This window comes from Mobula hypostoma, chromosome 4, assembly GCF_963921235.1.
Source record: "Mobula hypostoma chromosome 4, sMobHyp1.1, whole genome shotgun sequence".
Classification (NCBI taxonomy): domain Eukaryota; kingdom Metazoa; phylum Chordata; class Chondrichthyes; order Myliobatiformes; family Myliobatidae; genus Mobula; species Mobula hypostoma.
In genome coordinates this window covers 174,527,461-174,671,639 of record NC_086100.1, presented here as the reverse complement: position 1 = coordinate 174,671,639, position 144,179 = coordinate 174,527,461, and the positions used below count along the sequence as shown (strand labels likewise).

The following is a 144,179-nucleotide window of genomic DNA, read 5'->3' as shown; positions in this document are numbered from 1 at the left end:
ATCTCTCTGCAAACTCTCCGTATTGTTACATACCTCATGGATATCTTGTGACTGTCTTATGGCCATGATGTAATGGTCTTTTGGAGGTCAGCTGATGTAATTTTCCCGCTGATGTGAGGTCACGTGATGACATGTTCACCACGGGTATAAAAGGAGACCCCTGGGGTGATGCAGTTACTTTACCAGTTAGAACGTTAGCCAGATACTCCGCTCCGCTGCATATTTGCCTGACGACGCAGTTTTGATTTAAAACAGAGCTTTACATCCTATTGTAAGGTACAAAAGTGTTGGCCGGCAGTTTAACCAATCACTGCCAGGTTTGTTGATGTATCTTTTCAGTAGTATTGAAGAGTGAAGACGAGAACCTGAAGGAGTCGTTTGGCAGTTTTGGATAGGATCGACCATTATTGAATTTGTTCAAGAAAGAGTGATCTACATGAGATAGCCTCTGCTAAAAGCAGCAGAAAAGGCTGTGCAGTATCTAGTATCCAGAGGGAAAGGGAAGTGCCTTTAACCCGTTTTATTTCCATCGTCGTGAATCCTGCGGACAAGGCAGGATCCGGCTGGGATTGGCAGTGACGTCGTGTCTTCGAGGAATTCTTTACTTCAGCAAAGTCTCTCCTAATCGACTGGTTAAATCTCTTGGACTTTTGAATTTACCATTTCTAAGAAATGTTTTTGCATTCACCACTGTAAGAACTGTTTTCGCATTTATCGCTTTAAGAACTAGTACCGAGTTGTGGTTTGTTAAGTGGCCGCATAGCAGTTTACTTCCGGTTAAGATTTTCGTTTTTTTTTTATGTTGAGCAGAGTTTAATAAATGCTTGATTGTTTTTACAAAACCTGACTTGATTGATATATGCAACACACATCAAAGTTGCTGGTGAACGCAGCAGGCCAGGTGGCATCTGTAGGAAGAGGTGCAGTCGACGTTTCAGGCCAAGACCCTTCGTCAGGACTAACTGAAGGAAGAGTGAGTAAGGGATTTGAAAGTAGGAGGGGGAGGGAGAGATCCAAAATGATAGGAGAAGACAGGAGGGGGAGGGATGGAGCCAAGAGCTGCACAGGTGATAGGCAAAAGGGGATACGAGAGGATCATGGAACAGGAGGTCCGGGAAGAAAGACAAGGGGGGGGGACCCAGAGAATGGGCAAGAGGTATATTCAGAGGGACAGAGGGAGAAAAAGGAGAGTGAGAGAAAGAATGTGTGCATAAAAATAAGTAACAGATGGGGTACGGGGGGGAGGTGGGGCCTTAGCGGAAGTTAGAGAAGTCGATGTTCATACCATCAGGTTGGAGGCTACCCAGACGGAATATAAGGTGTTGTTCCTCCAACCTGAGTGTGGCTTCATCTTTACAGTAGAGGAGGCCGTGGATAGACATGTCAGAATGGGAATGGGATGTGGAATTAAAATGTGTGGCCACTGGGAGATCCTGCTTTCTCTGGTGGACAGAGCGTAGATGTTCAGCAAAGCGGTCTCCCAGTCTGCGTCGGGTCTCGCCAATATATAAAAGGCCACATCGGGAGCACCGGACGCAGTATATCACCCCAGTCGACTCACAGGTGAAGTGTTGCCTCAGCTGGAAGGACTGTTTGGGGCCCTGAATGGTGGTAAGGGAGGAAGTGTAAGGGCATGTGTAGCACTTGTTCCGCTTACCCGGATAAGTGCCAGGAGGGAGATCAGTGGGGAGGGATGGGGGGGACGAATGGACAAGGGAGTTGCGTAGGGAGCGATCCCCGCGGAATGCAGAGAGAGGGGGGGGGGAGGGAAAGATGTGCTTAGTGGTGGGATCCCGTTGGAGGTGGCAGAAGTTACGGAGAATAATATGTTGGACCCGGAGGCTGGTGGGGTGGTAGGTGAGGACCAGGGGAACCCTATTCCTAGTGGGGTGGCGGGAGGATGGAGTGAGAGCAGATGTACGTGAAATGGGGGAGATGCGTTTAAGAGCAGTGTTGATAGTGGAGGAAGGGAAGCCCCTTTCTTTAAAAAAGGAAGACATCTCCCTCATCCTAGAATGAAAAGCCTCATCCTGAGAGCAGATGCGGCGGAGACGGAGGAATTGCGAGAAGGGGATGGCGTTTTTGCATGAGACAAGGTGAGAAGAGGAATAGTCCAGATAGCTGTGAGAGTCAGTAGGATCTTGGGTAGGAGGTAGAAACGGGAAGTGCGGGGTGTGGGAACTATAAGGTTGGTAGCAGTGGATGGGAGATCCCCTGAGCGGATAAAGTCGGTGATGGTGTGGGAGACAATGGCCTGGTGCTCCTTAGTGGGGTCACGATCGAGGGGTAAATAAGAGGAGGTACACGATCGAGGGATAAATAAGAGGAGACAGCTTATCCACTGATGTCTACTATAAGCCTACTGACTCTCACAGCTATCTGGACTATTCCTCTTCTCACCTTGTCTCTTGCAAAAACGCCATCCCCTTCTCGCAATTCCTCCGTCTCCGCCGCATCTGCTCTCAGGATGAGGCTTTTCATTCTAGGACGAGGGAGATGTCTTCCTTTTTTAAAGAAAGGGGCTTCCCTTCCTCCACTATCAACTCTGCTCTTAAACGCATCTCCCCCATTTCACGTACATCTGCTCTCACTCCATCCTCCCGCCACCCCACTAGGAATAGGGTTCCCCTGGTCCTCACCTACCACCCCACCAGCCTCTGGGTCCAACATAGTGTTCTCCGTAACTTCCGCCACCTCCAACGGGATCCCACCACTAAGCACATCTTTCCCTTCCCCCCCCCGCATTCCGCAGGGACCTCTCCCTACGCAACTCCCTTGTCCATTCGTCCCCCCCACTGATCTCCCTCCTGGCACTCATCCGGGTAAGCGGAACAAGTGCTACACATGCCCTTACGCTTCCTCCCTTACCACCATTCAGGGCCCCAAACAGTCCTTCCAGGTGAGGCAACACTTCACCTGTGAGTCGACTGGGGTGATGCGTCCGGTGCTCCCAATGTGGCCTTTCATATATTGGCGAGACCCAATGCAGACTGGGAGACCGCTTTGCTGAACATCTACGCTCTGTCTGCCAGAGAAAGCAGGATCTCCCAGTGGCCACACATTTTAATTCCACATCCCATTCCCATTCTGACATGTCTATCCATGGCCTCCTCTACTATGAAGATGAAGCCACACTCAGGTTGGAGGAACAACACCTTATATTCCGTCTGGGTAGCCTCCAACCTGATGGTATGAACATCGACTTCTCTAACTTCCGCTAAGACCCCACCTCCCCCATCTGTTACTTATTTTTATGCACACATTCTTTCTCTCACTCTCTTTTTTCTCCCTCTGTCCCTCTGAATATACCTCTTGCCCATCCTCTGGGTCCCCCCCCCGTCTTTCTTCGCGGACCTCCTGTCCCATGATCCTCTCGTATCCCCTTTTGCCTATCACCTGTCCAGCTCTTGGCTCTATCCCTCCCCTTCCGGTCTTCTCCTATCATTTTGGATCTCCCCCTCCCCCTCCAACTTTCAAATCCCTTACTCACTCTTCCTTCAGTTAGTCCTGACCAAGGGTCTCGGCCTGAAACGTCGACTGCACCTCTTCCTACAGATGCTGCCTGGCCTGCTGCGTTCACCAGCAACTTTGATGTGTGTTGCTTGAATTTCCAGCATCTGCAGAATTCCTGTTTTTGTTTTTGATTGATATAGTCATTGTTGCCGATCACGTGACAGTATACTCTGCACAATTTGCTTTCCCACTCAATTTAATGTCATCAGCAAACTTAGATACACTACACACAGTCCCCTCTTCCAGATCATTAATGTATATCATGAACAGTTGCAGCCCCAGCAACGACCCCTGTGGCACACCGCTCACCACTGATTGCCAACCAGAGAAACACCCATGTATCCGAACTCTCTGCTTCCTATTGGTTAACAAGTCCTCTATCCAAGCTAATACATCACCCCCAACTCCATACATCCTTATCTTATGGATAAGTCTTTTATGTCGCCCTTATCGAACACCTTCTGGAAATCCAAGTAAATAACATTCATCTGTTTGCCTTTATCCACTGCACTCGGTATATTCTCAAAGAACTCCAGTGAGTTTGCAAACAGGAACTGTCATTGCTGAATGCATGCTGCGTCTGCCTGATGGATCCATTTCTTTTCAGATGCCTCACTATTTCTTCTTTAATGATAGCTTCAAGCATTTTCCCAACTACAGATGTTAAACTAACTGGCCTATAGTTACCTGCCTTTTGCCTACATCATTTTTTGAACAGTGCTGTGATATTTGCCTTCTTCCAATCTGCTACAACCGGCCTAGAGCCCAGAGAATTTTGATAAATTATCACCAAAGCCTCTCCCATAACCTCTGCCATTTCTTTCAGTACCCTGGGATGCATTCCATCAGGATCAGGGGACCTGTCTATCTTCAGGCCCACAAGTTTACTCAGCACTACCTCTTTAAGTGATGGCTATTGTTTGAAGTCTCCACCTCCCATCACACCCATATCATCGCTCTTCAGCATGCTAGACATGTCCTCCACCGTGAAGACCAACACACATTCAAAGCTGCAGCCATTTCCTCATTACCCAATATCAATTCCCCCTTCTCGTCCCATGTGACCTACGCTCACTTTAGATACCTCTTTCCACTTTATTATACGTTTGTAATTATAAAAACTTTTACTGTTCCATTCTTATATTTTGTGCTAGTTTATTTTCATAATCTATCTTCCCTTTCTTTATTGCTTGCTTAGTGGTTCTTTGTTGGTTTTTAGAGTTTTCCCAATCTTCCAGTTTTCCACTACTCTTGGCGACTTTGTACGCAGGAGCTTTTAGTTTGATGCCTTCCTTTATTTCCGTAGTTATCCATGGCTGGTTCTCCCCACCCTTACTGTCCTTGCTTTTGACTGGAATATACTTTTGTTGAGCACTGTGAAAAATCTCTTTAAAAGTCTCCACTGTTCCCCTACCACCCCATCATATAGCCTGTGTTCCCAATCTACCCTGCCCAACTTCTCCTTCATCCCGTATAGTCTCCCTTGTTTAGGCATAATACGTTGGTTTCAGATCAAACTACTGCACCCTTCATTTGTCTGAGAAACTCAGTCATACTGTGATCACTCTTTCCAAGAGGATTCCTAACCTCAAGATGAGTAAGTTCACCTAACTCATTGCACAGGACTAGATCCAAGATAGCATGTTCCCTTGTAGGTCCAGTAACATGCTGCTCAAGAAAGCTATCATGTATTCATTCTATGAAATCCTTCTCAAGACTGCCTTGACCAACTTGATTCACCCAATCTTTGTGTAAGTTAAAGTCCTCCACGATAACTGCTGTTCCATTCTTACATGCCTCAGATATTTCTCGGTTATTGCCTGTGCCACTGTAATGTTATTATTTGGTGGCCGATATTGAACTCCCACCAGTGATTTTTTTTTTCCCTTTACTATTCCTAATTTCTACCCAGATGGATTCAACATTCTGCTCCTTTGATCTTACATCATTTCTCACTATCACCCTGACCTCATCCTTAATTAAGAGCACTACCGCATCTCCCTTACCTTCCTGCCTATGCATCCATATTACCTGATATCCTTGGATATTTAATTCCCAATCTTCTGCACCCTGTAACCATGTTTCTATAATGGTCCTAAACCATACCCCTTTATGCTGATTTGTGCCACCAAGTTCACTGACCTTGTTTTGAATACTACAGGCAATCAGGTAAAGTGCCCTTACACTCAATGTTCTTTTAAAATCTAGTAATCTTTGTCTCTTTTGCATTTGACTTTTCTGCACTCCACCCTTACTTTTCTCTTTTTTAAACTTTTGCCTTTACTTTATCTTTATCCACACTTTTCTCTTTTACTTTATCCATACTTCTCCAATCTGTTGAACCCACCCCCTTGCTATTTCATTTAAAACCCTATCCACAGCCCTCGTTATGCGATTCGCCAGGATCCAGGTTCCATCACGGTTCAGGTGGAGCCCGTCCCAATGGAACAGCTCCTTCCTTGCCCAATACTGGTGCCAGTTTCCCATGAATTCAAACCCACTTCTCCCACACCGTTCCTTGTGAAATCCAAAGCAAAAAGGACTTTTTAAAATCAGACAGATTTGCTCAAAACTGGTCTTAATAAGTTTCCAAGCCAAATGTGAAACTTGTTAAGACCAGCTTTGAGCAAAGAAACAAGTTACAATCAATAAAGGGAAGTCTTAGATTAGCCGCCCACAATGAACCCTACTCAGCTCTGGGCATTGCCTTGCTATCTACTGGCTAAAGTCACAAATAGATCAGATCTCAATTAAAGTCATAGGTCCTTCAGCCCAACAAGACCATGCCATTTAAGCTAGTCCTATTTACCAGCATACTGCACATAAGCTTCTAAAGCTTTCCAATTAATGTATCTATCCAACTGTCTTTAAAAGTTGTTTTGTACCTGCCTCTACCTCATCCTCTGGCAGCTCATTCTAGTCCCCCAGAATTTTAAGATGGACTCTTTAACCAACAGTCCACCTTGTTATAGCCTTGCATCATATTGCATGAATCCACTGCACTTTCTCTGTAACTGTAACACTTTATCCTGCATGAAGGTATTGTTTTTCCTCGTACACCCTCAGTGCACTGATGTGACTAAAAGGTCCATACGGATGGCATGCAAAGCATAGTTTTTCACGCGTGTCACAATAATAAACCAATTCCAATCCAATGGTGGGAAGTTGCAGTTATGATTGGAAGCATGTAACCAATGATGTACCTTGGGGATTAGTTACTGGTACCCCATTTGTTATAGAGATTATTAATTATTCATAGAACTTGGATGTAAATATCAGCGATATGATTAAGTATGCAGATGACATGAATATTGGTGCTGTTGTTAATTGTGAAGAGGGTAATTTTAGCACACAGGATGATGCTGATGAGTTGGGAAGATGGGTAGAATAATGACAGATGGAATTTAATGCCAGTATGTGTGAGTTGTGCAACTTGGGAGGACTAATAAGGATAGGACATCGACTGGACTGAAGGGAGTATTGTGGAACAGGAGGTCCTTGATGTACAATGAAACATATTCCCAAAGATGGCAGCAAGGACGATAACGTGGTAAAAATGCATTTGGATACATTGTCCAAGACACAGAATATGAGGAAAATTATGGTCCAACTTATGAAATGCTGAGTAGGCCACAGCTTGAGTACTTGGTACAGTTCTGTTTGCCTCATTATAGGAGAGATATGATTGCTCTGCAGAGGGTACAAAGGAGTTGCTAGGACATTGCCTAAGATGGAGTGTTTCAACAACGAGGAAAATATGGATCAATTCGATTTGTTTTGCTTGGAGCAGAGGTGGTGGAGGGGAGACATATAAAAAGATGAAATATATAAAATTATGAGGGGCATAGACACGTTAGGTAATAGGAAACATTTCCCCACAGCAGAACTGTTGGCTCTGACATCTACTTGCAAGTTCTTTCCAGTACGCTTTTCTGTATTACCTTATTTTGAGAACAAAATTATACTTATACACTATTGTGCTAATAAATAAGAGACATTTTAATATATTTAAAAAGTTAACTTCTTATCAAATGAACTCACTGCAAAGCCCAGAAAGTGAGACTTGGCAAAAAGAATGAAAATGATGGTAAATTGGCCACTGTTCATTTTTAGTGATAGCGAAGCTTAAGCAGCTCGACAGGAGCATTAATATTCAATACATCTGCCAATTTGTCATAAGTAATTGCAGATACGAGAAATACAAGGACATATTGTTCAATCATCCCTCTGAAATTGCAAAAATATCAGATCTTGCAAAAGTATTTGGTTCTCAATCAGACGACGATGGATTGTCACCTTCACGCCAAATTCCACACTTCAATCAAAATGTGCAGTAAAGCCACATGCACAATCTATGCAAATATAAATGCTAAGCACCAGTGTGGTCACTTGATTCTCTGTATCTGTAATAGGATCAATAACTTTCACAATATTTGGTCACATATTTGGTCTTAGTGTTTGGAAAAATCTACAATCAAATTTAGATGATGTCTTTGAACCACCCAGACTAAGCAGAATGTATAATTTAATTTGGATGACAAAGGAATGAGTGGGTATGTTGATTTGAACTGTGGTTGACACTGAGAGTTATTTACATCAGCACATTTGAGGTGCAACAATATCATGTTGTTTATCTCTAAGTCTGCTCAGCTATTACCACAGAAGGATTTTATATATGTTAAACCAGAAAAAGCATCACCTTTGGAGATGACAAGAATAAAAACATGATAATGAAACCATGCCAATACTGATTGTATAACAAAAAACTGATTTTTTTCCGATATTCTCCTCCATTTCTGAGTTTCTGATAGAAACTACTTATCCCTGACCATATTCTTTATTTCTTCATAAATAATTTATGAATTAGAAACAAAGAATTTGCATCACAGCAGTAAAAAGGTGGACTTTCTGATTCAAAATTAAAACCTCAGCATAAAGACTGCATGTTTCCTGCCATCTCTGGTCAGTTACATTGTGAAATTGCTAAAGGGACCTGTTTGAATTCAATTATCGGGAAAAGGGAAGGGCAGAAATGGACATGGAGGTTAAATAGTTTATCAACAACAACCATTTCAGCTAACCTGAATTATTATCATATAGCAAGGTCACAATACTGCTGCCAGACATGTGGAACCATTCCCTTGGATTAAAAACCCATGAAGTCAACATTAGAAAAGACAACTGAAACAACTTTAACGTAGAACCGCTGTATGATACTTCAACCAATCATGCTAAAGACCTTTAATAGTCTGTCATTTGCGTCCTGGTACATAATTTCAGGTTCTTAACAAGTATTGAAAATATTGCATATGTATGTTGGTATTTAAAACTAGAACAAGTGCATACAAGTTGTAGCTTTTAACATCACAAATTGTAGCTTTTAACATCACAAATACACTGCTTGCAAACTAAATACCAGCTATGGCTCAAAGGAAGCTCTTGGTTTGAAGGGAAAATGCTCAAGTCGAATACCGATTTTTCAGAAGATCACCCAGTGATACACAGGCAAGATGGTTGCATGCTTGTTAAATGAGAGGTTGCTCCATCTGCCCTCTCAGGTTAAAGACAGCTTTTCAAAAGAACAAGAAACTTCTCCTGATGGCCAGGTCAACATCTATCCATTAACCAAGAATCAAAGCTCTATTATCAGTCCCTTAATAAGCTGTTGATTGTGGTGTTCTGCTGTGCGCTAATTCCTTTCAAAGATTACTTCATTGACAGTTACGGGATTTAAAATGTCCAGCTACAATGAAAAACATCATATAAGTCGTTTTCTTTTTAGCCATACAATATCCCATAATTTAGGTATATACTGTACATATAACCTGCAGAGAATATCAGTTCAAGTCAAACTCTGGTTCCTGACTCGGCACAGCACAATAGGAAAGCCTGAAACCATCATCCTTGTGTTAAGACATCCAGTCTCACCTGCTGTACATCATGCCTAATGACTGACACGAGAGGGCACAGTTTTAAGGTGCTTGGAAGTAGGTACAGAGATGTCAGGGGTAAGTTTTTTTTACGCAGAGAGTGGTGAGTGCGTGGAATGCTGGTGAAGTTGGTGCAGGCGGATACAATAGGCCTTTAAAGAGACTCTTGGTTAAGTAAATGGAGCTTAGAAAAATAGAGGGCTATGGGTAAACCCTAGGTAATTTCTAAAAGAAGTACATGTTAGGCACAGCATTGTGGGCCGAAGGGCCTGTATTGTGCTGTAGGGTTTCTATGTTTCTCTGTTCTAATGCTACAATTTGGAGCCAAAAAGCAAATTGCTGGTGCAACATCTGTGGACACAAAAGGATAGTTGACATCTTGGGTTAAGACTCTGTATCTGGACTGAGCATGTAGTGAGGAGATGGTCAGTATAAAGAAGGGACACGTGCTTCATCTCTTCAGCCATTGCAGAAATAAGTTCTGGGACAATAGCAGAACAGAATAATGTGTACAAACTTCTCATGGTGCTGTACAGATTATGTTTCTTGTACTTTTTGCTGCTGACTGCTAAAGAATCCCAATGATCTAGGAGTAATTTTGTAATGACAATTATCCCATTTCCCTGTTTCAAGGGGATCCAAATCCATTTCAGTTGCGGTTTCTGAAATTGAGGAGTGTGACTAAGGAGCAAATGTGCTGTAAGTGCTCTTTGTGCTCAACCTGCAATCAATAACCAAGAGCAACACAAACAAATTTCAACCCCAAAACATTGAGAAGCTTAGCATATCATTTAAAAGCTTGAAGAAAGAAAAGGAAATTCACAATCATAAATGGCTCTGGTTAGATCTGATTTAGATTACCGTATTCAATTCTGGGAGCCATTTCAAAGACTGAAAAATTATTTCCTGAGTGTGCCCAGTAGAAGAGGGATCTGCTAAAGAAATAGAATACAACAGTTTTGGGTAATACTAGGATAGTATTAGCTCCTTCCTTCACCCCTCCCCTCTCCCAGTTTCACCTCACACCTTGTGTTTCTTCCTCCCCTCCCCCACCTTCTAATTCTGACTCCTCATCTTTTTTTCTCCAGTCCTGATGAAGGGTCTTGGCCCAAAACATCGGCTAAGCTCTTTTCCATAGGTGCTGCCACCTGCTCAGTTCCTCCAGCATGTTGTGTGTGTTGCTTGAATAATATCAGGAATCATTTCTTCATATGGAAGATGACAAAAGTCTGAAATTCTCTTCTCCAAATGCTGATAACACCAGATTAATTGAAAGTTTCAAAACCGAGACCAATAGATATTTGTTCGGCATGGAGATGAAAAATTCCAAACTAAATGGTGGGTGCACTAATGATAAGTTCAGCTATATTCTAGTTGTATCACATATCAGCCTCAAGATACTGAATATAGTAGTTCAATATAATTTATCAAATAATAAATAAAAACTGATAGATAAACATTTCCTTTTAAGCTTGAATTGATTCATTCATGCTTACTTGAATTCAATAGAAATGGCTTTGTTTATTTGTTTACAATACAATATACTCAGAAAAAACTGTAAACAGCTAAATTGCTGTTTAATGCTAAAGATTTGTTGTTTTGCAGTTAGTAATCAAATCGAACATCGAAGCAACACATTTGCAAATGAGTAACAATTGGCTAGATATATCGGGCATAACAGAAAAAATGCATGGCTGGCAAAACTGATGTGATATTCAATATCGCTAGACTTCATCATTACTGAACCCAACTGCAAATTCAGACATTATTAATGAATTTCAAAGTTCGACAAAAACCAATATTCCCTTTGTGTTCAAAATAAATAGCATGAACAGTTTATTCTTAAAAACAGAGGAGTATATGTTGAAATATTATAGAGCTCTGAGAAGCTGACAGATCTGGGTCTTCTATTAAGTGATTCAAAAAAGGCTAATATGCAGGTACAGCAAATAATAAGGAGATGGGAATGTTATGCTTCAGCTATATAGGACATTAGTGACACAACATTTCAAGTAGTGTGTGATATCTCTCTCTCCCTCGTTCGTGAGAGGGAGAGCCCGTTGGGATGAACAGTAGTTTTTGATGGACTATAGATCACGGTCTTTGGTGGCTTGCTATTGCTTGCTTGGTGGGGGGTGGGGGCTGATGCTTTTTTGCTGGAACAAGTGGGGGAGGAAGGCATTTTTCTGTCATTCATTCTTTGGGTTTTTTCCCCTCTGTTTCGTGGATGTCTGCAAAGAGTAAGGATACATTCTCTAATGTTGACCATTGAAATTATTGGTCTCCATTTTTAAGGAAGGATGTAAATGCATTGAAAGCATTTTATATAAGATTTACTAGCCTAATACATGAAATTGGCAGGTTGTCTCATGCAAAAAGGATGAGCAAGCGAGGCTCGCAGAAAACTGAATTCAGAAAATTGGGAGGGAATATGAATGAAACATAAATCCCAAAGGCTCTTGATAGGGTAGGATGGAGAGGATACTTTCTCTTGTGGGAGAATGTAAAACCTGGGTCATTTGAAATTAAGGATTTACCTATTTAAGACAGGGACAAAGTGAACATTGTCTGGGACTGCCTTTCTCAAAGGGTTATGGAAGTAGATGGATCCTTGATGATAAAGGGGTTCCATCATCAAGGACATCTTCAAGAGGCAGTGATTCAAGAAGGCAGCATCAATCATGAAGGACCCTCCACATCCAAGTCATTCCTTTTTCTCATAACTATAATCAGGGAGCAGATGCAGGAGTCTGAAGACCCACACTTAAAGATTCAGATACAGCTTCTTCCCCTCTACCACTGGATCTCTGAACGGTCCATGAGTCCATAAACACTACCTCATTATTCCTATTTTTCAGTATTTATTTATTTTGTAATTTACAGTAATTTTGTGACTTTACACTGGACTACTGCTGCAAAACAACAAATATCATATCATTTAAGACAGTGGTGATAAAGCTGATTCTGAAGTTGCCCAAAAGATGTGAAGACAGAATTGAGGTTACAATTGAATCAGGCATGATCTCATTAAATGTTAGTCAGATTCTTCAGCTCTTAATTCATATCAGCATTTTATATGGTATTCACTTGTCTGTATTTATTTCTAGTTGTACAATAAACAAGTATAAACTGATAACCAAAATTAACATTTTTATAGACAGAATAACAGAAATCTATATGAATAATTTTTAATTAAAGCACTAGCCAAGTCTAAGTACTTTCAAGCGTAGGTAAGGATAGTGTGTAACTTAAAATAGCTAAAACATTGTAATTTATCATATGAAACACAAGTATTTTTAAGTGTTCAGAGAAGCCAAGATGCCAAGACAAAGAGAGCAAACCAGCTAAGTAAAAATGTAATTTTTATTCAAATTTGCTTGGTTCCCTTGTTTGAATGCCAAAAAGTAATGGAAAAGACCTAGAAGTCACATGCTTGAATTTTATTTATAGTTAAGCAGGCATCTCCACAGACATTTGTAAAATTTATGATAAATAATCTGTATTTATAGAGTGCCCTTCAACATGCTCATAAAATGTTCCTTTCAGAGGAGAGTCACAAAGTGCACTCTGACAAGAAAACTCTGAAGGAGATATTTCAACAGGGAACCAAGGAGACTGGAGTAGGATAAAGTTAAGGTGTCTCTTCAGAAGAAAGGTAATGAAGCGGAAGGGTTTAAAAAGGGATGGCATAGCTTTTTTGTCTCATTATCTGCAGTACACAGAAAGGGGCCGGAGGAGTGAAAATGTGGAAGAATCTGAAAACAAATTTGAACAGTAAAATGTTTGGGCTTATGGAAGAAGAGGCAAAGAAAGATAGGTAGCATTTTACCAAAACAACATAAGTAATAGCCATGTGGAGCAAGACACTGAAAGATACCTATAGGTTTTTATTGAAGCCAGGAGGCAGGAAACCGGTGACAATTCTAACACATTATTTTATTCAAACTTTGTTATTTTTTGTCAAGTGCTTAATATTTTATATCATGCTGCATAGTATATAAATAGGATGCTATAATGGGATGAGTTTAATATAATCTCATGAACCCTCTGGCTGCAAGTGCATTACTTGGTTGCTCATATTTTTTAAAGTTGAAATAAACATGCAACGTAAATCAACTAGAAATGTTATTCCAGAGGTTTGTTGTTGCCATGCTGTTGTAAAGAGTGGCTTGAAGCAGTCATTTCATGGAAGGTAATATAAATAGGGTTGGAACAAAGTCTAACAGGAGAAAGGATAAAAAACATATATGTATTCTTCTCAACAACTCCACCACATTCAAAAAGATAAAATAAGAAATGCACTCTATGTTTTTTTACAGAAAACAATTTCATGCTACTATCCAGTAGAATTAGAGTTTCCATCAATACCATTATTCTTGGATATTGGAATCCCATCTTAACTTTTGTTTGCTTTTGTGATATTCGCTGACAGATATCAGTGAAGAACTGATTTGGCATGATCATAAATGATTCAGATAACAGATTTTAATGACCTACTGTAACATTATTGTTGAACAAATCTGCAGGCTCTCAAAATGTTAGTTTACTTCTTACAAGTGTGAAGGCTTTCCTTCAGAAGGGATATAAAAATTGTAGATTTTAAAAAGATTGTTATATGATATTTAAACCTCTTCCTTCATTCCTTATGTCTCAATCTTTTCAAAACATCCAGCAAATTCATTTTAATTCCGTCAATGTTACTTCAGGCTTTTGCCACAATCTGATCAGCCCATTAAAGATATGAACATAAGGAATAGGAGCTGTGGGCCACATGAGTTCCTGAAGCCAAGAATAACACCTTGTTATAGTTTTCTCTCACTGTATTTTTGCCAGATCCCTATAAAATCTGCATGGGTCCACAGTAAAAAAAAATCAATGTTTTCTATATTGAGATACTATGGAGATACTACAGTATAAGGCTGCAGGCTCATATCTGTAAGATACCATGAAGTGTCTAAAACCTCTAGGAAAGAAAATTCCAAATATTCACAACTCCGAATAAAGAAATTCCTTCACCTTAGATTTCCTGAGATTATGTCTCCTAGTTTAACATCTAGCAGCCAAGGGAAACAATCACATTCAATCTGTCAAGTTTCTCCATAATCTTGTAAATTTAAATACAATCTAATGAGAGAATATGGCTCCTTAAATACCAGTACGGACTTCTTTGTGTGGAGCTGCAGGGGGTCCTCAATGAATATTTCTGCACTGTTTTCATCGGGGAGAAGGACATGAAAAGAATGGAACTTTAGACAGTCAATAGGCATGCGCTGGGGGCAGTCCACAATTATAACAGAGGAGGCAATGGATATCTTTAAAGCATATGAAGGTGAATGTGGAGCACATTCTAACTGGTATGGTGGGGGGGTCGGGGGGGGGCTACTGCACAGGATCAAAGTAAGCTGCAGAGAGTTGTAAAATTAGTGAGCCCCATCATGGGCACTAGTCTCCGTAGAATCCAGGATATCTTTGTGGCGTGGTGCCTCAAAAAGGCAGAGTCCATCATTAAGGATCCCCACCACCTCATTGCTACCATCAGGAATGAGGTACAGAAGCCTAAAGGCACACACTCAATGATTCAAGAACCTGAGAAAATCTGCAGATGCTGAAAATCCAAAGCAACACACACAAAATGCTGGAAGAACTCAGCAGGCCAGGCAGCATCCATGGAAAAGAGTAAAAGTCATCATTTCGGGCCGAGACCCTTCATCAGGACTCCAGATAAAGGATCTTGACCCAAAACATCCACTGTTTACTCTTTTCCATAGGTATTGACTGGCCTGCTGAGCTCCTCCAGCATTCTGTGTGCGTTGCCAACGATTCAGGAACAGCTTCTGCCATCCACATTCTGCCAGTCACATAAAAACTGACTGTAAAAGCTTTTATAGATATGTGAAAAGAAAAAGATTGGTTAAGACAAATGTAGGTCCCCTACAGACAGAAACAGGTGAATTGATTATGGGGAGAAGGGACATGGCAGACCAATTGAATAATTACTTTGGTTCTGTCTTCACTAAGGAGGACATAAATAATCTTCCGGAAACAGTTAGGGACAGAGGGTCCAGTGAGATGGAGGAACTGAGGGAAATACATGTTAGTAGGGAAGTGGTGTTAGGTAAATTGAAGGGATGAAAGGCAGATAAATCCCCAGGGCCAGATGGTCTGCATCCCAGAGTGCTTAAGGAAGTAGCCCAAGAAATAGTGGATGCATTAGTGATAATTTTTCAAAACTCTTTAGATTCTGGACTAGTTCCTGAGGATTGGAGGGTGGCTAATGTAACCCCACTTTTTAAAAAACGAGGGAGAGAGAAACCAGGGAATTATAGACCAGCTAGCCTAACATCGGTGGTGGGGAAACTGCTAGAGTCAGTTATCAAAGATGTGATAACAGCACATTTGGAAAGCGGTGAAATCATCGGACAAAGTCAGCATGGATTTGTGAAAGGAAAGTCATGTCTGACGAATCTCATAGAACTTTTTGAGGATGTAACTAGTAGAGTGGATAGGGGAGAACCAGTGGATGTGGTATATTTGGATTTTCAAAAGGCTTTTGACAAGGTCCCACACAGGAGATTAGTGTGCAAACTTAAAGCACACGGTATTGGGGGTAAGGTATTGATGTGGATAGAGAATTGGTTGGCAGACAGGAAGCAAAGAGTGGGAATAAATGGGCCCTTTTTAGAATGGCAGGCAGTGACTAGTGGGGTACCGCAAGGCTCAGTGCTGGGACCCCAGTTGTTTACAATATATATTAATGACTTGGATGAGGGAATTAAATGCAGCATCTCCAAGTTTGCGGATGGCACGAAGCTGGGCGGCAGTGTTAGCTGTGAGGAGGATGCTAAGAGGATGCAGGGTGACTTGGATAGGTTAGGTGAGTGGGCAAATTCATGGCAGATGCAATTTAATGTGGCAAAAACTTTGGTGGCAAAAACAGGAAAACAGATTATTATCTGAATGGTGGCCGATTAGGAAAAGGGGAGGTGCAACGAGACCTGGGTGTCATTATACACCAGTCATTGAAAGTGGGCATGCAGGTACAGCAGGCGGTGAAAAAGGCGAATGGTATGCTGGCATTTATAGCAAGAGGATTTGAGTACAGGAGCAGGGAGGTACTACTGCAGTTGTACAAGGCCTTGGTGAGACCACACCTGGAGTATTGTATGCAGTTTTGGTCCCCTAATCTGAGGAAAGACATCCTTGCCATAGAGGGAGTACAAAGAAGGTTCACCAGATTGATTCCTGGGATGGCAGGACTTTCATATGATGAAAGACTGGATGAACTAGGCTTATACTCGTTGGAATTTAGAAGATTGAGGGGGGATCTGACTGAAACGTATAAAATCCTAAAGGGATTGAACAGGCTAGATGCAGGAAGATTGTTCCCGATGTTGGGGAAGTCCAGAAGGAGGGGTCACAGTTTGAGGATAAAGGGGAAGCCTTTTAGGACCGAGATTAGGAAAAACTTCTTCACACAGAGAGTGGTGAATCTGTGGAATTCTCTGCCACAGGAAACAGTTGAGGCCAGTTCATTGGCTATATTTAAGAGGGAGTTAGATATGGCCCTTGTGGCTAAAGGGATCAGTGGGTATGGAGGGAAGGCTGGTACAGGGTTCTGAGTTGGATGATCAGCCATTATCATACTGAATGGCAGTGCAGGCTCGAAGGGCCGAATGGCCTACTCCTGCACCTATTTTCTATGTTCATGTTTCATCTGATTGCTGAATGGACATTGAACCCTACCTCACTACTCTTTTATTTCTATTTTTTGCACTACTTATTTAATTTAACTATTTTATATTTATATTTTTTACTATAATTTGCATTTTCCTCTATTATCATGTATTGCATAATACTGCTGCCTCAAAGTTAACAAATTTCATGACTTATGCCAGTGAAATTAAACCTGATTCTGATTCTGAAATTGTATCACTGTTAGGTATGGATGATGTGCCATTATGCTGGAGGGTGGCTAAAGTTGTGCTTTTTGTTTAAGAAGGGCTAAAAAAAAATCTGGAAACTGTAGACCATTAAGCCTGTGATATGGGAATTATTAAAAGGGATTCTGAGGCATAAGATGTACAAGCATATGAAAAGACAGTGGTTGATAAGGGATAAGGGATAGTCAGCATGGCTTTATACATAGAACTTCATATCCATGAATTTGAATGAGTTTTTTGAAGAAGTAACCAAAAAGGTTGACAAGGGCAAGGTAGCGAACATAGTCTATTTGGAGTTTAGTAAGGGCTTTGATAACATTTTACATGATAGGCTGCTGTGGAAAGTCAGATCACAGGGAGAGGTAGCTAATTAGATAGACTGGATCTGGGCCGTACCTTCCAAATATCCGGACCTGCCTCTCAGTTTTTTTGCACTACCTTACTTTCCGTTTTCTATTTTCTATTTATGATTTATAATTTAAATTTTTAATATGTACTATCGATTTGTACTCCAGGGAGCGCGAAGCGCAGAATCAAATATCACTGTGATGATTGTACGCTCTAATATCAATTGTTTGGCGACAATAAAGTAAATTAAGGTAAGACAATTGGCTTGATGTTAAGAAGCAGACGGTAATGGTGGAAAGTTTTTTTTGACTGGAGGCCCGTGACTAGCGGGTTAATACTGGGTCCAATACTGTTTATCTTCTGTATCAATGATTTGGATGGCATGGGACATAAAGAGGGATCTTGATCAGCAAGCTAAGTGGGAATGGAAAAAAGAGTTGAATTCAGCTAAGTGCAAGGTTTTGCATTTTGGAAGGACAGATCAGTGAAGAATATTCACAGTCATTGGTAGGGTGCATGGAAGTGTTGTACAACAAAGGGCCCTAGGAGTACAAGTACATTATTCCCTGAAAATATGTTGCATTTAGAGTAGTGAAGAATAGTTTTCACACTCTGGCATTCATCAATCAGGGCACTGAGAATATTGGGATGTTATGCTACAGTTGTCCCTGTACCTAAAAAGACCAAGGTAATATGTCTGAACGACTGCCGTCTGTCACACTCACCTGAATAATAAGCAAATTCTTTGAAAGGCTGGTCAAGGACTACATTTGCAGCATGCTGCCACCCACACTGGACTCCCTACAATTCCCCTACCGACGCAACCGATTGACAGACGACGCAATAGCCACTATACACACCATCCTTACCATCTGGAGAAGAGGGATGCTTATGTGAGAATGCTGTTCTTGGACTACAGTTCAGCATTCAACACCATAATTCCCTCCAGGCTCGACAAGAAGCTCAAAGACCTCGGCCTTGACCCTGCCTTGTGCCTCTGGATCCTGGACTTCCTGTCAGATCGCAGGCAGGTGGTGAGAGTGGGCTCCCTCACCTCTGCCCCTCTGACCCTCAACACAGGTGCCCCTCAGGGCTGTGTACTGAGCCCCCTCCTTTACTCCCTGTATACCCATGACTGTGTCACCACCCACAGCTCCAATCTGGTAATTAAGTTTGCTGACGACACTACACTGATTGGCCTAATCTCAAATAATAATGAGGCAGCCTACAGAGAGGAAGTCATCACCCTGATACAGTGGTGTCAAAACAACCTCTCCCTCAACATCGCAAAAACAAAAGTGCTGGTTGTGGACTACAGGAGGAATGGAGACAGCCTAACCCCTACAGTCATTAATGGATCTGGGGTTGAGAGGGTGAACAGCTTTAAGTTCCTCAGCATAAACATCACCAAGGATCTCACGTGGTTTGTACATACCGGCTGTGTGGTGAAAAAGGAACAACAGCGCCTCTTTCACCTCAGACAGTTGAAGAAGTTTGGTATGGCCCCTCAGATTCTAAGAACTTTCTACAGGGGCACAACTGAGGGCATTCTGACTGGCTGCATCACTGCTGGGCATGGGAACTGTACTTCCTCAATCACAGGACTCTGCAGAGAGTGGTGCGGTCAGTCCAGCGCATCTGTAGATGTGAACATCCCACTATTCAGGACAGTTACAAAGACAGGTGTGTAAAAATGGCCCGAAGGATCATTGGAGACGTGAATCACCCCAACCACAAACTGTTCCAGTTGCTACCATCCCAGAAATAGTACCACAGCATAAAAGCCAGGACCAACAGGCTCTGGGACAGTTTTTTCCACCAGGCCATCAGACTGATTAATTCACGCTGATGCTACTGTATTTCAATGCTATATTGACTGTCCTGTTGGACATACTACTTATTACAAATTACTATACATTGCACATTTAGATGGAAACATAACGTAAAGATTTTTACTCCTCATGTATGTGAAGGATGTAAGTAATACTCAATTCAATTCAATACAAGACATTGGTAGCCAGAAATTTTGTTCAATTTTGGTCAATCTTCTATAGGAACGAAGCCATTAAGTTGGAAAGATTGCAGAGATTTACAAGGATGTTGCTAAGTCTCGAGAGGCTGCGTTGCAGAGAGAGGTTAAGCAGGTTGGTACTCTTTTCAATAGAACATAGGAGAATAAGGTGTGATTTTATAAAAGTGTATAAACTCATAAGGGACGTAAATAGGGTCAATTCATGTAGTCTCCCCCCCCCCCCCGCCCCACCAGAGTTGAGGAATCAACAAGAGGGCATCAGTTTAAGGTAAAAAGGGAAAGATTTCATAGGAGCCCAAGGTGCAACTTTTCCACCCAGAGAAGTCAGTATATAGAATAAGCAGTAAGAGTAAAATGGTTGAGGCAGATACAAGGACAGGGTATGCTTAGAGTAATAGTGGCCAAGTATGAGCAAATAGGACTACTTAAGGAGGGAAATTTGATCAGCATGGAGCATTTAGGCTGAAGGACCCATTCTATGCTGAAAAACCCCCTCTAAGTACCAGAGAATATGTCATTCAGGAATCACTAATTGCAAATTAGTCAATGTCACTCCACTCTTTAAGAAGGGAGGGAGGCAGAAGAACGTAAATTATAGACCAGTTAGCCTGAGTTACGTGGTTGGAAAGATGTTGCAGTCTATCATTAAGGATGAGGTTTTGGGGTACTTGGAGGCTCATGATAAAATAGATCAAGGTCACATGGTTTCCTTGAGGGGAAATCTTACCTTACCAATCTGTTGGAATTCTTTGAGGAAATAACAGGCAGGATAGACAAAGAAGAGTCAATGGATGCTGTTTACTTGGATTTTCAGAAGGCCTTTGATAAGGTGCCGCATATGGGACTGCTTAACAAGATAAGATCCCATGCTATTACAGGAAAGATACTAATATGGACAGAAGATTGGTTGATTTTCAGGAGGCAAACTGTGGGAATAAAGGGGGCCTATTCTGGTTGGTTACAATTGAATAGTGGTGTTCTGCAAGGGTCGGTATTGGGACCACTCTTCTCACATTATATGTCAATGGTTTGGATGACAGAATTTAAGGCTTTATAGTCAAATTTGTGGACAATACAAAGATAGGTGGAGGGGCAGGTAGTGCTGAGGAAGCAGGGAGTCTGCAGAAGGACTGAGACAGATTTGAAGAATGGGCAATGAAGTGGTAGATGGAATATATTGTAGAGAGTTGTATAGTCATGCACTTTGCTAGAAGGAATAAAGGTGCAGACTATTTTCTAAATGTGGAAGAAAATTCAAAAATCAGAGGTGCAATGGGACTTGGAAGTGATTGTGCAGGATTCCCTAAAGGTTAATTTGCAGGTTGAGTCAGTGGTAAGGAAAGCAAATGCAATGTTAGCATTCATTTCGAGAGGACCAAGATATGTAACAAAGATGTACAGTAATGCTGAGGCTTTATAACACATTGGTCAGACCACACTGGAGTATTGTGACCAGCCTTATCTAAGAAAAGGTGTGCTGGCATTGAAGAGAAGGTTCATGAGAATGAACCTAGCATGGAAGGGTTAACATATGAGGTGCGTTTGAAGGCTCTCAGTCTGCACTCGCCAGAGTTTCGAAGAATGGGGAGGGGGAGAGGATCTCACTGAAACCTATAGAATATCGAAAGGCCTAGGAGTGGATGAAGAGAGGATGTTTCCTATAGTGGGTGAGTCTAAGACTAGAGGGCACAGTCTCAGAATAGAGGGATGTCCATTTAGAACAATGATGAAGAGGAATTTGTTTAGCCAGAGAGTGGTGAATCTGTGGAATTCATTGTCACATACGGATGCAGAGGCCAAGTCATTGGTTATATTTAAAGCGGAGGTTGATAGGATCGTGATTATTCAAGGTGTCAAAGGTTAAATAGAGGAGGTAGGAGAACGTAGTTAAGAGGGATAATAAACCAGCAATGAAGGAATAGTGGAGCAGACTCGATAGGCCGAATGGCCTAATTCTGCTCTTGTGTGTTATGATCTTACAGCCTTATCATATGAAGGCCTCAGAAATGAAACCAATAAATATTTGTTGGGCCAGATACTGAGATAACAAGACCAATAATTACCTGTCTGACATTCTCGTAATTCAGCTCGATATCAAATGTTCATCAGTAACCCTTCTGCAAACCATCTTTGTGTATTTTATAAAACATGTACTTGTACAAGTTGTTAATAATTCACACCTGAAACCAATTCTTTTTAATTTGCCAGAGCAGCAAATTGCAACAATTCCACAGTCCTTTGTTGGTGTTAAAAGAGATACTGCTTTAAGGGGAGGAAATGCAGTCTCAATGCGCCTCCTAGCTGTTGAAATAGAATTAACACCTGCAATTGCATCAAGCCTCAGAAAGAAAGTAGAATTAAATTTACAAATACAATCAAAACTTTAAATTTGAGTATATTTCATGAAGTATTCATCTTCATAATGATATACTTTCATCACATATCTCTCTCTTTTCATGCTAAAATCAATATGTTCAACTCCAACAGTATATTGGCTTGATGATTCAATTCAGTATGGATAGTGTAGCGCTGAACAGGGAAAAATAATCTCCTGCAATAAATTGCTTTTACAACACACTGAATGGTTCATAAAAGTAAGTTAATATGCTGTACTTCCAACCGCATCTCTCATTTATCAACAAATTAGAGAAATAAATGGACATGTAATTAACCCATCTGCAACAATATTTGCACAGAAGCACAGTAGGTTCTTGTGTAACAACATATAATACATTGGAATAATAATCCCCATGTAAAAGCAAATGTTCTCACTAGAGATCAAGAAATTCTTAGATTTCTGGTCTTCTAGTGCTCCCTTTGTATGGTAGAATTTTTTTTTTGGATTTTTAGAATATTTTGGAACTTTTCTTGTTCTGCACCAGGGTCCAGCTAAGCAGCGAGCTTTTACCTCATTACCCTGTGTGTGGGCTGTGGGACCACAAGGAAGACCTGCATTCTCTGAGAAAGAGCATGCAATTCCTTTTGTCAATATTTATAAATACACTTTGCATTTACCCAATCCTTGCAACACATGATAAACACTTGTGTAACTCGAGGAAAAAGTTGACAATGAACTTAAATGGTAACTGTATGTTTGGTCAAAGAAATATTTTGTAATTCAGGAAGAGGGAATGGCAAAGCATATCCCTGAATCTAAGGCTCCAGATGAGCACAGTTGTAATGCAATTGGAAGCTCTTAAAAGATCAGACAAAGTAGAGCAGAGTTCTTAGGGACTTCACAAAGAGGCAAAGTACACAACTAAAGGAAGGGCAAATGTCATGAAAGCAAATGATAAAGAATTTTTAACTTTAAGTGTTGGGGAATCAGCAAACACAATCATAATACATTGCCAGTTTCTTGGTAAAGTTAGCAGAGTTCAGTAAGAAATGAAATGGATGAAGACTAGGCAATAGGAGGGCAGTCAGGAGGTCTTTGGACCAATCGGTTGCGGAGTTGAATAGTGGGTCGAACAGCTGGTGGGCAAGGATATGTATTGAGGTGATGCTCTAGGTGGAAACATATGCCCCTTGTGTAGAAACACAGAAATCTTTGAAAATTTAGGACAGAGAAGGTTATTTGTACCCATCTATAATAACATTTGAAATAGGAGCAGGAGTAGGCCATCTGGCCTGTCAAGCCTGCTCCACCATTTAATGAGGTTGAGGCTAATTTGGCCATGGACGTAGCTCGCCTGTCTGCATTTTCTCCATAACCCTCAACTCCCCTACTCTGCAAAAATCTGTAAATCTGTTTCTTAAACAGATGTAATGATATAGCATCTACTGCTTCCTTGGGCAGAGAATTCCAGATTTACTGCTCTGGGAAAAGCAGTTCCTCCTTATCCCTCTGTCCTAAATCTACTCCCTCAAATCTCGAGGCTATGTCCCCTAGTTCTAATCTCATCTACCAGTTGAAACAACTTTCTTGCCTCTATCTTATCTACCCCTTTCATAATCTTAGATGTTTCTTTTAGATCCACTCTCATTCTTCTAAATTCCAGCTGGTATAGTCCCAGGCAATTCAGTCTCTCCTCATAGGCTAAGCTCCTCATTTCCAAAAATCAATCTGGTGAACCTCCTCTGCACCACCTCCAAAGTCAATATAGTTTTCCTCAAGTAACTGTACACAGTACTCCAAGTGCAACATTGAACAGTACCCTGTATGGTTATTGCATAATCTCCTGGCTCTTAAATTCAGTCCTTCTAGCAATGAATTTCAATATCCCATTTGCCTTCTTGATAGCCTGTTGCATCTGAAAAACCTTTTGCAGTTCATGCACAAGCACTCCCAAGTCCCTCTGCACAACAGCATACTGTATTGCAATCTTTCATTATTTAAATAACAACCTGATCTTCTATTTTTCTTTCAAAAGTAGGTAACCTCACATTTATCAATACTATACTCCATCTGCCAGACCCTCGCCCGCTCACTTAGACTTTCTATATCTCTCTACAGTCTCCCTGCATCATTTGCTTTTCCATTCATTTTAGCATCATCAGCAACCTTAGATAGACTGCATTCAATGCCCTCTTCCAAATTGTTAATATATATCATGAACAGTTGCAGGTTCAGCACCGACACCACTGATTGTGAAGCACAGAAACACCCATTTATCCTAACTCTCTAACATCTATTGATCAATCAGTCCTTTATCCACTCTAATACTTTACCCCCAATTCCATGTGTCTTAATTTTATGCAGCATGTTATTGAATGCCTTCTGTTCCCCTCTATCCATTGCACTCGTTATATCCTCAAAGAACTCTGGTAAATTTGTCAAACAGGACTTGCCCTTCCTGAATCCATCTTGGATCTGCTGGGTAGAACCATTTCCATCCACATGTTTCCCTATTTCTTCCTTAATAATAGCTTCAAGCACTTTCCGGATTGCAAGCATTAAGCTTTTTACCTATATTCTTTTTTAAAACAATGCCATTACATTCATTGTCTTCCAATCCCCTGAGACTTGGCCATAATAAGGAGGATTTTGGTGAACTATCACAAACATCTCTACTATAACATCTGCCATTTCTTTCAGTACTCTGGGATGCGGTTCATCAGGACCATCTTAGCTACCTTTAGGCCAACTAAGTGTTCAGCACTACTTCTTTAGTAACAATGATTGTCTTGATGTTTCCATCTCCCATCGCATCTATAACATCTCTATTTGTCATGTTAGATGTACCCTCTACTGTCAAGACAGACACAAAATAACTTTTCAAAGCCTTGGCCAGTTCTGCATTACCCAAGGCTAACTGCCCCTTTTCATCTTACAAAAGACCTACATTCACTTTAGCTAACCTTTGCTGCTTTATATTATAAAAAACTTCCACTATGTTTTTATATTTTGTACTAGTTTACTCTTATAATCTATCTCCCCTTTACTTATTGCTTGCTTAATGGTTCTTTGTTGCTTTTTAAAGTTTTCACAATCTTCTATTTTCCCTCTATTCTTGGCAACTTTGTATGCATAAGCTTTTAGGTTAATCCACAATAAATAGTGTTTGATTTAATTAGTTATTTCCTTAGCTATTCAGGGCTAGCTTTTAACTGGAATATACAGTAATGTTGTTCAGTTCTGTGAAAAATCCTCTTTGAAAGTCGTCCAGTTTTCAAATCCAGTTTAATCCCTCTGTCTATTATCAGCCCATAGTTATGCAGTTCACTGGTCTTCAAATGCACTTTGTAGTGAATTTTAAAAGTGATGTGGATTTCTGCCTTTGATACTCATAGATGCAGGTTTTTTCCCCAAATCTCCCTTCCAATATTTCTACTAATAACTTAATCCACACAGATTTAAAAACATTTTCTAAGATAAATTGTCCTTATTTACCCAATGTCAGGAAATGTAGAGGAGGTTTGTCCCAAAAGCAGAGCAGCAGAGACAATTTAGCAGTGAACGAACAATAACTTTAATAATAGACCACAAAGTAACAAGCTATGGGGGACCGCAAAACAAGAGAGAACAGAAACTAAACACAACAGGCAGTACGGTACGGTAAACTTTAGAGTGAAAGCTAGGCGCAACTGGTTGAGGCCAGCTGGTTTGATGAGTGAACAGGGACTGTGGAAGAGAACTGGGGTGAGACAAGCATCTGGTGATGAGTTTGGAATGAGTGGCAAGTGAATCCTGTTAGCTGGGTGGAGACTGAGAGGTGTCTTCCCTTGCGGGCTGGAAGGTGTCAGTGTGAAGCAGGCCTGAGACCCAACAATCCTATACACCTCAGTTAGGTTTTCCCTAAGCCTCCTCTGCTCCAATCTTAACTCATCTGAGTTTTCTTTCTAACTACAATTGTACCATCTGTTACCATTCTGTTAATTTGAGTCTGTACCACAATGTAATCACATATTTTTCTGATAATGTGGCAACAAGTGTTGTATACTGTTCTGGTATAGCTTCTCTGCCCTAATTTCTACACCTTGCTAATTAGTGAACGTAGCCATCCGTGACTAGTGGTGCTCTGCAGGGATCTGTTCTGGAATCCCTGCACTCTGTTATTTTTATAAATAACTTGGATAAGGAAGTGGAGGAGTGGGTCAGCATGTTTGCAGATGACATGTAGGTTGGTGGTGCTGTGGATAGTGTAGAAGGTTGTCATAGTTTACAACGGGACATTGACAGGATGCAGAGCTGGGCTAAGAAGTAGAAGATAGAGTTCAGTCTGGAAAAGTATGAAGTGATTCACTTTGGAAGATTGAGCTTGATGGCAGAGCACAAGATTAATGGCAGGATTTCTTAGCAGAGTGGAGGAACAGAGGGATCCTGGGGTCCAAGTTCATCGATCCCTCAAAGTTGCCGCACAAGTTTATTCGATAGTTATGAAGGCGCATGGTCCACTGGTCTTCATTAGTCGGGGAGATTGAGTTCAAAAGATGTGAGATTGTGTTGCAGTTCTATAAAACCCTTGTTAGACCACACTTGGAGTAAAGTGTTAAGTTCTGGTCATCTCATTATAGGAAGGATGTGGAAGCCTTAGAAAGGGTGCAGAGTAGATTTACCAGGGTGCTGTCTGGGTTACAGAATGTGTCTTATGAGGAATGTTTGAGTGAGTTAGGGCTTTTCTCTTTACAGCAAAGGAGGATGAGAGGAGATAATAGCGGTGTATAAAATGATAAGCATAGATAGTCTGTACAGACAGTGCAGTTTCTCAAGTTTGCAATGTCTAAAATGAGGGGACATAGTTTTAAGGTGGTTGAAGTATAGTGGGGATGTCAGAGTTTTACACAAGGATTGGTAAATATGGAGAGCACTGCCAAGGATGGTGGTAGAGGCAGATGCATTAAGGACGTTTAACTCTTAGATAGGTACATAGATGAAAGAAAAATGTTGGACTTGGGAAGGGAGGATTAGATTGTTCTTGGAATAGGTTAAAAGTTGGCACAAAATTGTGGGCTGAAGGGCCTGTGCTATGCTGTGCTGTTCTGTATCCTATGTTCTATCCTGCAAGCCTTTTAACTATTTTATTGAGCAATACATTCAAATTGCTGCAGGAACTCAGCAGCTCAGACAGCATCTATGGAGAGAAATGAACAGTTGATAATTCATCGCAGTTCATCAGGACCCTTTACTAGGACATGATGTGAACCACTTTATTGAATCTGCTACCCTTAAGGATTTGTGGGCAAACACTCCGCAGTCCCTTTCTTCCTCCACATTATTCAATATCCTCACAAGTTTATTGTGTACTCCTTGTTCTACTGTACTTGACCAAACGCAGTACCTCATGCTTCTCTGGACTAAGTTCCATTGCCACTTTTCTTCCCAACTGACCATATCATCACTATATAAGTCCTGCAGTCTTAAGTTTCCTCCTCAATGTGAGGTCAAAGTCAGTTTTAGGTCAGAGATGATGCCAGTGGTTTAATTCAATCCAAGACAGTGGTCAAGCAGCAGTTAGTTCAAGTGGCCTGAGTGTGGATTTTGTAGCTCAAACATGGCAGCTTTGATTCTTCCAAATGTAATCGGAGGAAATTGTGGGTTAATCAAAATTACTGCTGGTATGCATTTCTTAGCAGATATAATAGAAGCTTTGTTTGATTTCTGAGTCTTTGTAGAGTCAAGGATTAACACTTTTACACCATTGAGAAAACCAGACAATTGAAAAACAAGCAAGGAGCAGGAAGGCTGTGTATTGTTTTTTAAATTACATTGGCACAAATCATGATCTCGTTGCTTAAAGGAACAAAAACATACACTTCGTTAATTCCACTTATACAATTAGTATCAATCATGTAATTCTTTGCCATTGCGAATAAAGTATTCCACATGCATGTCCACTTCCAGTAAGCATGAGTACTATCGGATGAAAGGCCTCTTTCAGTGCCATGCATCTCTAGGATTCTACAATATAGTGATGAATGAGAACAGCTGAACTGGGAAGACACTCCGTCAATCCTGTTCTCAATTTACATAAAATTCTAAGACATAGGAGCATAAACAGGGAATGGGGTGTGGAAAATTTACAGGGTATTAGAGAAATCGATGTTCATGCGATCAGGTTGGATGCTACCCAAACTGAATATGGGGAGCTTCTCCTCCAATCAAGGAGTGATCTCATCATGGCAGTAGAGGAGGCCATGGACCAATATGTCAGAATGAGAATTGGAATTGAAATTAAAATGTTTGGCCACCAGGAAATCCTGCTTTTTGTGGTTGGACAAGGGATTGGTGTGGAGGGACGAATGGACAAGGAAACTGTTGGGGTCATCTATTGTATCTGATGCTTCCAATGTGGCATTGGCAAGACCCACTTTGTCAAGCAACAGATTTGATTAGGGAGCTTAAGGTAAAGGAACCCTTAGGAGGCACTGATAGTAATATGAGAGAATTCACCTGATAATTTGAGAGGGAGAAGATAAAGTCAAATATATCAGTATTATCACGGAATAAAGGGAATTACAGAGGTATGAAAAAGGAGCCTGCCAAAGTTGATTGGAAGGACACACTAGCAGGAATAACAGCAAAAAGGCAAGGGCTGCAGTTTCTGGGAATTAGATACATCCGAAAGATGAAAAAGTATTCTGAAGGGAAGATGAGGCAACCGTGGCTGACAAGCGGAAGTCAAGGACAGCATATAAGCAAAAGAGAGGGCACATAATATAGCAAAAATTAGTGGGAAGTTAGAAGATTGGGAAGCTTTTAAAAACTAACAGAAGACAATTAAAAAATCATAAGGAGAGAAAAGATGAAGTATGAAGGTAAGCTAGCCAATAATACACAGTGGCATGCAAAAGTTCGGGCACCCCGGTCAAAATTTCTGTTACTGTGAATAGCAAAGCGAGTAAAAGATGACCTGATTTCCAAAAGGCATAAAGTTAAAGATGACACATTTCTTTAATATTTTAAGCAAGATTACTTTTTTTTATTTCCATCATTTGCAGTTTCAAAATAACAAAAAAGGAAAAGGGCCCGAAGCAAAAGTTTGGGCACCCCTTTGGCAAGTATCACTGCTTGTAAACGCTTTCTGTAGCCAGCTAAGAGTCTTTCAATTCTTGTTTGAGGGATTTTCACCCATTCTCCCTGGCAAAAGGCTTCTTGTTCTGTGAGATTCTTGGGCCGTCTTGCATGCACTACTCTTTTGAGGTCTATCCACAGATTTTCGATGATGTTTAGGTCAGGGGACTGTGAGGGCCATGGCAAAACCTTCAGCTTGCGCCTCTTGAGGTAGTCCATTGTGGATTTTGAGGTGTGTTTAGAATCATTATCCTGTTGTAGAAGCCATCCTCTTTTCACCTTCAGCTTTTTTCACAGACAATGTCATGTTTGCTTCCAGAATTTGCTGGTATTTAATTGAATTCATTCTTCCCTCTTGTTCCCCGTGACACTGGCTGCAACACAAGCCCAAAGCATGATCGATGAACCCCTGTGCTTAATAGTTGGAGAGGTGTTCTTTTCATGAAATTCTGCAGCCTTTTTTCTCCTAACATATCTTTGCTTATTGCGGCCAAAAAGTTCTATTTTAACTTAATCAGTTCACAGGACGTTTCCAAAATGCATCAGGTTCGTCTAGATGTTCCTTTGCAAGCTTCTGATGCTGAATTTTGCGGTGAGGATACAGGAAAGGTTTTCTTCCAATGACTCTTCCATGAAGGTCATATTTGCGTAGGTGTCGCTGCACAGTAGAACAGTGCACCAACACTCCAGAGTCTGCTAAATCTTCCTGAAGGTCTTTTGCAGTCAAACAGGGGTTTTGATTTGCCTTTCTAGTAATCCTACAAGCAGTTCTCTCGGAAAATTTTCTTGGTCTTTCAAACCTCAACTTGACCTCCACCGTTCCTGTTATCTGCCATTTCTTAATTACATTACAAACTGAGGAAACGGCTACCTGAAAACACTTTGCTATCTTCTTATAGCCTTCTCCTGCTTTGTGGGCATCATTTATTTTAATTTTTGGAGTGTTAGGCAGCTGCTTAGAGGAGCCCATGGCTGCTGATTCTTGGGACAAGGTTTGAGGATTCAGGGTATTTATAAAGCTTTGAAATTTGCATCACCTGGCCTTTCCTAACAATGACTGTGAACAAGTCATGGCCCTAACGAGCTAATTAAGGTCTGAGACCTTGGTAAAAGTTATCTGAGAGCTCAAATCTCTTGGGGTGCCCAAACTTTTACATGGTGCTCCTTTCCTTTTTGTCACTCTAAAATTGTACAAAACAAAAAAAATACACTAATCTTGTTTAAAATGTTGAAAAAAATGTTTCATCTTTAACTTTATGACTTTTGGAGATTAGTACATCTTCCACTCACTTAACTATTCACAGTGACAGAAATTTTGACCAGGGGTGCCCAAACTTTTGCATGGCACTGTAATGAGGATACCAAAAGTGTAATTCTAAGGAGTATGTGCTTGGGATGCTGAACGGTCTGAAGTTAGAAAAGTTACCTGGACCAAATGGACTGCACTCAGCGTTCTGAACGAGGTAGCTGAAGAGATTGTGGTGGTATTAGTAATGATCGTTAAAGAATTACTATATTCTGGAATTGTTCTAGAGGACTGTAAAATTGCAAATGTCTCTTCACTCTTTAAGAATGAAGGAAGACAGAAGAAAGGAAATTATAGGTCAGTTCGTCTGACTTCAGTGATTGGGAAAATGTTGGAGTCCATTATTAAGGATGAGCTTTTGTAATACTTGGAGGGACATCATAAAATACGCCAATGTCAGCATGATTTGTTTGAGGGACAGTCTTGCCTGACTAATCTGTAGGATTCTTTGGGGAAACAAATGGCAGAATCAACAAAGGAGAGGCAGTAGATGTTGCTTACTTGGATTTTCAGATGGCCTTTGACAAACTGCTTAAAGAGTTTTCATGAGCAATACTGTCATGGATAGAAAATTGGCTGACTGGCAGGAGGCAAAGAGTGGGAATAAATGGGGCCTTTTCTGGTTGGCTGCTGGTGACTCGTGGTGTTCCACAGGGGTTGTTATTGGGACCACTTGTTTTCACATTATATGTCAGTAATTTAGATGATGGAATTGACGGCAGTGAGGCCAAGTCATTGCATATATTTAAGGCAATGGTTGATAGGTTCTTGATGAGTCAGGGTGTCAAAGGTTACAGGGAGATGGTAGGAGAATGGGGTTGAGAGGGATGATAAGTCAGCCATGATTGAATGGTGGAGCAGACTCAATGGGATGAATGGCCTAATTCTGCTCCTATGTCTTATGGTTATGGCTTCGTCCTCTTTCTTTCCAGTCCTTGGCAGGAAATATCAAACATGTATTCATTTCCATAGATACTGCCTAGCCTGCAGAGCTCCTCCAGTATTTTGTGTGTGTTGCTTTGGATTTCCAACATTTGCAGAATCTCTTGTGTTTATAATACGAAATATATGTCATTTTTGTCGATGTAAAAAGTATATTTTAAAGTATCTGCAATTAATTGCATTGACTTTATCTTGCACTCAAAGATTACAATTTAGTTGATATTGGGTTAATCTACGGCTTCTAAATGGCCCCTAGATTTTCTCCATAATATCAATATTCGGTCCAAAATCTAGAACTTTACAGTTTTACACCATACTCGATGATCGACTTTAAACATCTCATCCCGGTACCTGCAAGGAGGCAAGTGCTTAATTAGTCCGGAACTCTTCGTGTGCTGTCAGCTCCGCTGTTAGTGTCATTCAACACCACAGCCAATCACAAAATCAACAAGTTTCATAATGCATACAGTTATGACGAACGAATAAAACACTCCGGCATGTTTTGTTAAAGTCAATCGTTAATCCCAAAGGACAAAAGATAAGCAGCAGGAGAAAAGACGGGGAAAAGAGGACTGCGGATAGGTCACTCCCCTCAACCTTAGTCTATCTGAATAAACAAAAACATGGCGAAAGTGGTCTGAGCTGCGAGTGCCATCGCTTTCCAGCGCAGAGACGCTATTGTTACAGGCGTTTTCATTACACGAATACACTAGTCACATCTTCATCCAAACTGAAGGATTGGTGGCGGGATAAAGAGCTCTCGCTCTAACAAGCAAAAAAATGAGCAGAGTACAGCGCTTGAGAGAATTCAATTTACAATAACATTACAAAGGATTCCAACTGGTTTATCATTAATATCACGTACAAACCTTACATTTTTTTGGCGGTCGAAAGTCCCTTCGCTGTTATTCAGGCATGCGACTACCGACAAATTGGTAAGTTCATGCCTTTTGCACGAGTCGACGTATCTATAAACAACCCCCACCCCAGAACAAATTATCGCTCCACTCCTCTCCTTTACACGTCAAATTATACTTTGATACAAAAGCGCGCAATCCTTTCACAAACACACGACGACATAAAGGTATTTCGGTCTTTTCAGCACCAATCCGAATAACGTCGTATGATTTACTTACTCATCAGCAATGCACATCATTTCTACCCTTCTGCAAACTGTGAATAAACAGCACATTTGTTTTACACGGGCATTCACTCCAAACTCATAGCAACACCCTCTGTAACACATGCAGTAAAACACAACTTGCAGTTTTAGAGTAAGGTATTTAGATTATGTGGTGCATTTAACTGCTGTTATAATTACAACAATAAATTAAAATAGACTTGCTAAGTGTCTGCTACCAAGATAAAATGCACAAACGTTTTCATTTAAAATGACATTTATTAAGAAAATGATACCAGAGGAAAAAAATTGGCACACTATTACTTTCTAAAAGTTAAATTGCAGGAGGATCTTGTAGTCATTTAATATTCAAAATTCTGTTACAAAATGTGTCTGGTCTCTTATGCTATTTGAATCACGACACATAATTTTAACTGAAGGACACAATAAAGTGATCACTGGTTCAGAGGGTTATAGAGAAGTGAATGAGGAGAAGGGCAGACCAAAAACCTTAATGTTTTCATTCCAATTAATATAACTGAAACTAAATACATTTCCCACTGCATTCAACATTAAGCTCCAATCCTTCAAAGTTCACCTTTAATTGGTTCCACAAAAAGAATTCTTCTTCTGAACAAAAACAACAGGAATTCTGCAGATGCTGGAAATTCAAGCAACACACATCAAAGTTGCTGGTGAACGCAGCAGGCCAAGCAGCATCTATAGGAAGAGGTGCAGTCGACATTTCAGGCCGAGACCCTTCGTCAGGACTAACTGAAGGAAGAGTGAGTAAGGGATTTGAAAGCTGGAGGGGGAGGGGGAGATGCAAAATGATAGGAGAAGACAGGAGGGGGAGGGATGGAGCCGAGAGCTGGACAGGTGATAGGCAAAAGGGGATACGAGAGGATCATGGGACAGGAGGTCCGGGAAGAAAGACGGGGGGGGTGACCCAGAGGATGGGCAAGAGGTATATTCAGAGGGACAGAGGGAGAAAAAGGAGAGTGAGAGAAAGAATGTGTGCATAAAAATGAGTAACAGATGGGGTACGAGGGGGAGGTGGGGCCTAGCGGAAGTTAGAGAAGTCAATGTTCATGCCATCAGGTTAGAGGCTACCCAGACGGAATATAAGGTGTTGTTCCTCCAACCTGAGTGTGGCTTCATCTTTACAGTAGAGGAGGCCGTGGATAGACATGTCAGAATGGGACGGAATATAAGGTGTTGTTTCTTTTAGATACAACTTAAGTTCTAAACAGCCTACCTGATCAATACGCAAACACGAGGAAATCTGCAGATGCTGGAATTTCAAGCAACACACATAAAAATTGCTGGCGAACGCAGCAGGCCAGGCAGCATCTATAGGAAGAGGTACAGTTGACGTTTCGGGCCGAGGCCCTTCATCAGGACTAACGTTAGTCCTGACGAAGGGTCTCGGTCCGAAATGTCGACTGTACCTCTTCCTATAGATGCTGCCTGGCCTGCTGTGTTCACCAGCAATTTTTATGTGTGTTACCTGATCAATGTCAATTTTCCTGGGTGGTTCAGGCATGGCTGCACCAGGCACGTCCGAAACAGAGTCTAACATTTGTAAGTTGGTCAGAGGGAAATTCACTGCTAAGGGAAGAAAAGGTGCTGCCATTTGCCCCTGAAGTAAGATTGAGAGACAAGTATTTAAAATTATGCTGTTTGTTTTAATGATTAGTGTAAAATAATGTTAAATTAAAATTAAAGAGTGAAAGGAAATTGTAAATTATGTCTTAAATTATAAGTGCGGATTATTAAAATGGTCAATAAAATATGAGCTGGTGTGGATTGTGTGTCCTGTACTAATGCAATAGAATATAGATTTTCCATCTGGAATCTTTCCAGTTCAGAGTTGTTGAGATGTAAATGTTTTGACACAGGTCTACATTTTCCTCCTGCATCTTTGACCACATCTTACAGAAGTGTACAGGATCAAATGAATTAAAAAGAAATTAGAAAAGAAGAAACAAGAGAATATCTGCAGATGCCTCGGCCCAAAACGTTAACTATACTCTTTTCCATAGATGCTGCCTAGCCTGCTGAGTTCCTCCAGCATTTTGTGTGTGTTGCTTAGAACAAGAGAAGCAGCTTGCAACTTCTGAGGATAGATTGGGAACAATGTCAGAAAGATGAATGGGGCAGAGATAGGAGGGGTAAACTAATGGGTACTTAAAAGGATTAAAAAATTGGGAGGAGGCGCGGTAGAGAGGGGGTTGGCAGATGGCATCCTTTATAAACCCTACCTTTGGTGGGTTGCCTGCATAGCAGCAGGATGAGGGATATCTTACACTGGTTGAAAGGATATTGGAAAGGAATTGTGAGGATCCAATTTTTGTGATCCATATTGGAGCCAATAAGGAGACATGTATAGGCAAAATATCCTATTTAGAAAGTACCAAATGCAAAGAGCTGAATTAGAGGACTAAATCAAAAGGTTTTTAGTTTCTGGATTATTTCCTGAGATATTTGGAATTTGGCAGAGGGATAAGCAGTTGAATGAGGTAAATAAATGACTGTGTGGGAAAAAAATGCTGTGCCAATTCTGTGACTTAATTGAACTGTAATTTGGATATGTTCTGTCTAAGATGCACTGAGATGAGTGTCTTGGTGAAAAGATAAACTAGAGTGGTTTCAAAGTTTTAAATAGGACTAGAGAAGGATATTAAAAAAGACAACAGCATGCTCATAATCAGAATTAAAAAACAAGAGAAAATGTGCAGATGTTGGAAATCCGAGCAACACACAAAATACTGGAGGAACTCAGCAGGCCAGGCAGCATCTATGAAAAGGGTACAGTCAACGTTTCAGGGTGAAACCCTTCGGCAGGACTGGAGAAAAAAAGCTGTGGAGTAGACTTGAAAGGTGCGGGAAGGGGAGAGAGAAAAACACGAGGCGACAGGTGAAACCTGAGGGGGAAGGGGATGAAGTAAGGAGCTGGGAAGTTGATTGGTAAAAGAGACAGAAGACCATGGAAGAAAGAAAAGGGGGGAGCACCAGAGGGAGGCGATGGGTGGGCAAGGAGATAAGGTGAGAGAGGGAAAAGGGGATGGGAAATGATGAAGCAGCATTACTGGAAGTTTGAGAAATGAATGTTCATGCCATCAGGTTGGAGGCTACCAAAATTGAACTATTTTCCATCCACCTGAAAAAGCGGGATCTCCCAGTGGCCACCCATTTTAATTCCACTTCCCATTCCCAATCTAATATGTCTATCCATCGCCTCCTCCACTGCCGTGATGAGGCCACACAGGTTGGAGGAATAACACCATATACTTCATTTGGATAGCCTCCAACCTGATGACATGAACATCGATTTCTTGAAATTCCAGTCTACTCCTTAGCTTTTTTGCTCCATCCTGCCGAAGGGTTTCAGCCTGAAACATCAACTGTACTCTTTTCCTAGATGCTGCCTGGCCTGCTGAGTTCCTCCAGCATTTTGTGTGTATTGCTGTAATATCCATAATTGTTCTTTAGGCTATAAATAAAAAGTATTCTTAAAGAAGTAACCTACTTAAATGAGGGGAGAGATGTAAGAAATATACAGTATCTGTGAATTATTCAAACAAGATGAAGAGTTACAGTGTGCAATTCAAATATGCATTTATTATACAAGTATTTCAAGAATAAACTGAATATTTTGTTTATGAAAATTCATCTTGAAGAGTATAATACCATAACCATGACATATGAAGTTTTATAGATTTTTGGATACTAAGGGAACATGGTGCCAAACTAAAAAATCATCCCTAGTTTCATAAAATAGCAGACAAATGACAGCAGGCCAAATGACCAACCTCTTTTTCTGTTTCCTATGTTCTTATTTTAAACAGATTTCAATGTAGTTCATAACAAAATGCTTTTGAAATGATGAAAGTGGCAGTGGTTGTGCAATGAGACTCCTTGAATGGGGCTATTCATGTGCATAGATCATTAAATGTCACAGGGAAATACAGAAGATAATCAAAATTAATGAGATGTTAAGCAACACCCACAAAATGCTGGAGGAACTCAGCAGGTTCAGGCAGCATCTATGGAAAAGAGCAAACCATCGATGTTTCGGGCCAAGACCCTTCTTCATGAGATGTTGATGAACTAGAGAACCTTAAACAGCTGTAGAAGCTATGCCACAGTTATATAAAGCCAATAAAATCTTAAAAAGAACATTGGATAAAATGCATGAAAAATAATAGTTAGATTTAAAGGGGTAAATGACAATAGATTACACAAACTTGAGTTGTATTCCCTGGATTTACAGGATGATTTGGTTGAAACATTTAAGACATTAAGCATACAGCAGTATTCCAATGATTCATGGTCTGACTATTCCCTGATTCGGATCCCTTTCCACCCACTGGGATCTCAGTTCCCATGCTTCCTTTAAACTTACTTAGTCCACTGAAAAAATTATTATTATTATGTGTAATTTCTAAAAAAGAGTGAAATAAAAGTATGCTGCAGTACATCCAGTAGTCTGGAAATCATCCGGTTCCCTCTAAGTTACAGGGGTGTGCAACCGCAGAGTAACTGAAATTCTCCCATGCACATAGCCTTTGTTGTGACGCAGCAGGAATAAAGAAATGTTAACGGAATGTGAAAGATTTTATTCGTTGTACTGTATTTCTTTATACCCTTCAAACAATAAATAAAATCAAAAGTACGTGATCTTTCTCTTTTTATTCTGAATATTCACAGTATGCATATTGCCAAAAGGACACACATTTAAAGTGGCACGCAGTTTTCACGTTATGTAAAAATTTTCTGCTCAGAACAATGGTTGGTCCACACAACTATATTTCTCCCCCTCTCTCTCTCTCTCTCTGTGTCTCTCTCTCTCTCTCTCTCTCTCTCTCTCTATATATATATATATATATATATATATATATATATATATGTAGATACACACACACACACACACACACATATATATATAGAGAGAGAGGGAATGTTGTGGAGCATTTCAAATTACTGGAATTTCATGAAGTCTAGGAGATATGAAGAAACCATATTGAATGGTCAGGGAGCTCTGACATAGAACAAAGAACCCTATACCATGGGAACAGGATCTTCAGCCTATTTTGCCAAACCTGATGCCAAATAAGACCATCTGCCTGCTCATATTCCACACCCCCCTATTATCATATGAATTGCTAAATGCTCCTTAATCATTATCATTGCGTCTGCTTCTACCACCTTTATGGTAGCACATTTCAGGCACCTACTACTCTTAGAGTAAAATAAATGCCTCGCACACCTCCTTTAAACTTTGCTTCTCACTTTATACCTGTGGCCCTCATGCATTTGAAATTTTTATCTCGAAAAAAAGACTTGATCTAACCTATCTATGCCTGTCATAATTTTATACTGTATATTTTTCCTATAAGTCCAGAGAAAAGAACCCAAGTTTGACCAAACTCCCATTGTAGCTAATATTCTCCAATCCACATCTTGGCGAACCTCTTCTGCACTCTCTTCAAAGCCTCCACGTCTTTCCTGTAGTGTGGCAACCAGAACTGTACACAACACTCTAAATGTAACCTAACTAAAATTCAGTACAGCTACAGATAGGTCTTCTCAGCTCTTATATGTGATGCTCTGACCAATGAAGGCAAACATATGAAAATAAATCCTGCCCCTCAGAATCTTCTCCAATACCTTCATGACCACTGAATTATTGTTAACCAGCCTCTAATTTCACCAGACAACAAAGATTTTGCCTCTGAATACTTTTGGGTGTATCTTATGAATTTTGGGCTGCTGATCATGAAAATTACCGTGAAATTTCCCTATTTTCTTTGTCAGTGCCTATATCTGTTATTTCAATTCATAATTCAAATCAATTAAAATGTTGCCCACAATGTAAGCTGAAAAGTTTTCTATCTTGTCCAGGCATTCCTGGGCATGTTTAGGCAGGGCGGATGCTGCATGGCAGGACACATTTCAGAAAGGGTATGAAAGCATCATGCATACACCATTCTATGCATTGTGTTTACATGTATATTGGCTTGTGATCTTGTTAATGCACGTGCTCTACGTGCATAGCATATTGTGTACTCATTATAATAAAGTAATTGTATTTTCAGTAGTATTTGTGATTGTAAAATATCTTGTCAATATTGCAACAGCCATGACACTTTCTGTTCTACTTGTGGCAAGTATATGCTTAAATCTCAAAAACAGATTATGACTCCTCTTATAAAGAAAGCCTGTGAGTTCTATCTTGGGTGTAAAATTGGCGACCAAGCCAAAGTCTGAGCTCCTCCCACTTGTTGCACAACATGTGCTGTTGATCTTAGAGCTTGGCTCAGAGGTACCCAGAAGTCAATACTGTTCGCTGCCCCGATGATATAGTGAGAGCAGAAGGATCACGTGACAGACCGCTACTTCTGTCTGACCAGTGTCTGACAGGAATACTTCAATTCTCCCTACATTGAATACCTCAATTCTCCCTACATCCATGAGACCTGAGCCACATGACAACAGTCTTCTAGTACCAAAGCCACCAAAGACATGGAGTCTAGAGGAGGCAGATGAAGGTGCCATGGTGCACGAGCCAGGAATGGAAAACACTGATATTGATACAGATTTGTAACCCTTATATAGAGTGAGTCTCAACTGAGAACTCAATCTGAGTTAAATGACCTGGTCAGAGATTTTGGAAGGCTTTTTCGTTGACCCATAAATCAAGCAGGTTATTGATAACAGGCAATTCAAAGAACTTCTAGTGGTCCTGGAAAAAATCGCATGGAAGGCATTCAAGGATGTTGTTGAAAATTTTCTTTGTAACTGGAGTGCACCAAACTATATGCAGCTGATTGACAACATGCTTCAAATTCTGAGGAAGCAACATTGGCTATTCTCCAGTCATCAAGAACCTTGCGTAGAAGCGAAAGAGAATACAAAGATCTTGGTTAAGGCCCCAGCAATCTTCTCCCTTGTCTCCTTTAGAATCCTGGCAGAGGTTCCATCAGACTCAGCGGTCTTATCCACCTTAATATTTTCCTGAAGATTTATCACCTCCTTCTCAATTTCAACATGCCCTCGAATATCAAAGCACAACTCCCTGATCTCAACATCATCCGTGTCCTGCAGGAAATGGACAGAATCCCAAACCTAGAGCTCAGGCTTTCAGGAATGAAATTACAATACTTCCCCACAAAAAGGATAATGGAGTTCTGTTGCACAGATGGTATTTACTTACTTACTTACTTATTTATTTAGAACTACAGCATGGTAGCAGGCCCTCCTGGCCCAACGAGCCATGTCACCCGGTTATAACCCTATGTGTCCAATTAACCCACTAACCTATACCTATGTCTTTGGAAAGTGGAAGTAAACTAAACCCACGTGGTCACAGGGAGAATGTACAAACTTCTTACAGACAGCAGCAGAATTGAACCTGGGCCACTGGTGCTATAATATCATCACGCTACCGTGCCACCTCTCTTGTTAATTGGTAATAAACATGAGGTAGAAGATTAAATATCAGGTTTGCATAACCCAGGGTGGTAAAGGAACATGGAAAAAGACAGATTCACATAGTAAGGCAACAAATCACTCTTGACAGTAGTTCACAGTTCTTTCATCTGTTATTATGTACCACATTGTACTGCTGCTGCTGCAAAGTTAATATAAATTTTACGATGTATGCTGGTGATATTAAACCTGATTCTGATTCTGTTCACTTAATGATAGACAGCTAAGTGGTCTCCCCCTAAACTCATGTTTCAAGGTCAATCCATTCCCTTAAGAAGCTGCTCGATTCCTCCTTATATGCACAATAGAAAAGCATGATAATGACAGTTATATTTTAACCATCCTAGGTATGGGACCAAGAAAGAAGACAAGGAGAATATTGAGTTCATAGTGGGTTATGTTAATATGCTGAAGCAAATCAGTATTAAGAAAATGGATCTGACAGGTATCTTAGAATACAAAAGGATGAATAATTCCTCAGGGCCTGATGGAATGTATACTAGAATGCTATGGGGAGATTAGTAAGATCCTGACTGAAATTTTAGTAAGATAAGCTTTGTCACATGCATATCGAAACATCAAAACATACAATGAAATGTGTCATTTTTGCATCATCTGACAACACAGTCCAAGGATTGTGCTGGAGATGGTATGCAAGTGTCGCCATGCTTGTGTCTGGAACTCACTAGCCTTAATTGTACATCTTTGGAATATAGGAGGAAAATGCGGCACCTGAAGGAAACCCAGGCAGTCGCAGAGAGATTGTACAAATAGTCATAGTCATAGTCATACTTTATTGATCCCGGAGGAAATTGGTTTTTGTTACAGTTGCTCCATAAATAATAAATAGTAATAGAACCATAAATAGTTAAATAGTAATATGTAAATTATGCCCGGAAATAAGTCCAGGACCAGCCTATTGGCTCAGGGTGTCTGACTCTCCAAGGGAGGAGTTGTAAAGTTTGATGGCCACAGGCAGGAATGACTTCCTATGACGCTCTGTGTTGCATCTCGGTGGAATGAGCCTCTGGCTGAATGTACTCCTGTGCCCACCCAGTACATTATGTAGTGGATGGGAGACATTGACCAAGATGGCTTGCAACTTAGACAGCATCCTCTTTTCAGACACCACCGTGAGAGTCTGTTCCATCCCCACAACATCACTGGCCTTAAAATGAGTTTGTTGATTCTGTTGGTGTCTGCTACCCTCAGCCTGTTGCCCCAGGACCCAAGAGCAAACATGATGGCACTGGCCACCACAGACTCGTAGAACATCCTCAGCATCATCCAGCAGATGTTAAAGGACCTCAGTCTCCTCAGGAAATAGAGATGGCTCTGACCCTTCTTGTAGACAGCCTTAGTGTTCTTTGACCAGTCTAGTTTATTGTCAATTCGTATCCCCAGGTATTTGTAATCCTCCACCATGTCCACACTGACCCCCCTGGATGGAAACAGGGGTCACCGGTACCTTGGCTCTCCTCAGGTCTACCACCAGCTCCTTAGTCTTTTTCACATTAAGCTGCAGATAATTCTGCTCACACCATGTGACAAAGTTTCCTACCGTAGCCCTGTACTCAGCCTCATCTCCCTTGCTGATGCATCCAACTATGGCAGAGTCATCAGAAAACTTCTGAAGATGACAAGACTCTGTGCAGTAGTTGAAATCCGAGGTGTAAATGGTGAAGAGAAAGGGAGACAAGACAGTCCCCTGTGGAGCCCCAGTGCTGTTGATCACTCTGTCGGACACACAGTGTTGCAAGCACATGTACTGTGGTCTGCCAGTCAGGTAATCAAGAATCCATGATACCAGGGAAGCATCCACCTGCATCGCTGTCAACTTCTCCCCCAGCAGAGCAGGGCGGATGGTGTTGAACGCACTGGAGAAGTCAAAAAACATGACCCTCACAGTGCTCGCTGGCTTATCCAGATGGGCGTAGACACGGTTCAGCGGGAAGACGATGGCATCCTCAACTCCTAGTCGGGGCTGGTAGGTGAACTGGAGGAGATCTAAGTGTGGCCTGACCATAGGCTGGAGCAGCTCCAGAACAAGTCTCTCCAGGGTCTTCATGATGTGGGAGGTCAATGCCACCGGTCTGTAGTCATTGAGGCCGCTGGGGCGCGGTGTCTTCGGCACAGGGACGAGGCAGGACGTCTTCCACAATACAGGAACCCTCCGGAGCCTCAGGCTCAGGTTGAATACATGGCGAAGTACTCCACATAGCTGAGGGGCACAGGCTTTGAGCACCCTGGTACCGACATCATCCGGTCCTGCAGCTTTGCTTGGGTTGAGACATTTCAGCTGTCTTCTCACCTGTTCAGCTGTGAAGCCCACCATGGTGGTTTCGTGTAGGGAAGGGGTATAGTCATGAGAGCAGGGTGGGGGACTGTGAGGAGGGGTAGGAGGGGAGAGTGGAATATGTGTTGGTTGGGGGCCAACAACAGATAACTCATGTGTGGGATGGGCAGGGGCCACAAAGTCAAATCTGTTAAAGAACAGGTTAAGTTCATTGGCCCTGTCCACACTGCCGTCCGCTCCGCACCTGAAGGAAAACCATGCAGTTGCAGTGAGATTGTACAACCTCCCTCACAGACAGTGGCGGTAATCAAACCCCAATCAATAATTGCTGGCAATATAAAAGAAATTGCTCTAATGGTTCTGCTACTGTGCTGCTCACATTTTTTGCATCTTTGTTAGTCACCGATGAGATACCAGAAGACTGGAATGTAGTTTTTTTAAATTTATGGACAGCATGGTAACTTACAGGCCAGCGAACCTTATGTCAATGATAGGAAAATTACTGGGAAAAAAAGGATAGGATTTATGTACATTTGGAAAGACGGGGACCAATTCGAGCCAGTCGGCAGAGTTTTGCAGGGGATATCCTGTCTTACTAATTTGATTTGAGTTTTTTTGAGAGGATAACTAAGAAGAGTGGTGAAGGCAGGGTGATAGATGTTATCTGTATGGGCTTACTAAGGCATTTGACAAGGTCTTGCATGGCCAGCTTTTCCAGAAGTTTAAGGCTTATAGGACCCAAGATGAGCGAGCTATGTGGACACAAAGTTCCCTGGTGATCAGAGGCAGAGGGTAGTAGTGAAAGGCTATTTTTTTCTCTTATTGGAAATCTATGCCTAGTGGTGTACCACTGGGATTGGTGTTGGGACCTTTGCTGTTTATGATGTAAATTAACAACCTCAATATCAATGTGGGTAGTATAATTGGAAAATTTCCAGATAAACACAAACACTCACAGTTTTGTGGATGTTGAAGTTTATCTTGGACTGCAACAGGATATGGATCGAAGGAAAGTTGGGAGAAACATTGGCAGATGGAATTTAATCCCAACAAATATGAGGTGATACATTTTTGGAATCAAAAAGGGATTAGATACCAACACCAGGATACTGAAGAATGTTGATAAACAGAGAGGCATTGGCATTCAAATCCATAGTTCTCTGGAAGTGGCAATACAGTTAGATAGTGTGGTGAAAAAAGTAAATGGCATGCTTGACCTCATAGGCTGAGGCATGGAATATAAAAGTTGAGATGTTGCAACTTTGCAAAACACAAGTTGGGGCTGCAAATATAGTATTCTGTGCAGGTCGCCACAGTATAGCAAGAATGTGGTGGTGTAGGAGAGAATACAGAAGAGATTCATCAGGACTTTTATTGGTTAGGTGGACTTTAGCTTCAGGACGAAACTGAATAGGCTGATTTTGCTTTCCTTGAAGGGAAGGAGTCAGCGAGTTGACATGATAGAGATATGTAAGATTTTGAAGACACAGGAACTGCAGATGCTAGAATCTGGAATAACAAATAATTTGCTGTAGGAACTCATCTATCACAAATGCCTCTTGACCTGCTGAATTCCTCCAGCAGATTGTTACTTCAGATTATGAAAGGCATGAATAAAGGTGCCTTCCATGATAAAGATATATGAAAAACAGACAGGCATATGTATCGAGGGAGAGAGGAAGAGGAGAGCCACCCACAGTACCACCAATGCGGCAGAGAGGGCCTCAAGATGGCTGTGGCTCAAAAGAGGGGAACCATGGAGTCATAAGTAGCTAGCCATCTGGACACAAGCTGGGGTCTGATCAGCCCTGGCTGGGTCACCTGGAGGAGGGTGTATGATGTTGAAAGACCGGAAACATCCGATGATTCCAGGAACATCACTGAAGCTGTGTCCGGAAGCATCAGTAGATGTATGTACACAGCAAGGTCAGCCAAATGACTTCTAAAGTTATGTGAAAGAAAAGTTATTTTGAAACACATAGTGGCTTATATCTGGAACTGCCTGCCTGGGTTGGCAAAATCAGATGCATTTCGTTTTTTCGTTAGGTGCCATGTCGTATGACGTGGGTGATCATGGTCTTTCCATGACCATGATTATTCTTGGAAATTTTTTCCACAGAAGTGGTTTGCCGTTGCTGTCTTCTGAGCAGTGTCTTTACAAGACGGGTGACCCCAGCCATTATGAATACTCTTCAGAGATTGTCTGCCTGGATTTGTGATATGCATCAGCTGCTCATAGGAACATCCACCACCCACTCCCTTGACTTCATGTAACCTTGATTGGCAATGCTTTTGTTCTGTCAGGATCTGTTTGGACATGGACTAGTCCCTAGTGTGGGTAAACACAATGAGTGTGGATGAGCATGGCCGTGATGGGTCGAAGGACCTGTTTTTATTGGTACAACTCCATGAGATGTATAAAAGTACGAAATTATTTATACACAATGGCTTAATCAATGCATGTTCTACGTAAATACCCAAGCGTCATGAAAGGGGTGCATCTTATGCCGGATATGTGGCGGAGGATGGGTGAATTGGAAGCTGGCAAGTCAGACAGTGCTCACGTGTTCATGGCTTTTGAAGGGGGGGCGGATCTATAATCCATCACTCGGGAGAGGGGAATGATTGGTCTCCGACACGCGTGGTAAGGGAGCGATCTGCTTCCGACACACGGCGACAGGGCGAGGTCTCCCTTCGTCACTCGGGTAGAGGGCCGGGCCGACCTCGGTCACGCTGGGAAGGGGGCGCGGCCTGGGCCTTTCACGTGCGGAGTGGGCGGGTCTTAGTTTCGTATGACAGAGCCTGGGCGTGGCTTAGATGGGTATGTGCGGAGAGGGGGCGGGCCCACTTCTGTCAGTCAGGGCTTGATTCTGTACGTCAGGAAAGGGCGGTACTTTGTTCTGTCACGCAGAGGGAGGACGGGGATTGGTTTCGGTCGAGCAATAAGGAGGCGGGGTTTGTATTCTGTCATGCTGGGAAAAGAGGGCGGGGTTTGGGTCCGTCTCGCAGATAGAGGGCGAGGCTTGTTCTGTCACACTGAGAGAGGGTGGGGATTGGTTCTTTCATGCAGGAGGGGGCGGGCTTGATTCTGTCACATTGGGAGAAGGCGGGACTTGGTTCCGATCGACGGCGTTGTGAGGAAATAGGCGGGGCTTGTTTCCGTCTCGCGGTGGAGTGGGCGGGGCTGGGCTTCTGTTTTGTCCTCGTTCGTTTTGGGAAGGTTGAGCTGCTGCCGCTTCCCTGATGGGATTGGAAGAAAGTTGAGTCGACAGATGTGTTAAATTGGTGAAATGAGATGGTCTGTGTTTTAGATCGTTGACGTCCTGCTCAGGCTGTTGGCCTGGCCTCCTCGCGTCCCTTTCTACCCATGTTGCACCGCAGTATTGATGGTTGAGCTAAGATGGCGGTCCAGGAATCTGCTGCTCAACTATCGATGGCATTAAAGGTTCAGGAGTATCCCACTCTAAAGGTAAGCTCTGTGTCCGATGGCCATTGCCACCTCTCCGTAACCTGTTAATATCCTCAGCCGTTCTGCGCATAATATACTCCTCAAGCTACAAAATGCCACGTTTAGTTGACAGTTTTCAGGTTCTTAAAAGATTAAATATTCGCTGAAACGCCTTTGAGGGAATTAAACGTGAAGACTCCGTACTTTCAGTTAATTTTTGCTATTTGAAAAGAAAAAGAAGAGTTAATCGTTTCTATGTCGGATACGTTGAAGATCAACGAATCAGCACTCGCCCGTTTTCGCAAGGTATAGTCGCAGTATTAGATGGTTTCGTTAATCACATTACTGGAAATTTGTTCTTGTGTCAAAGCGAATTGTAAATCCTAAGAATTTTATTTTTCAGTGGGTAAGTAATGTTAACACATGCTGAAAGTTAACGCAGTGCTTAATCAAAGGGCTGGAACAAATACTTGCTTTTCTGATGTATTAGAGGCATTGTATAACAATAAAGCAGGAAAGTTGCTCTGTGTTGACTTCACTATTTGAAATCATGGTCAAAGGTGTGATTATAGAACGAACGATAGCAATATTTTTCATAGGTTAAATGAAGCTATTGAAAAAGAGGTTTGATAGATGCTGATAATCTAGAATGTAATCAACAAAATGCCTGAAAGTATAGCTGATTTATCTGAATCAGTGAAGGTAGAAGCATTTTCTTCATCTGTAGTTTTTACTTAGCCTGATTCTTTTACCCAATGATTTTCATTTGTAATATCTAGTCAATCTATTGCATTGTTTAATTTCAAGTGAATTCTTTTTGCCCAAGATTATTTTTAGTGTCTTTATATTTAGTGAATTAGTTGAATCTTCTGCAAGATGGATCATAGAATAAAAGTCCATCTCATAACAAGCACCACATTCAAGTGGAAAAGTGAATTAGCAAAATCTGTTGTGGTAATTACAAGGCAGAATGATCTACAAGAGCCTAAAGCAGTGCTTTTCCCCTTCAAATAATTTCAGTAAAACGCAGAAAAAAGTATCAGTAATGATTGATTTTTTAATCCCAATTTTAGCTCTGTACAATTGTAAATAATTGCTTTCTGTACTTTCAGGTACCCTATGAAACCTTAAATAAGCGTTTTCGAGCTGCTCAGAAGAATATTGACCGAGAAACTAGTCATGTGACCATGGTAGTTGCAGAACTGGAGAAAACATTGAGCAACTGCCCAGCAGTGGATTCTGTCGTGACCTTGTTAGATGGTGTAGTTGAGAAGCTCAGCGCTTTGAAGAGAAAGGTACAGAAGTGTTTTGTTGGTAACAAAATCTATGCTTTGTCCAGGTAACTCTTCATGGAGAATGAAAATGCTTTTCATATTTTAGAATGAGGGTTGATGGCTTTTAAACATCATTTCTGAAAATCAATGCATCACTAACTTGTGCTGATGATTTGTGTTTTTGTGGAAATAAAACCTCTTGTGTATTTCTACCTTGTGAAAATTCAAAATTGTGGAAGTGATCTCTAGTGATCTCAGTTCTTAACAGTCATTTGGAAGAAGATGTAATTGAAAATTTTTAAGTTATATGCTTTTGATTGTATGGTAGAAATGTGCACATAGAAACAGGCCATTTAGCTCACCATGTCCATACACTAATCCTGTGACCCTGACAGTCATAGTGGTGAAACATAGGAAAAGGCCATTTGGTCCAATACATTCTAGCCAGGATGCCCATCTACACTGATCCTATTTTTTTTGCATTTAGCCCATATATCCCTAAATTCCCTTCCTCTCCACATACCTGGCCAAGGGCGCCATGGTAGCATAGTGGTTGGTGGCGTAATATTACAGCTTGGGTGTCAAGCTGTAATATCATCAGAGGTTCAGAGATCAATTTCAGTACTGTCTGTAAGGAGTGTGTACATTCTTCCTGTGATCGTGTAGGTTTCCTCCAGATGCTCCGGTTTTCTCCCACAGTCCAAGGATTTACCGGTTGATAGGTTAATTGACCGTTGTAAATTGTCCTCTCATTAGGCTAATGTTAAATTGATGGGTTGTTGAGTCGAAAGGGCCTGTTTACACTGTATCTCTAAATACATAATGCTATTGTACCTGCTTCTATCGCCTGCTTCAGCAGTAATTCTATATGCCCATCACCTTTTGTGTTTTTTAAAAAAAAATTCCCATCAGGTCTCCTATATATATATTTACCCCCTCTGGTTAAAAACTATGTTCTCTAGTGTTAGCCTTCCCAGCTTTTGGAAAAAAGAAATTGGCCATTGCCCCTTTCTAGGTCCCTCATAATATTATAAGGTACCATTCAGCTTCTGTGCTCCGGTGAGAGCAATCTCAACTTGCCCAGTCACTCCTAATAAATAAAGCTCTTCATTCCAAGCAACATTTTGGTGAGCCTCTTCTGTACTCTTTGTATTGCTACCACAAACTTTCCAAAGTGGGGAAATCAGAACTGCGGAAGGTATTCCATGTGTAGACTTGTATTAAATAGCTACAATATGTCCCAACTCTATGCCATGTATGGACTGAGTTAGATTATTTTTGCTAATTATATTTTTGACCCATTCCTGTTGGAATTTGCTGTGTTTTCAAGTAACCATATTAAGAAACAGCCATATTCTTGCATCAAGAATGTGCATTGAAATTTTGTTAAATTTTATTTGCATTGAATTTTATTGTTTCCAGAGGCAATGATCAATCAAAATGTCTGACTCATATAAAATAGAAATAATACTTAATCCATGTGGTTTATCCTACGAATCAGAGATACACAGACTCTGTATGGGAATCGATATGATTCTGAATAGTACATTTATTTTCACTGACCTATTTACTTGTTCAGCTAGTGAACTTGTATAGCATGTCAAATCTAATACAACCAACTAAAAATATTCTGAACAGAACTCCGTTATTTCTAAGATATACTGAGTTTAACTTTTTGAGGCATAGCAATGACCTCATAAAAGAAAACCACATTCACTGCTTGACCAGGAAATAAGCTTTATTGTGTTCCAGATTGTGTATCCATGTTGAAGTCTGTTGCCTTTCAGATAAAATATGTAAGTATAGAGCTAGCCTTTTTTTAAAATAGGTAATATTTCGATAGGTTTCAATAGATACATTTAATGCCGGAGAAATGTATACAATGTACATCCTGGAATTCTTTTTCTTTGCAAACATCCACGAAAACAGAGGAGTGCCCTAAAGAATGAATGACAGTTAAATGTTAGAACCCAAAGCCCTCCTCCAACTCCCCCCTTCCATGCATAAACAGTAGCAAAGCAACGACCCCCTCCCCCACCAGCAAAAAAGCATTGGCACCTCCCCTACCGAGCACTCAAGTGTGTAGCAAAGCATCAACAAAGACACAGACTTGCAGTACCCCAAAGACAACTTGTTCACCCAGTAATTCGACATACCAGAGGCTCTCTCTCCCCTAATATGGGAAAAAAGGTGTCCCCGTTTCACAGTGAGAGGGGAGACATAACAAAAACAATTTGCCAATTTATGGTGTTAAAAGCCTGTTGCGTCGCTTTTTCTAAGCTCAGTGCCCAAACAACTCGGGGCTGTGGGCACGCAGCCAGCTCACTGCTTACAATCTTCTGTCACCCATGACACAACAGGCAGTGGCACCAACCTTAAATCTGCCTGCCTCCAGAGCTGAGAAAATCCGGTGCTCTGAAGGCACGCTAGTCTTCCAGGCCGCATCCTTGGCATATCGAAAAGCGGCCAGTCGTGAGACTCCGACAACGGGTCCCATTCCTGCAAAGGATTGAAGTTAGTGTGTTACTCCAGGTCAGGGTCTTCAAAAGAACCCTGAAAGGGAAAGAGAGATATTAAGGATAGAAGTAGAGCTGTTTCCGAAGATGCACGCAAAGGAGTTGTTGTTAGGCGTCATCATCATCCTAGGCTGTCATTATTAACTTTGACATGAATGCTACATTTAACAAATTTTGCAGCTGAAATTTGAATGCGTCTTGACCTTTTTTGATTTATTTAACAATGCAAAAGTATTGTAGATGATCCTGTTCTGCAAAATTTTTACTATGAAACTGACCTGAAAACCCTTAATGCTGCATCAGACCATATATATTTCACTCTTATGTTTATTTGCACATATATGTTGTGTGTAATTTGTTAATTTAAGTTAATGTACTTGTGTTGGTCCTTGTCTTGTAATGTACTGTGCTGCTGCTGCAAGGTGCTAATTTTCATAGCATTCATACCCTATGTATGTATGCCTAGGGCTTTAATGAATTTGAGGAATGTCAGTGTTTTGGACATAGGAAACATTCTTTTGTCATTACTGTATTTTCCATTTTCATCAGTTCATGTACAGTGCCTATAAAAAGTATTTACTCCCCTCAGAAGTTTTCATGTTTTATTGCTTTACAAAATTGAGTACAGTGGATTTAATTTGGCTTTTTTGACACATCGCCAGAAAAAGACTTTGTTGTCAAAGTGAAAATAGGTATCTACAAAGTGATCTACATTAATTACAAATATAAAACACAAAATAATTGCTTAAGTATTCATCCCCTTTAATATGACACAAAAGCATCACTGGTGCAGCCAGCTGGATTTAGAAGTCACATAATTAGTTAAATGGAGATCACCATATGCAGTCAAGGTGTTTCAATTGATTGCTGTAAAAATACACCTGTATCTGGAAGGTCCAATTGCTGCTGAGCCAGTATCCTGGCAATAACTACACTATGAAGACAAAAGAACACTCCAAGCAACTCCAAGATAAGGTTATTGAAAAGCACATAAGGACGTGGATACAAGAAAATTTCCAAGTCACTGAATATCCTTTGGAGTGCAGTTAAGTCAGTCATCAGGAAATGGAAAGAAAATGGCACAGCTGTAAATCTGCGTAGAGCAGGACGTCCTCAAAAATGGAGTGACTGTGCAAGAAGGGGACTAGTGAGGGAGGCCACCAAGTGACCTGTAGCAACTTGGAGGAGTTATAAGCTTCAGCGGTTGAGATGAGAGAGACTGCACATACAACTGTTGTCTGTGTACTTCACCACTTGCAACTTTATAGGAGAGTGGCAAAGAGAAAGCCACTCTTTGGGGGGGGGATCTCACATGAAATCTTGGCTAGATTGGCCAGAAGGCATGTGGAAGACCCTGAAGCCAGCTGGAAGAAGGTTCTGTGGTCTGATGAAACCAAAATTGAGCTTCTTGGCCATCAGTCTAAACACATGTCATTAAAAACAGCAATCCCTGATGTGAACCATGATGGTGGCTGCATCATGCTGTGGGGATGCTTCACTGCAGCAGGTCCTGGAAGGCAGCGAAATACAGTGAAATCCTGGAGGAAAACCTGATGCAGTCTGCAAGAGAACTGCAACGGGACAAGATTTGTTTTCCAGCAAGACAATGACTCCAAGCATAAAGCCAAAGCTATGCAGGAATGGCTTATAAACAACAAAGTTAATTTACTGGACTGGCCAAGTCAGAGTCCACACATCAATCTAATTGAGAATTTGTGACTGGACTTGAAAAGGCGCTGTGTACTCACAATCCCCATGTAATCTGACAGAGCTTGAGCAGTTTTGTAAAGAAGGATGGAGAAAAATTGCAGTGTTCAGATGTGCAAAGTTGATAGAGACCCATCCATATAGACTCAAGGCTGTAATGCATCTACTAAATTACTGACTTGAGGGGGGTGAAAACTTATGCAATCAAGTATTTTGTATTTTATATTTGTATTTAATTTAGGTCACTTTGTAGAGATCTGTTTTCACTTTGACAGGAAAGAGTCTTTTTCTGTTGATCAGTTCAAAAAAAGTCAAATTAAATCCACTGTAATTCAATGTTGTAAACAATAAAACATGAAAACTTCTAAGGGGATGAATACTTTTTATAGGCGCTGTAGCTGTTATCAATGTAATCACTTGAGTTGTTTTTAGTATCATTACTTTATTCCTTTGTCATAAAAAAAAACAAAATTTTAATTTGGAGGCTTTGCTAATAAACTTTTAAATTTAACTCTTTGGAAGGTTTGTATCTGGGGCTATAACTTGGTGGAATTTTTTAGATATACAACAAATTTATGGCTTTTACTACGGGTTTTTTTTTGATAAGGATGAGTGATTCCATGAGCTGAGTAATAATTTGCTGAGATATTTGCACTGTGGTTATCACGATCCTTCTTCTGAGGTAATATATTGTGGTTGTGGGTGAATTGATTTTATTCTGCTTTTTTTTTTGTTTTTGAGTAGGAACCGTAGACTTGTCCATAGATATGGTTGGTGATAAAGCAGAGCTTGACGCTCTTTGCTGCATATTAAAGGTTTCTGTGTGCATGACCTCAAGCTTCTCAGTATCATCATGAATTTCAGTGCTTCAATGGTCCGTCACTTTAAATGGTCATGTGCTGAAAATTATCTTGACATGTCTGGGATTCTCATTAATTGCAAATCATCTTGTCACAGACATTGGGGTTCTACTTAATTTCTTAGCCATCGTGTTAATAGGATGATTTACGGTTCCATCATACATTAGTGTGGAGACCCAGAATTAAAGTACAGAAACCCTGAAGTTGCATTCTTCTGAATTGTAGAAAAAGATTCTTAATTGTTGTTGTTTTTTTTTTACATCTAATCTGATTATAATTCACCTTGCAGTTTTTCTTTCTTGTACTAATCTTCTAATTGTCAAGCCATTGATCTGAGACTCAAATATCCGTGTCAGCTTTTTATAGAGTCATAGAGCCATACAGCATTGATACATAGAGCCATACGGCATTGATACAGGTCTCTTAGGCCAACCAGTCCATTTCAAGCCATGGTATTCACCCAGTTCATCCCAGTTTCCTATGTTTGGCCAATATCCCTTGATACCCCACTCTTTCATGTGCCTATCCAAGTGCTGCTTAAACGTTACTGCTGCACCTACTTTTGCCACCTCTTCTTGCAGCCTCTTTCATATATTCTGGAGGGTTATGGACTGGATGCAAGTCAATGGGACTAGCGGAATAATGTTTTGGTGCAGACTAGAAGGGTCGATTGGCCTGTTTTCTGTGCTGTAGTGTTCTATGGTTCTATATTCACCTACCTCAGTGTGGAAAAAGATGGGCCTTGGGTCCCTTTTAAATCTTCCCTCTGACCCTATAACTGACTCTCTCTCATCCTATACATGGATGAGAAAGGTATGGAGAGCTGTGTTCCTGCGCAGGTTGATGGGACTATTTTGGCACAGAGCGGATGGGCTAAAGGGCCTCTTTCTGTGCTGTAATGCTTTATGACTCTATAACTGTGCCCCCTAGTGTTGGGAAAAATCTTATTTATGCTTGGTGTAATTTTAAATGTTTCTATAGGATCACAACTCATTCTCTAAGGAGAAAAAGACGAAACCTGGCCAACTTCTCCTTTTAACTTGGACTTTCTAGTCCTGTCAGTGGATGATGCAGTCAACATGGGACTGCATTACATACTACAACACCTCGACAACCCAGGAACTTCTGCGAGGGTCCCGTTTGTTGACTTCAGTTCAATACCATCGTCCCAGAAATCCTCCAGTCCAAACTCACCCAGCTCACTGTCTCCCCCACCATCTGTCAGTGGATCACAAGCTTCCTGACTGACTGGGTGCAGCATGTGAGGCTGGGGAGCATCATTTCTAGCACCCGGACAATCAGTACCGGTGCCCCCCAGGGATGTGTGCTCTCCCCACTGCTCTTCTCCCTTTACACTAGTGACTGCACCTCACAAGATCCATCTGTTAAACTCCTGAAGTTTGCAGACGACATAACTGTCATTGGCCTTATCCGAGACGGTGATGAGTCTGCATACAGATGGGTGTTGGAACGGCTGGCCCTCTGGTGTGGTCAGAACAATCTGGAGCTAAATACGCTCAAGGCTGTGGAGATGACAGTGGACTTCAGGAGGAGCCCCCCAATACTGCCCCCACTCACTATACTCAACAGTATTGTGTCTGCTGTGGAGACCTCAGGTTTCTGGGTGTCACAATCTCCCAGGATCTGAAGTGGACACCCAACGCAGACACTGTTATCAAAAAGGCTCAGCAGAGGTTGTATTTCCTACGTCAACTCAAGAAGTACAACCTGCCTCAGGAGCTGCTGATTCAATTCTATTCAGGAATAATTCAGTCTGTTCTCTGTTCGTCCATTACTGTCGGGTTTGGATCAGCTACCAAACAAGACAAGAATAGACTCCAAAGAACTGTCAGGGCTGCGGAAAGGATTATTGGTGTGAAGCTGCTCTCGATCCAGGACTTGTATGCATCTAGAGTCAGGAAGCGAGCAAGCAGCATCATTGCAGACACATCACACCCTGGACATCACCTGTTCCAACTCCTTCCATCTGGTAGGTGCTTTAGATCACTGTATGCCAGGACAAATAGGTACAAGAACATTTCCTTTTTATATGCCATCAGTCTTAAGAACACTTGAATTTTAGTCTATTATAAACCAACTCCACCTGTGCATACACAGGTATACCTCATTGTATATAGTTCATGATTATTTGCACTATTGTTTTGTTAGCTTTTTGATTCTGTACAGCGAGAGCTCAGGGAAACCAGCATCAAATTCCCTGTATGTGTCCACATACTTGGCGATAAGAAAGGATTCTGATTCTGATTCTAGTAAATCCTCTCTGCACTATTTCCTGTTTAACCACATCTTTAATATAACTGGGTGACCAGAACTGTACATGATACTCAAAGTGTGACCTCACTGGTGACTTGTACAGCTGCAACATCATGTCCCACATCCGCTCTCTGTGTCCTGACTGATGAAGACCAGCACACTAAGCACCTTTTTCATCACCTTGTTTGCCTGTGTGCTGCTGCTTTCAATGAGCTATGCACTTGTACTCATAGATCGCTCTTATTTCATTACACTCTCCAATGCCCTACTATTCATAGTCTAAATTCTGTGCTTTCCAAAATCCATCACCTCACATTGAAATCCATTTGCCACTTATCAGCCCTTTCCCTAACTGTTCAAAATTTTTCTGGAATGAACAATATCCACCTTCGCTATCTACAGCACTTCCTAATTGTGTGTCATCTGAAACTTTGATGATCAAGCCTTGTGCACTTGTATCCAAAACAGTTATATAAATAACAGCATCAGCACGCTACTAGTCACTGGCCTCCATTCTGAGAGCCAACCTTTAATCACCACTCCTTTTTTTTTCTACGTCTGGGTCACTTGAATTTACTTTACTAGCTGTCCCTGAATTCCATGGGACCTAACCTTCAAGACCAGCCTACAGCATGGAACCTTTTTTGAAGGCCTTGCTAAAGTCCAAATAAACAACATCTACTGCCCTACCCTCATCAATCTTTTTTGTTTACTTCTTCCTAACGGTCTGAAAGTTACATTGAGCCTGATTTTACCATGTACAAAACCACTTTGACTCCTTGTCAGGCCTTATCTATTCAAATGCTTGTAGATTCTGTATTTCAGAATTTCCTCAACTAATTTCCCTGCCATTGATGTCAGTTAGTTAGTTGGAGCTGACCACTGGACACAGAGTGCATACTTCAGCACTGATGATAAAAATTCAACTTTTGGCCTGCACTATAAGAATCAATCCCAAAATTTCACCCATTTTGAGTAAAGATGTTGTTTTAAATGCATGAATAATTTTGAACTTGCAGTGCAGCACAATAGCCGTACTAACACTGATTCTGCAATTTCAACTCTACCTTTCAAAAAGAAAATTGCAGGATACACCATAAAAGGAGGCTGTTTGGTTTCTATAGGGTTTTTTCTTTCAAATATTAGCCATGCCCTTTCAAACACTTCAGTTAAACCTGCCTCTGGTACAACTTCCACCCTTCCTATGTGGATTCCAGACTGTAATCCTTTGCAATGTGGCAGTTCTCTTAACAAAAAAATCCTTGATACCAGTACTTAGTGGATTTATCCTTGTTCCTTTTTTTTAAACATAATGTAATTTTTGCAATTCTTCAGTCCTTGTGCACCGCATTCTGTACCTGCAGAGCTGTGATAAGAACACAAGCACTGACAGAACTTGGTACATTTAAATTAAATCAACTCTCATTCTTCTGAATTATATACAGCATTGATAGGCTCAGTGTGCCTAATCTCTCATTGTGACAAACATGCCATCCCAGAATGCAGCTGGTGAACATTTTCTTCTGCATTCTTATTCACAAGTAAATTGCTCATTGGGTAGGGAGACCAGAACAGTGTTCCAGCTTTGCTGTTGTTGGGGCCCTACAAAATTGTGTTTGACATAATTTTTAAATTCAAACTTTTCCAGTAACAGCCATTGTCTATTTAACTTCCTTGTCACATGCTCTACTTAAGTAAGATAAAACAATAATAAAAAAGAAGCCCCAGTAAATATAAATACATAAAATAGCTTGTATACATAAATTGTATGTCCATAATATGATGCTATCCACAGGAGTGTTTGTACATAAAATGACTCTGACAGGAAATGATAAAGTAGTGGTGGGTGGGTTTGTGTGGAGGTGTTGATCAGCCTTACTGTTTGCAGAAGTTAACTATTCTTGTGTCCTGGCATGGATGCTACATAGCCTCCTCCCTTGTATCCCTGAAACTTCATCCTTCTCTGCCATCGAGCTTTGTATCATCATCATCATGTTCTTTCACTCAAGCGCCTGCATTACATTTAAGTAGAACTTTAATGTGTTCTTGAAGAACTATGACCTGCATTGCTTCAGACCGAAGTTTGGATGGTGACATTAGGCTGGGGAGCACTTGTTTATCCAGCATAAATACCATGAGTAGATATCAGTGTTCTGTTTCTGAGATTGGTTCATGAAAAATAGGGCAGTTTATTTTACATTTCTGTATTTAAATGCATTTAATACAGTGCTATTGTTAGCAAGGTTAAGTAAGTCTTGAATCACAAACAACAGAAAATCTGCAGATGCTGCAAATCAGAGTCAAAATACTGGAGTCCTGCTGAAGGGTTTCAACCTGAAACGTTGACTGTACTCTTTTCTATAGATGCTGCCTGGCCTGTTAAGTTCCTCCGGCATTTTGTTTGTGTTGCTATGTAAGTCTTGAGATGTTTATCATATGGTTGTGTGAATCCCAGTTATTCTGATACCATATACTGCACTACCAGCCTATGAATAGTGTTTTTGGATATCTTGCTTGGAAGTGGTTTGGGTGAGGGGGAAGGTGGTGTGGGAAATAGGACTATTTCTTAAACTTGGAAGTCTGAGGTAAAACAAAGAACTTATAGCATTCAATTTTGAAGTGATAGTTTTTTCCCATGAACTGTCTTTTGCAATGAAAATCTTGCAAAAGGTGGTTTTGTTCCTTGATGCTCTGTGACCCTATTCAAAGTCAAAATTGACAGTGATTCCAATGTATAACCATGTGCAAAAAAAATTCATTGATCTGAAATTTTCCCATCATTCTATCTTGTGGTACTTGGGTCCTCTGTTATTTTATCAATGACCAGGATCAAGTTTGTCAAACATGACCTTCTTGAACAAATCCTTGGCTTTCATTAATAATCCTATGTATTTTTCATAGTAGTTAGTTGTGTAATATAGTTTTAGTTGTCCACCACGACCTAGATAAAAGAAAGATTGGTAGATTGTAGCTAAGAATTATTTCCCCTAGTTTACTTCATTAATCTTCAGGGAGTGGTGTCTCAGAAAGGCAGCGTCCATTATTAAGGGCCTTCAACACCCAGGTCATGCCCTTTTCTCACTGTCACCATCAGGTAGGAGCTACAGAAGCCTGAAGGCTCACACTCAGCGATTTAGGAGCAGCTTCTTCCTCTCTGCGATCCGATTCCTAAATGGACATTGAACCCTTTGGACACTACCTCACTTTTTTTTAATATACAGTATTTCTGATTTTTGCATTTTTTTTATCCATTCAATATATGTATACTGTAATTTATTTATTATAATTTAAATTAAATTTATTTTATTTTCTCTTCTATATTATGTATTGCATTGAACTGCTGCTGCTAAGTTAACAACAAATTTCACGTCACATGCCAGTGATGATAAAGCTGATTCTGATTAATACATGATGTTGGATCTTCCAGGCTCAGTGACTTTTGAGCATGGAATTGGTGGTGCTGAACAAACTGGTCAGCGCAGCAGCCTATGCTGGCATTTAAGCTCCCTCTGAGCCTTCTCCCATTCTTATTCACCTAAATTGTTTGTTTGTAGATTCAAAGTGGAACAGGCCCTTGCGGCTCAACCCACCTATTTAATACTTTCCTAGTCACAGGACAATATGCAATGACCAATTAACTGCTTAACCAGCACCTCTTTGGAGTGTGGACATAACTGGAGGACATGGAAGAAACCCAAGTGCTTCACAGGGAGAACGTACAAACTCCTTACACTGGACACCGGAATTGAACTCTGATCTCCAACACCTCAAGCTGTAATATTGTAGCACTAACCGTTATGCCACCGTGGCACCCAAATCGTGTCAGCTGCTGCCTTTTCTCACTTCCCTTTAAGTGCCTCCTGAAATTTTTTCCCTTCAGTGATGTTTATTGTCATTGCCAAATTTTTAATATTGTTTTTTTTTACCTGTTAGTGTTTTACTGCAGTATTGAAAACAACAATCTCTCATTTTTAGGTTCCTAATTGGTTCCATTTTTTTCCTTGAGTAATAGTACAAGACGCTTTATTATGTCCCATTTCATCTAGCTGCTGCTCTGTTCCCAAATTCTTCTGCTTATTCTTTTCCTTCAATATTCTGTGCACTTAAAACGAAAAAAAAAAATTATTATAACTTGGATTACACACAAAATGCAGTCCAGGCAGCATCTGTGGAAAAGGGTGAAACAGTTGCTGTCTTGGGCTGAGACCGTTCATTGGAATATGTCCTAATGAAGGTCCTCAGACTGAAACATTGACTGTTTACTCTTTTCCATATATGCTGCCTGCTGAGTTCCTCCAGCATTTTGTGTGTATCGCGCGAATTTCCAGCATCTATAGTTTTTCTAGTATCGACTTTTCTTTACCTTTTCTCTTGAGTTAGACAAGGCATTTTAGCTTTTTAACATTGCTCTCAAGCAATATCTATTCTAGATATCTTGGCAGACAATTTGTATCTTCTTCGATCAAAACTCTCAAAGGTTAGCACACATTCAGTTAAGCATTTTTATGGGTAGTGGTATTTGTTCTTATCTACAGCTATTATAAATCTAATCATGTAATTCCCCCTTGAACAATTCTCTCCTTACCTTCTTCATTCAATGTAACTTTTGGTGTTTAGTTAATTTACCTTTTCAGTCCTAAATTAACCTTCTCTAACCTTGACAGTATTGATAGCAGTAATTAAACATTAATGAGAGTGAGCAAGACTTGACATATTGCCATTTAATCTAAGGTTAAAAGCATGTATAATAGATACATGTCCTGGACACCGTTGTTGAGAATGATTGTGTCAAAGGTATTGCTGCCTATCCTTAATGATTACTGTCTGTTGGTCAGGAAGTCAAGGATACATTTGCAAAGGAAAGTGTTGAACCCCAGGTCTAGGAGTTTGAAGATGAGTTTGCTTGGATTTATAGTGCTGAAGGCTGAGCTGTAGTCAATAAACAATAGCCAAGCGTAAGTAGTCTTACTTGTCCGGATGCTCCGAAGATGAGTGATAGTATCCACAGTAAACCTGTTTAGTCCACCCGTCAGTGAATGACAGTGGGTTGAGCTTGCAGCACACACAAAGTGCTGGAGGAACTCAGCAGGCCAGGCAGCATCTAGGAAAAGAGTACAGTCGACGTTTTGAGCCAAAACCTGAGGGTGTAAAAAAGTTGAGAAGTAGATTTAATGGGTGGGGGAGAAAGAGAAACACCAGGTGGTAGGTGAAACCTGAAGGGGGAGGGATGAATTAAAGAGCTGGGTAGTAAATTTGGTGAAAGAGACAGAAGGCTATGGAAGAAAGAAAAGGGGGGAAAGAGTGCCAGAGGGGGGCAATGGTCGAGCATGGAGATGAGGTAAGAGAGAGAAAAGGGGATTGGAAATGGTGAAGGAGAGGGGATGGCGGGCATTACCAGAAGTTCGCAAAATCGATGTTCATGCCATCAGGTTAGAGGCTATCCAAATGGAATATAAGGTGTTGTTCCTTCAACCTGGATGTGGCCTCATCACGACAGTAGTGGAGGCCGTGGAAAGACATTGGAATGAGAAGTGGAATTAAAATGGGTGGCCACTGGGAGATCCAGCTTTTATGGCGGACAGAGGGTAGGTGCTTGGCTAATCGGTTTCCCAATCTATGTTGGGTCTCACCGATATACAGGAGGCCACCTGGAAGGACTGTTTAGGGCCCTGTATGATATAATGAGGCCACAATTGGGTTGGAGGAACAACACCTTGTATTCCGTTTTGGTAGCCTCCAACCTGATGGCATGAACATCGATTTCTTGAAGTTCCGATAATGCCCCCCAACCCCCCTTTCTCCAGCCCTGTATTTCTTTCACCAATCAACTTCCCAGCTGCTTACTTCATCCCAACCCTTCAGGTTTCACCTATCACCTTGTGCTTCTCTCTCCCCTCCCCCCACATTTAAAATCTACTCCTCAGTTTTTTTTTTCTCCAATCCTGATGAGGGGTTTTGGCCTGAAATGGCGACAGTACTCTTTTCCTGGATGCTGCCTGGCCTGCTGAGTTTCTCCAGCATTTTGTGTGTGTTGCTCAGATTTCCAGCATCTGCAGATTTTCTCCTGTTTGTGAGTGGATTGAGCTTGTCTGGGAGGCTGGATTTAACATGGGTTCCCAACCTGGGGTCCACGGACCCCTTGGTTAATGGTCCATGAATAAAGAAGGTTGGGAATCCCTAATGTGTGCCATGACCAACCTCTTGAAGCACTTCATGATGTCGGAGCCACTGGGCAAAAATCATTTGGGCATATCACCTTGTATTTTTTAGGTCCTTGGATCATAGTGCTCTTACAGTAGGTGGGAATCTCAGATTGAAGCAGGACAAAGATAAAAATCTCCTCAGATACCACCATCCCCACCGCTGATCTTTGGAGTATTTAAGGACACTAGCAGGGGCACCATCAAGCCAGGTGCTTTCTGTGACTTTATTCTCTGGAAGACTGATCCTGTGTCTGCCACAGTGGATGTAGGTGTATTGGAAGCTGTTGGGATTGGTCTTGACCCTTTCTGTTTAAAATGAGCATAGATGCATTAAATACATAAAGCATTTTTGGAGTGTATGTGGATGACAAGAAATCATTAAAAAGAATCCAAACTGAATACTTCCCACAAATATTTGGAGCAAATACTTGTTACAGTGGAGACAGACCAAGAAAGTTCCCTGTCTCCACCTTGCACTTTTATACTTTTATTTGCAAGTTGGAAGTAGGATAACAAAACTCTTCTGCTATCAATGCACCTATTCCATAATTTGCCTGCTAATTTACTAATCCATCACTTTCCCACTACTTGGTAATTAGCAGTGCATACTTAGTATAAACTCCCTTGCCATTAATCTTTAACGTTGTGCCTTTGATCTCTCATCTGCATCATTTTTCTCTTGTGTAGTAATGGCTTCTTTGATCATTAAGTTACTTACACTATTTTTCCTGAATACTATATAGTGCGAAGTGTTAAACTCCAAAATTTCCTGTGACTTGGGTGTGTTTTTTGGTATTGTGTCAGGTATCTGTGTGGCCGTTACGTTAATTGCCGTGCTACACACATGATGAAATATACCTACAAGGGCCTTCATTATACAGAACTTTTAAAGTAATGAAATCGTTCCAAGTCCTTCACAGGAGTGTTATCAGACAAAGAATGGTCGCCCAGATTCATAAGATTTGGGAGCACAAGAACCAGATTTGGTGTTGCTTCCTTCCATTTTAGGCTGGAACCAGATCAAGAAAGTCTCTTATACATTTTTTTTTCCAAAGAGTTCCCGTTTTGCTCCTGGGGAACCCAGTTTAGTTGTAGGGGTAGTTTTTAAAGTTCACTCTATAGGAGAAAAGGAAGACGAAGAATTTAGAAGGGCATTTCAAAGCTTGGCAGCTGTAGATACAGCTGGAGCTGAACATGAGCTAAATTCTGAATGTGAACAGCAAGTAACTGTTCTTAATTTGAAGGTAGTATTTAATTCCATGTAGAAAAAGCACTTGAGTCTGGTCAAACATGTGCAACTCATGCTTTGAGCTGCTCTTCTTAGTGATATGTCAAGTTATAGATACGAACTAATGAACTTACTCCCCTGGTGTTGGTAACCATACCTCAATAAAATATAGTTTTTTTTAATGCTTCATAGTTATCAGAAAGAGAATCTTTTTTGTTGTAGTGTTGCCTTTTCTACCAGCAAAGTTATTTTTTTCTAAATGAATATTAATATCTGTTTTTATTCGCAATGCATGTAACAAATAATTTTAAATAAGATTTGTAGTCCATAAGAAATGATGTACATCAAAGCTTCTGGAGAGAAAATACTTGATTTCCATTGACTGCCAGAAGTAACATGTTGTGTTCATGCCCCCTTGAATAATACATTTTTCAATGTGTTAGGCAGTTGAATGACAAAGAAAGAATATTAGCTGAGTGTTCTATTTACTTTAACGAAATCAAGAAATTTGGTATTTTTGTATTTCCTTTCTTTTGGCAGAACTGGTCCTCGCCCTCAACAATTTCTCCTTCGGCTCCTCCCATTTACTCCAAACTCAAGGGATAACCATGGACACCTGCATACCCAGCTATGCCTGTCTTTTCATTAGCTATGTAGAATAGTAAATGCTTCAAACTTTCCCTGGTAATGCTCCCCAACTCTTTCTCTGCTACATTGACAACTGCATTGGTGCTGCTGCTTCATGCACCCATGTTGAGCTCATCAATTTCACCATCTTTGCCTCCAACTTCCACCCTGCCCTCAAGTTCACTTGATCTATGTCTGACGCCTCTCTCTCCTTTCTCAATCTGTCTCGATTACTGGAGTCAAACTGTCTACTGTTATCTTTTATAAACCAACCGATTCCCATTATTATCTTGACTATATCTCTTTCTCTCTCTTCTTCCCTGCCCCCCCCCCAATCTCCTGTAAAAATGCTATTCCCTTTTCTCAGTTCCTTCATCTCTATCTGTTCCCAGAATGAGGCTTTTCTTTCCAGGATATCGGAGTTGTCCTCCTCTTTCTAATAATGGTGTTTCCCTTCCTTCCCCGTTGATGCTGCCCTCTCTCGTCTCCTCCATTTTCTGGACATACGTGGTCACCCCATCTTCCCAATATCTTAACAATGATAGAGTTTCTCTTGTCCTTGCCTACCGCCCCATGAGCCTCCGCGTCCAACACATCATTATTCTGTCTGGAGGAAAAACATTCCCTCGCCCTTCTCTCTTCTATTCACCATTCTGGCCTCTTGTCTCTTCCCCTTACCTGCCTATCGCCTACCCCTGATGTCTCCTTTCCTTAATCCCATGGTCCACTCTCCTCTCCTATCAGATTCCTTCTTCTCCAGCCTTTCACCTATCCCACCCATCTGGCTTTACCTATCACTTTCTAGCTTGTCCTTCCCCTCTCCCACCTTTTTATTCTGGCATCTTCCTCTTTTCCAGTCCTGAAGAATGGTCTCAGCCCAAATCGTCCACTATTTAATCATTTCCATATATGCCTGACCTGCTGAGTTCTTCCAGTATCTTGTGTGTGTTACTCTGGATCTTCAGCATCTGCAGTATCTGTTGTGTTTATTTGGCATGGACAAACTGGCAACTTGACAGTCAGCAACAAGGATATGTAATTGGCGTTGAACAAGGATGAATAATTTTATTGGAATGTGATTTTTTTTGTACATTTTATGTAAACCAGGGCAATACTATCTCCTTGCCATTTGATTTACTCCTTAATGCAAGGAAAGGAGGTAATGAAATACTGTACGAGTTAGTTTTCAGCTCTTGGTGCCTTTACCTAAGCCTTGCCAAATACTTGGCAGACTTTGAGACTTGTCCATTTCTGTAATTTTTGATCTAGATCCCTATTTCACTTGTTTCAAATTGACTAATGGAGAAGCTGGTGCAGTGGTTGACCTCTCACTGAGCTGGGGCTTGATGTACACAGTCAGCATCTTGTAGCACTGCTGAACCTACAGATAGATCCTCAACCACAGAGCCAAAATATCACATTATAAGGAAATTGCCTGCGAAGGCGTAAGTAGGGCAGTCAAGGTTCCTAATCGATTGCAAAAGTGACTAGGTGATAGACAAACACCAGGTACAAATAGATTGTATCTGAGGTTGCTGAGTGAAATAAGGGGGGAATTGCAAAACAACTAGCCAAAATTTTCCCACCTCCTTGGATATAGGATGGCTTGAGGCATAGTGAATTAAAAATGTTGTACCCTAGCCACAATAGACCTGTTATTCCTGTTATTTTCAACTTTGGGAAGCTTTTAGAATTCCAGGATAAAATGAATAATAACAGGCAAAATATGAATTTGTTAATGGAGGCCAGCATGGTTTCTTAGATAGAAGGTCATGGATGACTGAAGGTGACACTAATATTGATGTGTTGGTGTGTGACAAGGTGCCACATAGTAGCAGAAGCATATGAAGTGAATGGGGTAATGGTAATAGAAGTAAGTAATTGATTTTGATAGAAAAGAATCATGCTGACTATTTATAGTTTGAGCTGGAAGAAGGTAGTTTAGTAGAGTATATTTCAATTAAATGTAACATTGTAACGGTAAAGGACAAACGCCGGGAGTAACATTTTGAAATTGAAATCAGACCTGCTTAGGCTGGTTCAGATAAATTAAGCAGATGCATAAACAGGTGAGGACTAGAGGGATGTGGACATCACGCAGGCAGCTGGTTTAATTGGTATCATTGTAAAGGTCTGTGCCTGTGATACGCTTTCTTGCATTCTTATGATTTAGCAAAAAGTGGACAAATTGTAATGCAAGTTCACCTGGTGTCAGAAGTTTGACACAGGAGAAAGCTAGAAAGCTGTAAAGCCAGGATCATGCTCCTTTGAATCACAAAGAGGCATACCCCAACACCATCTATGGAAATGAACCACTTGTATTTTAGAGATGTGTTAAAGATGCTCAAAACACAAGGTTTGGGTTAAAGTGAACAGAGATAAATTGATCCTAGTGATGTAACAGTCAAGAACTGGATAATATAGATTTAAAGTGAGAGGTTCTTTCTCCAAAGATGTAATAAGAAAATCTCCATACACAGGCTGAATTTAAGGACTGTGTGATCAAATTTCAGTTCTTAAACATAAATTGAAAGTATTTTCTAATTGTTGAGAAATAATCTGCAGAGGACCAAGATTATTTTAGGTTTAATCTTTGCCACAATAACAATAAACAGTCCAGAATGTTGAGAATCGAACTAATCATATTTAATGCCATTACTCTAGGTATACATATGTTTTGGAAACTCATTTCTTCTATCTACCCAATATTTTGCTCTCCTATCATTTGTTGACTTTGATATGCGACTTTATTCCTTAAATCAAGCAAATCTAGAGATGAAAATGTTAAGGTTCATGTATTAATTCCTATGGAAAACACTTGTTTCAGCCAATATTAGCTCTTTATTTAGTTCTTCTCTAGCCTTACCAACTGCCAAACTAACAGTTTGCAGCCTTTTGCAACAGGTTGTTGAATTGTTTGTTTTTATTTTGGCTTATTATCATATGTAGGATTTTCCCATTTGTCGTTGCCTATTTCAAGCCCTTCACTTTGTGCAATTAATTCCATAATTGACATCAATACTGCAACTTATGGATTAACATTGGGGTAGTAAAATTAATTGGTAGGTTGCTTGATGTTACTGACCTCGGATTAAATCAAAAGGTTCATGGAATATCATTGGCATTCCTCCTCATCTTCTCCTTAAATATTTCATCTTTCACCCTTAATCTATGAACTTTAATTCTAGTCTTGCCCAGCCTCAGTGGAAAAGGCCTCCTTGGATTTTCCCTATTTTCTTCCTCATTAGACTGAGGGGTGACCTGATAGGACTACATAGAGAGGAAGTACAGAAGCATGATGCTGCACATTCAGTGTTTCAAGAAGTTTCGTCACCTCCACTATTAGATTTCTGAACAGTCCATGAACCCATAAATACTACCTTGTTATTCCTGATTTGCACTCTTTTTTTTTGGTAACAGTAGTTTTTATGTCTTGCACTGTACTGCTGCCACAAAACATTAAATTTCATGATATATGCCAGTGGTAATAAGTCTGATTCAGACACTATATGCTCTTGACTTTTTCCTTGTCAATTGCTAAGTTTTGACTTTTTCTTTCTCATTGTCAACTAGTGCTATTTTAAAATTATTAGCTATACCTCATGTGAATTCTTATGTTGTGCTATCGCTTCATAAAATTTCTCAATCCATTGAAGTCATCTCTCGTTTACTATCTTTGTAGCTTGCATTTATATTTAAGAACCTGATTTGAGATTGAACTGATTACTTTCAATATTGATGAAAATGATTCGTATTATGATCTACATTCCCTAAATAATCTCTTACCATATGATAAATCTGCGCATTACTAGAATTATTATTCCTGTGGTATTATTGACAGGGTGAAACAGGATAATGTGCAATTTCAGCTAATTCAGTTTTGCAGTTTCTTATTTCACTGTATTTTCATTAGGTAAGAGTTCGTGCTCTAATTTATGGTGGAAACCTATTACGTGGTAATCACACTATGAGGCCAGTGATATTACATTTAGAGCTTCAAACCATAATTTTTGTTTTAGAGAATAAGAATTTTAACAAAGACGAAGCTCTCGCTCTAAATAAGAACTGGAATTTGATTGTAAACAAGGTGGGACAGCAGAAATCTGATCGGTTGAGGACTAACCAAACAGGAGGGATGGAAGCTGAAGGTATATGTACCAGCAGACTAGATGTGCCTAGGCATCTTCCTTGATGAAGGGGAGTTTGTCATCGAAACATGGGTTAAAATTGGTATTTTTACCCAGCTGGAAGCACAAGGAGTGTTGTAATGATTCTTGTTTGTTTAATCAGTTTCCATATTGGGGATATAATTAAGTATTTTTGTTGTTACAGGCAGTTGAGTCAATCCAAGCTGAAGATGAAAGTGCAAAACTGTGCAAACGTAGAATTGAACACTTAAAAGAACATAGCAGTGATCAAGCAGCAGCAGTTAATATGTGGAAGAAAAAACGCATGGACCGTATGATGGTAGAGCATTTGCTGCGGTGCGGCTATTACAACACTGCTGTTAAACTGACCAAACAGAGTGGAATTGAGGTGAGTGGTGCTTGAAATGAATCATTGCAGCACTTCCAGCATAGTGCAATTGCATAATAAGGAGAGCTCAGGGGAAGTTGCCCTATTAACTGTTCAGATGATGGACTATTTAGTCATGTACAATGGTGCTAGAAAGTTTGCGAACCCTGTAGAATTTTTTCTTTCTGCATAAGTATGACCTAAAATGTGATCAGTTCTTCACACAAGTCCTAAAACTAGATAAGGAGAACCCAATGAAATAAATAACACCAAAACATTATACTTGTTAATTGTCCTGACGAAGCGTCTGGGCCTGAAAAGTCGACTGTACCTCTTCCTAGAGATGCTGCCTGGCGTGCTGCGTTCACCAGCAACTTTGATGTGTGTTGCTTGAATTTCCAGCATCTGCAGAAAGGAATTCTGTTTGTGCATACTTGTTAATTCGTTAATTTAGAAAAAATGACCCAATATTACATGTATTTGTTGGAAAAAGAATGTGAAACTTTGCTTTCAGGAACTGGTGTGACTCTTGCCCCCACCTGTACAGCAATAACTTCAACCAAACATTTCCAGTAACTTGATCAGTCCTGCACTTCGGCTTGGAGGAATTTTAGGCCATTCCTCCCTCCCTACAAAACTGCTTCAACTCTGAGAAGTTGGTGGGCTTCCTTGCATGAACTGCTTGCTTCAGGTCCTTCCACAACATTTCTATACAATTAAGGTCAGTTCTTTGACTCAGCCATTCCAAAACACAGATTTTCTTTTTTAAACCATTCTCTTTTTGACTTACTGTCATCTTTTGGATCATTATCTTGTTGTATTATCCAGCTTCTATTAAGGTTCAGGTGATGGACTATTACCCTGACATTCTCCTGTAAAATGTCTTGATATATTTGTTCCCTCAATGATTGCAAGCTGTCCAGGCCCTGAGGCAGCAAAGCAGCCCCAAACTACGATGTTTCTTCCACCATGCTTCACAGTTGGAATAACGTTTTGATGTTGGTGTGCAGTGCCCTTTTTCCTTCAAATATAGCAATGTGCATTTCTGCCAAAAAGTTCAACTTTTGTCTCATCTGTCCACAGAGCATTGTCCCAGAAGAGTTGTAAAACATCCAGGTGGTCTTATAGTGGACACATGAACAGAGACTTTAACAAGTTTTAGAGATTCTGCAGGTCTTTTGCTGCTACCCTTTAGCTCTTTTTCATCTCCTTCAGCAATGCACATTGTGCTGTTGGTGTGATCTTTGCAGGATGCCCACTCCCAGAGAGAGTAGCAACAGTACTGAATTTCCTCCATTTGTAGACAATTTCTCTTACTGTGGACGGATAGACACTGAGATCTTTAGGAATGTGTTTTTATCCTTCTCCATCTTCAAGCATCTCAACAATTCTTCTAAGGTCCTATGAAAGTTGTTTTGATCAAGGCATGGTGCACATAAACAGATCTTTCTTGAGAAGAGCAGGCTCTGTCAGTAACCTGACTGTGTGTGTCTTTTTTTATAGGAGAAGGCACCTCTACAATTCACATCTCTAATCTCTTGTCATTGATTGGAATACCTGTCTCCAAACAGTTTTTGGAGAAGGCAATATCCCAGAGGATTACATACTTTTTCCCAAAAATGCATGTAATATTAGGTAATTTTTCTGAATAAATAAACGAACAGGTGTAATGTTGTGTTAGTTATTTAACTGGGTTCTCTTTATCTAGTTTTAGGATGCATGAAGATCTGATCACATTCTAGATCATATTTAAGCAGAAATAGAGAACATTCTACAGGGCTCGCAAACTTTCTAACCGTATATTGTTAGCTTAATTTGGGCTAATTAATTTTGAACTTGTATTTAGCCTCTTTTAATTGGCAATGAATCTGGCTGATCATAAGTCTTGATCCAAAAATACTAATCGAATGTGATTTCAAAACAATGTACACATCATCAAATTCATTTGCTTAACAACAACTTTTTGAGCTGTATTTTTAAACTTGTTTTTCTTTTATTTTTATTGAAAGGTAAATGTTTAAAATTTGTAATTGAGAAGTGTTTGTATAGTATTATTCTCTTATAATGCAAAGATTGTAAAATTATTAAATTCATATTTGTTCATTTGGTCTTGTAGCCCTGTATATTTTTTTTAAGAATTGGGTTGCTTGACAAAATGCATTCAGACTTAACCTTACAAGCTATTCTATTTTAAAATAAAACTGAGATGTCAACCAATCAATATTTTGGAAAAATAGAAGAGCGAGTTAAAAAAAAAACAAGTATGTATTTTGGGTGAAGAGATTCACTATATATTTTTGTCAAGTAGTCCATATCTGTGAAGAATTTTTCCAGTTTAATATTGTGAAAACTAATACCATGTATCAGAGAATGAGTTAGATAATGCTTGAAGAAGAGCCACTTCTGTGCTGTGTCCACATCTCCTTTGACAATTTGTTAAGATTTATCCTTTTGCTTATCAATTCTTTTGCCATTGGGTGCAGTACTTCTCCATCTGCTAATCTTCAGTTGCAGTGATGAGCTTTTGCACCCTCTGGAAAACCTTGACATCATTTCTAAACTGAATACAGAAATAACTAGATTACAACTGGAGTCCAATTTAATATTTATCAGTATAGTGTATTCTGGTTAATTGGGACAGATCGGGATCAGTACATTTTGGCCAGATTAAGCGGCTGCCCAAATTAGCCGAAGCTTCATGAAAATAGTTTAAACACTACCAATGCCACAGTACTTCAAAACTATTATTTCCTAATAATATTGATGAATTCATCCAGTGTATGCTGTCATGTTTCTTTGACTGTAAATGAACAGAATCAGTATAGCCACTTAGTGCACATACCTTCGTACTGCCTTCATACAATACTTTCAACGATTCTATCCTCCAAATCTTCTTTTTCATTGCGCATTCAAGATGATTGTCTTTGTAGTTCTTGTTGAAGTAGTGAAATAGTTTCATTTTCATTCCCATCAGTTTTTGGCAAAGCCAGACTTCAATGCTTGAAACTGCGGTGAGTAAATTAGTTGTCAATTACCAGTGACAAAAATTACTGTTTTGAACACAAACATACACAACAGACACAATTTTAAAACTGCTCATTGTAAGCACAGTGTAGTGTCTAATGGCCATACAAGTGCACACAACTGACACTAGTTAGAAACTGTTTGGCAACAGTCTTCTGTCCCAATGAAGAGGTATAGTGTGTCAAATAAACAAAGGGAATCCTGGCTATTTTCTTAATTAGTCTCTGTTCTTTATGAGTTGTTCCAAATAAGTGGCTGGCCCAAGTAACTGGAATCCACTGCTTGTTTTTATTATGACCTCTAATTATAAAGCAAAAGATCCTATCGGCTTTTCTCAACAGTTGATTATTGCATAAAATCTTCCCATAAAAGTAACTTCTTGACATGTTAATATCAATTATTACTAATGGATTAATTGGCTAGCAATTTATGTATTAACATTTTATAGCATTCTCTTCACAATGCATTTGTCATCTTGACCTTAAGTTCCCTTATTTCTCTTTATAAGTGCTGTAATTGTTCGCAAATTGTCTATTAAATATGTCACAGAATGTTAGGGTTGGAACTTGTATATTTTTTAAAGATCCACTTTTTGGCTCTTAATGTAATGCCAATCAAACTTTCACCGCAGAATGGGAACAGCTTTTGCTTTTCTATTTTATCCCGATACTAAATTGCCAGTTTATACAAAAATGTAAACTTCAACATTTTTCATTCTTTTTTACCCTTTTACCAAACCTCTCTTTACTCTAGGTCACTATTCTCAATCCTTAAATCTGTTGAAGCATGAGTAAGCTTTTCAACCATTTACACATACTTTGCCTTTCAGCAAGATTGACTTTGATCAGCTCCATTTTGTTGCCTTATCCCTATTATTTAATTGCATAGATTAACACAGATTTCTGGATACTGGATAATAATAATTTAAACCTATTTCTTGTTGAAAGATTTGTTAGCAGAGCATATGGAATCCTGGGTTTCATAATTGAAATAGAATACAAAAGCAGAGAAGTTGCATTGAGATTCTTCAATGAAAACACAAGTTAGGCTACCCGACGAGCTTTATTCATTTCTGGTTGTCATGCTTCAGGGAGGATGTGTAGGTCCAAGAGGGTAAAGAAAAGATTAAATGGAATTGTGCCATACATGTAGTATTTCATCTACAAGATTACTGGGTTTATTTCCCTCGGAGCAAAGAAAGTTGGAAAGTGATATGTTAGGCATGTACAAGTTCATAACTAGCTTTAGAGTAAGAAAGATGAGAATTTCTTTCAGTGGATAATTCCAAAATTTCAAAAACTAAGAAACATAAAATTAAAATTCTGCCTAAAAGAAAGTGCATTTTTGGAGGAGTTTGGAACCAGAATTTACTCTTTGTAAGAAAGGTGGAAATAGAACCAGTTGGAGGCAATACAGAGGAATGAGTGTGAAGGGATCACTGTGTAGGGATTAAACACAGACTTGAATAGCCAAATAGCTTCCCATTGTGACATGATTATTTGTTTCTGTGGTTCTGTCTTCAGGTAAAAATAATGGTGATGCTCAAAGACTTGAAGTATTTTAGTTGTAGCTGGAAGCTCCCATTATTTGTGATGATGAATATTGACAGCAGTTGTAGATTTTCCTGTCTTGGAACTAAAAAATATAGATGATTCCCTTCTAGATATTAAACAAGAGCGAAACTGCAGATGCTGGAAATCCAAGCAGCAGACACAGAATGCTGGAGGAACTCTGCAATTCATGCAGCATCTATGGAAAAGAGTACAAATGATGAAGGTCTTGGCCCGAAACATCGACCGTACTCTTATCCATGGATGCTGCCTAGCCTGCTGAGTTCTTCCAGCATTTTCTGCATGTTGTTTGTGGATATTAATATATCTTGTTAGTAAGCCGAAAGTTTAATCATTGGTAGTATTGACTTTGTGAGTTAATAAATGAAGTTTATCTATTTTGAAGTGGTATCTGTGATTTGTAGGAGATTCTGAAAGCTAGAGATCCAGTGATCATCAATATTCTTTTTACATTAGTGAGAAAATCTCACTGTTTTCATTATTACTAGCATGAGCACATTGTCTCCATTAGTAATCTACTTGTTTTTAATAACAAGAGGCCACTTGGACAATATTAACAAAGTACTTCTAATCTTGCCATCAGAATATTTTAAGATTATTAGAAATGTAAACAAATGTCATGCACTCAAGAAAATCTGCAGATGCTGGAAATTCAAAGCAGCACACCCAAAATGCTGGAGGTCAGGCAGCGTCCGTGGAAAAGAGTAAACAGTTGACGTTCCAAGCGGAAACCTTCCGTCAGGACTGGAAAGGTGGGGGGGACGGGAGGAAGAAGTACAAGGTGATAGGTAAACTGGGTGAGGGGGAGGGGTTGAAGTAACGAGCTGGGAAGTTGATCGGTGAAAGAGATAACGGGCTGGAGAAGGGGGAATCTGATAGGAAAGGGCTGAAGACCATGGAACGGGGCAGAGCACCAGAGGGAAGTGATGGGCAGGTAGGAAGAAAAGTTGAGGGGGGAAATATAAATGGTGATGGGGGGGCAGTTACTGGAAGTTTGAGAAATCGATGTTCGTGCCATCAGGTTGGAGGCTACCCAGACAGAATGCAAGGTGTTGCTCTTCCAACACGAGTATGGCCTCATCACGATAGTAGAGGTGGCCATGGACTGAATTATTGGAATGGGAAGTAGAATTGAAATGGGTGGCCACCAGGAAATTCCGCTTTTTGTGGCAGATGGAGCAAAGGTGCTCATCGAAGATGCAGAACGAACGTCATATACATCTTTGTGTTATGGATCACATTATCAGCTCATTATGTTTTACAGCCAGTGTATTTTATACCCAGTCACATTTGGAATGGAAATCTAAAACTGAAATTAATGTTTTAAAGTTCAACATATAATCCACCTCAACCAATTTTTGAATTGTGTGTACTTAAGTATTTTAAAAAGTTTAAGTTTTTTGTGTTTGTTTTTTAAGCATGCAAGTTAACTTTCAAGTTGCATTATTTTTTATTAATTTTAATGACCTGCAAGCATTAATGTCCTTGATAAGGTTTGCAAAGTTAGAATGTTTTGCAAGCCTTCATTATAGCATAGAGCCTTGCCATCTAGAATCACAACAACATTTGAACAGGAAGTTAACTGTAGAGCCACAAATGATGCATGACGGAGGTTGCCTTGTAGGTCGGCAGTGAGCACGGTAGCTACTTCTGTTCTCTTCTGTGCTTTGCGTCATTTTTTAACAGTCAGTGTCTTTGTTTTATTTCACTGTAATTATTTACAACCTTGCAGTTCTCTCTACTATAAACGCTTTCTGAACTCTATTGCAATGTATTTGTAAAATTATACTAAAATTTTGTAGTGTAATCTAAAGTTTACAATGAGCCATGTATTTGCAATTACAGTACTCGGTTTCTTACTCATTTATTACACACCTTTTCTTTAAAAATTACATGATATAAAGCTCTGCATTTAAAAAGGGGTAGAGGGAAGCTAACTGGGAAGACCTGTGCCAGTTCTTAGATTTTTGTCCTGCCATTTTCAAAGATGTTTGTAAACATTCAAGGCTGTGTTCCTGCAACCTCTCTAGTTTTATTGATATGTTTAAGACATTACTCATTTTATTTACTTCAATGTTATTTTAGCATCAAGGTGATTTTGCCTTAGTTTCCTATCTGCTGGATAGGTAGCATCAGAACAGCAATATATATACTGAGCTGGAGGAACGTGAGATTGACCTGTAGTTTAAGTGAGGACAGCCAGTCACGATGGGAACAAAACTTGTGGCATGGACCATGAAGTGTCTATTCTATAAAGTGTTGTTATCTTTCTCCTTGAGAACAAATCAAAATGAGCTCCAATTTTTCTTCTCTGAAAATATGGCAGAAGAGTATTGGAGGGATAGTAACTTTATGTAATCAGAAGAGCTGTAAAGAAAAAGTTAGATGGGATGTGTTTCTCTCCATCTGTAGTTGAAATCAATAAGTGTTAGCTCATTAGGCTCAGCTGAGCAGATTTTAGGATAATATTCCTATTATTTCATTTCCATTAATGAATTATGACTACTTTTAAATGGAGTTTGTTGCTGAAATTGCACGTACATACAACATCTTGAACATTTTTCTGCATAGAAAATGCATTAAATTCAGGGAGGTACTATCAGCCAACAAGATTAATCCTCTGTGAATTGATTAACGTTGATACTCAATTGGGCAAGGCTGCAGCTAAAGTTTGGGGAATAAAATTTGTTAATATTTGATGAAGTAATATTGATTGAAAATCTCATTACTGATATGTTAATTACAGTTACTTTATTAATGATAACATTTTGTCAGAGGGGTTTTGTAATTAATTGCTTGAAAAATAGGCTAAAGACTGCTCATAATTCTCCAAGTGTGATCTGACTAAGACCTTAAGAAGCTTCAACATTTTGTTTTTATATTCTCACTCTCAATTGCAACTGCAAAATTTATTCTAACATAATACATTGCCTTATGCGAGTTTTCTAGTTAAAGATAAAATACACCTTGAAGTTTTTGTTTTAGTGAATTAAAACCACATCCAAGTAGCATGACAAATGGGATCTAATCCAGCTGAAAATGAGAATTCTGAATCATTTCACCCTTCTAATCATGTGGTAATCTACTGGAATTTAAATTCCAACGTCATTATTAAAATGTTTGTGGTTCTGAATTTAATAATTTGAAGACCAGAAACACAGCAAAAATAGGAGCAGTTCAGATCTATTCAGCATTATATAAGACCATAAGACATAGGATTAGAATGAGACCATTTGGCCCATTGAGTCTGCTCCACCAGCCCCGCTCCTCAGCCTGCTCTCTGTAACTTTTGATGCTGTGTTCAATCAAGAACCTATCAATCTCTGCCTTGAGTACTCCCTTGAGAACGACTGCAGTAACAAATTCCACAAATTCACTATCCTCTGGCTAAAGAAATGTCTCCACATTTTTTAAATGGGTGCCCCTCTATCCTGAGGCTCTGCCCTCTTGTCCTAGATTCTTCCACCATGGAAAACATCCTTTCCACATCTATTCTGTCGAGACCTTTCAACATTCGAAAGGTTTCAGTGAGATAATGGCTGATATCCTCTCTTGAAAGCATATTCCTTTTGTCTTCCCAAACCTGTTGATAGTCTTTGTGTCAGGACATCTAACTCTATCTCTTAAAAGCATTTACTGACTTGGTTGAGACAGTCTTCTTTGGTAGACTGTCATTGCCCTGTAAGTGAAGAAATTTCTCTTGGTTGTGAATATTCTGAGACTGTGGATGGCAATACTTATGCTGATTCTGGATCCTTAAGTTGGTGAAACATCTTCCCTGAATTTAGCTTGTCATACTTGTCAGAGTTTTGTATGTTTCAAAGAGATCCATTCTGCTTTGAATATGGACTTGCTGACCAAATCTCTGCACAGGCATCAGTCTTGCCATCCCAGGAATCAATGTGATGAGCCTTCAGTGCACATCCTCTCTGGTATTGTATCTCTTCATGGATGTGTAGACCAAAACGTGGCACAATACTCCCAGGTATTGTTTTATCAAATCCCTGTGTAATTCCCCTGTACATGAAGGTCCACATATGGAATTACAATATATACAAACCCCCAAACAGTAGTAAGGATGTGGTCTACAAATTACAATGGGAGGTAAAAAATGCATACCAAAAGGGCAATGTCACAATCGTCATGGGGATTTCAATATACAGTTAGATTAGGGAAAATCAGGTTGGTGCTAGATCCCAAGAGGGTGAATTTCTAGAATGCCTGTGAGATGGCTTTTTAGAGCAGCCTGTGGTTGAGCCCACTAGGGGATCAGCTATTCTGGATTGGGTGTTGTGCAATGAACTAGAATTGACCAGAGAGTTTAAGATAAAGGAACCGTTAGAAACAAGTGATCATAATATGATGGAATTCACCCTGCAATTTGAGTACTACAGTGGAGTAAAGGAATTACGGAGGGATGAAAGAGGAGCTGGCCAAAATTAATTGGAAAAGAACACTGACAGGGATGATGGCAGAGTAGCAATAGCTGGAATTTCAGCAAACAATTCGGAAGGCGCAGGATATATACGTACATCCAAAAGAGGAAGAAGTATTCTAAAGGCATAATGACACAACCATGGCTAACAAAAGGAGTCAAAGCCAATGTAAAAGGCAAAGGGAGTGTATATAATAGAGCAAAAATTAGTGGGAAGTTAGAGGATTGGGAAGCTTTTAAGTATCAACAGAAGACAACTAAAGATTCATTAAGGAGGGAAAGATGGAATATGAAGGTAAGCTTGCCAATAATATCAAAGAGGATACCAAAAGTTTCTTCTGATACACAAGTGTAAAAGACGTGAGTATGGATATCGTACTGCTGAAAAATGATACTGAAGAGGAACTGGGGGACAAGCAAATGGCAGATGAACTGAATAAGTATTTTTCATCAGTCTTCATATGGAAGACTCTAGCAATATGCCAGAAGTTCAAGAGAGTCAGGGGGTCAGAAGGTTGTGAAATTACCATTACTAGGGAGAAGTTTCTTGGGAAACTGGAAGGTCTGAAGGTAGATAAGTCACCTGGACCAGATGGTATACACTGCAGGCTTCTGAAAGAGGTGGCTGAAGAGAGGCAGAAGAAAGGAATTTATAGGCCAGGGTAGTTGATCTCAGTGGTTGGGAAGATGGTTGAGTCGATTGTTAAGGATGTGGTTTTGGGAAGAAGAATCTCTTTGCCACCTACGACAACCTGAAGGAAGAGGAACTAGCTGAGAGGATTAGAGAGATAGAGGCTGCTAATGAAGACATGCAGCATGGAGAAGCATGGCGCCTAGTCAATGAGATCAGTAGATGGAAGAAGTCCGCATCAGGTCAAATAAGTGGTAAAACAGCAGGGGACTGTGTCCTGACATGGTTTACCCACTTTAAGAACCTGCTGGGAAGCCCTCCAATGATCACGGAAGAAGAAGAGGATACACCCACGATACTAACGCAAGTCGACATTGATGACGGCCCATTCATCATTGAGGAACTGAAGAAGGCCAAATATGCACTCAAATAGGGCCGGAGCACTGGACCAGATGGGATACCACCAGATGTCCTGAAGAACTGCGACCTGGACGACATCTTGCTGGATATATGTAATACGGCACTGATGAAAGGGGACAAACCAGAACAGTGGTCACTCTCAAACATTATCCTAGTCCCCAAGTTTGGATCCCTCATAAAGACAGATAACTACCGTGGTATCAACTTGACCTGCATCTTAGTAAAGTTATACAGTCGGATGATCTTGAACAGGATTTGCACCGCCATTGACCCTAAGCTAAGATTCAATCAGAATGGTTTTCGGCAGAAGCGCACAACCAGTAATGCAAATACTTGCTCTCCATAGGATCATTGAGGAAGTCAAGAAGAACAACCTACCAGCCGTGCTTGCTTACATCGATTTTCACAAAGCTTTTGACTCCATTCTCTGAGGTAAAATGCTGAAGATCCTGAAAGTTTACGGAGTGCCAGACCATCTACTGAGAGCAATAGAGTCCAGCTATACCAAAACCATGGTGAAAGTTGTATCACCAGATGGAGAATCAGCAGTGTTCGAGCTCCTAGCTGGTGTGCTGCAAGGAGACACTCTGGCACCCTACATCTTTATAATCATCCTTGATTACGCTCTGCGTCAAGCCACTAAAGATCATGACAAGCTTGGTTTTACCATAAAGCCAGGGCGAACCAAAAGGGTCAGACCAGTTACGCTCACAGATCTTGATTTTGCAGATGACATAGTCCTGCTCTCTGATCAGATGGAGGAAGCACAGCAGCTACTGACAAAAGTGGAAATTGAGTGCAATGAAGTTGGACTTCACCTAAACGCTAAAAAGACAGAGTGCATGGCGTTTAACTGCGACGAAGATACTCTCAAGACCGTACAGAATGACACCATTAAGAAAGTCTTTGACTACAAGTACCTCGGGTCAAGAATGATGAGTTCGGAGAAGGACATAAAGATACGGAAGGCGCTGGCGTGGAGGGCTATGAACAACATGAAGGAAATCTGGAAGTTGAACTTGACCAAAGGGCTTAAAAAGAGGATTTTCATAGCAGTCTTAGAGTCCATTCTCACGTACGGATGCGAGACGTGGACACTCACCAAGACGATGCAAAAGTCTCTAGATGGTTGCTATACACGAATGCTCTGGATGGCTCTTGATGTGAATTGGCAACAGCACATGATGAACATTGAGCTCTATAACAACCTACCGATGCTCACCACTAAAATCGAGGCGAGAAGACTGCAACTAGCGGGGCACTGTCTACGCCACCCCGAGCTAGCTGCCAGCCTAGTCATCATATGGGAGCCCAAGCACAGGAGGATGAATCCTGGGCCCCCTCCCAAGTCTATGGTCAACACGCTCCTAGAAGACAGCGGCGCGGCTAATGTAAATGAACTGAACACACTGATGAGGGAGAGGGAGAAGTGGAGAGTCTGTCGTCGTGCCCAACGCCGGCCCCCTAGGCCTGAGTCGACATAGTAGTAGTTTGGGGTACATGATAAAATAGGCCGTAGTTGGCATGGTTTCCCGAATTGAAAATCTTGTTTGACAAACCTGCTGGAATTCTTTGAAGAAATAACAAACAGGTTAGACACGGGAGAACTGATGAATGTTGTGTACTTGGATTCTCAAAAGGCCTTTGACGGGGTGGCACATGTGAGTTAAGAGCCTGTGGTGTACAGGAAAGAGGTAGCATGGATAAAGCAGTGGCAGATTGGCAGAAGGTAAAGAGTGGGAATAAAGGAGGCCTTTTCTGTTTGACTGCTGGTGACTAGTGGTGTTTCACGGGCGTTTGTGTTGTGAGTGCTTTTTACATTATATGTCATGACTTGGATGATGGAATTGACAGCTTTGTTGCAAAGTTTGCACATGATACAAAGATAGGTGGAGGAGCAGGTGGTCTTTAGGAAGCAGAGAGACCACAGAAGGACTTAGACAGATCAGGTGAATGGGTAAAGAAATGATAGATGGAATCCAGCGAGGAATGTATGTTCATGCGCTTTGGTAGAAAAACTAAAAGTGTACACTAAATAAATGGAGAAAAAATTCAAAAATCTGAGGTGCGAAGGGACTTGGGATTCCTTGTGCAGGATTCCCTAAATGTTAATTTACATGTTGAATCAGTGGTGAGAAAGGCAAATGAGATGTTAGCATTCATTACAAGAGGATTAGAATTATAAAAGCAAGGATGTAATGTTGAAGCTTTACTAAGCATTGGTGAGGCCTCACTTGGAGTAGTGTGAGCTGTTTTGGGCCTCTTAACTAAGAAAGGATGTGCTGACGTTGGAGAGGGTCCAAAGGAGGTTCACAAAAATGACTCCAGGATTGAATGTCTTGTGATATGAAGAGCGTTTGATGGCTCTAGGCCTCTGCTCACTGGAATACAGAAGAATGTGGGGTGATCTAATTGAAACCTATCAGATACTGAAAATCCTTGATAGAGTGGATGTGGAGAGGATGTTTTATATGGTAGGAGAGTCTATGACCAGAGCGGACGGCTTCAGAATAGAAGGACATCCTTCTAGAATGGAGATGACGAGGAATTTCTTTAGCCAGGGAGTGATGAATCTGTGGAATTTGTTGCCACAGGCAGCTGTGGAGGCAACGTCACTGGGTATATTTAAGGCAGAGGTTGATTCTTGATTAGTCAAGGCATGGAGGGATACGGGGAGAAGGCATGAGATTAGGGCTGGGGGGGAAATGAATCAGCGATGATGAAATGGCGGAGCTTTATCATTTGTGGATTTTGAATTGTGCTTGAAGTCTTGATTCATAATATACTTCAAGATCAGGAATCTTGAAGAAACTGTTATTTGTTAATTTATTTGTGGTAATATTACTTTGTGAGTTGTATTTTCTGTGTTGTGCATCTTGTTCCAGAGGAACATTGTTTCATTTGTCAATATAAATGTTTTCGGTTAAATGACAATGAACTTCAACTTAAACATGCCCGTGATGATTAAAACACTGTCTGACTGCTGACTGTCCTTCACTGTTTGTTTTGTCTCTGAATTGTGCATCTCCCTGTTACTGTTTTAATATTATTAGATTTGAAGTTTTCCAACCTATATATTGAACTATTTTTAAATATTATGTGGAATCGCATGGACATGCGCTAAAGTCCTTAAGTAACCTCTGATTAATACTAACCTGAACTTCCGGTCAAGATGGTGATGGCTTAGTTGCTAAAAGCTATCGCTTCGTTCTATTTCTTATCTCCGCACTCCTCCTCTCCCTTTTTTTTTACTCCAAGCTGTTAAACTTTTTATTTTCCCTCCTGCCTGCGAATATGCCTGTTTTACAATGGTTTCAAAGCTCACCAAATCGGGGAAAAAAGAAGTTCCTATGGCTAGCCTCTCAGGTGAGAACATTATCTTCATATTAGATTAGCATCGACAGGAAATAATAGCTGAATTTAAGTCTTTCAGTTTGTTGGAATCGAAATTCAATCAAATTAAATCTATAGTGGAGGATCATGCTCAGCGGTTATCACATCTCGAGTCTGCCACAGATGATTTTAGATTGCCGTTTTAAAGAGTTGGAAAATGTTTGTTCCAGCTTGAGAGATCATAACAGCAAGCTCATATCCAAAGTTACCGACCTAGAAAGTCGGAGCAGACGTCAAAATCTACGTATTCTAGGCTTACCAGAGTTTATTGAAAGTGGTTCTCCCGTTGAATTTTTCTCCACTTTCCTTTGTGAGGTTTTTGGGAATGATATACTTTCGACCCCGCCCAAGATAGAGCTCATCGTACCTTAGCCCCCAGGCCGGAGTTGGGGCACAGGCCACGCCTGGTAATTATTCGTCTTCATCGCTACCAGATTAAAGATATCTTGGTTAAGGAAGCCCGTCGGAGAGGGAAGTTGGTATACAAGGGTCAATCAATTCGTGTTGTTGAGGATTACGCTCCCCAAGTTCTGAGTCTGCATGCCGAGTATGTAGGAGTCATGAAAGAACTATATAATCGTGGATTGATGCCTTCCCTTAGATTTCCAGCTCGCCTCAGAATATCTCTTACTAGTGGAGGCAAGAAGTGGTTTGACTCGGCTACAGAAGCTCAGAAATTTATTGATAGCCTCCCTGTTACTTGGAGTCCCTCAGATTCAGTCTGATTACTTATACTGGTGGAAAAACACTTTTTTTTCTGTTTTTTTTTCCTGATCTTTCTTCCCTAAGTCAGTAAATTTTTTTTCAGTTTCTCGCGGGTAGGTTACTGGGTAAAGTCTGTTTATTTGTTTCTATATTTTTTCTTAAATACTAGTTCATGTCTTTTTTTTTGGATTATTACCTTGAGTTAAGCTTAATAAATTTCGGTGGAATTGTTTTGTTTTTCTTTTCACTGTGTATACCTTTAGTTTGTAGTGCTATAAGTTTTTTGGTTTTTAATTGATAAAAGATGGAGCTGATGACGATGTTAAGAGACAGGAAGTTGGGTTTTGGGGTGACTTTTTTTGAAGAACTTGCTGTTTTTCGGTAGCTCTCTTGCCATGAGCTGTGTGGGGGAGGGAGCTCTAATGCCAATATTATTCATAGAACCTTTAGATACTTGTATTATTCAGGACATATTTCTGTCCTGTTTTTCCTGTTTTATACTTTTGCCCCAGAGCTGTCATTCAAATTTCTGACAATGCGTATGCCTACTATCCTCTATCTTTTTTCAAAGGACAATGGTTAGTCCGTTGAATTTTGTAAGCTGGAATGTTAAGGGATTGAACCATCCTGTTTAAAAGAAGGGAGGTGTTTTCACATCTTAAACAGCTTAATGCAGCAATTGCTTTTTTGCAAGACACAAAGATTCACAGTTCTGATAACTCTCGTCTCATGTCAAGATGGGTGGAGCAGCATTTCCATTCTACTTTTCAGGATAAAGCCGGAGGGGGTCTCAATTGTTTATTCAAAATGTTCCCTTTGAGCTTCATGACAAAGTATCTGATACAAATGGTCATTTTATTATTGTCTTGGGGAAATTATATAACACACTGGTAGTCTTGGCTGACTTATATGCTTCCAATTCAGATGATGTGGAATTTTTTGATCGTTTTTTCTCTTTATTGCCTGAGCTGAGTTCATATTCTCTCATATTGGTCAGTGATTTTAATTGTTGGTTAGATCCAGTTTTGGACCATTCATCCTGTATTCCTAGACTACCAAGTAAATCTGCTTTATCATTTCAGTTTTTCCTTTCCAGTCTTGGTATTTCCAATGTATGGCGTTTTCTCCATCCAAATGAGAGATTTTTTTTTCCACATATCCATCACACGCTTACTAGAATTGATTATTTTTTAATTGATAATCAGTTAATTCCATCTGTTCGCTCTTCTAACTATCAGAGTATATTGATTTCAGATCATGCCCCAGTCACCCTGTCTATAATTCTTCCTAGTTTCCCCCAAATGAATAAGCATTGGCGTTTTAATCTGACCTTGTTGTTGGATAATGATTTTGTAAAATTTATGGAGGACCAGATAACTTTTTTTTAAAAATACTAACCCATCATTTGAAACCTCAAGTCAGGTTGTTTGGGATGCTGTGAAAGCGTATCTAAGGGGTCAAATAATTTCATATGCTGTGAATTTGAAAAGAAAGACCCATAAAGAGCAATTAGATCTGGTCAATCAAATTAAAGCAGCAAACCAACTATATGCCCAGACCAAAAATCCGGAGTTGTATAAGAAACGAGTGGAACTTCAAACTAAGTTTAGCCTTATTTCCACTCACCCAAATGAACACCAACTTTTGTAAAGTAGGAGTCGGTTTTATATCCATAGTGATAAATCCGGTAAATTCTTAGTTAACCAATTAAGACGCTCTAAAGCTAAACAACATATTACAGAAATTCAAATGGGAAATGGGAACATTACCTTGAATCATTCTGAAATTAATGACACATTCAAGAATTACCATTCTCGACTCTATACGTACTTCTGAATCTTTAAATGATCCTATTTCTGTCGAGCATTTTTTAAGTAGTTTAAATATTCCTACACTTTTTCCTGATCTCAAAGCAAAACTGAATGAGCCATTATCATTAAAGGAAATATCCTCAGCTATTTCTGTATTGCAGCCTGGTAAACCTCCTGGACCTGATGGGTTCTCTGCAGAATTCTATAAATCATTTTTCTAACTGCTTTCGCCTCAGCTGATTTTAGTTTTATCCAACTCATTTAAACAAGGTAAGTTGCCAGAATCCTTTAATAAGCATGTATCATTCTTTTAGCGAGAAAAGGCAAAGATCCATCAGCGTGTTCTTCCTACAGGCCGATGTCTTTGCTAAATATTGATGTTAAAGTTTTGGCTAAAGTTTTGACCCGCAGATTGGAGAGCATTCTACCCTTAATTATTTCTGAGGACCAAACTGGTTTTTTTAAAAATCGTCTCCCTTTTTTTAATATATGGCGTTTATTTAATATCTTATACTCACCTTCATTTGGGATTCCTGAATGTGCCATTTCTCTAGATGAGGAGAAAGTGTTTGATCGTGTGGAGTGGCATTATCTTTTTGCAGTTTTAGAAAAGTTTGATTTTGGACAAAGTTTTATTACGTGGATTAAATTGTTATATTCACATCCCACTGCTTCTCAGCAATCCCAGCCTTTCTACCTTAAACGTGGCACCCGGCAAGGGTACCCTTTAAGTCCCTTACTTTTTGATCTGGCCATAGAGCCATTGGCGATTGCGTTTCGTAGTTGTGCTGAATTGACAGGGATGGGGTGGGGGGGATGTTGAGCACAAAGTCTCTTTATGCTGATGATCCTTTACTTTTTATATCAAATCCAACTACCTTCTTATCCCTAATGTTTTCACTCCTTAAATTTAGCCAGCTTTCCGGATACAAACTTAATTTACATAAAAGGGAACTGTTTCCAATAAACAGAGAAGCACAAATAACAGAATTTCATAACCTCCCTTTTAAAGTAGTAAATAATCAATTTACTTAACTTGGCATTACAGTAACAAGGAATTATAAGCGTCTTTTTGGAGAAAATTTTACTAATCTTTTAAACCATACAAAACAAAGTCTAGTACAGTGGTCACCTCTGTCTATGTCTCTGATAGGTCAGATTAATGTTGTTAAAATGTATATCCTTCCTAAATTTTCATACCTTTTTCAATCTTTACTGATTTTTTATTTCTAAAGTTTTTTTGATTCGTTAGATTCTATTATTTTGTCCTATCTATGGAAGGGCAAACGTCCTAGACTAAATAAAGTTCACCATCAAAAATCTAAAATGGTAGGTGGTATGGCTTTGCCCAATTTTCGTTTATATTATTGGGCAGCCAGCATGTTGTCTTAGCTTTTGGTCTTACTTTTATAATTAGTCGTAACTGCCCAATATGAGTGGTAATGGAATTGAACTCTTATAAGAATCTTTCCATTCCAGCACTTTTTGGATCCACACTTCCTTGCCATCTGCCTAAATCAATTGTTAATCCTGTTATCAGACACACTCTGAGAATATGGGCTCAGTTCAGAAAATTTAATGGTCTTCACGGTTTCTGTCTCTCTCTCTCTCTCTCTAGTCCATTCTACATAATCATCTTTTTCAGCCTTCTGTGCAGGATTTCACATTTCAAGATTGGCACAGAAAGGGCATTAGGTGCTTTGAAGATCTTTTCATAGACAATCATTTTGCAACTTTTGAACAACTGTCTGTAAAGTTCAATCTACCCAACACTCATTTCTTCAGATATCTCCAAATTAGGCATTTTATCAGCCTTTAATACCAAACTTTCCTGAGGTACCCGATAAAAATGTTGTGGACTTGTTTCTTCATATGAACCCATTGGGTAAAGGTTTAATATCTACTATTTGAGATAGGATAATGATTTTGGGGCGAGCCCCCTTTGACAAAATTAAAACTGCCTGGGTGCATGATTTAAAGCTTTCTCTGTCTGATGAGGTTTGAGATTCAATTCTCCAGTCAGTTAATTCAACTTCTTTATGTGCTCGTCATTGCCTTTTACAGTTTAAGATGGTACACAGGGCTCAGATGTCTAAAACTAAATTATTGCGGTTCTATCCTGATATTAGTCCCTGTTGCGACAAGTGTAAAGGGGGCGAGGCTTCCCCAATTCATATGTACTGGGCTTGTTCTAGCTTGGAGAAATTTTGGAGAGATGTCTTTCTAACTTTGTCCCATATACTTAATTGTTATTTGGAACCTAACCCTCCGATTTGTTCTTTTTGGCACCTTGGGAGAAGTTGATACGAATCTGAGTCCGGCTAAACGTCATACATTGTATTTTGCCTCTCTTTTGGCTAGACGTGCAGTCCTTAGGTGGAGAGATGTTGCCCCACCCACTAGTGCTCAATGGCTCAGAGATATAATGTCCTGCTTAGACCTTGAAAAGATTCATTATTCACTTCTTAATTCAGATCTAAGGTTCCAAAAGATGTGGGGACCTTTTCTTGAATATTTTCATAATCCCCATTTAGATTAAGGGTTTATTCCTGCTTTTTTTTCTTTTGCATTTAAATCCCTTACTTCCAGCTTTTTTTTGGTAAGACTTACGGTTTTTTTTTGATGTGTAAACGTGTTATAGCTCAAGTAGTAAGCAATTCCTTTTTATAGATACAGCTCTGTGGTGATAAAAGTTCTGATTAACTTCTCTATATATTGTAAGGTTGGCTTGGAGTTGGGTTGTGGGAAGGTGGGGTGGTAACTAACTTTATATGATTCTATCATGGGTGCCTTTCTTTAGCTGTTATGAACTGTACATTTGATATGTCTGTTTTGCACTGTATAAACCTTTACTGTTTTTCTTTGCTGCATTGTAGTAACTTATATAAAAAAATTAAATTAAAAAACATTAACCTGGGTGGTCAGCCACACATAACAAATCTGTAACTTGTTTTCAACCAATATGCTACTAATTGGCATCACTTGTGACTGGTATCATTGGTCTGTTAATATGCTGTATTTTTGATCCTATAGGATAGGGAAAGATGAAAGAAGTGCTTTGTATGATAGTCCTTGCATCTTTCAGTGGGAGAACTAGATTTCTAAAAGATAATTAATTCGAATTTCAAAGTAAATTTTTATCAAAGTATGTATTCCGCATGTCACTATATACTACCCTAGCTTCTTGCAAACATTCACAGTAGAACAAGAAGAAATAGAATCAATGGGAAACTACATTGGCAAGTAACCAATGTGCAAAGGAAAACAAACTCTGCAAATTAAATAAATAATACCGAGAGCCTGAGTTTTGGAGTCCTTGAAAGTGGGTCCATAGTTTGGGTTCATTGTTGAGGTAGTGAAGTTAAACTTAAGGTTCTTGTACCTCCTTCCTGATGGCAACAGTGAGAAAAGAGTATGACCCAGATGGTGGTAGTCCTCGATAATGGACGTTGCTTTCTTGTAGCAACCATGCTTGTAGATGTGCTTGATGTCGAAGAGGGATTCTCCTGTGATGGACTGGGTTGTATCCACCACTTTTAGCAGGTGTTTCCATTTGGGCATACCAAGCCATGATGCAACCAGTTGTATCCTGACATCAGCTCCACTTGCTTTACACTTATGACTGGCAGGCTAAATACAGCTCAAATGCCATACTTCAGTTCATTGACAACATGGCAGAGCAGTGCCTTTACTTAGAAGTTTGAACAGATTCAGCATGACATCTAAAACACTTACAAATGTCTGTCGATGTACAATGGATAGAAGCTTGTAAAAGCTTTAGATGATGTGCGCAAACTCCTAATAAAGAAAAGGTTCTGCTCTGTCTTCTTTGTAATTACACTTGCATGCTGGTCCCAGGACAGATCCTTTTGAATCATTTAAAAGAAAATAAATCACCTACAGGGGCTCATAAGTTTGCAGACAGTAACTTGACAAGATGGTGAACAAGCTGTATGGCACATATCTTCATCAGATGGAGCATTGAACACAAGAGTTGGGACATCGTGTTACAACGAGCAAGACATTGGTGAGACCACACTCTGGTCACCATACCACAGGATGGTTGTGATTAATCTCAAGAGGGTGTATAAAAGTTTCACTAGGTTGTCAATGAGACTGGACGGGCTCGAGTTATAAGGAGAGTGTAGATAGGCTGGAACAACTAGCAAACAATATACTAGCGGAACTCAGTGGGTCATGCAGCATCTGTGAGAGGAAATAAATTCTAGAGATTTTGGGTTGAAACCATGACCAATTGAGTCCCTCCTGTACTTTGTTGTTCCAGATTGCAGCATCTGCGGTCTCCCCCGAGATAGGCTGGCACTGAAGCATTGGAATTGAGGGGTGACCGTAATAGACAAGGTGAATAGTTGCAGCTTTTTTACACAAGGAAGGGAATCTAAAACTAGAGGACATAGGTTTAAGGTAAGAAGAGGACTATTTGAACAAGCTCTGAGGGGAAAGTTTTTCACTTGAAGGGTGGTAAATATATGGAATGAGCTGTCAGAGATGTTGGAGATGAATACAGTTGCAACACTGAAAGACATTTGGACATGTACATAGAAAAGGTTATTGGCATGGGCCAAAAGGTTAGGTTTGGGGAAATGGGTCTAGCGTTGGACAGCATCTTGGTTGGTATGGGATAAAGGACATGTTTTTACGCTTTATTGCTCTGAGTCTATATCAAAGTTATAGCGTAGCAGACTTGATTGAATTTATCTTTTACAGAGATTTTATTTTGATTTAATGTCGGCGGTTATAATGCTTGTGTCAAATTAACTTGTGCCCAGAAGCCCAGAAGCCCAGAATAAAAACAGAAAGAGCAAGTTATTCAACCAATTTCCCCCGGGATCAATGAAGTATGACTATGACTTATTTAAATGAGTGATGGCATCTAATATTTCCTCTTTGATACGTGTTTAAAAAAACATATTGTTTCCTGCTTTTTGATCAAAGATTTACATTTGCTATTTTTCAGTCCATTAGAATCTTCATGGAATCTGATGAATTTTGGAAAATCAAAACCAACATATTAATCATATTGTAAACTACTTTTTTTCAACATTTTTGTATGGGGTAAAATGTATATCAAGAGTGTATCAATGTTGATTTCAGCTGAGTATTGTTTTAACATCGTTTAAAGAACATAAATAACATGACTAAAAATCGGCCTTGTGACCCAGTAAGGCTGATATACTGTTTAGCAAGATGATGCTGATCTTTTTTAGCCACATCGCTCTGTGTCTGTCTGTTTGTCTCATATCATTCTCAGCCTTGAATGTATTCGATTATTTCTGCCTCCACAGATCTCTGGGTAGGATTTGTGACCATCAGAAGAAATTACTTCTCATTATTGTCAGACTGTATCTGACATTGGTTTCTTAGTTTTTTAATTGATCTGTGCATCTGCAGTTCTTTCTGATCAACTTAAATACAATACAAATATGGTTTACCTTACTGACAATTTCCATTTGCAATACAAGCATTATTTAGTTGCGTTAATTTGGCACCTGAAGCCTTGCTTTGTATAAATTGGCTTCTTAAACTGTTGCCAATTATATTGTTGCAACTCCAAATGAAATCCATTCACTTTAATTTGCTTAGATGTCATGAAGCATTGTGAAGGACATAATCTACATGCCTTTCTTTATTTGTGATGTTGAATTGTTACTGGAGAAATTCTAAATCTGACTTTGTATTTGTGTGTTATGTTGTACTCTGGACAGAATTTCCTGATGGCAACTTCTGTTCATTTGAACTGGCTTAAATCATGCTACGTTTCTGTTTTTTTGTACCATGGTTAATCCCATTTGGAAGAGATCAGTTAATTAGTACTTTCCTTGTGACTAGACATGCCACCTTGCTATTTAGGATTTTGTGATTTCTTCCCCCCTTTGAGAGCATGAAGGTGATTCCTCACAGTAGAATGTTGCCTGTCTGTCCAGTATGCACACTCTTACATAGATTACCTGCTTGGTTGTTTGACCTGATCTTCCTGGACTGAATATGAAGTATAATGAAGTAAAGAAATGCAGAAGTTAGATCAAATATGCAGAAGGTGAAGACATTAGTACATTAAAAATTAGTTCACAGTAGTCTGGAAAAGAAATGCATTGTTGTTTCCATCTTCCCCATTCTCTTGACCCCCTCCCCAAAAGAAAATCTTAGAATAGCATTGAGAATTTATTCAAATGATTTGTCAGAGGGTGAATGTTTATTCTTTCAAAATATTTATAAAATGTATTAGTTCAGTAATAGGAGTTTATTAAGTAATGCTCGCAACCCCTTTTTATGTTAATTTAGTGACTCTGAAATCTAAGTAATTATCTGTTTAGGGCAGTATGAACAATAGATTTCCCTGCAGAGCTCTTTGTACTACTATAAACTGTCACAGTGAGACAGATTGTACATTGTTGGATGCATGATCCTTTGCTGCAAACTCACTTCATGGGTTTTTCTTATTAAATGGTATTTCTGACTTTCAGCTTGCATTACTACTAGTGTGATTTTTTATCATATTCTGTTTGACACTGCTGAATTATAAACGTGTATTGAAATGAGTTGTTACTGTGCTTGTCTCTGTAAATACACACTTCACCTTGAAGTATAGGGCTGCACGTCAACTGTAAACTGCCCGAAGCAATTGAAATCCCATGTTATACCTCTACCACCACTCTACTCCATCTAGTGGAATTAGTCCTTACTCTTAATAATTTCTCCTTTGGCTCCTCCCACTTCCTCGAAACTAAAAGTATAGCCACGGGCACCCATATGAGTCCCAGCTATGCCTGCCTTTTTGTTGGCTTTGTGGAACAATCCATGTTCCAAGCCTATACTGGTACCTGTCCCCCACCCTTCACTACATCGATGACTGCATTGGCGCTGCTTCCTGCACGCATGCTGAGCTCGTTAACTTCATTAACTTTGCCTCCAACTTTCACCCTGCCCTCAAGTTTACCTGGTCCATTTCCAGCACCTTCCTCCCCTTTCTTGATCTTTCTGTCTCTATTTCTGGAGACAGCTTATCTGCTGATGTCTACTATAAGCCTATGGACTCTCACAGCTACCTGGACTATGCCTCTTCCCACCCTGTCTCTTGCAAAAACGCCATCCCCTTCTCGCAATTCCTCCGTCTCCGCCGCATCTGCTCTCAGGATGAGGCTTTTCATTCCAGGACGAAGGAGATGTCCTTTTTTTAAAGAAAGGGGCTTCCCTTCCTCCACCATCAACTCTGCTCTCAAACGCATCTCTTCCATTTCATGCACATCTGCTCTCACCCCATCCTCCCGCCACCCCACTAGGAATACGGTTCCCCTTGTCCTCACCTACCACCCCACCAGCCTCCGGGTCCAACATATAATTCTCAGTAACTTCTGCCACCTCCAACAGGATCCCACCACTAAGCACATCTTTCCCTCCCCACTCTCTCTGCTTTCTGCAGGGATCGCTCCCTACAGGACTCCCTTGTCCATTTGTCCCCTCTATCCCTTCCCACCGATCTCCCTCCTGGCACTTATCCTTGTAAGTGGAACAAGTGCTACACATGCCCTTACACTTCCTCCCTCACCACCATTCAGGGCCCCAAACAGTCCTTCCAGGTGAGGCAACACTTCACCTGTGAGTTGGCTGGGGCGATATACTGCGTCCAGTGCTACCGATGCGGCCTTCTATAGGCGAGACCTGACACAGGCTGGGAGACCATTTCGCTGAACACCTATGCTCTGTCCGCCAGAGAAAGCAGGATCTCCCGGTGGCCACACCTTTTAATTCCACGTCCCATTACCATTCTGACATGTCTATCCATGGCCTCCTCTACTGTAAAGATGAAGCCAAACTCAGGTTGGAGGAACAACACCTTATATTCCGTCTGGGTAGCCTCCAACCTGATGGCATGAACATTGACTTCTCTAACTTTTGTTAATGCCCCACCTCCCCTTCGTACCCCATCCGTTATTTATTTATTCCCCCCCCTCCTTTTTCTCCCTCTGTTTCTCTCACTATACTCCTTGCCCATTCTGGCCCCCCCCCCCACTTTCTTTCTCCCTAGGCCTCCCTTCCCATGATTTTCTCCCTTCTCCAGCCTCCTATCCCTTTTGCCAATCAACTTTCCAGCTCTTAGCTCCATCCCTCCCCCTCCTGTCTTCTCCTATTATTTCCGATCTCCCCCTCCCCCTCCCACTTTCAAATCTCTCACTATCTCTTCTTTCAGTTAGTCCTGATGAAGGGTCTCGGCCTGAAACGTCGACTGTACTTCTCCTATAGATGCTGCCGGGCTGCTGCGTTCACCAGCATTTTTTATGTGTGTTGCTTGAAATTCCAGCATCTGCAGATTTCCTGGTGTTCACACCTCCATAATATATTCTTGTACTCAAGTTTGTGGGGATGGTTAAAATGCTCTTTAATTTCATCTCTGATATGTTGGTGTCACTTCTTATCTACAATTACTTAAATGATTAATTTTAGCTTTCTTCCACTCCCAACCCCAGCCAAAGTGGTTTTAATTAGCTTAATTCTGTATGTCAATGAATCTTGAGACATTTTTTCAAATTAATGAGATTATTTGCATGCTTTCTTTTTCTAAGACATTGCGGTGCAGGAGAGGTGCTTCGTGACTTGCAAATCCCTATCCCTACAAGCGACTGGATGATTTTTACTGCTCTGTTATTGCCATCACGGAAACGGTAGCTCACCATTGATTTCACATTGACTGTTAATAAAATAATATTACTGCAGTTGGAGGGTAACACTGATAGGATATTTCCCTTGCATTGGTATTTAAAATAAGGGTTTGCCTACTTCAGAGTGAGATCAAATGGAACGTCAGAGAAAAACACTTGTTTGGAATTCTCCACCTCTGATCATTGAACATCATCAAAGTGATGACTGACAGGCATTGAAACTGGCAGGGTGTTGAGGGATATGGGGTCAGAGCAGGAAAGTGTCGTTGAATCAGTTAAGTCAAGTTTATTGTCAAGTGAACAAGTATAGTGAGATACAAAGCTTGCTTGCAACAGTATCATAGGTACAGACAATGCAGAATGTATATTACACACAAAATGTACAATGATATTGAATGGTGGAGCAGACTGGTGAGATGATGCAGATTGTCCTAGTCCCATTTCTAACATAGTGCACTAATTGCCAGTTGAACCTGCAGTAAAAGGTTAACACTTATACTGATCTCTGGTTTATCTTTTTATAATCATAAGATATTACAGGATTGCTATTCTCAACATCTTTGCTCTCAAAAAAGCACAATGACATTGCAGATTTGCATTGAAGCTGTTGTTCATATGAAGTTTTCCTACCAGTTCTAAAATGACAACTTCCATTTTGTTGTCAAAAAGCAAATGCATAGAGATGCTGAAAATTCTGAAATGAAAGCAGCAAATGCTGGAAATGCTTCATGGGTCGGGGAGAATAGTTGATTTAAAGTTGTTGGCCCTGACACTTTATCAAAACCCAAAGAAGTGCACAGTTTAAGTTGCAAAGAAAAGTTAGGGTCGTGTAGGAAGAAAGAAAATATTAATGATAGAGTGGATACTAAAGTGATCCATTTGACCCACATGCTGTTGGAGCTGCTAGTGAATGCTTATTTTAATAAAAGCTAATTTGTCTGCAGGAGGTGTGAATAGAGATGACTGACGATAGGAGTGAGAGCAAACACTAACAGAGATGCAAGTTGCAAGGTGTCTAATAAAAGAATAATGGAGATTCTAGTAGATCAGGTAGCAACTAGAAACAAAGCTGAGCAAACATTTGAGGTAGATCAGCTGTCAGGACAGACCAGATGTGAAACAAACTGGAAAGGCTGGTTTTCTGAAATTGCTGAATTCACTATTGAGTCCTGAAGACTGCAGTGTGGCTGGATGGAAGATGGAATACAAGAGATTCTGCAGATGTTGGAGATCTAAGCAACACACAAATTGCTAAAGGAACTCAGTGTGTCAGGCAGCATCAATGAAAGGAAATAAACATTTCAGGCCAAGACCTTCCTCCTGACCTGTGAATCAATCAGGACCTTGACAAAGACCACAAATAGTAAGGAGAGGTAGTGACACCACTACCACAATGAACCATGTGGTGCAGTGCACCTGCTCCTGTTTATATCAAAAGTCCTGAAGTTGAGGGCATCAAGTTCCGAGGAGTGAACATTACCAAGGACCTGTTGTGGTCCAACCACAAAGATGCCATGGTCACTGGTGCCTGTACTTCAGGAGGCTAAATAAATTTGGTGTGTCCCTTTTGACCCTCACATATTTTAATTGATGCACCATAGAAATCATCCAGTCTTATGACACTGCTCTGCCCATGATCTGAAAAAACAGCAGAGAGATGTGGCACAACTCAGCACATCACAGGAACCAGACTCCCCGCCATGGATTACACTTGCCTCTGCCTCACTAAAGCAGCCATCTTAATCAAAATTTCCATCCAACCTGGGCATTCTCTTTTCTTCCCATCTGATTGGGCAGAAGATAAAAAATATGCAAAAGCATATACCACCAGGCTCAAAGATATCATCTACCCTACTGTTATAAGACGATTGAATGGTTCTGCAGTACAATAGATGGATTCTTGACCTCATAATCTATTCCATTATAAACTTGCACCTTCTACCTGCAGTGCAGTTTCTCAGTAGCTGTTACACTTTATTCTGCACTCTGTTATGGCTTTACCTGTACTACCTCAATGTACTGTTGTAATGAATTGTTTTGAAAACACAGATTAAAATATGCTCAAGAAAGTGGCTACTTATGACCATCACATTAACATTGATGATTATGTGGGATCTCTGACTGGCTATATAGAGAAGTGCATTTAGAATGTCATTGTTACATCTACTGTATGTGAGGCCATAGCAAAGGTCTGAGCACTGCTGAGAGATCAGGATGCTGCCTTCGGACTGGGGGAATAAGACAGCTTTCATGTCAACAAAAGCTGTGTTTTCTCATGCCATCAGGAAGACAAAGTGGGATTATTCAGAGAATATACAGCCATTTCTGTGAAACCAGAGACACAAGGTGCATGTGGTAGACCATAATGAACCACAAGTCCATCTTGCACGTCGATGACTGTGATGTCTCTCTTGCTGATAGGCTGAATGTCTGTTGCCCTTAGTTTGATGCATGGAATGAAGTGTTGGTAAGGAAGGTCCCCCAGCCCCCAAGGCATAGGCACTCTGGTTGCTACTGATGTGTGGAAGACCCCAGCCAGGATTAACTCACATAAAGCTGCAGGCCTGATAACATACCTGGTCAGGTGCTGAGGGTCTATGATGCTCAGTTAGCAAAGATTCTAAATGACATTTTCAACATCTCTCCGGAACAGTTCACTGTCCCTGCAGGCTTAAGAGAAGCCACCATCATCCCGTTGCCCATGAGGACAAAAGTAACCTGCCTTAATGACTACTGTAAAGTGGCACTGACCTCAACAATAATGAAGTGCTTTCAGTGGCTGGTTTTGGATCGCACTAAAACTTATCTTTCTGCTACATTGGACCCTTTCCAGTTTGCTTATCACTCAAGCTGGTCCACTGATGATGCTGTAGCCTCTGCACTCCACTCTGTCCTGTCTCTCCTGGAAAATTGTGCCTTGTACGCCAGGATGCTGTTTATTGACTTTAGCTTGCCTTTCAATATGGTCATTCCTCTGAAGCTGGTAGGTAAACTGTGCTTGTTGGGTCTTCACAACTCTCTCTCTCTCTCTAACTGGATCTTGAACTTTTTAACAGAAAGACCACAGTCAGTCCATGGCAGCAGCAACATCTCTAGCTTCAGCCCACTGAGCGCTGCCCCTCCCCCCCCAATCCATGTCTGTGTGCTCAGCCAGCTACTATTTACGTCGCTAACTTATGATTGCATTGCTAGATCCAGTTCAAACTGAATCATCAAGTTTACTGTTGATACGACAGTGCCTCATCAATGATGACAAGATAGCATACAGCGAGGAGGTAGAGTGGCTGGTAGAATGATCCAGGCACAATGACTTGAGTCTTAACATGGACAAGACTAAAGAGATGATTGTGTACTTTAAGAAGGTGCAGGCTGACCATCCTCACTGTACATAAGTGGCCCCTCCATGGAGAAGGTTAGGAGCACCAAGCTTCTGGGAGTGCACATAATGGATGATCTTACATGGTTCCTCAAAACCACCTCCTTAGTCTAAAAGGCACAGCAGCATCTCCACTTCCATTGAGGTGAGCATTCTAACCAGATTTTACAGGAGCACCAGTTAGTGTCCTGACCAGCTGCATCAACATATGGTACAGGAATTGCAAGGCACCTGACTACAAGTCTCTACAAAGGGTTGTAAGGACTGCTGAGAAGATCATTATGGCCTTTCTTTAACCCATCAGAGATATTTATCTGGCGCACTGTGTATACAGGTCCCTTGGCATTGTCAATGATCTCTGCCATCTGTCCAACAACCTTGTTGGCCCCCTACCATCAGGCAGGAGGTACCACAGCATTAGGACAAGGACTGTTAGGATGGGAAACAGCTTCTTCCCCAGGCTGTGAGACTGCTGAACTCCCTGGCATCATGCAGCTCTCATCATGTATGAAGCACCACACATCAAAGTTGCTGGTGAACGCAGCAGGCCAGGCGGCAACTTTGATATGTGTTGCTTGAATTTCCAGCATCTGCAGAATTCCTGATGTATGAAGCACCAGTAGCATTATACAGTGGACTTCTTAACATGTCATAAATACACATTATTATTTGTTAATTTATTGGTAGTAATATTAGGTTGTGATCTCTCATTGATCCTGTTATAGTTACTATTCTATAGAGTTGTTAAGTATGCCGACAGGAAAATGAATCTCAAGGTTATATGGTGACATGTATGTACTTTGATAATAAAATTTACTCTGGCTTTAACTTTGTTATGTATTGGTGAGTTATGTACAGTGTTGTGTGCCTTAGTCCAGAGGAACATTGATTTGTTTGCAGTATACTTGAATAAGGTTGAACGTCCATTAACTTGAACTTGATCTCTATGAACAGTGTGCAAGTCGAGCTTTTTTTTTACTGTATCACAATACAATTGAATAATTTATCAAGAAAAAATGGCAGAGCTACTCTAAGTCGCAAGGTTGTTAGACGAATGATCAAAAGCTCATTGAAAGCAATAGGTATCCTGGAATTCCTTGAAAGGAGAGAATTCAAAAATGCATAGCTGCTTCTGCTAGAGCAGTGGAAATTGGGGATCAGCTAGAGATCTGAATTGGAGTACCACAATTTTTTTAGGAATGTAGAGATTTGAAATGTTAGATGTTGGGTGCAAGTATAATTTCTTTTTTAAAATGTAATACTCTGGATCTGGAGCCAGTGCAAGTCAACAAGTTTGATATGATGCTGAAGTCATGACAGTTTCGATTCTTGTATTGTGAGCAAGGAGAGGGGTAAACTTGGTGCTAAATGAACCATGTGTTTTGGTGAAATTTAAAATCTATTGACAAAAGTCAATAATAATATGAAGCACCAGTAGCATTATACAGTGGACTTCTTAACATGTCATAAATGTCTTAACATGTCATAAATGTCATAACATGTCTGGAAATATTCAGGTTTAGGCAACATCTGTGTGGAATGAGTAATCATCTACCCAAATCATTAAGCATTTCTCAGCAGATCCTAGCAAATCTGCATGTAGCCACCATTTTTCAGTTCAGTTCTTTTTATCATTCCACCACTGGAAGTGATACCTAGCTAACTTCATTACTGCCCATTACACCACTGGCGTTTAGGGCAGTAATGAAGGTCCTCTATCTCTGGCTGTGTTCAGGCCTTCCTCCATTGTGTCAGTAGCATCCTCTTAAGTTTTCACTACTGTCAGTCATGTAAGTATCAGGTGGAGTCTCAGGAATACCATGCACCCAGACGTAGGAGGATTCTTAATTGCTGTTTTCATAACAATTTCGTTTTACCAGTCTGGGTTGTTAGCCTTGAGCTGAACTTCTGAATCTGGCGGACTGGTGGACCACTCTTAATCTGCCCTCTACCCTTTGACCTGTTTGGCATGTATCACCCTACCAAGAGTTAAAGCATAAAGCCCTGACTCCAGCCAACATAGCTCTCTGGATCATTGAGGCACTCAAGCTCCACACCACGACAAGGTTGTGGTCATCTTGGAGGATATCTATCCAAGCAGGAAATTAATTCCTGGTAAAATATCTCAACAAGAATGTGGTACTTCTGGCAGTCTGGTGCTCCCTCACTGAGGTGTCAGATGTAATTGCATGTTTGGCTATTTGGAGTATGTTATCAGCTAATGCTTCAGAGATGAGTGTGCTATTACTGATCAGGGAAAGTTAATAATTTTAACCTAATTTTATGGGTACTGGTACTGGGTGAAAAGATATGGAGGGGAGATAATTAATGCCACATTCTTTTTGTCCTGGGGATGATTTGCCTGTAGTATTATACTGGAGTACAAATTTTTGAGACTGCCACAGATGTAATATTGCATGAATTTTAATTCCAAACAGATGTTTTAAGTTTATTTTGGCTATTTGAAGGACAAATAAGGCAACTTTTGAACAAACATTGAAAAAAAATGTATAACTTTGAAAGCAACTGTTTATGAACACATTGTACTGATTACATCCAAGAGTTCCTGCTTAACTGTTTTCAGGAATATTTAAAGAGCTCTAACTTTGTTTTGGTAACAGTGCTTTTGAACTTTCATTTCCTGTATTTGAAAGAAAATGAGAAACCATGTGGAATTGTTGGTGCTCCGCAAAATATCGTTAATGGCACATCTTGATTATTTCCATTACATGGATCTGCACTCAGTATGGAATTGATTCTTCTGGTTTTACATTACTCATTGGTAAACTGAGCTACTTCAAAAAGCATTTGAGTTGATCAGGTACATAGTGTGAAGGTGGAGTTACTTGAGTGAAACTGTAAAAAAAAATTCATGAGCTGTTTAGATATCTGGAGCAAATAGTTTAATAATTAGCTTTTAAATGAGTTAATTCTTGAATTATTTTTAATTTTCCTAAAGGAGAGTGTGGGGTAGGAGTTGAAAGCAGGTACAGTATATGGAACAAGAGTAGAGAACCATAGTGCAAGTACAGTAGGTCAGGAATATATGAAACGAAATTAATGTTTCTGACTGGCAGACTTTCGGGAGGTAGGGAAGGGAAAACTGGATGGTTGGAGGTTGTGAGTGGCTGGGGCTGGGGGAGGGGGGGGGCTGATGAATCAAACCAAACAACTATCTGTAAGATGGAGTCAGCATTGTGATGAGTAGTAGTTGATGAAATGATCTTGATGACTGGACAGATGAACCACCATGTAAAAAGCTGTGACATACAGATTAGAGCTGTAGGAAAGGTACCATTGGGGAGAGAAAAACTGAGGAACTTTCCATTTGGCTAACCTTTACCAGGCTGGGCAGTTTTGATACAAAACAAGGAAGTGAATTGCCTGACATTATTTTCAAAGTACAATGTAAATTTATTATCAAAGTGCATATATGTCACCATATACAACCTTGAGAGTCATTTTCTTGCAGGCATACTCAATAAATCCACAATAGATTAATAGCCATAGTAGAATTGATAAAAGACCACAACAACTTGGGTGTTCATCCGGTTGCACCCGAGACAAACTTTGCAAATACACAAGGAAATAATAAATAAGCAATAAATATTGAGAACGTGAGATCAAGACTCCTTGAAAGTGAGTCCACAGGTTGTGTGAATATTTCAGTGATAGGCAAGTGATGTTGAGTGGAGTTATCCCCTTTGGTTCAAGAGCCTGATGGTTGGTGGTGAGCCCTGAGGTTCCTGTACTTTCTTCCTGATGGCAGCAATGAGAAGAGAACATGTCGTAGGTGATGGGTGTCCCTGATGATAGATGCAACACATATCAAAGTTGCTGGTGAACGCAGCAGGCCAGGCAGCATCTCTAGGAAGAGGTACACTCGACGTTTCGGGCCGAGACCCTTCATCAGGACTAACTGAAGGAAGAGCTAGTAAGAAATTTGAAAGTGGGAGGGGGAGGGGGAGATCCAAAATGATAGGAGAAGACAGGAGGGGGAGGGATGGAGCCAAGAGCTGGACAGGTGATTGGCAAAAGGGATACGAGAGGATCATGGGACAGGAGGCCCAGGGAGATGGAAAAGGGGAAGGGGGGGGAACCCAGAGGATGGGCAAGGGGTATAGTCAGAGGGACAGAGGGAGAAAAAGGAGAGAGAGAGAGAGAATGTGTATATATAAATAAATAACAGGTGGGGTACGAGGGGGAGGTGGGGCATTAGTGGAAGTTAGAGAAGTCAATGTTCATGCCATCAGGTTGGAGGCTACCCAAACGGAATATAAGGTGTTGTTCCTCCAACCTGAGTGTGGCTTCATCTTTACAGTGGAGGAGGCTGTGGATAGACCTATCAGAATGGGAATGGGATGTGGAATTAAAATGTGTGGCCACCGGGAGATCCTGCTTTCTCTGGCGGACAGAGCGTAGGTGTTCAGCAAAACCATCTCCCAGTCTGCGTCGGGTCTCGCCAATATATAGAAGGCCACATCGGGAGCACCGGATGCAGTATATCACCCCAGCCGACTCACAGGTGAAGTGTTGCCTCACCTGGAAGGACTGTCTGGGGCCCTGAATGGTGGTAAGGGAGGAAGTGTAAGGGCATGTGTAGCACTTGTTCCACTTACAAGGATAAGTGCCAGGAGGGAGATCAGTGGGGAGGGATGGGGGAGGACGAATGGACAAGGGAGTCGCGCAGGGAGCAATCCCTGCGGAAAGCCGGGGGTGGGGGTGGGGGAGGGAAAGATGTGCTTAGTGGTGCGATCCCGTTGGAGGTGGCGGAAGTTACGGAGAATTATATGTTGGACCCGGAGGCTGGTGGGGTGGTAGGTGAGGACAAGGGGAACCCTATTCCTAGTAGGGTGGCAGGAGGATGGGGTGAGAGCAGATGTGCGTGAAATGGGAGAGATGCGTTTGAGAGCAGAGTTGATGGTGGAGGAAGGGAAGCCCCTTTCTTTAAAAAAGGAGGACACCTCTCTCGTCCTGGAATGAAAAGCCGGGGGGACTTCCGGTAGCGCTCATGGAGTGAAGTCGCGTTCTTGACTCGCTCCATTACCTCTGAGTTTTTCTTCTTATGATCAGCTATATTTTAATTAACCATTAAGGCATCAACTTTTACAATACTTTGAAACAAATTGGGCTCTCCGATAATTGGATGCGTTTAAGGTCTGCTATGTCTAAGAATGGAAAAAACGGGAAGGATGGCAATCCTCCGGTTAGACCGAAAGGTACTGATTTCCCTCCGACTGAACCACCGGTGACTTTGAAAGCTATATCGGAGCTAATTCAAAGGGAAATTTCAACCTCTGTTACGGAGCTGATTTGTGCGGAAATTTCAACTAGTTTCCAGAAAGTTGCTGATTCAATCGAGAAGATACAGATATCTATTACGGAACATCGGTCGGCTATATCTGATCTTCAAAAATCCACGCAACAAAGTGAGCTCAAGATGGAGAAAATCGAAGAAACAATTAATGTAATGAAGAAGAAACTCGACTTTCTGACCTTTAAAAACTCTGACTTAGAATCTAGAATGCGACGGCAGAATCTTCGAATGATTGGGGTGCGTGAAGCTGTTGAATCCGATAACCCTATGAAGTATTTTTCTCAACTTTTAAAAGATGCTTTTCCTACTGTATTTCCTGACCAACCACCGTTATTGGATCGTGTTCACAGAGTTCCATCATACTCGCCTAGGTCAGATAAACCTAGACATGTCATTTTACGTTTTCATTACTTTCAAGACAAGGAGAAACTGTTTCGTTTCTTTCGATCTAAAGGTTACATTGATTTTCTGGATCTTAAGTTCCGATTCGTGGAGGATTTCAGTAAACCAATCCGGGATCAACGGGTTCGTTATAGATCTGTGATGTCGGAACTCTACAAGATGGATTTAAAACCAGCGCTGCTTTACCCTGCACGTTTAAGGATTCGTACGTTGGATGGAGCCCTCCGTTTTTTTGAATCTCCATCGGATGCCCAGAGTTATCTGGATCAATTTTCACCTTCAACATCTTAATCGTAATATTTTAACTATCTCCGTTGATTGGAGGCTGTGAATTTGACGGTCTTAATTTTTTTTTGCCCTATTTGGGCAGAAAAGTTTATTTTTGATTATTTAATATGGTTGCTAAACTTTCTTTTTAACTGCGTCATTTCTTTCTTTTTCCCAGGGGATTCTGGGTGGTTACTTCCTCATCGTCATTTTACGTATTTCCTTTGTGCCCTTAAATTTTGTAGTTTTTTAAAAATCTATTTTGTTTTGTAGGTTTTTATAACTAGTTTATGTTAATAATCTCATTTTTTTTGTTGTTTTGTTTACTCATGGGTCTGGGGTTTATTGCGGGTTTTTTTTATATTTTCTGGCTTTTATTCTGTTATGTGTTTATTTTAATTGAGCTATCTTTTTTTTATTCTTTTACTGTTTTATAATCAGCTGATCTTTTTTATATTTACACTTTTTTTAGGGAGCGTATACCGGAAGTCATGGGGGTAGTTTTAGTGCTTGCTTCTTTCGGGCTGGTCTGCGTTAGATTTAGCCTTGGGGTCATGGGGTGCGGGGTGGTGGGAGGGGCTTCACGTTTTAGTTTCTTTCTTCTTGGGCTATATACATTATTGAAGTATTGGTTGCGTTCTTCTTCCCGGTATCTCTTGTATGTTCTGTTCCCTTTCCGGGTTCGTGGGTTGAGCCTATCGTCAATCCTCCTTGTTGCGGGTTGACTTTAGGGTTTATGGAGTCTATTATTAATTTTGTCTCCTGGAATACTAATGGTCTTAATCATCCTATTAAAAGGAAAAAAGTTTTTAAAGTGTTCCGGAGACTTAAAGCACAAATTTTATTTTTACAAGAGACCCATGTGCGGAGGGGGGATAGACTACGTTTTTTTAAATTCTGGAAGGGACAACAGTTTCATTCGAACTCCAATGCTAAGATTCGAGGCGTCTCTATTTTCATAGACTCCTCAGTTACTTTTATACAACATGATATTATTTCTGATCCGAATGGTAGATTTCTATTGGTTAGTGGTTTACTATTTAATAAAAAAGTAGTTTTGGTTAATGTTTATGCTCCTAATATGGACTGTCTGGAATTTTATAAATCATTATTTAATCAGTTTCCGAATTTGAATGAGTTTTCATTGATCTGGGGCGGAGATCTTAATACCTGTTTGTCTCCAGCTTTGGACCGTTCGGCTCCTCTACGGACCTTACCTAATAAATCTGCAACTTTGATTAATTCATTCCTCTCTGATTCTGGGTTGACAGACATTTGGCGTTTTTTGCATCCTCAGGAAAAAGATTTTTCTTTTTTTTCACATGTTCACCATTCCTATTCAAGAATTGATTATTTCTTTATTGATTCTCGTCTTATTTCCTCAGTGATTAAATGTGATTATGACTCTATAACCATTTCGGATCATGCTCCACTTAAGCTTTCTATTAAAATTCTGGCCAATATACAAAATAATAGACAATGGCGTTTTAATTCGCTGTTGCTTCAGGACTCGGACTTTGTTAACTTTATGAATGAACAGATTGATTTTTTTTTACAATTAACTATACAGAGGATATTTCTGTCAACATTCTTTGGGACACTTTAAAGCTTATATTCGTGGTCAGATTATCTTGTATTCTGCTGCTTTGAGGAAGAAGCTGAAGCAGGAGGAGTTGGTAATTGTGGACAAGATTAAGGAAATTGATAAGAAATATGTTATAGCTCCTTCTGAGGAGTTATATAAACAAAGAACTGAACTTCAAATGGAACACAGTTTATTACTCTCGTCCTCGATTGTAAACCAATTAAAGAAAACAAGAAGTGAATTTTATGTACACAGTGACAAAATTGGCAAACTGTTGGCTAATCAACTGAAGTCTAATTATGCTAAATCTCAAATTAATCAGATTTATAACCAAAATGATCGACTGATACTTGATCATGTGGGGATTAATCAAACCTTCTGTGATTTTCACTCTTCCTTATATCAATCAGAGTCTCCTCGAGATTCTAAATATATGAATGATTTTTTAGATAATTTAGACTTCCCTGAGATTTCACAGGATATGTCTTCTATGTTAGATACTCCCATTACCACGGATGAGATTAAGAATTTTATTTTCTCTATGAATTTGGGGAAAGCTCCTGGCCCTGATGGGTTTACCGTAGAATTTTATAAATGTTTTGCTCCTTCATTAATCCCTTGGTTCTGTAGGGTTTTTGAGGCTTCATTAAAACTTGGTAAACTTCCTGAATCTTTCAATAGAGCGTCAATTTCTCTAATATTAAAGAAGGATAAAGATCCTGCTCAATGTGCATCTTATAGACCAATATCTTTATTAAATGTTGATTCTAAAGTTTTTTCTAAGTTATTAGCAAATAGATTAGAAAAAGTACTTCCTTCTATTATTTCGGAAGATCAAACGGGTTTTATTAAAGGTCGTTACTCTTTTTATAATATTCGCACACTGTTAAATATTGTTTATACTCTCTCACAAAATGTTCCTGAGTGTGTTATCTCTTTAGATGCTGAGAAAGCTTTTGATAGAGTAGAATGGCCTTATTTATTTAAGGTGCTTGAAATGTTTAATTTTAGCTCGAAATTTATATCCTGGATTAAGTTGTTATATCATTCTCCTGTGGCCTCGGTCCGTACTAACTCTTTAAGTTCACCTTTTTTCCCTCTTTTTCGAGGTACTCGACAAGGTTGTCCTCTTAGTCCCTTATTACTTGATATTGCATTAGAACCTCTTGCAATTGCCATTCGAGAATCTCCAAATATTACTGGGATAACTCGGGGCTTAAAGTCCCATAAAATATCACTCTATGCTGATGATTTACTTTTATATATTTCTAATCCCCAAAAATCCATCCCGGCTGTTTTAGAGCTATTAGCACAATTTGGTCTTTTTTCAGGTTATAAATTAAATCTTAGTAAGAGTGAACTCTTTCCGATTAATATTATCTCCGAGGTATTGAATATAGATATCTCTCCTCACCCTATTACTGCTATCTTTGGACTACCTAAAATTTCCAGTAATCTTTCCCCTTCAGCCCGTAGAATGATTGCATTTCTTACTTTAATGGCGAAAAGATGTATCTTACAACATTGGAAAGAGCTTAATGCTCCAACTACCTTTATTTGGTTTGCTCAGACGATATTATGCTTGAATTTGGAGAAAATTAGAAGCAATCTTTATGACTCCTCATTTAAATTTGAACAGACTTGGAGATCTTTTATTCAATATTTTCATTTAATGTAATATATACCCTTCTTGTGTTTTTTTACTGTTTTTAATGGAGGTCGGGATTGAGTGATTTTAAGTTTTTTAACTCTATTTGGTTTCAAGTTAGCCCATTGCTTTGCTTTGCTTTTAGTTAGTTGCACGGTGGGGTTTTTTTTGGGTTTTTTTTTCCTTTTCTCTATTGATATATATATAAAAATTAGTATACTATTATGTTACCTTGGTATGTTATGTTTAAATTACATTGTAGTATTTTTTTTGTATTAATATCTTCTGTAATTTTATTATATTCTAACAGTGTATTAGTGTCTATATGGCTTACCTTTTTGTATACTTATTCAATAAAAAGATTTAAAAAGAAAGAAAGAAAAGAAAAGCCTCATCCTGAGAGCAGATGCAGCGGAGACGGAGGAATTGCGAGAAGGGGATGGCATTTTTGCAAGACACAGGGTGAGAAGAGGAATAGTCCAGATAGCTGTGAGAGTCAGTAGGCTTATAGTAGACATCAGTAGATAAGCTGTCTCCAGAGATAGAGACAGAAAGATCTGGAAAGGGGAGGGAGGTGTTGGAAATGGACCAGGTAAACTTGAGGGCAGGGTGAAAGTTGGAGGCAAAGTTAATGAAGTCAACGAGCTCAGCATGTGTGCAGGAAGCAGCACCAATGCAGTCGTCGATGTAGCGAAGGAAAAGTGGGGGACGGATACCAGAATAGGTTTGGAACATAGATTGTTTCACAAAGCCAACAAAAAGACAGGCATAGCTAGGACCCATACAGGTGCCCATAGCTACACCTTTAGTTTGGAGGAAGTGGGAGGAGCCAAAGGAGAAATTATTAAGAGTAAGTAAGAGAAATGATTAATGATAGATGTAGCTTTCCTGCGACAGTGTTTCATGTAGACTGCATAACAGTGGTAAGGAAATTAAGGATAACACGTAGAGACATCTCATTATTCAGCCATTAAATCAAATGACATATTTCTAGTATCTGGAAAGGTTAAACGGCAACAGAAAACAATGAACAAAAATGGAAAGGCCAGGGGTCAATGAGCCTGTCCTCACTGGGGGATCAGAAGTGGAGAGGGTTAGCAACTTTAAATTCCTGGGTGTTATTATTTCAGAAGACCTGTCTGGATCCAACTCATAAGTGCAATTGCAAAGAAAGCACAGCAGCACCTCTACATCCTTTAGATTCTGCAGAGATTTAGCATGACATCTAAAACGTTGACAAACTTCTATAGATGTGTAGTGGAGAGTGTATTGACTAGCTGCATCGTGCCCGCTATGGAAACACAAATGCCCTTGAACAGAAAATCCAACAAAATGTCGTGGATTCAGGCTGCTGCATCACAGGTAAAGCTCTCCCAGCCGGTGAGCACATCTATGTGAAACACTGTGGTAGGAAAGCTGTATCCATCATCAGAGATCCTCACCACCCAGGCCATGCTCTTTTCTCACTGCTGCCATCAGATGCAAGAACCTCAGGACTCACACCACTAGGTTCAAGAACAGTTACTACCCCACAACCATCAGGCTCTTGAACAAAGGGGTTAATAACACTCAGTTACCAATGATCTCATTTTAAGGACTCTTGTCTTGTTATTTCAGGTTCTCCTAGTCTATTACTATTTATTTATATTTACATTAGCAGTTTATTGTCTTCTATACTCTAGTTGATGTTTCATTGTTCCTGTTACAGTTACTATTCTATAGATTTGCTGAGTATGCCTGCAGGAAAATGAATCTCAGTTGTATATGGTGACATATATAGTATGTACCTTGATAGTAAATTTAATTTGTACTTTGAAATAAGCAGCTAGACAATTCAGAACTGTTTTGCTCACTGTGGTTTCAAGCATTCAGGCTTGGAGATGCTAGAAATGGCTGTAAGACATTACAAAGCATACACTTCTTAAATAGCGTCAGTTGTGTGTGTGTATCATCCATTTGGGCTGATGGATGCTAATTCAAAAAGCAGTGATTTTTGATAATTTTGTTTTTGTATTTTGACCTTATGCAGGAAGACAACTCCTTATCCATTCCATTATCTGTGCTTTTTTTTCCATTTACAGTCAATCAAAAGAACAAGGCAGTGTCGAATTCTTCCATTGATAACTATTCGGATGTAATAAATAGTTTCATAATACTGTAGCAGTATTGATTGTGTTCTAATTTATTCTGTATTTCGTTTAAATGCATAATCTGTTACTCAGTTAAACAGTAGTTTGGCTTTGTTATGCCTTTTAACTATTTCCATGATACTTCAGTGAATTAGGGCAACCCCTGAATTGGACCAGAATCTACTGATCTCTGTGTATACCAATTAACCAGAATCCACTATATTTATTTTCTTGACTCCAATAAAGTAATACTGTACCAGGATACAATTTATTTCAGGGGATCAAGTAGTGGTTTTCATTGCCTCTGATCAAAAATGTGTATTTGTACACTTCAGACCCAGAAACAAGTTGTTATCAAAGGCTTGCATGAAAGAAAACTGAAGCATTTTAGTAACAGATGACTTTTCTTTATTTCCTTATAAATATCACTATTGTTTTCTATTATCTCTTTCATTGTTCGTGAAATTGAGTACCTGAATTGATACATTCTTGGTCCCAGGTACAGTTCGGGTCTCTCACCTTCAGAAGGGTAGAGTCATTCCTTGGTCAGGATATTTTGTGCCATGTTCTCTTGACCAGTAACTATTTTAAACAGTGAAATCTAAGAGATGATCACTGCACCTCTGGTAATATTTCTAGTCTAATAATTGGATCATTAAAGTCTAATTAAAGGGAACACCTGTAGCTAAAGAGATAGCTGAAACATATACAATCCAAAAATTAAGTCAGATTAATTTTGCGCTGTTAATGTCAGCTGCCTGGAACAAATGTTGGGTCCTAGGCCATCTAAATTGAAGATCCTGAACCTTGCATTGGGTCTCATTTCAACAAAGGAGATGATAGTAAGCAGAGCAAGAGTTGAGCTATGTCGTGTTAGGTTCTTCAATGATTGTCAAGGAAGTTTTTCTTTTGAGAGATCAGTCTGCTTCCTTCCCTGGCCAGAAGGAGCAGGCTGAGACCAACTGGGAAAGTGGGCCAATGAATGGAAGATAGAGTAAAAGGTGATCTTTTGACAAACTCAGCAGGTTGAACAGTTTCTGTGAGATAAAAGAAATTGTTAAAGTTTTGGGTGACCCTTATGCAAGGATGTGATTTAGATGGAGGGAAACAATTCATAAGATGTTGTTGGAGCTAGAGAGCTTGAATTACGAGGAAAAACTAGATACTAGGCGACTTCCCTTGGAGTGAAGGCACAAAGGCATGATCTGATAGAGGTTTATAAAATCATGAGGGGCATAGATAAGGTGAGTGGGCACAGTCATTTTTCCAGGGTAGGGAAGTCGAAAACAAGATTGCATAAGTTTAAGGTGAGTTGGGAAAGATTTAAAGGGACCTGAGGGCAGTTTTTTTTTCCTCACACAGAGCATGGTGGGTATGTAGAGTCATTATAGTAGTGCAATAGAGAGCAGGTCCTTTGACCCAATTCATCCATGCTAGCCTAGGTACCTGCTTACACTAGTCTCATTTGTCCAAGTCCCTCATAAACTTTCCTCTCCACGTACTTATCCAATGAGCAGTTAAGAAATGCTGAGGTATAGGGCTTGTACTGTGAATGGTAGGGCATTAGAGGGTGTAATTGAATTGAGGAAATATTTTCAAATAATAATTGGGAGCAAATGGTACCAATGTTGCATTACTATTTCAGTAATTTAAAAATAAAATTTTCTCCTTGTCTGTGACTCACTTTCTATTACTTCCCAATACTGTATTTCCTGATGAGTGCGTTGGTTATCCTACTGATAAATCAATCAACCTGTTTAGTTATTTTTGTACTGTTACTCAATTATTTATCTTAACTGCTGCATTATTTTGTTGTCTGGTTGTTTTTGTGCTTGTGTGAATAAAGGGTATAAGTGAATAAAGTCAGATTAGAAGTTTGTAATACCAAAATAATCATCTCATGATGTGAAAATCCATTCTTTTAATAAGCTGAGGATAGGGAAGTGAAGTTCACTGGAGTGTAAACTGCACCTAGACATTCAGACACAGTAGCAATGCCTTGACCTCCTAAAATATATTTAATCTATAATGAATTAAACTTTTCATTGTCTTTGCATTGTTTTCCCAGTTAGAACATAATCTTTATGGTTATTTTCTCTTGTAGGACTTGGTGAATATTGATATGTTTCTTACAGCCAAAGAGGTTGAAGAGTCACTTGAAAGGCAAGAAACAGCTACTTGTTTAGCTTGGTGCCATGACAACAAATCAAGGCTGAGAAAAATGAAGGTATGCTCTCAAATGAGAATTGGATCTTGTTAGACAAAATAGTTTTAAGCGGCTGTTAATTGATCACCATTTATGAATGATGTATATGGAGATCAATTCTCTAATTAAATTCAGTTCAAATTTTCAAGCTGCCTTGTAATTTTTCAGCAAGAGAAATCTAAAAACTTTCACTGACAATCACTGAAACAGTTTTGGAATTTTGGATGTCCAGTCCCTATATACTTCCATCCCCCATCAGGAAGGTCTCAAAGCTCTACGCTTCTTTTTGGATTCCAGACCTAATCAGTTCCCCTCTACCACCACTCTGCTCCGTCTAGCAGAATTAGTCCTTACTCTTAATAATTTCTCCTTTTGCTCCTCCCATTTCCTCCAAACTAAAGGTGTAGCTATGGGCACCCGTATGGGTCCTAGCTATGCCTGCCTTTTTGTTGGGTTTGTGGAACAATCTATGTTCCGTGCCTATTCTGGTATCTGTCCCCCACTTTTCCTTCGCTACATCGACGACTGCATTGGCGCTGCTTCCTGCACGCATGCAGAACTCGTTGACTTTATTAACTTTGCCTCCAACTTTCACCCTGCCCTCAAGTTTACCTGGTCCATTTCTGACACCTCCCTCCCCTTTCTAGATCTTTCTGTCTCTGTCTCTGGAGACAGCTTATCCACTGATGTCTACTATAAGCCTACTGACTCTCACAACTATCTGGACTATTCCTCTTCTCACCCTGTCTCTTGCAAAAACGCCATCCCCTTCTCGCAATTCCTCCGTCTCCGCCGCATCTGCTCTCAGGATGAGGCTTTTCATTCTAGGACGAGGGAGATGTCTTCATTTTTTAAAGAAAGGGGCTTCCCTTCCTCCACTATCAACTCTGCTCTTAAACGCATCTCCCCCATTTCACGTACATCTGCTCTCACTCCATCCTCCCACCACCCCACTAGGAATAGGGTTCCCCTGGTCCTCACCTACCACCCCACCAGCCTCCGGGTCCAACATATTATTCTCCGTAACTTCCGCCACCTCCAACGGGATCCCACCACTAAGCATATCTTTCCCTCCCCGCCTCTCTCTGCATTCCGCAGGGATCGCTCCCTACACAACTCCCTTGTCCATTCGTCCCCCCCATCCCTCCCCACTGATCTCCCTGCTGGCACTTATCCGTGTAAGCGGAACAAGTGCTACACATGCCCTTACACTTCCTCCCTTACCACCATTCAGGGCCCCAAACAGTCCTTCCAGGTGAGGCATCACTTCACCTGTGAGTCGACTGGGGTGATATACTGCGTCCGGTGCTCCCGATGTGGCCTTTTATATATTGGTGAGACCCGACGCAGACTGGGAGACCGCTTTGCTGAACATCTACGCTCTGTCCGTCAGAGAAAGCAGGATCTCCCAGTGGCCACACATTTTAATTCCACATCCCATTCCCATTCTGACATGTCTATCCACGGCCTCCTCTACTGTAAAGATGAAGCCACACTCAGGTTGGAGGAACAACACCTTATATTCCGTCTGGGTAGCCTCCAACCTGATGGCATGAACATTGACTTCTCTAACTTCCGCTAGGCCCCACCTCCCCCTCGTACCCCATCTGTTACTCTTTTTAATGCACACATTCTTTCTCTCACTCTCCTTTTTCTCCCTCTGTCCCTCTGAATATACCTCTTGCCCATCCTCTGGGTCACCCCCCCCCCCGTCTTTCTTCCCGGACCTCCTGTCCCATGATCCTCTCGTATCCCCTTTTGCCTATCACCTGTCCAGCTCTCGGCTCCATCCCTCCCCCTCCTGTCTTCTCCTATCATTTTGCATCTCCCCCTCCCCCTCCAGCTTTCAAATCCCTTACTCACTCTTCCTTCAGTTAGTCCTGACGAAGGGTCTCGGCCTGAAACGTCGACTGCGCCTCTTCCTATAGATGCTGCCTGGCCTGCTGCGTTCACCAGCAACTTTGATGTATGTTGCTTGAATTTCCAGCATCTGCAGAATTCCTGTTGTTTGGAATTTTCTGATTAGATTACTGATTCAAATTTTCAAATGTTAAAATGATGTTCTTAAAATATTGTCAGACCTCTTGCATTGAAATAAATGCTATTTAATTCAATAGTCTTTTCTTGTTCCCTGCCATGCTGCTGACTATCTTTACCACTGACCTTACTCTTAATGATTTCCCTATCGACTTCCAGCCCCCCATCCATAAAGCACTTTGCTTTGGATCCCACTGTCCTGCTGATCTACAAGTACATGGAAATCTCTTTCTGCAGGGGGTGGTGAATCTCAGGAAGACTCTGCCATGGCATGTAGTTGGAAGGTAGATTATCATCGTAACTATTTTAAGTGGAGGAGGATAAAGATTTGATCAAGGAATGAAGGGTATGGAGAAATGACACAAAAAGAGAACTTGGATCAGCCCTGATCATATTAAAAGGTGGGACAACCTTAAAGGGCCTGATGACCTAGTGCTGTTTTATTAAGTATGATTCTGTGAGTAGATTAGTATCACATTGGCATGTTATTTTCTATTATTCAACTTCGAGTATGCACAGGCTGTCTGAAAGCACAATAAAGGATGATCTTTCTTTAACAAAATCCAAGGTTCTGGTGTTGTAGAGAACTAAACACTGAAGTACTGGAATACAATGATATTACTATACATGTTATTAGAAATGAATTGTGATACATTCAGACTTAGACTGCAGGACTGAGGAAGAATTGTCACCTACAATCCATAAAGCTTCATCTTGCTTTTGCCTAAAATCAATCTTCTGGCAGCTCTTGATTTGAGGCCGGTTGTAGTTCTGTAACCAGAAATTTAATGATGCCTTTTGATGTGTAGGTCTCTTTTTTAAAACAGGTGATTACAGTTTCAAAATCATGTGATGTGCTTTTGAAAACATGCTCACAGCTTCACATGCTGTTTGGATTTTTATCTCACTCTCTTGAATGAGAATTTTGCCCTACCATTCAAATGACAAATAGTATAATAGTTCCATGTGGAAAAATTGTAGACAAATGTGTTGAGACAGGAATTAAATTATTACTTATAGATTGATGGTAATCACTAAAAATGCCCAGTGCCCTCTCTGATGTTTAGCTTCAGGACAATGCCTTACTGGTAAAACAGATGTAAGATAATTATTTTAAAGAATGACATTCTCAGAACTACACTGAACTGTCAGAAGTAGACAGCCCTTGGAACAGTAATAGATGTTTCACAGAGACAGTGAAACAATGTTATCTGCTTCAAAAGCACGAAGAGCTTTGTGGTAGTTTCATGGCAGTAAAACAAATAAGATTCTAGTAAGTTAACAGTTAAAATTGAATTATAGCAAATGTTAAACACAATATGGTGTCTGCTATGCAGTTCAACAAGTTCATGATTTATTTTGTACTCAGCCACTTTCCTGCCCCATTCTGGTATCTTTCCCTTCCCCTTTAGTGTTCAAAAATTTACCTTTCTCACCTTTCAATGTGCCACTGAACATCCACAGACTCCATAGAGACTTGCAAATATTTACAACTACTGAATAAACCACTCTCATATGGAAATGGACAAGCAGTTGTTTGCTTTGGTGAGTCTGATTCTGGTACCCAGTTTCAAAAGTCAAACCTGTCCCTTTCATTTTATCAGAGGAAGCACACACAAGTCTGATTTTGGAAAGTTAAACCAGCATAAGGCAAACAAAAATGTCCTGTACGAGAACTTCCCATCCTAACAGTTCTTGTACTAAAGCTACGGTATCTTCTGCCTGATGGTAGGGGTCAGGGAGATTGTTGGATGGATTGTACAACAGTATAATTTAGGAAGTACTTGGATAGGTACATGGAGGGGTGGGGCTGAGAGATATGGGCCAAACACAGGAAATTAGGGTCAGCTGGGTGAGCACTGTGGTTGACATGGACTCATTGGGCCAAAGAGCCTGAATTGCTCTGTAACTCTACAGCAAACTAAAATTATGCCTCAATGGGCACAGCAATTTCTGTACTTTCAGCATTTAACTGCATGTGAGCTTTTGGCAGATTTTGTTTTCCAGTCTTTGTATAAACAGTATTGTGTGCTATTGGCTTGCTGTTTCCTGCCACTGTTATTATACAGTTGAGCCATTTTTAAGCAGGAAATTATCATGTGGTTTTGAGTTGAAGCAGTCCTTTTGTGTTCACAGAGTTGCCTGGAGTTCAGCCTGAGAATTCAGGAGTTCATTGAACTTGTTCGACAAAATAAGAGGCTGGAAGCTGTCAGGTAAGAACAAGGAGGCTTGACCTTGAATTGTGTAAATGCAAAATGCATTTACTTATGCAATTTCTTAATAAAATTCTCTTAATTGTGTTGATAGATCTGAACATCAATATTTACACACTTGCTAACTTGGGGTTTCAAAATGAATATTGCTGCATTACAGCAATTACTTTTTGTGTGACTGAGGGAGAATACTTGGAAATCTTTCATATTTACTTTTCACCCAATACTGTTAGATGTTTCAAAATTAATTTTCTCATCTTGAGTCATTTCATAAGTTTAATGTATTTGCCTTGACTGGTGAGATGATAACTATTAGCTCTCCTTTTCCGATGTAGTTGTTCCTGATTTTTCAGATTTTGTCATGGTGTCATACACCCGTGCTCTAGGTTTAATGTTTTAATATTGCTTTTTACAGGTAATTAATAGTTCTCTATTTCTGCAACATTAAACAGTTGAGATGTAACCAAATCACATTTTGAAAGCTTAACTTAAATGTAGTCAGGTTTATTTATAGTGCAAATAAGCTAATTATTCCAAGATGGTTGGCAGAGAACAAATCAGTTCTTTCAGCTTAATAATTGTGAGTAATATTTATTGAAACACTACTGCTCCACACCAGTGTGAACAATGGAGGATGGATTTAAGACTCTTTCTACAAATATACTGGGTTCAAGGGCAATATTCTTTCCTTGGTTCCTCAGCAAAAGCCAATATGATGTGATGGCAACACAAGAGATGGCAGCTGCTGGAATCTGGTATAATAAATTGCTTGAGGAACTCAGTGGGTCAGGGAGTGTCACATATGCAGGATACTGCCCGACCTACTTAGTTCCTCCACTGACTTGTTTTAGAGCTCAAGATTTCACCAATTGCAATCTCTTGTGGCTCCATTTTACAACTACATTGCAAAGTCTCCAAGGTCTGCCACTTTGAGTAAGTATATTCCTTTTCTTTGGGACTTCTAAGAGGCGCTGTCATGCCTCACTTGTGTAGTTTCCTCAGCTTTTCTTCTCTGACTATGATATCAAGGAAGTCTATTAACTTTTTCAAATCTTTTGGTTTTGTGGACACGCTATTGCAGCTTCCAGAATTCATTTTGGTGATTTGATAATCATGCAAATTTCTTTCCCTTGCCTGTCTTAAGAAATCTGTAATATCCATTCTAAACCAGCATAGATTTTTTTGCTAACAGATCAATTATAATAGAGGTTTTATTAATAATAGTAGATGCATTTATTTCATCAGTTGTATGAAGCAGTCATGCTGAAAATTATGTACACTGGTCATATACAGAAATACATTGATTATACATGTTGAGACTGGTGGAGACAAAGTATCATGTGTAACAGTGAGTATTTTTAGCATGTGTCATGGATTTAAGGATTAGAATCATAGAAAAGTCATTGCACACTTTCATGACCGTCTGAATGAAGAAGTTTACCCACATGTTCCTCACCTTTCACCCTTAACCCATCTCCTCCAGTTGTAGCAACACACATCAAAGTTGCTGGTGAACGCAGCAGGCCAGGCAGCATCTGTAGGAAGAGGTGCAGTCGATGTTTCAGGCCGAGACCGTTCACCAGCAACTTTGATGTGTGTTGCTTGAATTTCCAGCATCTGCAGAATTCCTGATGTTTCCTCCAGTTGTAGTCCCAACCAGCCTTAGTGGAAAAAGCCTGCTTACATTTGCCCTATCTATACCCTCATAATTTTGTATATATCTATCAAATCTCCTCTCAATCTTTTATGTTCCAAGGAATAAGCTCCAAACCATTCAATCTTTCCTTATAACTCAGGTCTTACAGTCCTGTCAACATCCTTGTAAATCTTCTCTGTACTCTTTCAACCTTGTTTACGTCTTTCCTGTAGGTAGGTGACCAAAACTGCATGCACTACTCCAAATTGAAGAAAAACATCCTGGAGGTGAATGAAGCGTTAGATCAGTGGCCAGTTTATTTTACATAAAACCTGAACAGAGCATTCTACACAATGGCAACCAAGATTTTCTTGTGAAAATGCAATTTAGAAACATTTAATGTAGGTTTGGATGTCTAGAAGAATTTGTCTTTTGCTGACTGGTTCAAATTTTTAAAAAGATATTAGATTAGATTATGAGGACACGCAGTCCTCTTTTATTGTCATTTAGTAATGCATGCATTAAGAAATGATACAATATTCCTCCAGTGTGATATCACAAAAACACAGGACAGACCAAGACTGAAAAACTAACAAAAACCACAATTATAACATATAGTTACAACAGTGCAACACGTAACTTGATGAAGAACAGGCCATAGTCACAGTAAAAAAAAGTTCAAAGTCTCTCGAAAGTCCCACATCTCACGCAGACGGGAGAAGGAAGAAAACTCTCCCTGCCATGCCCGACCACAGTCCGACTCTGAGTCGTCTGAAAACTTCGAGCCTCCGATCAGCCCTCCGACACCGAGTACCGAGCACCATCTCCGCGGAACACTTCGACCCCAGCCTCGGTCGCCAGCAGCAGGCAAAGCCGGGGATCTTAGGGCCTTCCCTCCGGAGATTTTCAATCGCACAGCAGCAGCGGCAGCGAACCGGGCATTTCAGAAGTTTTCTCCAGATGTTCCTCTGTGCTTCTTCACGTCTGTCTCCTTCAAATCAGAATTGTGCACGGCATCCTACTTAAAAATACAATATCATTTCACCGGACAGCTGCGCGCGCTGCGTTTTGCCGCCATCTTCTCCTGCCTACTTCAAAGTGCAGATATTTCAAAATACAACACCAGTGCTGTTTCATTATGTAATGGAATAGTATCCATCATCTGCACTAAATTCAGAATCGGAATTGGGTTTATTATCATGGTATGTGTCATGAAATTTGTTAACTTAGCAGTTCAATGTAATACATAATACAGAAGAATAAAGAAATAGATCAATTACAGTGTACGTATATTGGAGATTAAAAATGGTGAAAAAACAGAAATAACATATATTGGAAAAGTGAGGTAGTGTTCATGGGTTCAATGTCCATTTAGGAATCTGATGGCAGAGGGGAAGAAACTGTTCCTGAACCGCTGAGTGTGTGCCTTCAGGCTTCTGTACCTCTGACCTGATGGTAACAGTGAGGAAAAAGACATGCCCTGGGTGCTGGTGGTCCTTAATAACAGACATTGCCTTTATGAGACACTGCTCCTTGAAGATGCCCTGGGTACTTTGTAGGCTAGTACCCAAGATGGAGCTGACTAAATTTACGACCCTCTGCAACTTCTTTCGGTCCTGTGCGGTAGCGCCCCCCCATACCAGACAGTGACGCAGCCTGTCAGAATACTCTCCATGGTACATCTATAGAAGTTTTTGAGTGTTTTTGTTGACATACCAAATATCTTCAAACTACTAATAAAATATAGTCGCTGTCTTGCCTTCTTTATAGCTGGATTGATATGTTGGGACCAGGTTAGTTCCTCAGAGATCTTGACATCCAGGAACTTGAAACTGTTCGCTCTCTCCACTTCTCATCCCTCTATGAGGATTGGTATTTGTTCCTTCATCTTGCCCTTCCTGAAGTCCACAGTCAGCTCTTTCATCTTACTGACATTGAGTGCCAGGTTGTTGCTGTGACACCAGTCCACTAGTTGGTATATCTCGCTCCCCCTGTACGCCCTCTCATCTCCATCTGAGATTCTACCAACAATGGTTGTATCATCAGCAATTTACAGATGGTATTTGAGCTATGCCTAGCCACACAGTTATGGGTATAGAGAGAGTAGAGCAGTGGGCTAAGCACACACCCCCGAAGTGCACCAGTGTTGATTGCCAGTGAGGAGGACAACTCGAGACATGAGTCTGTACTTCAAGTGTCATGACATAAGAGTAGAATCAGAAAAAATGTTACTGAAGGGTGCCAATGGACCGTGTTTTTTATGCTGACCTTCCAGCACTAGGTTCTTCGCCAAGCAGATCATTGCTCCTTAAAGACTTATCCAAATATTTTGTAAGTGTCATGAGGGTTTCTGTATTCTACCTTTCCAGAGAAGAAAACCCAGGTTTGTCCGTCCTGGTCCTAGTTTTTACTCCAGATCCCAGCATATAGCGTCACTTTTGTCTCCATTGAATAGTCTTGCTTCCTTTAAGGATATGGTATGTTGATTACTCCTTAATATACTATACATTCCCTTGTTTCTGCACATCTCATTTCATAACACTTCTCTGAATTAAATTTTATTTGATCCTTTTATGGCCATCTAACCAGATAACCTTCTTTATCAAGCTCCATTTATATACACTAGACTGATTCCTGCAATGGTGAATCTACCATATGATGAGAGGTTAGATCATAACCACAAGAGATTATGTAAATACTAGAAATCCAGAGTGATACACGCAGTGTGCTGGAGGAACTCAGCAGGTCAGGCAGCATCTATGGAAAGGACATAGAAAGTCGACATTTTGGGCTGAGTCCCTTGATTAAAAGGTGGGGTGGGGAGAAAGCCCAAATGAGGAGGGAAGGGTACAAGTGACAGGTGAAAAGTGAAGCCAGGTGAGGGTGAAAGTTAGGACATGACAACTGGAAAAGGTGGCTAAAGAAGAAATCTGATAGGAGAGGAGGGTGGGCCATGGGAGAAAAAAGGGGAAGAGGGGATCAACTAGATTTGTATTCTGTAGTTTATAACTTTAATAGGAGCAGGAATATACCATCAGCCCTCTGAAATTGCTCCATCATCCATTATCATTATGGGTGATTTTCTGCCTCAAATTAATTTAAACTTAGAAACTTCTGATTGTGGAGACTTGGAGGACATTTCCCTTACTGAAAAGTAAGCAAGGGAACACAATTTTGGGATATGATACAAGATGTTTGGGACAGATGAAAAAGAAACTGCTATGCCCAGAGGGTTGTCAACCTGTGGAATTTGTGATAACTGGAATTCTGGGCCATTGAGAGCTTTTAGAAAGAGAGAGGCCAACCTAGAAACATGAGACATCAAACACGATGGTGAAAGAAGGAAAATGTGGTACTGAGATCAGTTAGAATTTTATTAAATAGCTAAATGGGCTCAAATTATGTATTACTCCTACTTAACACATACAAAATGCCGGGGAAAACTCAGCAGGCCAGGCAGCACTTATGAAAAAGAGTACAGTCAACATTTCTATGAGAAGGGTCTGGACCCGAAACGTCAGCTATACTCTTTTCCATAGATGCTGCCTGGCCTGCTGAGTTCTTCCAGCATTTTGTGAATGTTGCTTGGATTTCCAGCATGGACAGATTTCTCTTGTTTGGTATTACTCTGATTTTCCTGTTTTTATTATGAAATGGAAAGGACACAGCACTGAGTCCTGTGGAACCCCAATGATAAAGTATGTACAGTCAAAATAAGGGGGAAACCCTTTAATGTTTACCCTTCGTGCCACTATGCCAATTTTGGATATGATTTGCAATTTTTTCGTAATAGGCTCATGGAAACTCATGGCTATGAATATGCTTTTGACGTTGTTTTGCATAGATCCCATGTAGATTGCATCAACTGTCCCAAGTCTACTGTTTCATGTAAACTACATTAACTGTACTGTTCTCATAGAAACTTTGTTATCTTCTCAAAGGACTCAATTATGGTGCTCATACACAGCTCTCTCATAATGCATCTGTGTCAAACCTCCCTGATTAATCTCTGCCTTTTTATATTAAAGCTTTTAATATCCATTTAAATGGATTTCAATAATTTGTCCACCACTGAAGTTAAACTAACTGGTCTGTAATTGGTTTATCTCTTTCTCTCTTTTTAAAACACAAATACGACGTGACTCCTCTGGTGTTGCTGCTGTGGCCAGGGAGCATTGATTAATTGAGGTTAAAGTCTCTGCGATTTCCTGCCTTTTTTTTTAATAGCCTGGGGTTTATTTGTCTGGGCCAAGTGATATATGGATTTTTTTCAGCAATGATAAATCCTTTCCTCCTATTGTATTTCTCCCATCCAATATTTCATACTGGCTTGCCTTAACTATAACAAGAGCCATTTCCCTCCTTTTGTGAAGATGGTTGGTAGTTATCAAAGAACATTACTTAAATTAAAAATAATGTTTTTTATTTTTTGATTTCTAATTAACTCAATAATTTGTTACCCTTTTGATGAAATATCTTACACTTTGATTTTCTTTTCCCAGTCCATGTTTTTTCGTACCCTCTGTTCCCTTTGCCAAAGTTTCCTTTCAGTTTCATTCTTGTACTCCCTGTACTCTACGGGCTCTTGTATAAAGTGAAATAAACAAAGAGTCTGCAGCTAGAATCACTGTGGTGCATCTGTTGGGCTCTGAACTTCGAGGATGGCTTTTCTATGAGTGGTTACCATGCAGCTCAAAGTGAGCAGGCAAATAACACACAGCACAGCTAAAGGAGCAGGTACCAATGCAGACACTGCTTCCAAAGGAAAAAAAATGAATGGCTAGAGGTAATGGTCCTTTGCAAGTGCAGTCAGAACCAGGAGTGAGACATAGTATGTCAGCTGCAAAGGATAAGTGGAAGGATTAAGAGAGCAACTGTTGTGGGCACCTAGGAGGCCAGAGTAATAACTCCAAGGTGGTATGTTATCCATGTTGTGCCAGGTCTGAGAATGTCACTGAAGGGCAACAAATCACCCTGAAAGGTGAGAATGAAAAGCTGGAGGTAGTTATTTATAACAGTACTAAGAATATAGATTGAGAAAAGGAAGAGGTCTTGTAGGCAGAGTCAGGAAGCTGAAAAAGGATGAAAGGCATCCCCACATCTCAGGATTACTCATAGTGCTACATGTTATTAAATATGAAGATGGGATGGTAGAGCAGATGAATGTGTGGCTGGATAGTTGATGCAAAAGAAATTTACCTTTTCAGGAGCTGGTGATGTTTGTACAAATTAGGTGCCATGGTAGCAAAGTCAGGACCAATATTTCTGCTGGTTTGGTAGGGTGGTGGAATTACTTGTGTTAGTGTGTCAGTTCTGAACTATTAATATGATGAGAATCGAGGGGGAGCAAAATGGAGGAAACAGGTAAACTTGAAAATAATAAGTGAAATAGGGAGTCAGGAAGGAAGTTGAGAAGCAGGACTACAAAGGTAGTCCGTCATCTCGGGATTTCTGCCTGTGCTATGTGACAGTGAGTATAGGAACAGAGTGAGGTGGAGGATAAATGCGTGGCTGAGGGATTGAAGCATGGGGCAGGGATTCAGATTTCTGGATCTTTGGGACTTCTTTTGGGGCAGGTGTGACCTGTACAAAAAGGACGGGTTGCAATTGAATCCCAGGGGGACCAATATCCTGGCAGGGAGATTTGCTAAGGCTATTGGGGAGAGTTTAAACTAGAATTGCTGGGGGGTGGGAACTGAACTGAAGAGACAGAGGAAGAGGCGGTTGGCTCACAAATAGAGAAAGCTTGTAGACAGTGCGAAAGGGAGGATAGGCAAGTGATAGAGAAGGGATACGCTCAGTCCGATCGTTTGAGATGTATCTATTTTAATGCAAGGAGTATTATGAACAAAGTGGATGAGCTTAGAGCGTGGATCAGTACTTGAATCTGTGATGTTGTGGCCATTACAGAGACTTGGCTATCTCAGGGGCAGGAATGGTTACTTGGAGTGCCAGGCTTTAGATGTTTCAGAAAGGACAGAGAGGGAGGTAAAAGAGGTGGGGATGTGGCACTGCTGATCAGAGATAGTGTCATGGCTGCAGAAAAGGAGGAAGTCATGGAAGGAATGTCTACAGAGTCTCAGTGAGTGGAAGTTAGGAAGAGGAAGGGGTCAATAACTCTACTGGGTGTTTTTTATAGCCCACCCAATAGTTACAGGGACATCGAGGAGCAGATAGGGAGACAGATTCTGGAAAGGTGTAATAATAAGAGTTGTTGTGGTGAGAGATTTTAATTTCCCAATTATTGATTGGCATGTCCCTAGAGCCAGGGGTTTAGATGGGGTGGAGTTTGTTAAGTGTGTTCAGGAAGGTTTTTTGACACAACATGTAGATCAGCGTACAAGAGGAGAGGCTGTACTTGATCTGGTATTGGGAAATGAACCTGGTCAGGTGTCAGGTCTCTCAGTGGGAGAGCATTGTGGAGATAGTGATCACAGTTCTGTCTCCTTTACCATAACATTGGAGAGGGATAGGAACAGACAAGTTAGGAAAGCGTTTAATTGGAGTAAGGGGAAATATGAGGCTATCAGGCAACAACTTAGAAGCATAAATTGGGAACAGATGTTCTCAGGGAAATGTACGGAAGAAATATGGCAAATGTTCAGGGGATATTTGCATGGAGTTCTGCATAGGTACATTCCAATGAGACAGGGAAAGGATGGTAGGGTACAGGAACTTTGGTTTATAAAGGCTGTTCTAAATCCAGTCAAGAAGAAAAGAGCTTACGAAAGGTTCAAAAAAACTAGGTAATGATAGGGACCTAGAAGATTATAAGGCTAACAAGAAGGAGCTTAAGAATGAAATTAGGAGAGCCAGAAGGGGCCATGAGAAGGCCTTGCCGGACAGGATTAAGGAAAACCCCAAAGCATCCTACAAATATATGAAGAGCAAGCGGATAAGACGTGAGAGAATAGGACCAATCAAGTGTGACAGTGGAAAAGTGTGTGTGGAACCAGAGGAGATAGAAGAGATACTTAATAAATACTTTGCTTCAGTATTCACTACGGAAAAGGATCTTGGCGATTATAGGAACATACATCAAAGTTGCTGGTGAACGCAGCAGGCCAAGCAGCATCTATAGGAAGAGGCGCAGTCGACGTTTCAGGCCGAGACCCTTCGTCAGGACTAACTTTAACTAAAGTTAGTCCTGACGAAGGGTCTCGGCCTGAAACGTCGACTGCGCCTCTTCCTATAGATGCTGCTTGGCCTGCTGCGTTCACCAGCAACTTTGATGTATGTTGCTTGAATTTCCAGCATCTGCAGAATTCCTGTTGTTTACGTTTGGCGATTATAGGGATGACTTACAGCGTATTGAAAAGCTTGAGCATGTAGGTGTTAAGAAAGAGGATGTGCTGGAGCTTTTGGAAAGCATCAAGTTGGATAGGTCACTGGGACCGGACAAGATGTACCCCAGGCTACTGTGGGGGGGGTGGGGTGCGAGGGAGGAGATTGCTGAGCCTCTGGCAATGATCTTTGCATCATCAATGGGGACGAGAGAGGTTCCGGAGGATTGGAGAGTTGCGGATGTTGCTCCCTTATTCAAGAAAGGGAGTAGAGATAGTATTCATGGTAAGGCTCTTGGCAGTATGGAGGATCAGACTTGGGGTCCAAGTTCATAGGACACTCAAAGCTGCTGCACAGGTTGACTCCGTGGTTAAGAAGGCATGTGGTCCATTGGCCTTCATCACTCGTGGGATTGAGTTTAGGAGCCGGGAGTTAATGTTACAGCTGTATAGGACTCTAGTCAGACCCCACTTGGAGTACTGTGCTCATTTCTGGTCACCTCACTACAGGAAGGATGTGGAAACTATGGAAAGGGTGCTGAGGAGATTTACAAGGATGTTGCCTGGATTGGGGAGCATGCCTCATGAGAATAGTTTGCATGAACTCGGCCTTTTTCCTTGGAGCGCGCGGAGGATGAGAGGTGACCTGCTAGTGGTGTATAAGATGATGAAAGGCATTGATCGTGCGGATAGTCAGAGGCTTTTTCCCAGGGCTGAAATGGCTAGCATGAGAGGGCACAGTTTTAAGGTGCATGGAAGTAAGTACAGAGGTAATTTTTTTATGCAGAGAGTGGTGAGTGCATGGAATGGGCTGCCAGCAACGGTGGTGGAGGCGGATACGATAGAGTCTTTTAAGAGACTTCTGGATAGGTACATGGAGCTTAGAAAAATAGAAGACTATGGGTAACCCTAGGTAATTTCCAAGGTAAGGACATGTTCGGCATGGCTTTGTTGCCGAAAGGCCTGTATTGTGCTGTAGATTTTCTATGTTTCTATAAATGAACAGCAAAAATGATAGGGCTTAAAGTACAGAAGCAGTCTTCATTCTGGTACCAAGGAGATGACCTTTCATCCCAGAATTGAAAGCAACAAAAAGATTTTCCCCTAACTGTAGAACCCTTTCAACTATTGTTCTTCTAATTGGTACAACTGAGACAGCCATAGTGTAAAGATTTTACTCTGGTTGCATTTGATAAATTAATTCAATTACTGTGATTTCTGATAAGAACATAGAACATAGAACATGGCAGTACAGGGATAGGCCCTTCAGCACATCATGTTGTGCCAAACCAAATAAATTGGTATCAAATGGGCAACTAAACTAATCCCTTATGCCTACAATGTCCATATCCTTCCATTCTCCTCACATTTGTATGCCTATTTAAGCATCTCTTAAAAGTCCCTAATGTATCTGCCTCTACCAGCACCCCAACGCATTCCAGGTACCCTCCAATCTGTGTTTAAAAAAAAAGAACACAAAAAAAACCCTCGCATCTCCTTTGAAATTATCCTTTACAGTAAGTGCATGCTCTCTGGCAGTGTGCAACCCATGCACAACTCATACCTGAAGAATGCACTTGCCATAACATGTTTCCAGCATGCTTCCATTTGATACTTTTCTTGGGAAATCCCTGTCATCAACAGTAACTCCACCTCTGGTTCTGAGTAGACTGATTAAACCAATGTAGGAACAATATATTGTTCTGCAGATGGGACAGAAGGTTTTTGAATGAACAAGGCAACACATTCTTTGTGAGTTGGGCTTCCATGTCCTCTTGACACATGTACTGAATGTTTTCACTAATTTCCTTACTGTTCCTTCTTTGTTTTGAGAAAAAAATGTTTATTGTCAGATGTACTGAGGTATTGTGAAAAATTTTGTTTTGCATATCATGCATACAGATCATTGCATCGTTTCAGTGTCAGGGAAAAGCAACAGATACAAAGAAAGTGCATTGCAGGTAGAGAATAAGGTGCAAAATCAAAGCGATAATGAGGTAGATTGTCAGGCAAGAGTCCATTTTATGATACTAAGGGACTGTTAAGTAGACTTATAACAGCAGGATAGAAGATGTTCTTGAGCCTGGTGGTAGGGGCTTCCAGGTATTATTATCTTCTGCCTAATTGAAAGGGGGAAAAGAGAGAGTGTCTGAGGTGAGAGCAGTCTTTGATTATGTTGGCTGATTTACTGAGGCAGCTAGAAGCATGGAGGGAAACCTATACGTTTTGTGATGTGCTGAACTGTGTGCACAACTACAGTTTTGGGCAGATCAGTTGCCATACCAATCTGTGATGCATTGAGATAGGATGTTTTCTGTGGTATATCAATAAAAATTGGTGAGGACCAATGGAGACTTGTCGAATTGAAGTACTGGGTAGAAATATGTGGTGACAGGAAATCATGCAGGCTTGAGGCACCTTAAGGCTGGAGTCAAACCTGAGCTCACGGAACTTTGAGACAGCAACATAATCTCATGCATCATCAAGGTGCTTGTAACAGCATAGATGTCATCCCGCTTTCTGAATCAGAGAACATCATTGCACCAACCCACCTCTTCTGAGTGACTGAAAAGCATGCAGATGTGGTTAAAAGGTTCAGTTGTTGTTCAGACCAAACATCAGAATGGGGAAGAAATCTGATCTCAATGACTTTGACTTCATAATGATTGTTGGTGCTAGACGAGGTGAATAGAGTATCTCAGGAACTGCTGATCTTCTGGAATTTTCATGCACAACATTCTCCAAAATTTACTGAGAATAGCGCGAGAAGCAAAAAAACATCCAGTGAGTGGCAGTTCTGTGGGCAAAAAAGCCTTGTTAATGAGAGCATTCAGTGGAGAATGGCCAACTGGTTCAAGCTGACAGGAAGGTGACAGTAACTCAAATAGCCACATGTCACAACATTGGTGTACAGAAGACCTTCTCATTGAACCTTGAAATGGCTGGGTTGCAGTAGCAGACCATACCAGGTTCTACTCTTGTACTTAATAAAGTGGAGTGTAGATCACCTTATTCAACCTGTTTAGATCATTAAGTGTTAGGGATCATGGCCTACTCTGCTCAGATTTGGCTGGTTGTTAGCCTCATTTCCTTGTTCTATCATAACATATTAGATATGACAACTTGCAGGAAAGCTTTTAATATATTACCTAGATATTGCACCGTATATTGTGAAATAAACATTCTTGGTTTTATATATTTAACAACAGCATTTGAAGTCTATATCCTGATTCAGTTTACATTGAGAGAAATGGCCATGATTTTGGTTTACAAGGAGGAAAAAGGCAACATTAAAACTTTAACATGAGGATCTGGTCCACAGCTTAGTAATTACCCTTATTTTATGATCCTCACTTGGGACTGTTCGTGTGAGTGTTCTACTTCAGAGATAGTACAATCCTGTGCTCCTTCAAAATATGTTTACAGTGAAAGCTGGCAGGTGAGGCTTGGGAAATAGAGAAGCAGTAATCCTTCAAGGTTCAAAGTATATTTTAGCTTCCAATCATTGCAAAATAAATAGAGGTACAAATGTCTGGAGCCTTTCTGTATTCCTGCAGTATTCCACTATTGTTTATGCAGGAACCATGATGAATGCATTCCAACTATTGTGGATCAGCATAACTGTTGAAGGAGCTAAGTAGAATAGTCAGAAGTGTTTGAATTGTCAAAGTAGTGCCTTTTTTTCTCTTGAAAGAGATTTTCCCTAATTCCTTCAGATGTTGACATCAATAGAAAATGCAGCTGTTAAAATCCATCCCAATTGTGTAAGAACTGAAGGGCTTGTTTGGCCACCTAGAGCAGTTAAAAGTCAGTCATGTTGCTGTGGATCAAGGACAGGTGGATTCTTATTCCACGAAGGACATTATATTCTGGATGGCTTTACTAGTTTGGCTTCATGATCAAAATGTTACTGCAAGCTTTTTTATTCCATGTTATTTCACTAACAATTTATATTCCTCAACAACTGCGAGTAAACTTTTCAAATTGAATTATTTCAGGGTTCTTTAACCCAATAATCTGGATTTAGGTGCTGTACTGCTTGAATTTCTCCAAACAATAGGACGTTACTCCAGTACACCTTTTAAGACCTTACACAGTATTCTAATAAATTTTCCACTGAACTTAATGCCTACAGGGAATGTGGAAACCAGGGCCTGGGGAGTTGCAAGGTAAACATCATCAGACTCCTGACTAGTTGAAATTTCCAAATAATTAGATCCAGGTTTTATCAAAGTTGTATGTACTACTGTACCTCCCTGTTACTATCAGGTAGGAGGTACAGAAGCCTGAAGGCACACACTCAATGATTCAGGAGCAGCTTCTTCCCCTCTGCCATCTGATTCCTAAATGGACATTGAACCCTTGGACACTACGTCACTTTTTTAGTATCTGTTTTTTGCAATATGTATACTGTATAAAGTATACTGAATAAGATTATTTATTTATTACTATTATTATTTTTGTTTTCTATATTATGTATTGCATTGAACTGCTGCTGCTCTTAACAAATTTCATGTCACATGCCTGTGATAATAAACCTGATTCTGATTTGTAATCTGCTAATTTAACAATTATTTTATCATATTCTGTAATGGCAATATTTCTAAGGTACTGTGAGCACAAGATTACCTGAGAAAAATAAAGCAAAATCTAATCTTGTGTTTGTATTGAATCAACTTTGACCAAAGTAGTACTCAGTTGGTGTTGGCTGCTTTTTTAAAGCAATTGTTCGCTTTTGCAATTTAGATGTTATTTTAGTCAATAATATACAAATACAAACAAAAAAAAATCACATTACCTGCAAAAAAAGCAGCTGGTTAAAATAAACCTACCTCTGATATTCCCTCCTACACTTTCTTCCAATCACCTTAAAATTATGCACTCTCATATTAGCCACTTCCACCCTGGGGAAAAGTCTCTAGCTATGCTTCTATCTTTGCCTCCTCTCATTTTTTGCCGCTATCAAATCACCTCTCATCCTCCTTCACTGAAAAGAGAAAAATGTATACTTTTATTTCACCCCACTATGTCTCGGCATTTCCCCACTGCTTATGTGATATTCTGCAGTTGTTAAGTAGTGATTTTCTCATTTGACTTTTTTTTCCCCTTGCAACCTGGGTTGCTCTTGACCCACTAAACCTGTGCTGCCTTTAAGAGCAATCCCACTCCCCCACATTTTTGCCTGCAACCTTTTCTCTCTCACATAGCCATCAACTGATTCCAGTGCTGCCCAACAACACTGAAGGCAATTTAAATAGCTGACGAACTTACCAGTTGGAAATGCTTTGGAATGTTGGAGGAAAGCTATGTTGTCACACAAAAGAATGCGTTGGACAATTCGGAGACTTAACTTTTTTTTTGAACAAGTTATCAGCAACTAAATTGAAAACAAAGTAAAACATACTGATCAAACATTACCACAGGATTCAGTACATTTCAGTGTGTACCAACCGTATTGTTTTCCCGTCACCTGTTTTCCCCATGATTCCTTATGATTACACTCTACTTCAGTTCAGGATTAATTCCAGGTTGTTGGAGCTCTGGAGCAGCAATACAAACTGCAGTTCCGCTAGGTTATCCAAATATTATCTCCAAATATATTTTTGCTTTTTATTCATCATTTTTGCTTTAACTTTGATTTCCACCTTCCCATTTCCAAGATGAATCACACAAAAACCTGCCACTGCAGTTTCTCTTAAAAAAAAAACAAGACAACCTTCTTAGGCTTCACCACAAATCGGGTTCTGTTGCCCTAGTTAGCAACTGCAGCACTCCTGGTGATTAGCCTGAATTTGAACTTGGTGTGCAAGTTTACTTAATTTTCAGGGATGAATGATACCTCAGACTTGCAGCCAACCCCTGTGGTCTACTATTTAGACCTCTAATGTTGCCTGTCTTTTCTTATGAAGCTTTATTTTCCTCCAGGCTTAACTATTTGGTGTTCTGGTGTCAGATATGAGAATGTCATGCCCAGCCCAATGTATCCAAGTGAATTTGGAGGACGTTTGGACACAGAGTTGGTCATACTTTTCTCATGTCTTGAAATGATTGCTATTAGTAATGCAAATATATATGCACAATCCATATTCTTTACTGTGTAGTATTTTGAAGTCATTTAGGAAGTAGCTATTTTACTTGCACACAATGGTGTAAACATCTTTTACTTCTTTTTTGTACATAGCTATGGATGCCAAGTCATTGGGTATATTTAAAGCAAAGGTTCATAGGTTCTTGATTGGGAAGGGCATCAAAGGTTACATGGAGAAGCTGGTGAATGAGGTTGAGAGGGATAATCAATAAGCTATGATGGAATGGTGGAGTAGACTCAATGGGCTGAATGACCTAAATCTACAATTATGGTGCTAAAATATGCTTAACAAATGCTCTCTGACTATTGACTCTGCTATTAAACCAGTTAATGCTAACCTAAAGCCCACACGTACACAGACAGTGAAACACACATCCAGAAAAGGCATTACAGACTATACCTGTCCGTTTATTCTTTGCTGGGCTGCAAAGAATATGGTTGAGACCCCAATATTTTCTGAGATTCTCCAGCATTACACTGAGAAAATTTCCTTCTAGATTATAATTTGTCTATCAACCAAGGCCCCAGTAATTTAATTGTGGCTTCCTGGCTTTGGATCCAGCAAAGGGGAAGTTGCAATACAAGCAAAATGGTGAGATGTTTACTAGGTCAGGTGATGTGTGTAGACAGAGAAACTGTAATGTTTCAAGTTACATACATCAAAGTTGCTGGTGAACGCAGCAGGCCAGGTAGCATCTCTAGGAAGAGGTACAGTCGACGTTTTGGGCCAAGACACTTTGCCAGTCCTAACGAAGAGTTTCGGCCCGAAACGTCGACTGTACCTCTTCCTAGAGATGCTGCCTGGCCTGCTGCATTCATCAGCAACTTTGATGTGTGTTGCTTGAATTTCCAGCATCTGCAGATTTCCTCGTGTTAATGTTTCAAAGTGATGAGCTTTCATCAGAACTAGGTTTTAAGTTAAAGAAGAGGGAGAGAGGAGTGGAGAAAGCAAAGGAAATCTGTGCATTTGATGAAACTAAGAGATACCGTGATATGCTTGATGATGATAAAGGCTGATTTGTTTGCAGATTTTCCATGTGGAGGAGGTACAATCGGAGAAATGATGACAAAAGTGAAAAAGAGGAGACTAGAAAAATCATTTCCAATATAAAATCTTACAGTTGCTGGAAATGGAAATGTGAAATTGCTAGAAATATCTGTCAAATCAGGTGGCATCTGTGGACAGAAAAACTTCATTAACATTACAGCTTGACATCCTTTAATCAGACTGGCAAGTTCTGATAATTGGAAATGCTTGTTATTTGAAATTGTTAAATTCAATGTTAAGTCCTGAGGAGTGTGATTGACAGGAAATAATTTGATTTAATTTTGCTTTCTATACAATTTTTCTGTTTACCCTGATTGTAGTTTTACTCATTTCATGTGAAATCCCATTTCAGTAAAACAAAAGCAGAAACAATTTGTGCTAATGAAAGCAACACACAAAATGCTGGAGTAACTCAGCAGGCCAGGCAGCATTTATGGAAAAGAAAAGCAGATGATGTTTCGGGCTGAAACTCTTCAGCAGGACTGGAGGAAAATAAGATGAGGAATAGATTTAAAAGGTGGGGGGAGGGGAGGGAGAAACAAAAGCAGATATGTGAAAGGGGGAGGATGAAGTAAAGAGCTTGGAAGTTGATTGATGAAAGAGATGCAGGCCTGGAGAAGGGGGAATCTAATAAGAGAGGACAGAAGGCCATGGAAGAATGAAAAAGGGGAGGAGTACCAGAGGGAGGCGATGGGCTGGAAAAGAGAAAGTGAGAGAGGGAAAAGGGGATGGGGAATGGTGAAGGGGAGGGGCATTATTGGAAATTCGAGAAATCGATGTTCATACCATCAAGTTAGGGGCTACACAGACAGAACATAAGCTGTTCCTCCAACCTGAGTGTGGCTTCATCATGTCAGTAGAGGAGGCCATGGATAGACATATTGGAATGGGAAGTGGAATTAAAATGGGTGGCCACTGGGAGATCCCACTTCTTGCGGACAGAGCATAGGTGCTTGGCGAAGCGGTCTCCCAACCTGCATCAAGTCTCACCCATATACAGGAGGCCATACCAGGGGCACCATAAAAAGTATATGATCCCAATAGACACACAGGTGAAGTGTTGCGTCACCTGGAAGGACTGAGGCCCTGAATGCTAGTGAGGGAGGTGGTGTAAGGGCAGGTGTACTACTTGTTTCACTTGCAAGGATAAGTGCCAGGGGGAGATCAGCGGGGAGGGACGAATGGACAAGGGAGTCACATAGGGAGCGATCCCTGCGGAATGCAGAAAGTGTGGGGGGATGGTAAGATGTGCATGTGGTGGGATTCCATTGGCGATGGTAGAGGTTACGGAGAATTGTGGGCTAATAGTCCTTCCAGGTGAGCTGACACCACCTGTGAGTCTGTTGGGGTCATATACTGTGTCCAGTGCTCCCGGTATGGCCTACTGTATATTGGTGAGACCCGATGCAGGTTGGGAGACCACTTGTCCCAGTGGCCAACCATTTTAATTCCACTTCCGATTCTCATTCCGCTATGTCTATCCATGGCCTCCTGTACTGTTGCGATAAAGCCACAGTCAAGTTGGAGTAACAACACCTTATATTCTATCTGGGTAGCCTCCAATCTGATGGTATGAACATCAATTTCTCAAACTTCTGGTATTGCCCCCCTCCCCCACACACCATTCCCCTCCCCATCCCCTTTTCCGTCTCACCTTATCTCTCTGCCTGCCCATTGCCTCCCTCTGGTGTTCCTTCCCCCTTTTCTTTCTTCCATGGCCTTCTGTCCTCTCCTATTATGTTACCCTTTCTCCAGCTCTGCATGTATTTCTTTCACCAATCAACTTCCCAGCTCTCTACTTTACCTTTCCCCTTCCCTGTTTCACCTATCACCTTGTGTTTCTCCCTCCCCTCCGCCACCTTTTAACCTCTATTCATCTTTTTTTCTCCAGTCCTGCTGAAGGGTTTCGACCTGAAATGTCAACTGTACTCTTTTCCATGGAAGCTGCCTGGCCTGCTGAGTTCCTCCAGCATTTTGTGTGTGTTGCTTGGATTTCCGGATTTTCTGTTGTTTGTAGTAATGAAATCTAATCCTAGTCTGCTAGAAAGGAGTTACTCAGTGTTGAATCGGACTCTTTAGATCAATTTCAGTCAAACTGTAATGCCTTCTAAACATTATCAAATATTCAATAACTCATCAGAATTGTATTTTGACTGTAGAACTTTTACTGAAGTAATATACGTATTTACTGAAAATTTGACTCTTGTTTCCTATTTTAGGCATGCCCGGAGACACTTCAGTCAAGCAGAAGGAGGACAACTGGATGAGGTGCGACAAGTGATGGGTATGCTGGCATTTCCCTCTGATACTCACATTTCGCCATATAAGGTAAACTTGTTGATATATTTATTTTTCGAAAAATTCAGATGAGAACAACTAATATATTTTAAAATTTTAGATGTGAAATGTAGATGATGCCCTTAATATACCTATAATTAAAAATGATTTCAGTCAGATTTAGTCCATGATGTTATATGCCATGAGTCCCTTGTGCTGTATTTATTGATGCAGCTCAGCTGTCAGAATACATACCAGTCAGAGGAAGAGAAAATCTAGAATCATGTTACTGTGGTAAATTGACCAATCTACTGTTGTATTTTATCATACATAGAAGATACGGAGTTCAGGGCTATACTGATATTCTTGGGCATGTCAACATCCAGATGGAAGTTATGGATGTCTTTAGAAAAATATTAATGCCAATAAGCCCCCAGAGATTGATGGATCTACCCCAGATTATTGTGAGTGACAAGGTGGAGTCTTGAGTGGGATCTTTGTATCCTTGTTAGCCACAGGCAAGGTCTCATCTCAAAACTGGGAAACAGTTAAAATTGTTTCTTTGTTTCAAAAGGACAGTAGGAAAGGCAATAGGACAGGCTAGGGTAAATAGTGAGAATTTTTTTCCCAGGGTACAAATTTCAAGTACTAGAGGATATGTATTTAAGATGAGAAGGGGAAAGTTTAAAGGAGATGTATGGGGCAGCTACTTTTTTGTATACAGACTGCTAGGTGCTGCCAGGGGAGGTGGTGAAAGTAGATATAATAACAATAATTAAAGAGCCTTAAGACAGCTGCATGAATAGGCAGAGGATAGAGAAATGCAGATAGTATGTAGCCAGATGTGCACTTTAAATTGGCATCATGGTCAGCACAGACGTCTCGGGCCAAAGGACCTTTCCCTGTGTTTTGCACTGTTCTACTTTATGTTCCAAATATTTGCCTTCATTATGAAAGAAATTCCAACATTAATGTTGTCTTTCTGGCATCTATTTATTGTTAATTTCCTTGTTGTTGGGATAGTGCATTTCAAATGAACTCCACCCTTCCACCTTTTATCCTTAATTGAGAAAATAGTAAATGAAAGTCATCCCCCTCAGATCTCTGCTGTATGTTCCCTGCTTCCAGTTGTCGATGTTTTCTGTCTATTCTATGGAGTCTGAAGTTCTTTTATGTGGAAAAGAATGGAGAAGTTGTTTAAACTTGAGTACTCTCAAGCCTCCTAAGTTTGGCATGGATTTATTTTAATACAGGAGTCAAATATGTATGTTATCATTACAGGATCTTTTGGATCCAGCCCGATGGAAAATGCTCATTCAACAATTCAGATATGATAACTACAGACTTCATCAACTTGGAAATAGTTCTGTCTTCACTATAACACTGCAAGCAGGACTTTCAGCTATAAAGACACCGTATCCTTTCAGAGTTTTAGAACCTTTTGTGTCTCTGTCAGTACTTATTTAATTGTTTTTTTAAATATTTAATTGGTGTAGGGTTTAGGTGGTTAGAAGTATGCAAATTGTAAAATCATTCCCTAACCGTGGAAGATTTTTTTTTAAATAAAAACAGATTGGGAGATTACTCACCAAATCTGTGAGGTATCTGAATCAGGTTGATTACCACTGATATATGTCATGAAATTTGTTGTTTTGTGGCAGCAGTATAGTGCAAAACATTAACATTACTATAGTGGAGAGGAAGGAGGTGTTCCTAAAATACTGAATCTAGGTTTTCAGAATCCTGTACCCCCTCCCCAATGTTAGTAATGGTCACAAGTTTGCCAGATGCTATGGGGGTACACACGGGTGTAGCGTTATTGTGCAGAAAAGGTGTTGAGCTCATTGGGGAGGAGAATAGATCATAGCTTTTCTTCAGAACTGGAATTTGGTGATTTAACTTAAGGCCAATTTAGTTGAAAAGCAGTGAGGGAGAGTGCTCAAATAACTGATTAAATGGTGCAAAGCAAATAGTAATAAGGATAAAAGGAAACAAAAGGCATGTGCAAAGTAAGTACCAGGTTTGATCATGGCTGTCCTCATCAAGAATACATGCCCAAATTTAGAGAGCTGTTCCACGGAGAAGCTCGAGTTAAACGTGGGAAAAAGGCACGATTAAGTGCCGCATTGTTTGTGGGTTTCACGAAATGCATTTAATTGCAAATTCTGACTTATCAAACATACGGGTCAGCAGGTGGACACTCAGTGACTTAATGAAGCAATGAAAGTGATGGATGATGCACGAATGGAGGTCATGATATATCAGTGTCAGGGTAAGACCCATAACAATATAATTTAAGCATAAAGGGTAACAACTTGAGTGGGCGCAGGATGCCAGGTAGTTAGCTTCTGGAAAGGCATAACCAGTAAAAGTAAACCGGTGTTTTGCATCAGTTACTGTTGGCAGAATTTTAGATGGTGACGAAGTGGCATACAGGAGGGAGATAGATGAGTGGTGTCTCAACAACAACAACCCTGCACTCAACATCAGTAAGACCAAGGAATTGATTCTGGACTTCAGGAAGGCGTAGTCGAGGGAACACACTCCAGTCCTTGTTAAGGGATTAGCAGTGGAAAAGGTGAGTAGTTTCAAGTTCCTGGGTGTCAACATGTCTGAGGATATATCTTGGGTTTAACATGTTGATGTAATTACAAATCAGGTGCGACAGCAGCTATATTTCATTAGGAGTTCAAGGAGACTTGGTATGTCAGCAAAGACTCTCGCAAATTTCTACAGATGTACCGAAGAGAAAGTTTAACTGGTTGCAAAAGCATCTGGTATGGAGGGGCCACTGCACAGGATTAGAAAAGCTGCAGAAAATTATAAATGCAGCCATCTCCATCATGGGCATTATTCTCCTCAGCATCGAGGAAACCTTCAAATGCAATACCTCCAAAAGGTGGCATCCATTATTAAGGACCCCCATCACCCAGGACCTGCCCTCTTCTTATTGCTGCCGTCAAAGACAACGTACTGGTGCCTGAAGACACACACTTCTTCCCTTCTGCCATCAGATTTCTGTATGGACAATGAACCCATGAACACTGCTTCACTATTATTATTGCTGTCTTTTTGCACTATTTATTTAAGTAATTTTAGAAATGTATGTAGTATAACTTATAGTTTTTTTTATGTATTACAATGAACTGCTGCTGCAACACAACAAATTTCATGACATATGTCGGTGATATTAAACCTGATTCTGATTCAGTCCTGAAACTGAGCAATTACCTCAGCATGTACAGAAGATGAGAAAATTCTGTTTCATTAAGATCCAGCTAAGCGTCATGATTCCTAGCATACCCTTCCACATAGTCATATAACCTCCTGAGAGAAGCAAATAAGTAATTATATCATGTACAATGGGCATTGCAGTTGACAAAATGTGCTTTTAAAATCATCAATTGACCTTGTTAGCAAGCATCTGGATCTAGTTTTGAGACTTAAAGCACTTGTGCATTCAGTAGTGGCAGAGTTTGTAGCGCATCACGTTATTTTGGGTTGAAATTTCTGGTAATTAAAGGAGATAGTATCGTGAAGGAATTATGATGTCCAGATAATAGAATTGATATTGAGTCTGACTATCTTAGCCGGGAAATAAGTTAAAACAAAATACTGTTAGTAGTCGCCATCAAGCTTTTACGAAGGGAGTTTGGTAAAATATCTTCATACCAAGTAGGTAAATGGCAGTAACTTTTAGGAAGTTTACAAGAATGATGCTGGAAATGAAAGGATTAACAGATGAGGAATATTTGATAGCTCAGGGCCTGTATTCACTGGAGTACAGGCCCAGAATGATGGGATATCTAATTGAAACCTATCATATATTGAAAGGCCTAGCTAGAGTGAGCATGGTAAGGATATTTCGGATAGTAGGAGAGTCAAGGATCAGAGTGCCTAGCCTTACAATAAAAGAATGTTCCTTTAGAACAGACATGAGGAAGAATTTTTTTCAGCCAGAGGTTGGTGAATCTGTGGAATTCATTGCCACGGATGGCTGTGGAGGCCAAATCATTGGGCATATTTAAAGTAGGGTTGCTAGGTACTTGATTAGTCAGGGTACCAAAGGTTACAAGGAGAATAGGGTTGAGAGTGATGATAAATCAGCCATGATAGAATGCCGGAGCAGATTCAATGAGCTGAATAGCCTAATTCCGTCCTATATCTTATGGTCTTAATTTTCTCATCATTTGTATTAATGCGGGTATCTTCCAGCAAGGGAAATGTAAAATTCAATATGGGTTATTTGATTTTGGTTACCTACATTTGATGCTGGAAATGGAAATGTGTTGACAGATGGAATAAAAAGATGAGAGAGTTTAGCATGAGGGAAGTTTCAATGTCCAAGTGTCAAAACTAACTACTATACATTTCTCTTTCTGTGGTATTGATTAGTTCTGATTTTAATTAGTCCTCCATTGACAGAAGTGTGTTTGTATTCACTATCTATCAGCAAATGATACGCTTAGCTTTCTTTTCAAAACATTTCTAAACATTCTGCTCAGCTCTGGTTCAGTTTTTTTGTTTGATTATGCTCCTGTAAAGTGCTTGTTGGAAATGGGGGTGGGGGGTTGTTTTGACGCCATGTTAAAGGAGCCATAAAAATGGGAGTTAAGTGTAGCTCTTCAAGATTCTTCACAGAATATGCCTGAGCTGTGTGGTCCATAGACAGTGCTATAAAGAAGATGGAACCTCTAAAAATCCAGACTGCCCTGTCTGTAGCAAATCTTTGAACAAGCTCGCACAGCCTCTTCCTATGGCGCATTGTGCTAACTCCCGACTGGTCTGCAAGATTTCCGGTGAAGTTATGAATGAGAATAATCCACCTATGATGCTGCCTAATGGATATGTATATGGATACAATGTAAGTTTTAAAGGTTTGCTTTTGTTTTATGACTATCTTTGCATTAGGCAATTCACTTTTACAAGATGGAATGCGTCCTTGGTTGCTGAGGGGCAGGAGGTGAGGTAGAAATTATAGAAGAACTAGCCATAATCCTAATCTTCCATAGATACAAGGGAGATCCTAGTAGTGGTCAATAGAATAGCATATGTCACACTTGATCAGAAATAGGTAAAATGACAAGTCATTCGAAAAGCTATCTCCATTTCTAAAACTGTACACAATATAGATGAAAACCAGACGGCTTGTAGTTTTTTTTCTATGAAAAGAATGGTATGCTAAATGTAGCATATTTCAATTTTACATAATTCCTGAATAGCACGCTAAGGATTTTTTGGCCAAATTAAAGCTTGTATAATAGGATCAATAGCACTATGTGTGAAAATTAATTAGGGGCACAAAGTTGTGGGGAATAATTTTGTTTTCCCACCCAATTGTCATAAGAATATAAGAAATAGGAGCAGGAGTAGGCCATCCAGCCCATTGAGCCTGCCCCGCCATTCAATAAGATCATGGCTGATCTATCCGTAAACTCAGCTCCATCTACCCGCCTTTTCCTCATAACCCTTAATTACCCTACTATGTAAAAATCTATCTAACTGCATCTTAAATATATTTAGAAGCCTCAACTGCTTCCCTAGGCAGAGAATTCCACAGATTCACCACTCTCTGGGAAAAACAGTTTCTCCTCATCTCTGTCCTAAATCTTCTCCCCTGAATCTTGAGGCAATGTCCCCAAATTCTAGTCTCACTTATCAATGGAAACAAGTTTCCTACTTCTATCTTATCTATCCCTTTCAAAATTTTGTATGTTTCTAAAAGATCCCCTCTTATTCTTCTGAATTCCAGAGAGTATAGTCCCAGGCAACCCAATCTCTCCTCATAGGTTAACCCCTTCATCTCTGGAATCAACCTGGTGAACCACCTCTGCACTGCCTCCAAAGCCAGTATATCCTTCCTCAAGTATGGAGACCAGAACTGCACACAGTACTCCAGGTGCGGCCTCACCAGTATCCTGTATAGTTGCAGCATGACCTCCCTGCTCTTGAATTCAATCCCTCTAGCAATGAAGGCCAACATTCCGTTTACCTTCTTAATAACCTGTTGTACTTGCAAGCCAACTTTTTGCGATTCATGCACAAGCTCTCCCAAGTCCCTCTGCACAACAGCATGCTGCAATATTTCACCATTTAAATAATAATCTGCTCTTCTATTATTCCTTCCAAAGTGGATGATCTCGCATTTACCAACATTGTATTCCATCTGCCAGACCTTGGCCCACTCACTTAACCATCTATATCCCTCTGCAGACTCTCCACATCCTCTGTACAATTTGTATTTCCACTCAGTTTAGTGTCATCAGCAAATTTTGCTACGCTACATTCAGTCCCATCTTCCAAATCGTCAATGTAAATGGTAAACAGCTGCGGGCCCAGCACCAACCCCTGTGGCACCCCATTCACCACAGACTGCCAACTGGAGAAACACCCATTTATACCAACTCTCTGCCTTCTATTAGTTAACTAATCCACTATCCATGCCAATACACTTCCTCCGACTCCATGCGTCCTTATCTTATAAATTTATAAGTCTCTTGTGCGGCACCTTATCGAACGCTGTCTGGAAATCCAAGTATACAACATCCACTTGTTCCCCTCTATCCATTGCACTCATTATGTCCTCAAAGAACTCCAGTAAAATTGTCAAACAGGACCTGCCTTTTCTGAATCTATGCTGTACCTGTCTAATGGAACCACTCCTTTCTAAATATTTCGCTATTTCTTCCTTAATGACAGCTTCAAGCATTTTCCCGACTACAGATGTTAAGCTAACTGGTCTATAATTGCCCGTCTTTTGCTTACATCCTTTTTTAAAAAGTGGTGTGACATTTGCTGTCTCCAATCCGCCGGATCCTGCCCAGTGTCTTGAGAATTTTGGTAAATGATTACCAATGCGTCTACTATAACCTCCGCCAATTCCCTCAGCACCCAGGGATGCATCCCATCAGGACCAGGGGACTTACCTACCTTCAGGCCCTCTAGTTTGCTCATCACTATCTCTTTAGTGACAGTGATTTTATCGAGGTCCTCTCCTCCCATTTCGTCCATAACATCATTCTTTGGCGTATTAGACGTGTCCTCCACCATGAAGACTGACACAAAATAGTCGTCCAATGCCTCAGCCATTTCCTTATCACCCAATATCAATTTCCCTTCCTTATCTTCCAAGGGACCTACATTGACTAGCCACTCTCTTTCACTTTATATATTGATTAAAAACTTTTGCTATCTGTTTTTATATTTTGTGCTAATTTACTTTCATACTCTATCTTCCCTCTCCTTATTTTTTGTTTAATTGTTCTTTGTTGCTTTTTAAAGTTTTCCCAATCCTCCAGTCTCCCACTACTCTTTGTGACTTTGTACACGAGCTTTTAATTTGATACTATCTTTTATTTCCTTAGTTATCCAAGGCTGGCTCTCCCCACAATTACTGTCCTTACTTTTGACTGGAATATACTTTTGTTGAGCACTGTGAAAAATCTCTTTGAAAGTATTCCACTGTTCCTCAGCTGTCCTACAAAATAGCCTGTGCACCCAATCCACATTAGCCAACTCCTCCCTCATCCTGTTGTAGTCTCCCTTGTTCAAGCATAATACGCTAGTTTTAGATTATTTCATCCTCCCATCTGTATGCGAAATTCAATCATACTATGATCACGCTTTCCAAGAGGATTCCCGACTACAAGATTGTGAATCTTATCTGTCTCATTGCACAGGACTAGATCTAAGATAGCATTTTCCCCTGTAGGTTCACTAACATGCTGCTCAAGAAAGCCATCACGGATGCATTCTATGAAGTCCTCCTCAAGACTTCCTTGACCAACCTGATTCACCCAATCTACGTGGAAGTTAAAATCCCCATGACAACTGCCATTCCGTTCTTATAAGCCTCAGTTATTTCTTGGTTAATCGCCTCTGCCACTGCAATATTTTTATTAGGTGGCATATAGGCAACTCCCACCAGTGATTTTTTTTTTGCCCTTTACTATTCTTAATCTCTACCCAGATAGACTCAGCATTCTGCTCCGTAGATCTTATATTGTCTCTCAAAATCGCCCTGATTTCATTCTTAATCAAGAACGCTACCCCATCTCCTTTGCCTTCCTGCCTATCTTTCCGTATTACCTGATATGCTTGGATATTTAATTCCCAGTCATTTCAGCCTTGCAACTAGGTTTCTGTTATGGCCACTAAATCAAATTACTTGGTACTTACCTGTGCCACAAGTTCATTAACCTTGTTTCTGATACTACAGGCATTTAGATAAAGTGTCCTTATACTCATTGTCCTTTTAGAATCTACTGACCAATGCGATTTTTGCTTTTTACTTTTATGTACTCTACTCTTACTTTTTTCTTCACTAACTGTAGCTTTGGTCTCTGCATCACTTCCCTCTTCTTTTCTGTGTGGGTTCCCATCCCCCTGCCATATTAGTTTAAAACCAGCCCAACAGCACTTGCAAACAAACTCCCTAAGACATTGGTCCCGACCCTGCCCAGATGTAGACTGTCCAGATGGTACTGGTCCCACCTGCCCCAGAAGTGGTTCCAATGCCCCAAGAATCTGAAACCCTCCCTCCTGCACCACTGCTCAAGTCACATATTCATTCTCGCTATCCTGCTATTCCAACTCTGGCTAGCACGTGGCACTGGTAATAATCCTGAGATTATTACCTTTGAGGTCCTACTCTTTAATTTATCTCTTAGCTCCCTAAATTCAGCTTGTAGGACGACATCCTGCTTTCTTCCTATATCGTTAGTACCTCCATGCACCATGACAGCTGGCTGCTCACCCTCCCCTTTCAGAATGCCCTGCAGCCTCTCTGAGACACCTCTGACCCTTGCACCTGGGAGACAACACACCATACGGGAGTCCCGTTTGTAGCCACAGAAGCTCCTCTCTATTCCCCTTACCATAGAATCCCGTACCACAACAGCAGAGCCACCCACGGTGCCATGATCCTGGCTACTGCTACCTTCCCCTAATGAGCCATCTCCCCCAACAGACTCCAAGGTGGTATATCTGCTTTGGAGGGAGATGACCACTATCTTCTTGCTATTACTCTTCCTGTTGGTCACCCATTCCCTATCTTTCCTTAGATCCTTAAACTAGGAAATTATATAAAATTATAGCACAGAAACAAGCCCTTTGGCCCACCTGGTCCATGCTGAACCATTAATCTACCTAGTTCCATCAACCTTCACCTGGAGGAAGAAGTTTAGACAGGAGTTTCATTATTTGCATTAAAAAATCATTGATAAGTTTAAAGACTTCCTATTGAATATCAAGAGGCATATTTTCAAATGATTAGCAAGAATCGAGGAATGATACAAGAAAAATCATTTTCATATATCAAATAGTTGTATTCTCGATTACATTACCTCTGACCTTAATTGTATGTGCTCTTGTGGGAAGCTTCTATCTACCACATCTATACAACCTGCAACTTTTATGTTCGCTCCCTACCCATTCCCTCTGTGATAATACCTATCATGATTCACAGCATCCAAACAGAGATTGCAATCCTTCAATTGATATCTCTTGCCAGTAAGAAGTTGAAGTGTCCCTCATGTTATATTTGAAGCACGCCTTAATATTGTGTGTTCACTTTGAGTAAAGTTATCTTTTACAGTAATTATCCTATCCATAGGTACTTTTCAATCAGGAGTTACACTCTGACTTGACTATTCTACTTGCCTGTTTTTGTATTCCTGACACAAGTTTTGGGTAGTAAATTGATACCCACTTAGTTAGCATTCTTATATGAATTTAATTTGAAAACTTAATTCCATTTTACTTTTGTTCTTGAAAATTTCAAAGCATGTCATCTGCTGGTAATTTAGAGTGTTCATGGTGTCTATTATACTTTGACAGTTGACACTCCAATCAGTATGTTTTATTTTTACTCAGTGCTGATTTCCTTCTTTCATTTGGTGAATACCAAAAATAGTCTTGACACCTATATAATAATAACTCTACTTAACACCTTCCCCGGGAAATAAAATAGATGTATAATACTGGAAGCATTGGGCACAATCCCTTCAGCCCAACTGGTCTATGCCAACCAAGACACCCATTTAAACTAATCCCATTTGCCCAAGTAAAAGGAAGTACATTGTTTACCAATAGAATTTTTTAATAGAAAAAATAAACCGAGTTTGCAAAGGTATTCACTTTCTTGAAAGCATTGGAAATTCTGAAATAAAAACAGAAGATATTGTCAACACTAATCAGGTTTGGCAGCATCTGTGGAAAGAGAACTAGTTAGTATTTTTGGTTGAAAACTCTTCATCCGAACACTTGAAGTACAGAATCTTGTAGTGCTTCAAGCTTGCTCCTTCTGCTCACAGGAGAAAAATGTACTGCTGATACCTTGGTTAATTGTCTATTGCTTGTTTTTTTTCCATTTCTGATGCTGGTGTTATTGGCACATTGGGATTTTAATGCCTATTCTTAATTATCAATGAACTGAAGGGTTTGCCAGACCACTTTTTACCGTAGATCTGGAGTCAAATGAGGCCAGAATGGAAAGGTTGCTACATTGCTTTTTCCCTAAGCATATTGGTGATGAGTTCTTATCACAATTTAGTAATTTCATGGTCACCAGTATTTGCATAAGCTTTTTATTCCAGTAATGTAGGTAATTATTATCCCAATTAAATTTGCTGTTTTTTTTATTGTTTCAGTCACTACTTTCTATTCGTCAAGATGACAAAATTATCTGTCCAAGAACCAAAGAAGTCTACAACTTCTCTCAAGCTGAAAAAGTTTACATCATGTAGAAGTATGAAAAAGCACAAGGCCAGAATTTGAACCACGGGCTACTATTTGGCTTGGCCTGACTGCTGGGTATAGCTTGATTACCTGTGGCAATGCACCTTTTTTGGTGGATGTCTGTCTCTTGTGATCAGAAGTCCAAATGGAACAAAAAATACACAGTGTTGTATGATGACAGGAGCATTGTGAAAGCAAGAAGAGTTTGTACTAAAAAGGTGAAATAAAACAGTTGAGGCTTTGACAAGAGTTTTGTAGTGGTTTACATTATCTGACGAATTTTGACAGTTTTCAAATGTATTTCATTCGTAAATTGAAATTTAGTAACTCTCATTAGTGTTGTGCTTGGGGGATACAATATTGAACTTGTTTGGCTGCCTTATTTCAGGCCTTCAGAACTTGCATAACTTGCACAACTGCAGTTAGTGTTTTCAGGCCATAGTGTTTTAGAGTAGTATATTTCAGTTTAACCAGATCAGCTGTAAAACAAAAACTTAACGTATTTTGAGTAATTGTGATTTCGTTCCAAGATGCACAATTGGAAATTCCAGAAAGCTTATGTTTTAGCTCTATTTATGCATGCAGACACTGCTAGGTTGTAGAATTATAAGGTTGGAATCAATTGCAAATTAAAAAGAATCAAATAAAACCTGGTTTAGTTTGTTTTATTTGATCTGAGTAACTTTTATTTCACTTTTACAAGTACTTGAAACTTTTCTTTGAAAGGGACCTGTGCACTTTTCCACAACTACTTTCCTTCCTGAAATTGTGATTTGAGTTTGAATTTTTTGTCATATCCTGTTCATATTCATACATGGGTACTCAGCCTGCTGACACTCTCTGTCCCATAGAACTCTGTAATGCTTTCATCCTGAAACTTTGAGTTGCGATATTAAGCCAAAACTTTTGTTCTTTCTTCCATTTCCTGCCCATTTTAAGAATACAAATTGTGTGAATTTGGCCAACCACATGGTTTATTCACCCATAGAGGAATCCAGGCAACTCTTGAGAGATTTCAGTTTCCTTGCAATGTACTTTATCTTCAGCCAAGAGAAGACTGAAGCCAGCAGTTGGGTCTCATTTTTGGATAAATGCAAGACCTGTCACAGATGAAGGATATCACGGCTATTTCAGCAGCAGGGAAGTCTAGGACAGTGGGATGTAAAACACTAGAAATGTTGGAAATCTGAAAAGGAAGCTGGCAATCCTCAACAGATTGAGCAGCAAATCTGGAAAGAGAATAGTGGTCAATATTGCAGGTCAATCTCCAAGAGGAGTGGCCAGTTCTGCTGTGCATTTTTGCCCTGCTAATGTGATGAATTGGGACAGAGGCTGAGGCCTACTCCAGCTGCTCTGGGAACGGATCCAGGGACTCATTCTGGTTTGGAATGCTGTGGCTTGCTTTTATTAAGTGCATGATTTGTGTTTTTTTTTTCCCCCCCTCTCTTTCTCTGCACAGTAGTTTTTGGTCTTTTTTAAGTTGGGTTATTCGGGTTTCTTGCTTTGTGACTGCCTGTAAGCAGAAAAATTTCAAGGTGTAGAGTTTATACATTCTTTGATAATAAATGTGCTTTGAATCTCTGAAAATGGGATGCAAACTGCTTTTTGTTTGAGGAAGACATGGAACAACCCTTGATGAAGTATCGAGCTTTGTATCCCATTGCTTTTTCAAATACTTTGTCTTTTGGTGCTGCTTCCTGTTCGTGTATAGGACCTGAAAGTTTAATCACATTCTTTTTTTTAAAATCATGCTCTTGCTCTCACTTGGTCTATATGATGTTTTCTTTTTATCTTGACTCCATCTCAGTGGATAACTTGGTGATCAATATCTGTTCCAGGTCTACTGATTCCCACAGCTGTTTTAGCTGCGCTTCCTTTAACTTGGCTTCATAATACAACAGTACAGCACAGGGCCAAAACCTTCAGCCCACCACATCTACACTGACCAAGATGTCAATCTTAATCCTATTAGCCTACTGATGGTCCATATTCTGCTATCCCCTCCCTGCCTGAGTGACACATGAACAGGCAGGAAACAGTCTTCTTGCAAGAACTCCTTTCCATCTCATTTCTATTGTGATGCAAAAAGCTTCTACAATAAGTATTCTATGGTGTCTGTTTGTTGTTAATAGTTTCTCCACCTCCATATTTGTCATGTTATATAACCAATTCTGTTCCATTTCCTTCACTTCGCTCAGCTCTTCTTTCCAGAACAAGCATTTCTTCCACCAACAG

The 144,179-nt window shown here is 40.3% G+C and overlaps 1 protein-coding gene across 1 annotated transcript; it reads left to right on the top strand.

Moving 5' to 3' along the window:
* Positions 1–45,539: 45,539 nt before the first annotated feature.
* Positions 45,540–143,403, top strand: maea (macrophage erythroblast attacher, E3 ubiquitin ligase). Its single transcript, XM_063047031.1, has 9 exons — positions 45,540–45,844; positions 46,936–47,118; positions 66,845–67,048; positions 108,524–108,646; positions 112,799–112,875; positions 131,150–131,258; positions 132,489–132,622; positions 135,876–136,071; positions 141,857–143,403. Exons 1-9 carry the CDS (start codon positions 45,776–45,778, stop codon positions 141,950–141,952), a joined length of 1,191 nt encoding a protein of 396 aa, XP_062903101.1. The 5' UTR covers positions 45,540–45,775; the 3' UTR covers positions 141,953–143,403.
* The last annotated feature ends 776 nt before the right edge of the window (positions 143,404–144,179 follow it).

What these genes read in the sequence shown, in the direction of transcription:
- maea (XM_063047031.1), top strand. Translation starts at nt 45,776, where the DNA reads ATGGCGGTCCAGGAATCTGCTGCTCAACTATCGATGGCATTAAAGGTT. An exon ending in AGGAGTATCCCACTCTAAAG is followed by an intron (nt 45,845 to 46,935) that starts GTAAGCTCTGTG and finishes CTGTACTTTCAG; the next exon opens with GTACCCTATGAAACCTTAAA. An exon ending in CAAGGCTGAGAAAAATGAAG is followed by an intron (nt 108,647 to 112,798) that starts GTATGCTCTCAA and finishes TTGTGTTCACAG; the next exon opens with AGTTGCCTGGAGTTCAGCCT.